The sequence below is a fragment of the Pipistrellus kuhlii genome, unplaced genomic scaffold (assembly GCF_014108245.1).
Source record: "Pipistrellus kuhlii isolate mPipKuh1 unplaced genomic scaffold, mPipKuh1.p scaffold_m20_p_31, whole genome shotgun sequence".
Taxonomy (NCBI): Eukaryota; Metazoa; Chordata; class Mammalia; order Chiroptera; family Vespertilionidae; genus Pipistrellus; species Pipistrellus kuhlii.
In genome coordinates this window covers 6,600,460-6,736,924 of record NW_023425531.1, presented here as the reverse complement: position 1 = coordinate 6,736,924, position 136,465 = coordinate 6,600,460, and the positions used below count along the sequence as shown (strand labels likewise).

The 136,465-nt window shown below is 61.2% G+C and overlaps 4 protein-coding genes across 7 annotated transcripts; 2 read left to right on the top strand and 2 right to left on the bottom strand.

The window, feature by feature from the left end:
- Window positions 1-13,540: 13,540 nt before the first annotated feature.
- Window positions 13,541-16,184, bottom strand: LOC118731553 (tryptase beta-2-like). Of its 2 annotated transcripts, none has more exons than XM_045570355.1 (6): window positions 16,041-16,184; window positions 15,792-15,852; window positions 15,496-15,673; window positions 15,117-15,382; window positions 13,873-14,036; window positions 13,541-13,800 (listed from the first exon to the last, which is right to left on the bottom strand). In XM_045570355.1, the coding sequence occupies exons 2-6, from the start codon at window positions 15,850-15,852 to the stop codon at window positions 13,636-13,638; spliced, it is 834 nt and encodes a 277-aa protein (XP_045426311.1). In that variant the 5' UTR covers window positions 16,041-16,184; the 3' UTR covers window positions 13,541-13,635. The 2 variants fall into 2 exon arrangements, with proteins under 2 accessions (XP_045426311.1, XP_036316101.1); XM_036460208.2 differs by having other exon boundaries at window positions 13,542-13,800; window positions 15,496-15,667; window positions 16,041-16,180.
- Window positions 16,185-27,197: 11,013 nt separating this feature from the next.
- On the top strand, window positions 27,198-28,968 carry LOC118731556 (tryptase beta-2). Its single transcript, XM_036460209.2, has 6 exons — window positions 27,198-27,349; window positions 27,462-27,522; window positions 27,674-27,845; window positions 27,957-28,222; window positions 28,377-28,540; window positions 28,615-28,968. Exons 2-6 carry the CDS (start codon window positions 27,462-27,464, stop codon window positions 28,777-28,779), a joined length of 828 nt encoding a protein of 275 aa, XP_036316102.1. The 5' UTR covers window positions 27,198-27,349; the 3' UTR covers window positions 28,780-28,968.
- A 2,537-nt stretch (window positions 28,969-31,505) lies between these two features.
- Window positions 31,506-95,331, bottom strand: CACNA1H (calcium voltage-gated channel subunit alpha1 H). 3 transcript variants are annotated; one of them, XM_045570352.1, is made up of 35 exons: window positions 95,079-95,331; window positions 94,462-94,796; window positions 57,065-57,176; window positions 56,811-56,944; window positions 56,405-56,502; window positions 55,145-55,304; window positions 54,557-54,875; window positions 54,241-54,333; window positions 52,107-52,902; window positions 50,149-50,591; window positions 48,498-48,649; window positions 47,559-47,744; window positions 46,786-46,903; window positions 46,362-46,517; window positions 46,097-46,187; window positions 45,738-45,946; window positions 43,908-44,318; window positions 43,266-43,366; window positions 43,018-43,141; window positions 42,858-42,926; window positions 42,522-42,706; window positions 42,232-42,358; window positions 41,927-42,052; window positions 41,550-41,639; window positions 41,114-41,306; window positions 40,574-40,591; window positions 39,280-39,431; window positions 38,300-38,409; window positions 37,802-37,935; window positions 37,545-37,615; window positions 36,221-36,299; window positions 34,691-34,812; window positions 34,187-34,616; window positions 33,904-34,064; window positions 31,506-33,332 (listed from the first exon to the last, which is right to left on the bottom strand). In XM_045570352.1, the coding sequence occupies exons 2-35, from the start codon at window positions 94,773-94,775 to the stop codon at window positions 32,355-32,357; spliced, it is 7,062 nt and encodes a 2,353-aa protein (XP_045426308.1). In that variant the 5' UTR covers window positions 94,776-94,796; window positions 95,079-95,331; the 3' UTR covers window positions 31,506-32,354. The 3 variants fall into 3 exon arrangements, with proteins under 3 accessions (XP_045426308.1, XP_045426309.1, XP_045426310.1); XM_045570353.1 differs by lacking the exon at window positions 40,574-40,591; XM_045570354.1 differs by lacking the exons at window positions 94,462-94,796; window positions 95,079-95,331 and adding an exon at window positions 69,957-69,969 and having other exon boundaries at window positions 57,065-57,190.
- A 34,021-nt stretch (window positions 95,332-129,352) lies between these two features.
- Window positions 129,353-135,358, top strand: TEKT4 (tektin 4). Its single transcript, XM_036460229.2, has 6 exons — window positions 129,353-129,940; window positions 132,207-132,277; window positions 132,614-132,757; window positions 133,393-133,615; window positions 134,163-134,317; window positions 135,055-135,358. The coding sequence occupies exons 1-6, from the start codon at window positions 129,407-129,409 to the stop codon at window positions 135,269-135,271; spliced, it is 1,344 nt and encodes a 447-aa protein (XP_036316122.1). The 5' UTR covers window positions 129,353-129,406; the 3' UTR covers window positions 135,272-135,358.
- The last annotated feature ends 1,107 nt before the right edge of the window (window positions 135,359-136,465 follow it).

Below are 136,465 nucleotides of genomic sequence, written 5' to 3'. Positions count from 1 at the left end.
CCTTTGTTTACATCCTCGGCAAATACTGAGCCTGAATTTCTGTTCTCAGAGGTCTCTTCCAGTGCCTTGTATTGGAAGACAACAGGCTACATTGGTATTTTAAGCTCTCTCACACTTATATCAAAAATGGGCACAAGCCCTCCTACATTGGGAAATTTAAAATATGTACTTCTAAAGCAATGTCAGAATGAAAATTAAAAAGTGATAAGACTCACAATGGTGACAATACCATGTCCTAACATTCACAGGGACATGGGGGCTTGTACCTGGAGGGAGATGACCAGTCCTTTCTGGATTTATTACAAATAGAACAGAGAATGTCCTGTTGAAGTCGGGAAATGAGAAAAAGATGTCAGAGGAAACAGAGAGCATGAGCAATAGGATAAAAGATCCGCTAACTAAAGGAAGGAAGTCAGGGGTGATTTAAAACCAATAAAAGAGCATAATCATTATTGTTGGTCTCATTTTCTGTTCTTATAAGTGTAGTTCCAGTAGGACATGATCTCACTCATCTAGGGGAAATGAAGAACAACATAGACTGATGAACAAGAACAGACTCAGAGACAAGGAGCCACAGGTCAGACTGTTGGACCTCAGACAGAGGGTGAGGATAAAGGGGAGAGATCACCAAAGGACCTGTGTGCACACATATGAGCCTGACCAGTGGTCAGGGACAACAGGGGGGTGGGGCCATGATTGGGGAGGAGTGGGGAATGGGAATGGGGGGATGAGGACAAATATGTATACTGTAATCAATAAAGAAATTTAAAAAATAAAACAAATAAAAGAAGCACCTGGACTAGTTAATAAAGAAATTACAGGATTGCAAAGCCAAAGGTGAGTTCCTTAAATCTAATGAACTAGACCAGTAGTCAGCAAACTCATTAATCAACAGAGCCAAATATCAGCAGTAAAACAATTGAAATTTCTTTTGAGAGCCAAATTTTTTAAGCGTAAACTATATAGGTAGGTACATTGTTATTAACTTAATTCGGGTACTCCTAAGCTGGCCTTTGCTAAAAACTCAAGGAGCCAAAGAGCTTGCGAGCTGAAGTTTGCCGACCACTGAACTAGGTAAACCTCTTGCAAGATCGATCAGACAGGAAAAATGACGCATAAATAATATTAGTAATAAAGAGGGGAACAGAAACATGGACAGGCAGAGATTTTTTAAAATCAGAAGAGATTAGTATGAACAACCACATTAGATAAATTTGCCCTCAGGTGAAATGGACAACTTTTAGACAAGTATAGCTCATGGGAACTGACTTTAGGAGAACGGGAAGCAGGACAGGATGTAGATTCATGAAAGGCCAGCTTCTGGTGGTGAACATCTACCCAGAACTAAAATATAAAGTACAACACAGGAGAGTTACAGCACCGCGTGGCTTCCTGGAGAATTACACTGAGACTTAAGGCCCCAGGGATCTTCCAGGGAACAGAAAGGAGGCAGCTCCCTGGCACCCTGTCTGGAGCACAGAACCAGGCACAGAGAATAAAGGAACATTTCAGGCCAATTTCCATTATGAACACAGAATGAAGAAATCCAAGTAAAACATTATCAAACTGACGTTTAATGTCTAAAATAATTACCAAAAGACCCAGGAAGGTCTAAACCACCATGGTTTAACAGCAATTAGTGCAATATGCCACATTAACGGAGCAGAAATAGATGATAATAGCCATGTGATAATCTCAATAGATAAGGAAAAATAATTTTATTTTGGTTGATAATTTCAACCAGTTTGTGATGAAACTCTTAGCAAACTTGGGCCATAGGTGATTTCTTTAAATGATAAGGGTGGCTTTCCCAGAGCCCTCAGCAAATGTCCTGCTTGTGTGGTTTGGGGGTACGCTGGAAGCAGTCCCGCCCCTGAATGAGGGATGATGGACAGGGAGGCCCAGACTGTGCAGGTGACTCCAGGCAGCACACAGCGACCAGAAACACACAAAAGGAGTGAGGATCAGGAGGAAAACCAAGATAGGGGCATAGGTAATCACCTACACTTGCTTCCTCCCACAACCACATCAGAACCACAACTAAAGGGCAGAACAACTACCACCCAGAAGTGCGGGGAAGCTGGCTGAGCCAAACCAACTAGTGCTAGAGCTGGATTTTCATACTCAACCTAGATTTTCATACTCAACCTGGATTTTCATACTCAACCTGTAAAAATGCCTGGATCTGACTCGGTGGGCCAGGGCTGGGCAGAGGGTCCTTGTGGGACTGAATGATGCGCCCAATCCCGCTGCCCTTCTCCTGAGAGCCCACACCACCAGGCTCACTGTTCTCACAGCCTGTCGTGTCCCCTCTTGCTTCTCGCACAGCTCCGTGCCCCTCCTGCACACCAATCCCCGCAGGCCGGGTCCCTTGTGGCTTACAAGGGAGGAGCAGGCGCCAGAGGAAGCTCTCAGACTTGGAATAACAAATGAAGGGATTGAATCTGAGCTCGGCACAGTGAGAGGCTCCGCCCCAGGCCTCCGGGGGGAGGGACCCAGTTCCTGGCTCCAAGCTGCTGCAGCAGCAGAGATGCTGCTCTGGGCTGCTGGCTGCGGGAGGGCGCTGTGCTCTGTCCAAGCCCCAGGCGCAGCCTGTTGGTCCCACAGGCCAGGCTGCCAAAGGAGGGTGAGTTTGGACTCCATGCATCTGGGGGTACAGGCACACCTCTTCTGGGGGTCCCGGCTGCGGTGGCCCCGCTGGGGCTCTGCTCATCTCCCGGCTTCTGTCCTCTCCTCCGCCCGGGGCAGACTAGGAGGAGTCGGAGGTGCCGGGCTCGCCCTGCCCGGAATGGTCTGGGGCCTTCAGACCTTAGACACAGGCTGGGAAGAATTCAAGAGTGAGAGGGAAAGCAGGTTTTATTCAGGAGGGGTCCCGGAGATGATCAGGGGTTGTGTGCGGCTGGTGCGAGGATGGGGGGGTGGGGGGGGCGCGGTGAAGGGAGAAGAAGCTCAGGTGCCCGTGGGAGTGCCATAGGCCCAGCTGGCCCGGCTGCCACCAGTCAGACCTGGGATTTTCCACGTTCCCAGTGTTTGAACTTGGCGGTGCCAGATTCTGCCTCTGCCTCGGGGTCGGGAGGGTGGTCTTGTGATCTTGTGTCTCATGTGGTTCCTTCCGGAAGTGTCCTGGCCTTTGTTGCCCCACCTTCTACTAGTGGAGCCCATTCCTCTCCAGCCTGGATTGATCTGTTTTTAGAGTCCTTGTTGTTGACCCTGAGACCACAGCAGGGGTTTCCTGCCCTTTGGCTGTGTGTGTGTGTGTGTGTGTGTGTGTGTGTGTGTGGTGCAGGGGGGAGGGATTGGGGCTCTGGTGAGAGAACCTGGGGGCTTACTGGCCTGTGATGTCTGCTCCTACTTCCTCAATCCACGCATAGGGAGTTTTCCAAACCATCCTCATCCCCTCCCGAACTTCCATTCCTGAGTTCTTTCCGGGGTGCTGGGGAGGAGGGGCCCGGTTCTGGCTGACAAGATCCCAGCCTGCGCAGTGTGGAAGGGAAGGGGCCACGTACTAAACTTACAAGCTCAGGGGGGGCCTGTGTGCAGCCCCACAAACTCAGAGAGCTCGAGTAACCCTCTGGGATGGTCTGAGATGAAAAGTTTCTTTTTTTGTTGTGGTTAATTCTCACCTGAGAATATTTTCTCCATCATTTTTCTTAGAGAGAATGGAAGGGGAGGCGGGGGAGGGGGGAGAAACATGCATAGGAGAGAGACACATCCATAGGACGCAGTCGGGGCAGGGATCCTGCAACCCCGGAATCAAACCCGCGTCTCCTTGGTCCATGGGCCGATGTTCTAACCACTGAGCCACTGGCGAGGGCTGAAATGGAAACTTTTTCATTAAAAGCAGTCCGTGGTAGGTAGTCCCTTCCTAATGTTATGGTCATAACCAGTTAACATTGGAATTGTGTCCTAGAAGCGACAGATTGGACAAGAAGGTTAAGAAAGGCATGGGCCCGAAATGAGATTTGTGGCAACTAAAGATCTGAGGCGAGGTAAGGACCAAGGGGTAGAGGAAAGGACCAACCTCACTTCGTCTCAGATGAAGCTAGCAGAGGGTTTCCCTGGGCGAAGGGGTGTAGCCCTTTGCCTGATCATAGATCTGTTCTATCCTCTTCAGCCTCTCCCCTGGGGTTACTGAGTGCAACAGGTTTTACCAGTGACACAGAATCTCCCTCTGGTGGCCCCTGGCATGTACTGCTGCCACCTCCCTGCGGTGTTATGGCCAGCAGGAGTCCTAAAATCTCCCCATGGGGTTTTAAGGATGAATTTTTAGCTGTTAGGAGTTCCCTTGTTTCCCTAGATCTAAGGGCATTAAAACCCAACATCACAGTCATAAACACATGTAATCAACCCTGTAAAGTAAACAGCAGCATTTAGAACCATTTTAGAGCCGGGCAAGCACACAGAGACCACACAGAGCCAGGCAAGTAAAAAAACTTTTTTTTAAAAGTATATGTGTAGGCTATATTTGGACCATAAGACGCAGGGACTTTTTCCCCCCACTTCTGGGGGGGGAAAAGTGCGTCTTATGGTCCGAAAAATACGGTATATATATTTATTGATTTTTCACAGAGAAGAAGAGAGAGGGATAGAGAGTTAGAAACATCGATGAGAGAGAATCATTGATCAGCTGCCTCTTGCACACCCCCTACTGGGTATGTGCCCGCAACCAAGGTACATGCCCTTGCCTGGAACCGAACCCGGGACCTTTCAGTCCACAGGCTGATGCTCTATCCACTGAGCTAAACCGGTCCCGGCCAAGATATTTTCTTGACAAATTTTGTAATGGAGATAAATAGCATGAACTTAGTTTTGTAAACACAGGAAAAGCTAACATATATTTCATGTTATTAACTCTAAAAGAATCAAACTTAAACTAGCTTTAATATAAAATATTTTCCCAGATCATATAATCCTGAGAAACATTTGGGGTAGTTTCTATTTCTTAATTTATATAAGCATTTAATTTATTTAAGCCAATAAAATATTACAACCTAGTAACTGCAATCCAGAGGCAGAAAACGCATCAGATACAATATACAAACACAGCTATTACAAATTAAAGCATAAAGAGAATCAATCCCTGCTGGGATTCTTGTCCCAGCATTAACAAAGGGTTCTGCAATCTGGAGAAAAGAGCTGATGTGTAGATGATTAAGAAGGAGTCCAAAGATGAAAAATAATTTTGAAAAAAATTGGGGGTCAGAGGATCTTCAGCTAAAGGAGCTGAAAGACTACCTCCTTGTCTAGGACCCTGTGCTATTTATTAACACAATTTTTCCTAAGGCAAGGTGGAGACATACACTTCAAAGGGTACAGTTTCAAAAGGTAGGTTTACAGAAGCATTGTCAGTTTGGGGAATAGCCTACAGCTGTTCAGGTGTTTGGCCAACAGGAGGCAGTAACATGCCCTGAGCTTCTGGAGGCAGACAATCCTATTCAGGTGTGAGGGAGGTGCTGTTTAGCCTTCCAACAGGTAAAATACATTTGACTCAATTCTTATTGAGCTCCCAAGCTTCACCAACTTTTTGATGAAACTCTTCTAATATATGACATGTTGGAATTGGTTCCTGGCAAATCCTTTGACAATTTTTAGGGTGACTGAAGAAGGAGGGAAGATATCAGGCAGGGACAACTTTAGCTGTTTGTGCTTTTTATTTTATTTTATTTTATTTTATTTAAACTATCACCTTTTTCTTTTTTTAAAATATATTTCTATTTATTTTAGAGAGGAAGGAAGTGTGAGAGAGAAACATCTGTGAGAAAGAATCAATGATCAGCTGCTTCCTGCAATAGAGATTGAACCCACAACCCGGGCATGTGCCCTGACTGGGAATAGAACAATGACATCCTGGTTCCTAGGCGGACACTCAACCATTGAGCCATGCTGGTTGGACTGCTCATGGTTTTTGTTTGTTTGTTTTTATTTTTAATATATTTGTATTGATTTCAGAGGAAGAGAAAAGGAGAGAGATATAGAAACATCAATGATGAGAGAGAATCATTGATTGGCTGCCTCTTGTACTCCCGTCCATCCCTGACTGGGAATGGAGCCTGCTACTCAGGCATGTGCCCTTGACTGGAATCGAACCTGGGACCTTTTGGTTCTCTGGCTGACTCGCTATCCACTTAGCCAAACCAGCTAAAGCTGTTTCCCTTATGTTGGGTCCAAGTTCCTCAGCCAGGGACCTGACCTCTCTGGATGTGGGAATTGGAAGAAAATACGAGTGGCCGTGGGAAGGTGGGTCATGCTTTATTGCAGTGGTCGGCAAACTCATTGGTCAGCAGAGCCACTTATCAACAGTACAACGATTGAAATTTCTTTTGAGAGCCAAATTTTTTTAACTTAAACTTCTTCTAACGCCACTTCTTCAAAATAGACTTGCCTAGGCTGTGGTGTTTTGTGGAAGAGCCACACTCAAGGGGCCAAAGAGCCGCAATGGCTAGCAGGCCACAGTTTGCCAACCACCTGATTTATTGCAAATAAAGCAGCCACAACCGGCTGCCCAGTGGCACCTTATATACTCACTCAAAGAGCAGCGGCCTCAGGCCAGTTATTGACACCTGTGCTCATTAACATAGCAGGTCACGTGAGAGTGCACCTGCACAGCACCTGTAGTGCTACTGCTGAGTCATGGCCCTCCTGCATGCAGATGGCCAAGGGCCTTAACAGTAACAATGCTGTGTCACTGCCTTCATGCATGCGCATGGCCGGTGGGCCTTTAGCCTCTGGTGCACTCTGGACAGAGCCCCACATCTTTGATCGTGTGTGGAGGGGGCAGACTCTGGTGTGAGGACCTGGAAACTTATTGGCCAGTGATGTCTGCTCCTCCTTCTTCATCCCACCTGTAGGGAGTGTCCCCTGAATTCCTTCTATTCTGCCTCCTGACTTTCCTAAATCCTGGAGGGAGGGGAGACAGGCGAGGTCACCAGTCCCTGGGTCCAGGCAAGGCTGAAAGGTCCTGAAGTGGGGACGAGTGGACTTGAATCGCCTCTTGGAACGGGAGGTTCCTCCTGCCTCCTGTCTGAGCCTTATCACCCCACCTTGGCCCTGACCCCTCCACAGAGGGCAGGCGCCAAACCAGCAGCCTGCTGGGAGAATCCAGGATCTTTACTGAAGGCGCCCTGGGACCCCATCACCCTCTGACTCCACACCTTTAAGTTGTGGAGAGGCAGGAGGCAGGGGCCTGAACAGCAGGCCGGACCTGGTGTCACAGAGGAAGTCCCCAAGGAGGAGGGTCCTGCACATACTTCGCTGGTTGTCTGTGAGAATGGGGGCTCTGAAGGGAGGGAAGGTATGGATCCTGAGCACCCCACCCCTGCTTCCCCTGTCATCTGTGTGGCCCCAGGAAGTTACTCCCCCCACACTACCCACCGCCCCTCCCAGTGCCCATTGATACAAGCATTCCGAGACCACAGGGCTCCTCCTGGATGCTCTCCTCAAGGAGGATGCTTGGGTGCAGTCAGATAGTTTCATTGAATTGCAACAAGAAAAGGAGACAGGATTCACATTCAAAGGCTCGCCCCCCCCCCAACACCCCCCCTCACCGAAGGGAGGCTTAGCTGTTGCTCATATACAGTATGTGGTTAACTACACCTTGACTTCAGCTTTGCAGCTGGCTACACTTACCTACCTGGTTCCTGTCAAGCACATCCTGCTTATACCGGTTAGGCCCCCTCATGACCGGGTGCCCGTGTTGGCACTGAATGGAGGCTCGGGGCACATGGGTGTCTCCTGGGGTCTTAGCCACACCCTCCTGGGGAGCACATTGCTGCTGTGAGCTGGGCGGGGGCTGGAAGGAAGGGGAGATGGGAGGGGCTGGGGGCGGTGGGCTGGGAGAGACCCAGGAACAATCCAGAGGGGCTGAGGGGGATGGCTTGGGCCCCTGGAGAACTTCTCCTGGGTGTGGCCAGGGGTGCAGAAGGCCAGCCCTGGAGTAAAAGTCCAGAAATGAGGAAGGAGGAAGGGACCCCACCATCTGGAGGTGTCCCACCACTCAGACCTCTGTGATCAGATAGCCCTTGGCCACACTCCCAAGGAGGAGCTGGTGTGTCAACGCCACCTGCTGGGCGGTTTAGGAAGATTCTGTTGGCAGGCCTGGGATCCCACAGCGGGAATAATAACCACAGGCTTCCTTAGATCCATTAGCTAAAGTTCTGTGTGCTCCAAAGCTTGGCCACACTGAATTACTGAATTCCTGTTTTTCTGGCAGAAATGGGTTGCTGCTCAGATCTTTCAAGGCAAATATCTTTAAGAAAAGACTTCTATTCTAGCCCTTGCCAGTGAGGCTCAGTTGGTTGGAGCATTGTCCTGTGTAAGGAAAGGTTGGGGTTCAGTTCCCGGTCAGTGCCTGTACAGAAGGCAACCGATGTTCTCTCTCACATCGATGTCTCTCCCTTCCCCTCTCTCTAAAATCAATAAGCATATCAACGGGTGAGGATGAAAAAACAAAAAGAGACTTCCATGATGAAAAATTTTAAATGAGCTTTATCTTGCATGCACACATAATTAAATGATCCAATTTTAAGCCCACAATTTGAGTTGGACCAATGCATACAGTCACATAAGCACCACCATAGTCCAGCTAGACAACCTTCCACCACCCCTTTGCAATCAGCCCCACGTGCCCGCTGGGGAGAGGCAGGAAAGACCCAGGAGGGAGGGAGGAGGAGGAGCTGAGGTCAGGCCCAGCTGTTCCTTGTGTACATCCTGAAGTGAGGGCTTATCGCCTCCATTTGCCCCAGAGGGACCCTGCAGTCCAGGCAGCCAGTGGATGTCTCAGGGGCGCACAGTCAGACTGAAACCAGACACAATGGGTCCGAGACCGCCTGTCACTACTTGAGCCAAATTCAGCAGAGACACGGTTGAATCATATGTGAGTGTTTATTCCAATAACTACCATGTTTCCCCGAAAATAAGACATCATCCGAAAATAAGACCTACTTACAGTGTGAAAAATAAGGCATCCCCCCGAAAATAAGGCCCCCCTAGGCTAAACATGAGAGATTTGGTCCACTGATTCTGAAAGAAATGGAGTTACAAGAAATTCACCAGGAAATTCAGGAATTGGATTGTTATGATGATGTTCCAGAAGATGATGACATGATTGTCACTGAATAAATGAGTAAATTCTTGATACTGTAGGATTCACAGTTTGTCTGGTTTTTGTTGACAACTACCGTACTACCGTACCGTATACAGGTAATAAATTTCCTTTATTTTCATTTAACAATAAATGTGTACTGTATTCTTCTTCTTGCAAAAATAAGACATCCCCTGAAAATAAGACCTAGCGCATCTTTGGGACCAAAAATTAATATAAGACACTGTCTTATTTTCAGGGAAACAGGGTAGAGGCCCGGTGCATGAATTCATGCAATGGAGAAGTGGTCTCTCAGCCTGGCCTGCCGCCTCTCACAGTCCAGGAGCCCTCAGGGGCGGGAGGCACCCCAGTGATCAGGGGAAGGTGACACCCCATCATACTTCTGCTGTCATTGCGGGTGGAGCAAGCCTCGGCCGGTCCAGGATACCTGAGCCTTGGGCGGCCCCGGGCGGCTGGGCAGCTGTCATCAAAGGCTTGCCTGCACCTCCGGCCAGCCTTGGGCAGCTGGGGTCTGGGGATACTAAACACCACCATCTTATGTCTGTGGGTAACCCCATCTTGGAGGGCATGGCAGTCATTTAGCATAGTCCCTCCTTATTGTCAGTGGGCCCCATCACCTTTGAGGGTGGGACAGTAAATTAGCATAATCCCTCCTTATTGGCTGTAGGGGCTGCTATCTTTTGGACAGCATGAGGGTCAATTAGCATATTCCCTCTTTATTAGATAGGATGCCAGCAGTGTGGGGAGAGCAGTCAGTCACCCTGGGAATTCTACTCTGACCCCTCGCCAGTTGGCAGGTTATAGACACACGAGGGAGAAGCTAGTTATGTGCAGCTGCAAGTGTAACAGGGAAAGGGGAGGGCAGGGTCTGCAATCCGGCCTTCAGGAACTCAAAGTCCCAATACAAGGTGGCCAACCTTCTGTGATATACAAACAGCTCAGTCCGTTCCTGGGGCCGGAGAATGGTCAGTGTTCCTGAGGCAAACTCACGGAGGGGGTCAGGGTCCGGGCACAGGCACCAAACCAAAGTGTCCTGTCCTTGATCTGTTCTCAAATGTAGTTCTTTTCTGAGTCACGGACCCACCGAGGCATCTGATCTTCTTACAGCCTTGTCTCCTCCTCCCGTTCCCCAGGGTCTGTAAGGGAACTCTTATCGACAGTGAGGGGAATCATCACTAAACACCTGAGGCTCTGTTCTTCTCACCTACTGTCCAGACCACAGCAGGCCCGACCGGCATGGCTACAGGGCTGAGTATCAACCTATGAACAAAGAGGTCAAGGTTCAATTCCCCGTCAGGGCACATGCCAGGGGTTGTGGGCTCGATCCCAGTGTGGAGCATGCAGGAGGCAGCCAATTCATTATTCTCTCTCATCATTGATGTTTCTATCTCTCCCTTCCTCTTTGAAATCAATTAAAAAATTGTCTTTTGGGGGGGAAATACCCCAGCAGGACCTATCATCACCCCAGACACCAGGCTGTAAAATCTGTGTCTTTCCTCCTCGCCTGGCACAGGTGATGTCAGTGCTGCCCCCTCCTGGAAGCTCGCCGCAGTTCCCAGGCACATTGGCTCCTCTGTCCCAGCTCAAGGCCCAGCATGAACCCAGCAGAGACAGCTCAGGCCCTGTGACCAGACTCTCCCTGCCCTGCCCTCCCCCATGTCCCTGTTCCCATCCCCACCCTAAGGTCCTGTGAAGTCCACCAAAGACCAGCCGGACACAGCTCCAGCTGCCCAGCTTCGGGCGGCCCTCCCAAACAGTCCTCTGTCTGGCCAGCGCCTGGTGACCGAGGTGACTAGGGGCCTCTGGGAAGGCCTAAGACTTTCTGGTCCCAACCCCCCGCTGCCTGCCTAGATCCAAATCATGTACCCCATGGGAGCCTCCTCTCTGAGATGTGGAAACTGAGGCATGGGGCAGGCTGCCTGATGACTCACCAGGACCAAGCTGCTCCAGGAACTGCCAGAACTCCGTGCCGCCAGCACCTGGCCCAGAGCTCAGCTCAGAGGTGCGGGAGCCACGTGGCTCCGATGAACACGGACGTGAGTGGCACCACCTCTGGGTGCAGGCTGTGTGAACAGGTGGCAGCCACACACAGGAGGTGACCTCGGGAAAGGGGAAAGCGCCCTTTCTGTCCAGCTCAGGGAGTGGGGCTGCAGCCCAGGCCGGCCCAGGGGCCGGATGCTGCCCAGTGTGAGGCGGGGCAGGTCCAGAAGAATCCAGTCCTCTGCCTTCTGGACCCCAAGGGCTTTCCCTGGTTCCCACACGATGGGCCTTCAGGGTCTTCACCTGTTTTAGCTCATTTGCCTCCAGCACTGAGACCACTCATTCCATCGGCACCCCATACATAATTTCCTGCAGGACCCCCATCCCAGATTGCAGGCCTGCTCTCCAACAAGAAACTCCGATCACCATAGGTGTGGCCCCTCGATGACTCTGATGGGACTCGGTTCTGTGCCCATTTTCCAGGAGAGCACAGGGAGGGGTGGCGTACCCCAGAATGCCACCCTCCCCTGAACTGGGGTGCGGGTCACCAGCAGCCGGTGACCGTGGGCGTGCACGGAGCGCCCTCAGGAGGACCCATGTGGGCACAGAGGAAGGGCTGCCCCTTCGCAGCCCCCTTGGCCCAGCGGAAGGCCCGCTGAGCCTCCCTGATAAGCCAGCACTCACTGTGTCTGTCACTGCCGCTGGCTGAGCGCCTCCAGATCCCAGGGCCAGACAAGGGGAAGCGGGGTGCCCGGCCTCCTCCCTGCTCCCCCAATGTGGGCGTCTCAGCCCCAGGCCCGCCATGTCCCTTTCCTTCCTTGCACCCCCCACTGGAGAAGCCCTTGTCCCCCGGTGTCCCCAGCACAGCCTGCACTTGGAAAAGTGTAGATGCGCTTGTGCAAGGTGAGCAATCCAGGGAGCTCAGCCACTGACCACAGCGCAGCCCCAAGAGTGTGGGGCAGAAAGGGAGTAGGGAGGGCGCTGGCCGACCCCTCTCTGCCCTCACATGGAGGAAGGACAGTATTCTGGCTGCGATCAGATGGTTAAGGGTGACAGGGAAGGAGGAGGTGAGCTCCCCACCACAGCGGTTTCCACAGTGGGGAGGCTCAGGTGAGAGGGCAGAGGCCCTCCCACAGGGACCTGCCAAGTCTGCACCGTGGGCAGTGGAGCTCTGGCATGGATGCTATGCCAAGGAGACAAGCCGCACGCACAGAAGCCGGAGGCACAGAACCAGCGGCCCTGGGACCTGAGCAGTGACAGGAAGCTCGCTCAGCGACCACATATCCAAGAGGCGGACGCATTGGACGAGGGCCTGGGGCCGTCAGTGTTGCAGGCGGACACCTGCCCCCTCTCCTGCCCAGGGGGCCCCAATTGTGAAAGGAGTTCCCAGACCAAATCCCATAAAATGCTAATTAAAACTCAGTGAGATGCCGCCCCAACCAGAATGGAGGGCTGGAGGTGACAAGCAGGACCCCATTGCTGTGGGGACATCTGGCTCCCAGGAAACAGAGGTGCTCGGACCTCCGGCCCAGCTCCTTCGCTGGCACAGGGCAGACATGTGGGGTGTGCTCAGGACAGGCGCCTCTGGTCCTGAGACCCTGACTGGGGACAGCTCTGTCCCTGTAGCCGCCTGGACACGACTCCGCGTGAGAGCTGACACGCTGACGGTGAGAAGCGGTGTCCCCCCTGCACCCAGCAGCAGGCACGGCACCACCTGGTCTCGGTGTGATGGGAGGCTCCAGCCTCTCCCTCCCTCGGTCCGCAGAGGGGACACCTAGGCAGCCTCCCGATGTCCACATGTGCGTGCGCAGTGCGGCCTGAGGCTGAGGACAGGGCTGGGGAGGGCGGGCACTGCGTGGTCAGGGGGCCCCAGGGTGTGGGGCTAAGGGTCTACATTGTGACCCCGATGCTGGGTACCTGGCTGCCCCTAGAATCATCTTTTTAAAAACATTTTTATTGATTTCAGGGAGGAGGAGAGAGAAACATCCATGATGAGAGTCATCGATCGCTGCCTTCTGCTCACCTCCTTCTGGGAACTGAGCCCACAACCTGGGCATGTGCCCTGACCAGGAATCAAGCCGTGATCTGCTTAAAAGGGCAATACTCAACCGCTGAGCCACTCTGGCTGGGCTAGAATCATCTTTTAAATGCTCTGTATTGCTTTCTGCGTCCTGAATTTTCATGACCACTCCCCGAGGAGACACAGCCCAGGCATCAGGGCTGAGGAGAGAGTGTCCTCACAGCCAGGACAGTGCTCAGGGCCGGGTCCCCACAGTGACACACAGTGGCTGCGTGGAGCCCTCCCTCCCCCTCGGTGAGGCCCACAGAGAGACACACGGCCACAACCACATGTGCTCTTCACACACTTTAATGAGGGGCAGTGCCCACCACCTGCCCCCTGGGCTGAGGAGGGGTTGGCAGGGGGGCCGGGGGGGGGGGGGCTCAGGGCAGGGAGCAGGGAGGTGGAAAGGGCAGACACTGGGCAGGAAGCAGTGGTCTGGGGCAGGAGGGGGCTGGATTCTCCTCGGCCCCAGGTGGCAGTAGGAGGGACAGGATCAGGGCTCCTTGGGGATGTACTGATGGATCCAGTGTAGGTAGGAGGTGACGCGGGTGTAGATGCCTGGCCTGTTGGGCTGGGCACAGCCGTCACCCCAGCTGACCACACCCGCCTGCATCCAGGTGCCGTTGACCTTGCAGACCAGGGGCCCTCCAGAGTCGCCCTGGGGAAGAGAGGGGTCAGCAAGGGGCTGCAGAGGCTGAGGGGGGCGTCTTGAGGGAGGACACGGGCACACCTGGCAGGCGTCACTCTCCTCGTCCCCGGCACAGATCACGTTGTCCTTGACAATGTGGACGTTGTCCCCCGTGTACAGGCCAGTGTGGTATTCCGCGTCACATTTGCTGTTTTCCACGATGGGGACCCTCACCTCCTTCAGGGGGAACGGCGGGGGGAGAGATACTGTGGAGTGAGAAGATCAGGACGAAGCAGGCTGGGCTGGGAGGTTCTGCCAACCTGCCATGGGATGGCACAGGGGTGGGGATGGCACGGGGGTGGGGATGGCACAGGGTCAGGGATGGCACAGGAGCTGGGATGGCACAGGGGTGGGGATGGCACGGGGGCGGGGATGGCATGGAGGGGATGGCACAGGGGGGTGGCAGCAGGGGGTTGCCGCTGCCTCCTTGGTGCCAGGCCTGAGCCCAGGCACACGCTGGGCTGCCACCTTCTCCCCCAAAGCAGAGCCTCGTCCTTGACCTCACCTCTGCCCCTTTAAGGAAGGAAAGGGAAGGGGTGGGAGCCAGGCCCGGGTTCCTCCCAGCTCTGCCTCCAGGCCAGCCTGGCCCCAGGACTCAGTTTTCGGGGCTGGATGGGTTGGATGTTGTGTCTGAGGTGCGCCTGAGTGATGCCACAATCAGCTCCCTTGTGGGAGGCCCAGAGCATGTGCCTCTCGCAGGGCACCTGCTCATGCTCAGTGTCCCTAAGGCTTTGCCCTGGATTGTGGGCTCAGGGGGAGAAGACGAAGGTCTCGGAGGGTCAGATTGAGCTCATCAAGCTGCCCCCTGGTGCCTGCTTCGGGCTCCTTGTTGGGGCACAGGGAGAAGAGCAGGCCAGCCTGCGGTGGCGGCTGATCTCTTTTCCTTATTAGTAATGACGCCTGGGTGTGTGTTTTCTCTCCTTCCTACATTCCATCCATGAAATACTAGGGGAAACTGAGGCACGGTGGCTTCCTTGCCCAGGCACCTAGTCCCTTCTATTGGTACACCCTGCCCCTGCCAGCTCTCCCTGGCAGGGCTCACCTAACTCCCACTCCCTAAGCTGGCCTATTGGCACATCACATTGGACGCCATTAATGTTTGGGCCCCATGTTGGGCGCCATTAATATTGGAGCCTCTGGGTGGGTGTCCATTAATGCCAGGGTTCTTACCCCAGCATTACGAAGGTTTCAACAATCTGGAGAAAGAAGCTGCATGACCATTCAATAAGGAGCCCAAGATCCCCCTCCAACCCTCCCCTGCCCCATGCCTAAGCCCTACACCTTACCTCCATTGCCCACATCCCCCCAGCCTGTCACCCAGCACTGAGTCCCCGGGGGGAAGGTCTCCGAGGCAGGGGGCAGAGCGACCAGCTGGACATTGCAGGAGATATTCACAGGATCCTCCAGCTCCATCAGGGCGATGTCAAACCCCTCCAGGACGACATAGTAGTTGGGGTGCACGATGATCCGGTTGATGGGCAGCAGTTTGTCCCGGTAATAGAGGTGCTGCTCCCGCAGCTGCACCCTCAGGTCTGCAGGATCTTTGATTTCCCTGGAGGGAGGGGCACTTACTCAGGGGACTGAGCGGGCTCCGGTCCACCCAGGAGGGAGTGGGCATGCAGTCCCAGCCCCAGCCCCCACCTATCAGACCCCGTCGGCACTCACGGTCCCAGGCAGTGCGCGGCGGTCAGTACCCACTGGGGGTGGATGAGGGAGCCCCCGCAGAAGTGCATCCAGAATTTGGTTTTGATTCTCAGGCTCACCTGCCAGGGCCACATGCTTCCAGGGGCCTCCTGCCCCCCCACGATGCCCACTCTCTCCAGGTCCTGGCTCGGGGCTGGGGCAGAAACACCATCAGGATACAGCTCAGCCCCTGTGCCCACACAAACCTGGGCTTCTGTGAGCCCACCAACCCTTGTGGAGCCTGTGAGGGAAGGGGGAGGAACAGGGACAGGACTCACCAGGGGCCGTGTGGCCCAGGCTCAGCAGGAGGGGCAGTGCCAGCACCAGCAGACTCAGCATCTGGAAGGAGCCAGGGGGGGCTGCTTGACCCAGGGTGGCTAAGCCTGGCGGGGGTATGCAGGGTGTGGGGGCAGATGGAGTTGAGGACCCCGGGATGAGGGGTCAGTCTGAGGTCCTGCTGCTCCAGATGTGAGGCTCAGCTACTCAGTGCACTAACCCCAGGTGGTGGGGTCTGGTGGGGTGCTTACCTTGACTGGTCGCTGCTGCTATAACCTCAGCCCACTCTCCCTTCCCATTTATCCTTCCAGATGGGGTGGGGGTCAGAGGAGGTGTTGCTGGATCCTCCAATCCGGGGTGGAGGAAGTGGATGATTCAGACCCAGGGCCCTGATCCCCCACCCCAGGATTCCTTGGGTATCTGACAACATCCATATCCGGGTGTTATCTAAGCAGTTCTGCTGATCTCCATGATACCTTGTTATCTTGGGATCTGAGTGTCATCAGTGATGGAACAGGCAGGTGGAAGTGACAGTTAGATAACAAGCAGCTAGTGCCAGTTCCCCTTGGACACACCCCAGCCTGGCCCCATTACCCCTGGCCCCTGACCTCCACAACCAGGGCTGACCACAGTCCCTTGGGCTTGCTGGTTACCAGAACCTTCAGCCCACCTCCCCCAACACTCAGAGTCCTGATCCTTTTGTGTCAGAATGCCCCTCCTGTGGCCTAGGGGAGCCTCAGCCTGCCCCCACCCTGACCAGACACCCACCTGGCTCTGGAACCCACCTGTCTCTGGCTGGCTCCTACAGCATCTGTCCCAGGTGACCAAGTGCTTGTTCCCGTTCCTCTCCAGATGTTGGGTCAGCTCTTTGCCCTGTGACCTCAATTCTTTGATAGGGTCCAGCAATGTCTTGATTTGCAGTTTGTGAGTGATGTTCTTCCCAGCTGTCCACAACCTGAGCTGACCCAGGCCGTGGATACGATGTGAGGTTGGGTTCAGGCTCCGATTTTCCCAAAGAAGTATAGGTCATTCCTGGAATGCAAAGGTGGTTTAACGTGTGAAAATCAATCCTCGTAATTCATCATATTGACAAACTATAAAAGAACAGCTATTGTCTTATGCTTAGAGGCAAAAAAATTCTTTTACACAAATGAACACCCATTTTAATTCAACAGAAATAACTATACCACACTCTTGATTAATTTGCTGAGAATTTCTGTTCGATTAAAATGGGTGTTGAGTTGTGTAAAAAAGAAAATTTCTGCCTGTAAGCATAAGACAATAGCTATACTTTTATAGTTTGTCAATATGATGAATTACATGGATTAATTTTCCCGTGTTAAACCAATTTTGCATTCCTGGAATGAATTACACTTGACCGTGATGTGTCAGCCTCTCCATATTTGGAGGAACTCAATTCACCAAAGTTGGATTAAGGATTTTGGTGGCTCGCTCTAGGAGGGACACTGGTCTGTAGTTTTCTTCTCATATAATATCTCTGGTTTTCTTATGTAAACTTCTCTGGGTCACAATGTGTTATCTAGATCCCATCTATATGGCTCCTGATTCAATCTGCTAATATCTTGTTGAGGATTCTCATGTTTATGCTGATGAGGGATATTCGTCTGTAGTTACCTTCTATGTAATGTCTTTGACTAATTTTGGTATGAGGGTAATCCTGGCCTTACACAAAGGAGTTTGGCAGTGTTCTCTCCAACTGGGATAGATTATGTAGGTTTGCTATTCTTTCTTTCTTAAATATTGGGTAAATATTTCAGGGATATCATCTGGGTTTGGAATTACCACAAAGTCGGGGCTAGAATGACACATTATTTTCTCTTGATTCTTCGGTCAGAGGCATGTCCTGGGTCTCAGGAGCTAAAGCCCAGGTGTGGACAGGGCTGCATTCCTCCCGGAGGCTCCAGGGGAGAATCAGTTCCTGGACTCTTTCAGCTTCTAGAGGCCCCCAAGTGCTTCAGCTCCTGGCATGTCCTCCATCTTCAAAGGCCGCCAGGAGCATCTCTCCGACACCCTCCATCTCCTGCCCACTGCTGGGAAGAGCCTGTGATTTTAAGGACTCACCTGAGGACACTGGGTGCATTCGGACAGCCTAGGGCACATGTGTCAAACACAAGGCCCGCGGGCCAAATCCGTCCCGCCAGGCCTTGCAATGTGGCCCACACCACGCTGTCATCACTGCTCTCCGCTGCGTTTCCATCACAATGACAGTTTATGACTGTTCAGTAAACCATTCGGCCCGCGATTTAGGCTGGATTTTAGATTTTGGCCCCTTCTCTGATTGAGTTCGACACCCCTAGCCTAGGGAATTCTCCTGTCTCAAGGACATCACCCTTAGTCATGTCCACAAAAGCCTCTGTCCCGTGAGCCCACCGGCACAGGCACAGGTGCAGGGGTGAGGATGAGGACATCTTGGAAGGGCCATCCTTCTGCCTCCCAAGCACAATGGGCTGCCAGGGGGGGAGAGAGGGTCCCAACACTGGAGGCTAACTGGGGTGGGACAGGTGAGGGCCCATCTCCCTTCCTGTAGGGGTCTAGATGGCACTGGGTGGTCCAAGAGGCGGATGACCTGTGTTGCTGCAGACCCACCCCACCTCCTAAACTGGGCCACATCAGGCCCTCAGAGGCCTGGACAGGTGGTGCCATTGCCATCCTTGTCATCATCAGGGTCAATGTGGAGCACCCACTTCAGAGCTGAAGCTCTTGGCAGGGGGTGATGGGAAGGAGACAGGTCTGCACCCTAAGAAGACTGGTCCTGGATCATCAAGCAAAACCCTCCTCATGTCTCAGTTCCTCCAGATCTAAGAGGAGATCACTGACCTACAATGACCTCCAACTCATCCTGTGACTGGGAGATAGCTGGGGGGACAGGAAGTCCTGGCCCCTCCCAGAGTCCCCTAATCAGCTCAGTGATCCGGTTCTGGCAGCACAGGGGACGGTTAGGAAGGGCTGCCCCAGGCTGGGCAACTGTGATGTGTCTGTCTGATCTGTGGGGAGACCACGGGATCAGGGGGCAGCCGAGGCCACTCTGCACAGGGCTTGACCTGTCTCTGCCAGGCTCTTGGGCCTGGGCCTCTAGGCCTGCATTTCTTTTATAGAAATACACTTTTAAATTTTAGACCAGGTTTAGATTTGTAGCCTGCACCCAACTTCCTCTATTAGTAACATCTAATAATGGTATGAGTTGTTTGTTATGATTAATGACCCATAGGATACCCTATACTGACCATAATCCCTGGTTCATTCGGATGCCCTTCCTCTTTCTGTCCCAGGATTCCATCCAGGCCCCAAGGACATCTAACCGTCGTGTCTCCTTAGGGTCCTCTGGGCTGTGACAGCTTCTCAGACACCTGGCTCTTCTTGAACATTTGCTGCCTCAGTCCCAGAATCAGCCATTCTCCAAGGACCCGGTTCCTTGTTTTGGAGATGCTGTTAGAAACCCGAGCCTGGGCTTCACTGGTGTGCTGGTTGCTCTGGGGTGTCCTTGCATCTATGCCCTCAGCTGAGAGAACAAGGAAATGTGTGTGCACTGACTGGTGTATAGACATAGATGAATAAACATCTTCTTATGTATCTTTATTATTATAAGCTAATCAAGACTTCGAACTTGTGTCTCCAGCTCTAATACATCACCACAGAGGTCACTCTTGCCTCCTCCATGCTTGCCCCAACCTCCTCCCCAACAGGGAGGGCCCAGCCCCCAACACCTCCGTGCAGTCACCTCACTGCTCACTGCCGTCGAAGCAGTACCGGAAGGTCACCCTGCACCCCTGTGGGAATTAACTCTGTCAATCAGAGCGTCGTGCTGCGTGCAGTCCCTGTGCTTTTAGTCTTATGGTCGCCACGCGTTCCCCAGTGGCTCAGGCCAGCCACACGCCCTCCCGTGGGCTCGTTCCATGCATTTGTAATTCAGGTGGAGGCCCTGTCACCTGCATCTGTTTCCTGTTATTGCCAGGTGGTATCTCTTCACAGGAACGGATAGGGTGCTTCTCCTTTCAGCTGTTGATGAACTTCTGCTTACTTCCTGCCTGGGCTGCTGCAGACACAGGTGTGGGCACATGACTGGTGACGTGTTTCTGTGGAGGTCTCTCTGCATCTCTCCTGAGTATGTCCTTGCACAAGCTTCTTCCCGGCCCCTCTCCTTTCCAGCTCCGTCACCTCTCCGGTGGCCAAGCTCCTCTCAGGGGCAAATGGTACTCAGATCCAAGAGGCTGCTGATTGCTCTGGGACCGAGCCAGAGAATGTGTGTAAGGGCACACATGTACTCACACACGTACACATGCATTTGGCAGGCAAGAGTGCACATACATGCACACATATACATGCCCCCACACCTTTATAGTTCTATATCTATATTGAAATGCGAGCTTTCCCCAATCCGAAACCAGTTTATTCCAGCTGTTTCCTCTTTGTATTGGCCTGCGTTCTCCGGCATGTGATACTTGGTTTCTGTCCTTATGCATCATCTTTTTGGTCAATCCCGCCCCCCCACCCCATGGACTCTGACCCCACATGGGCAGAGCAGCCCCCAGCACCAACCCAACCAGAGGCCTACCTACCCTTCCCCACGCCAGGCTTTAGCGCTCCATTCAGAAGGAAAGGGAGGGAGAGGGAGGAGAGTGGGGAGGCCTGACATTCCAGCTAGTGCTCAGAGGTGGAGGACAGGGGGCACAGGAGGTGTGGCAGCGACCTCCTGGTCTGCAGTTTCCTGATGAGTTAGCAAGATGAGCCTCTTGTCATGTGCTTCTGGGTCATTCGAACTGCTTCTGTGATAAAGGATCGGCACATGCCTGTGCCCCTTTTTAATGGGGTTGGGTGTCCTCTTAGTGAGCTGCAAGAGTTCCTTTTCTTTTTCTTCTCTCCCTCCCTACCTTCCTTCCTTCCTTCAGAAATGTGGATACAGTCCTTTGCCAGGTACATGCATTACAAAGCTTTGTCTCCCGGTAGTGGGTTGTATGTTTATTATGTTCACGGTGTTACTCAGAGGATAAGCGTTAAGTTTTGATCAAGTCCCATTTATCAGTTATTTTCTCTTTGGAGTCCCCTCCGCCTTCCTCCAGGTTGGGAAGATTTTCTGCTTCGGCTGCTCCTGGATGTTTTTATAGTTTTAATGTCTACAGTTAAATCTATGCTCCCCGGTGAATTAAATTATGTATGTTAGGAGGCAAGTGTGGCAACACTCATGTTCTCCCCCCACACCCCCACACGCACACAGATTACACAATCATTCAGAAACATCGGTAAAGAAAGCCAGCCCTTCCCTGGCTTGAAGATAATTGATCATTAATGTGTGGGTCTCTTTCTGGACTTTTGCTTCATTGATCTAAACAGCTCCCTCTTCTGTTACCGCTCTCTCTGACTGCTGCCGCTTTCTACCACGTCACCAGGTCTCAGCGTGTGACCCACAAGGGTGGGTGCCAGGCTCATCGTGTGCAGGTTTGTTTCTGGAGCCTTCCACAGAGCACGGCTTGTGCCCCCCCTTCCCTGTGGCTGGTCCCCCCAGAGTCTGTGTAATGTAAATATCTGTGTTTTCCGATGGTCTTAGGCTCTACAGCAGCGGTTGATCTGTTACCGCTATCAGGGTCACCTAAGACCATCGGAAAACACAGATATTTACATTACGATTCATAACAGTAGCAAAATTATAGTTATGAAGTAGCAAGGAAAATAATTTTATGGTTGGGGGTCACCATAGCAGGAGGAACTGTATTAAAGAGTTGAGGCATTGGAAAGGTTGAGAACCACTGAATTCTAGAGGAAAAAGAACAACTATGAAGAACTCATCCTTTCAAATTTTAATAATTAAGACAATGCAGTGTTGGGGCAAGATGTATACAGAGATAAAAGGGATGAATCAGAGCCTAGGTATAAATCCAGAAATTACAGGGTCATTTGTTTTATGACAATATTGCCACCGACATTGAACGTGTAACTGGCGGCCTCTCTAATAAATGGCGCCGGGTGGGTAGATGTCTGGCCTTACTCACGACACACAAACAAATTACCTCGAGATGGGTGTATGTGAAATGTGGTGCTAGCACTAAGTTTATAGAACAAAACAGGAGAACATCTTCATTATGGATCCTTCTCAGCAGTAAACAGGGAATGAAGTACAAACCACAGAACAACCTGAATGAATCTCAGAATTGTTTCCCCAAGCTAAAGCACTAAGGCGCAGCATGTATGACCCCTTTCGTGTGAAGTTCTGAAACCACAAAACTAACCGACGGTGATAAAAATCACAGCGGCGGCTGCCCTTGGGGAGGAGGGTAAATCCTTGGCTTGAAGAAGACACGAGGAAACTACTTCAGATAATGGAAACGTTATAGATCTTGTTTGGGGCGGTGGTTATATAAATATTACAATATCCAAACCTAATCAAACTGGGCTCTCAAGTCCTGTGAATTCCGTGTATGTTAGTTTTATCTCAATTAAAAAACATGCAGCCCTCGCCATTTTGGCTCAGTGGATATAGCGTCGGCCAGTGGACTAAAGGGTCCTGGGTTTGATTCTGGTCAAGGGCACGTAGCCTGGTTGCATGTTCCCTGGCCCTGGTTGGGGTGCATGCAGGAGTCAACCAATCGATGTGTCTCACTTCGATGTTTCTCTCTGTCACTCTGCCCCCCATTCTCTAAAAATCAATGGAAAAATATCCTCAGGTGAGGATTAACAAAGACAAAACAAACAAACAAACAAAACGCATGTGATTACACACAGGGGTGGACAAAAGTAGGTTTACAGGTGTGAATATACAGAACACAGAGTTTATTCTTATATTATTATTTATTTTTATCATATTATTTATTTGTATTATGTAAATCAACATTTGCCCACCTTTCTCTCTCCTCCTCCCCCCATCTGCTCTGACATGTAGAGTTTGAAAGTTGTTACTCCTACCCTCACAAGAAAATGCAGTCCTGCCGGTGTGGCTCAGTAGTTGAGCGCTGACCTATGAACCAGGAGGTCAGGGCACATGTCTGGGTTTCAGACTCAATCCCCACTAGGGGGTGTGCAGGAGGCAGCTGATCCATGATTCTCTCTCATCATTGATTTTTCCATCTCTCTCCTCCCTTTCCCTTCCTCTCAGAAATCAATAAAAAATAACTTTTTAAAAAAATGCAGAACAAACTGAAAGTCAAATGAAGACCCATCAGAGAATCTAGGTCAAAGGGCAAGCCAGTCCCCAAACTGGAGAGATGGGACAGAGAACACTGCTCACGCACATAAGCTGCAGCAGATCCTGGTCAGAACAGGCTAATTGGCTAATTGCTGGGCACTGATCATGGGCAGCTTGAGAGGTAAACACTCTGGGGTCCCAGGCTTGGAGGGGGGAATCCCATACTTTAATGACTTTTTCCTCCAGGGACAACTCCAGGCTTTTAGGTTGCAGGATATAAAGTTAATATTAACTCAGCTAGAGGCCTGATGTACAAAATTTGTGCGTGGGGAGTGGGGGGTAGTCCCCTCAGCCCAGCCTGCACCCTCTCCAATCTTGGACCCCTCAGGGGATGTCCAACTGCCTGTATAGGCCCCATCCCAGGGATTGGGTCTAAACCAGCAGTCATACATCCCTCTCACAATCTGGGACATTGGCTTCTAACTGCTCACCTGCCTACCTGCCTGATCACCCCTAACTGCCCCCCCACAGGTCTTGTCACCCCCAACTTCCCCCCTCCTGCCATCATGATAGCCCTCACTGCTCCCCCTCCCCCACTAACCTGGTTGCCCCTACTTCCCCCTGCCAGCCTGGTTGCCCCTCACTGTACCCCTCTGCTGGCCTAGTCATCCCCAACTGCCCATTAACTGGCCTGGTCACCCCCAACTGCCCTCCGTGCCAACCTGGTCACCCTTCACTGCTCCCCTCTTCCAGTCTGGTCCTCCCTAACTGCCCTCCCCTGCCAGCCTGGTTACCCCTCACTGCCCACCTCTGCCAGCCTGGTCTCCCTCCATTGTCCCCTTCTGCCAGCCAGGTTGCTCCCAACTTCCCCTACCCTGCTGGCCTGGTCACCCCTCACTAACCACCTCTGTTGACCTGGTCACCCCTCACTGCTGCCCCCTGCCAGTCTGATTGCCCCCAACTACCCCCTCTGCTGGCCTGGTTGCACCCAACTGCCCCCTGCCAGCCTGGTCATCCCATGCAGCCTGCTGTTCAGTTGTTTGGTTGTCCCTCATTGACCCCCCCTGTGGCCTGGTCACTGCATGCAGCCTGCTGGTTCGGTTGTTACTGTAAGGACGTACTGACCAATTTGCATATTACCCTTTTATTAGTATAGATTGTTATATACTGCTATATACCAATAATGGAAAATTGAAAGTTGAAATTAAAATCAATACTTTTCACTTTAGCATCCCCAAAATAAAGTGCTTAAGAATAATTTAACAAAATATGTACAAGATCTACCTACATAACTCTGATGAAAGAAATCAAAGATCTAAATGAGTGGAGAGATATCCATGTTCATAGACAGAAAGACAATATTATTAAGATGTCGTATCTTCCCATCTTGATCAGAGATTCTATACAACCCCAATCAAAACCCTGGTAAGTTATTTTGTGGATGTCAACAAGCCGATTCTAAAGTTTATGTAGAAGGACAAAGGACACAGAAAAGCCAACTTGATATACAATTTTTAGTCCTCATTCGAGATATGTTGTTGTTGATTTTATTTTTTAGAAAAAAGGAAGAAGGGAGAGAGAGAAACATTGATGTGAGAGAGAAACATGGATCGGTTGTCTCCCATATGGGCCCCGACTGGGGATCAAACCCAAAACATAGGTATGTGCCCTGATCCGAATCAAGCCTGCCACCTTTTTGTGTAAGGGACAATGCTCCAACCAATTGAACACCTGGCTTGGGCAAAGCCAACATGATGTTGAAGACAAAAAACAAAATTGGAGGACTAACTTCAAGACTTACTACAGAGCTGTAATAATATTGATGAAAGAAGAGACACATAAATCAATAGACTAAAATGACCCATACAAATAGTCAAATGGCCTTTGACAAAAAAGTAAAGGCAATTCCATGGGGAAAAGAGAGTATTTTCAACCAAGAGTAACCACTAAATAGCTACCTGCCAAAGTGAATCTTGACACAGACCTTTCACAAAGATTAATACAAAATGGGCCATAAACCTGAGTGTAAAATGCAAAACTATAACACTTCTAGAAGATAATATAGAAGAAAATCTAGATGGCCTTGGGTTTGGTGATGAGGGTTGGTACTAGTATGTGTGTTGCCAAAGCCAGTACGTGATGATAAGATTAGATACACCACCCAAGACATGATCCATGAAAAAAAATTAAGTTGCACTTCATAAAAATGGGAAACTTCTGCTTTGTGAGAGATACTGTTAATAGAATGAAAAGATAAGCCTGAGTGGGAGAAATTCTTTGTAAAACACATATCCGATAAAGGACTGTTATCCTATCTAATAAAAGAATAATATGCAAATTGACCATCACTCTAAGACACAAGGTGGTTGCCCCCATGTGCACACAAGATGGCCACCACAAGATGGCCAGCAGGGGAGAGCAGTTGGGGGCAGTTGGTGGAGGCCAGGCCATCAAGGAAGGGGAGTTGGGGGTGACTGGGCCAGCAGGGGAGGTTAATTTGGGGGTACTAGGCCTGTAGGGGAGGAAAGTTAGAAGGAACTCAAGCCTCCAGGGGAGGGTAGATGGTGGGGACTACAGCAGCAGGGGAGGGCAGTTGGGGGAACCAGGCCTACAGGGGAGGGCAGTTAGGGGTGGTGACGAGGCCAGCAGAGGAGGGCAGTTTGGGATGACCAGGCCAGCAGAGCAGGGCAGTTTGGAATGACCAGGACAGCAGAGCAGGGCAGTTGTGGGGGGCCAAGGCCTGCAGGGGAGGACAGTTAGGAGACACACAATCCTGCATGGGAGGGCAGTTGTGGGGGGGGATCAGACTGCCAGGGGAGGGCAATTAGGGGTAACCAGGCTGATAGGGGAGGGCAGTTAGCGGGTGATCAGGCTGGCAGACAGAAGTGGTTAGGGGCAATCAGGCAGAGACAGGTGAGTGGTTGGGATCCAGCAGTCCTGGATTGTGAGAGGGATGTCTGACTGCCTGTGGGATCTGGCCTACACTGACGGTTTGGACATCCTTCAAGTGGTCCCAAATTAGAGAGGGTGCAGCCTGGGCTGAGGGACACCCCACTATGCAGGAATTTCATGTCGTGGGCCTCTTGTACAAATAAAGAACTCGTACTCCTCCACAATAAGAAAGCAAGCAACTCAAATAAAAATTGGCTGGGAGGAACATGAAGCAGCCCATGCCCTGTGTGAGCTCTGGGAACCCTCTGCCTGTGTCAGTCGATGGTTCTTGTTCCCACCTCTTCCCTGATGGTGACCTGGATGGAGTGGGGAATGCAGGCAGTTCTGGAATGCCATGAGCGGGGAGGCTGGCTGGGCCCCTGTGACCAGTAGGCCGAGGGGAGAGTGAGGAGGTGGGATGGATGAACCGGGGACCAGGAGTAGTGGGGCCTGGTTGGGGGAGTGGCCAGGGGGAACTGGCATAAGGACTTGTTATCTCACTGTCACTTCCCTCTGCCTGTCCCAGGATAATGGCACTCAGATCCCAAATAGACTCCACTGTGATCAGCAGAACTGCTCAGGTGGCGTCCGGACATGGATGTTGGAATGGAATCTGCCATCCTGGGGCCTGGGGGGCAGCAGGGTGAGGACGCGGGGCTGTTCCCTCCCAGAGCTCACAGGGAGTCTGCCAGCCCCTCCCTGGCGGTGAGGGGGGAGGGCTGAGTCCTGTGAATACAGAGGGGTGGAGAGGAGTGACCAGGGTAAGTGCCACTGTCCCATGGGCGCCTCCCTGCTTCTCTGAGGGTGGCCCTCAGACACCATTCCTCTTGGGGAAACAGGCGGGGGTGGGTGCGGCTGGTTGCATAGCCGGACAGCACCATGGTTCCTGGCGCAGCTGTGCCTGGAGGCCTGGTGGAGGGCTTCTCACTGCCCCTGGCAGAGGAGAGGAATGTAACCCCAGCAGCTGGAAGGGGAGCTTTGTCCGTGCCAGGGCTCAGCTGGCTGACAGAGAGGTACGCTCAAATGTCCAGCTCTGAGTCCATGGCAGGATTGGGGAGGCCTGACACACAGAGAGGACATACGCATGGATGCTAGAGCCCCCCGCCTACCCCCCGCCCTCGGACTGGACTAGGCATCTCAGCCTCCAGAGTCCAGGAAGGCCGGGCCCACCTCGGGGTGGAGTGATGGTGGCTTGGCCTCTACTTGGCTGTGTGCCCTCCTCATGTGACACCAGATGGGTGCCTGCTGGTGGGGGTATAGGTCACATGGAAGCCTTGGTCTGAATCATCCACTTTCTCCACCCCGGATTGGAGAATCCAGCAACCCTCCTCTGACCCCCACCCCATCTGGAAGGATAAATGGGAGGGGAGAGTGGGCTGGGGCAATAGCAGCAGCAACTGGTCAAGGTAAGCACCCCAGCAGACCCCACCACCTGGGGTTAGTGCACTGAGTAGCTGAGCCTCACATCTGGAGCAGCAGGACCTCAGACTCCGGGTCTGCACTGACCCCTCATCCCGGGGTCCTCAACTCCATCTGCCCCACACCCTGCAGACCCACGCCGGGCTCAGCCCCCCTGGGTCAAGCAGCCCCTCCTGGCTCCTTCCAGATGCTGAGTCTGCTGGTGCTGGCACTGCCCCTCCTGCTGAGCCAGGGCCACGCGGCCCCTGGTGAGTCCTGATCCTGCTCAGCCCTGTCCCTGCTCCTCCCCCTCCCCCCACAGGCTCCACAAGGGGTGGTGGGCTCACAGACTCCCAGGTTTGTGTGGGCTCAGGGGCCGGGCTGTGTCCTGTGCTGCCCTGAGTGTGTTTCCTGCCCCAGCCCAGAGCCAGGACCTGGAGAGAGGGGGCATCGTGGGGGGGCAGGAGGCCCCTGGAAACAAGTGGCCCTGGCAGGTGAGCCTGAGACTCAGATACCAGTACTGGATACACTTCTGCGGGGGCTCCCTCATCCACCCCCAGTGGGTGCTGACCGCCGCACACTGCGTGGGACCGTGAGTGCCCCTGGGGCCTGGTGGGTGGGTTGGGCCTGGGACTGCATCCCCACTCCTGCCTGGGTGGACAGGAGGCCGCTCAGTCCCCTGAGTAGGTGCCCCTCCCTCCAGGGACATCACAGACCCTTCATTCCTGAGGGTGCAGCTGCGGGAGCAGCACCTCTATTACCGGGACAAGCTGCTGCCCGTCAACAGGGTCATCGTGCACCCCAACTACTTCACCGCCGAGAACGGGGCAGACATCGCCCTGCTGGAGCTGGAGGAGCCCGTGAGGGTTTCCTGCAAATTCCAGCGGGTGGCTCTGCCCCCTGCCTCGGAGACCTTCCCCCCGGGCACCCCCTGTTGGGTGACAGGCTGGGGTAATGTGAATTCAGGAGGTGAGTGTCAGGCACCTTTGGAGGGCTTGGGGGAGTGGGGAACAGTCACACCCAGGACCCAACTCTGGGTTTCCCTTGGGGGAGGGGTGCTGACAGCAGGCTGGGGCAGTGCTGGCCTCCTCCCTGGTGCTGAATGCTCTCCTCCCGCCTCCAGTGCCCCTCCCCCCGCCGTACCCCCTGAAGCAGGTGAAGGTCCCCATCGTGGAAAACAGTGAATGTGACTCCGAATACCACGCTGGCCTCTACACGGGGGACAACGTCCGGATCGTCCGTAAGAACATGATCTGTGCCGGGACCACGAATAAGGACTCCTGCCAGGTGCGCTGTGTCCTCCCCCGAGGCCCCCCCCCCCTCAGCCTCTGCAGCCCCTTGCTGACCCCTCTCTTCCCCAGGGAGACTCTGGAGGGCCCCTGGTCTGCAAGGTCAATGGCACCTGGATGCAGGCGGGTGTGGTCAGCTGGGGTTTCGGCTGTGGCGAACCCAACAAGCCCGGCATCTACACCCGCGTCACCTCCTTCCTGGACTGGATCCACCAGCACGTCCCCAAGGAGCGCTGAGCCCCTCCCTCGGGCTGCCACCTGGGGCCGAGGAGAATCCAGCCCCCTCCTGCCCCAGACCACTGCTTCCTGCCCAGTGTCTGCCCTTTCCACCTCCCTGCTCCCTGTCCCGAGCTCCACCAGCCAACCCCTCCTCAGCCCAGGGGGCAGGTGGTGGGCACTGCCCCTCATTAAAGTGTGTGAAGAGCACATGTGGTTGTGGCCGTGTGTCCCCCTGTGGGCCTCACCGAGGGGGAGGGAGGGCTCCAGGGGCAGCCACGCAGCCACTGTGTGTCACTGTGGGGACCCGGCCCTGAGCACTGTCCTGGCTGCGGGGACACCCCCTCCTCAGCCCTGGTGCCTGGGGCTTGTCTCCTCGGGGAGCGGTCATGGGAATTCAGGACACAGAAAGCAACACAGAGCATTTAAAAGACGACTCTAGCCCAGCCAGAGCGGCTCAGCGGTTGATCATTGACCTATGAACCAGGATGATTCTAGGGGCAGCCAGGAACCCAGCATCGGGATCACAATGTAGATAGACCATTGGCCCCACACCCTGGGGCCCTCCGACCACGCAGTGCCCGCCCTCCCCAGCCCTGCCCACAACCTCAGGCCGCACTGCACACACACATGTGGACATCGGGGACTCGTCAGGGGGCAGGTGTCCGCCTGCAACACTGACAGCCCCAGGCCCTCGTCCAATGCGTCTGCCTCTTGGATAAGAGGTCGCTGAGCGAACTTCCTGACACCGCTCAGGTCCCGGGACAGCTGGTCTGTGCCTCTGGCTGCTGTGCGTGCGGCTTGTTTCCTGGGCACAGCGTCCATGCCCGAGCTCCACTGCCCATGGTGCAGACTTGGCAGGCTTCTGCCCACTCACCTGAGCCTCCCCTCTGTGGACACCGTGGTGGGGAGCACACCTCCTCCTTCCCTGTCACCCTTAACCATCTGATCGCAGCCAGAATTCTGCCCTTCCTCAGGGTGAGAGCAGAGGGGCCGGCCACCGCCCTCCCGCCTCCCTCTCTGCCCCACACTCTCGGGGCTGCCTGTGATTGGTGGGCTGAGCTCCCTGGATTGCTCACCTGGCACAAGTTTCCCAGCACAGGCTGTGCTGGGGACACTGAGGGACAAGGGCTCCTCCGGAGGGGGGTACAAGGAAGGAAAGGGACATGGGGGGGCTGGGGCAGAGACCCCCACACTGGGGGAGCAGGGAGGAGGTTGGGCACCCCGCTTCCCCTTGTCTGGCCCTGGGATCTCCAGGCGCTCAGCCAGCGGCAGTGACAGACACAGTGAGTGCTGGCTTATCAGGGAGGCTCAGCAGGCCTTCCGCTGGGCCAAGGGGGCTGCGAGGGGGCAGCCCTTCCTCTGTGCCCACATGGGTCCTCCTGAGGGCGCTCCGTGCAGGCCCACGGTCACCGGCTGATGGTGACCTGCACCCCAGGTCCAGGCGAGCCACCCCTGGGGAGCGAGTCATTTTCTGGAGAACCACCCCTCCCTGTGCTCTCCTGGAAAATGGGCACAGAACCGAGTCCCTTCAGAGTCGTCGAGGGGCCACACCCATGGTGATCGGAGTTTCTTGCTGGAGCACAGGCCTGCCATCTGGGGCTGTGGGGGTCCTGCAGGAAACCATGTATGGGGTGCCGATGGAATGAGGGTTCTCAGTGCTGGAGACAAATGAGCTAAAACAGGTGAAGGCCCTGAAGGCCCATCATGTGGTGACCAGGGAAGGCCCTGGGTGTCCAGGAAGCACAGAGAACCTGGGGCCTACTAGGCCCAGATCCCAACCCCCAGACTGGGTGACATCAGGCCTTCAGAGCCTGGGAGAGCTGGCCAGGGCTCCACTGCCTTCCCCGAGCTGGACAGAAGGGCAGTTCGCCTCTTTCCTTAAAAGTGTGCCCTCACAGGTATGTTCCTGTGACGGGGTCAGTGCAAGAGATGGTGCCACTGCCATCCCTGTCTGTTGTCAGTGCAATGTGATCCAGGCACCTTTGCGACACATCCTCACTCTCCCCCTCCATGCACCTTGGCTTCCCGCACACCTACAAGGGGGTCAGTGACACAGAGGCGCCTACAACCCAGGCCTGTGACTAGGAGCTGGGCAGGGGGCTGGGACTGGGAAAGTGCAGTCCCTCCCAGAGGCCCCTCTGCAGCTCAGTCATCAGGCCCTGGCCAGACAAGATGGTCAGATAGGGGTGCCCCAAGCTGGGCAGCTATGCTGTGTCCGTTAGGTCAGTTGGTGACCATGGGACTGCGAGACGGATGTGGGGAGGGTGGGTTGGTGACCTTGGTCATGAGGTTTCCGATGTTTCTGCCACACTGAGCCTTGAGCTTGGATTTCCTGATATCCCCAATCAGGCTTTGAAAACAAGGAAAGGGGTCATGGGGCTGTAGCAAGCAGGATGTGGGGCAAGGGGTCAAGGACTCCAGGGCAGGGAGACGGCAAGAGTGAGGTGCCTTCTGCAATCCTAAGCCGACTGCCCCGCTGGAAAGCTCTCCCCGTGGGGACCCCCCCAGCACCCTTCCCTGTCAGCAGCTCTGGCAACAACTTCTCCAGCATGAAGGCAGCGTGCTCTGTTGCTATGATGAGCTCAGCGTTTCCAGAACTTCCCGACCATGGATCTGCCCGAGGGGGGAACACAGACACCAGCAGGCAGGTGCTCAGGAGAGGACTGTTCCACTCTACTGGGCTGGCGGTCCCCCTCCAGCTGTCTGCCCTCTCAGGCGGGACTGAGGTGCCGAGGGCCACCCACTTGTTCTTTAAATAAGTTAATGTTTATTCTGTTTGCTCTGCCCCCCATCCCCTCAAACGTCAGAAGCTGAATTTTCTGCATCGGATTATTGCAACTTGAACCTGAATTGGTAAGAGAAACAAAGTGAAACAGAGGGGACCCGTGGGGACGGCTCTGCCCGGACCCCAGGACGGCCGAAGGAGGGGCTGGACAAGGGGTCTTGGCTCCCGTCCCCTGGGGATTCGGCATTTCACAGAGGCCAGAGTCCATGGGCGTTTTCTGGACAGAATGGCGGGGAGGGGTGGGGGGGGGTCCAGGAAGGGGAGATGGAGAGACAGCGATGGCAAAGGGCAGGATGAATGGACAGGAGCTCAGACTGTGAAGGATGGTGAGGCACGGCTGCGGGGGCCTTGGTGACGGGGCAGCCACCCGGGGGGCACAAGGGGCACAAGCGTGAGTTCCCGATGGAAGGAAGTGGATGTGAGGGCGGGACTCTGCTGGGCAGCCTCTACCTTCTCCCTCTGGCTGTTTTCTGGTCCTTGTCCCTGGTCCTCGCTCGCGAAGGGACTGCTTGCTGACCAGGCTGCCCGCAGTCTGACCACGGTGGCCAAACTCGTAAAAACCAAACCTGAACCGACAGGCCCCCAGTCTGAGGAGCCAACCTTATTCCTTTCGCCCAGAGCAGCACCTGTCTCCCTCTCTCTGGGCAGACGTCTGTCCTCCCGGCTCCTCTGCCCGACGTGGGGCCCGAGCCGGGGTCCATGCACGGCCCTGCCCGGGGCCACCACCCCAGCGGACCCCAACCCCAGTGCCAAGCCCGGGGCCACCACCCCAGCCCCAGCGCCAAGCCCGCGAGGCACCTGTCCCCAGCTACACAGACTCATCTGCACTGTCGCCGGGCGTGGGGCTGGCCGGGGGGGTCCCTGCTCTCTTTGGGGGGCTCTCGGGGACGTTGAGGTACAGCCCCCATCCCTTCTCTGGGGGGTCGCCGAAGGGCATGGGAGACTCCGTGTTTTGAGGTTCGGCCGGCGCTGCGGCCCCCGAGGAAGCTCTGGGCTCCGGGGCCGCCCGGTGGCCACTGTCCAGGAACAGGTCCCCGCTGGGGCCCCCCACGTCCAGCGGCTCGAAGGCAAAGCTGGGGATGGTCAGGTGCTCCGCCCGGCAGGGGACCTGGCCCCAGCGCTCCCCCTTGCTGGCAGGGTCCGCCCCCGAGCCCTCGCCGGGCTCGCAGGACGGGGTTCTGCGCCGCAACGTGGTGCTGCCGCCCTCGGCCGCCGGGGGCCAGGCCGCGCCCTCGTCCTCCACGGGGGGGTCTATGGAGATGCAGGGGGGGCTCATCTTCTTCTTCCGGCGTGACCCCAGGGCCGGCTCGGACTCCAGGGCCTGGGCCTTCGCCTCGCCGGGCTCCGGGCGGCCGTCCCCTCCCCCCTGCTCCACTGGGGGCCGCCGGTGCGGGTCTGCCCGGCCGGGCTGGTCCAGGAGGCCCTGAGCGTCCGTGCCATAGAGCCGGCACAGGTCCGGCTTGCCGGCCGCCACCCCGCGGGCTTCGGGCGAGGGGCTCCGGGCCGAGCTGGTGATGTGGCTGACCTCCTCGTCGGCGGGGTCCGGGGCCTCTGCCGCCTCCCCGCCCGCCGGGGCCTGCAGCTGGCTGGAGGAGAGGCAGGTCTGTCCAAAAGCGTGCTTTCGGGCTCGGACGCTGGCGGGCCTGGGGGAGCGGGGAGGGGACCGCAGGGAGTCCCCCAGGGACGCCTGTCTGGTGGGGGTCTTCCCATCGGGCTCCCCCACGTCCGGGCCGCAGTCCGCAGGGCCGTCAGCCTGTGCTTCCAGGGAGCTGGCGTGCAGGGCCTCCTGCAAGGGCAGGGGGTCAGATGAGGCCATGCGGAGCCCAGCCAGCAGTCGGGGTGCAGACCCCTCCCCACCTGGGCCAGAGGGGGCTCCGGCACCCCCGAGGTGGGGGTTCAGGGGGCAATCGGGCCGAGAGCTCCTGATGCGGGTGTCACTGTCCTCCAGCCTCGCCCATGCCACCCTGGAGACCACTCTGCATGCGGGTGCCAAGCACTCGTGCCTGTCACGATGGGAGGGGCGGTGAGGAGCAGAGGGCTGCAGCCTGGGCAGGGAGAGCCTGTCATGGGCCCCTGAAACCCTGCTGGGCACAGAGCTAGGCCGAGATAACCTGTGCACCACCAGCCCAGCGTGGCGCCCTAGGCTGGGAAGGGTGGTCTGTGGGTTCCTGAGGCCTCAGGAACCACTGTGGGGTGTGGTGGGCACTGAGGCTGCTGCCCAAGTGGGGTGTGGTCCTGGTGACTGGGACCTCTGTCATCGCGAGCTCTAGGGATGAAGCACCCCCGTCACTCATCCTTTAATGGGGAGAGGGACCCCCTCAGGCTGGGCAGAGTTGGGGAGCGGGGCCTCCTCCTACCTGTCTGCAGAGCAGGCGGCTCAGGCTGGGGGAGCGGGCCGCGCCCCGCGGGGGCAGGGTGAGGAGGGCGCTGCTGCCCCTGGCAGGGGAGGATGAGGTTGACAAGGCCTGGAGGGAGGTGCAGGGCTCCACAGGCGGCACGTGCTCCACGGAGGTCACACCTGGGCAGGAAGGGGTCTAAAGCAGGCGGCTGTCCCCGGCCCCGAGCCCCTGGCCCCGCCCGAGTCCGGCTGCCCGTGTCCTCCCGCCTGCCCGGTGTCCCCAGCGGTCCCTGGGGTCGTACCAGAGGACGTGGTGCCCACGTAGGTCTCCATCTCCACCTCCTGCAGCGGGTGGGGGTGAGGGGCTGAGGCGGGCGCCACGGGCCGGAACATGTAGCTGTCGTTGGGCAGGGAGAGCATCCTGGACACAGACACCTTCCGAGCAACCGGGAGGCTGGGGGCCTCGGGGCCGGCGCCCGGGCTCTGAGGGGCGGTGGGCCCGGGCCCCGCGGGCGGCCCCTGCGCCATCTCCAGCTCCAGCTCCGCGTCCATCTCGGCATCCTCGCGGGCCTCCTTGTTGCTCTCCTCCAGGTGCTTCATGAGCACGGCCACCACCACGTTGACCAGCACGAACTGGGCCACCAGCACGAAGGTGACGAAGTAGATGGGCGAGATGGCCGGCAGGTAGGTGAGGCAGTGCTTGTCCTCCCGCACGCACTCCCGCAGCGTGTCCTGCGGGCGAAGGGCAGCTGCAGAGGGCGCGGGCCCAGCCCCGTCCCCGCCAGCCGGCCGGGCCGGGCTGCTACCTTCATGATCCCGTTCCAGTTGTCCCCCGTGGACACGCGGAACAGCGTGAGGAAGGCCATGCCGAAGTTGGAGAAGGTGGCGTGCCGGCTCAGGCCCTCACAGGGGTTGTCCTCACTGCACTCTGCGGGGCGAGATCCGCCAGGTTATACACTCCGGGGTCAGCCACACGTTGGCATCAGGCACACTCTGGGGTCAGGCACACACGCTGGGGTCAGGCACACACACGCTGGGGTCAGGCAAACACCGAGGTCAGCCACACACTCTGGGGTCAGGCACACATGCCGGTTCAGACACACACTCTGGGGTCAGCCACACACTCTGGGGTCAGGCACACACGCCGGGGTCAGGCACACACTCTGGGGTCAGACACACACTCTGGGGTCAGGCACACACGCTGGGGTCAGGCGCACACGCTGGGGTCAGGCGCACACACGCTGGGGTCAGGCAAACACCGAGGTCAGCCACAGGCTGGGGTTAGGCACTCACGCTGGGGTCAGGCAAACACCGAGGTCAGCCACACACTTTGAGGTCAGACACACACGCTGGGGTCAGGCACACACTCTGGGGTCAGGCACACACTCTGGGGTCAGGCACACACACCGGGGTCAGGCACATGCTAGCATCAGGCACACAATCTGGGGTCAGGCACACACAGTGAGGTCAGGCACACACTGGCTGGGCGCCTGAGGCCCACCAGGAAGCACGTCATGCTCCTCTGAGGCGGGAGTGATTGCCTAGCTTGGGGTCCCTGGCAGGTGGGCACCCAAAGGAGGCACCTGGGGGGCATGTCTCTTCAAACAGGGCAGGGTGCTGCCTGAGCCCTGCTTGTTCTGGATCGAGGGCTTTCTGGGTGGATGAGCCGTGGCACGGGGGGGTCAGGGCACCCCCAGGCCCCAGTGAAGTAATGGGGGCACCCTGGAGCCTGAGGCAGGGCCGGGGGCCAGGAGTCAGGCCTGGGGCCTGGGGCACGAGCTGCCAGGTTCCAGGAGCTCCTTCTGGGCAGAAGCCAAACTGACAGCCACCTCAGCTGCCTCACACAGGCCCCCTGGTGGCTCCAGGAAGCCACTGCGTGTGTTCAGAAGACCCTGGCAGGAAGGGGGGGACCCTAGCTGAAGTGGGCTGCCAGGAGGGTCCCCACCTGCCCCCTGCCCAGATGGGGTTCAAGAAAATCCTTGGTGACAATTAAGGACATGCTGCAGCGTTTGTCCCCGGGGGACCAGTGCAGATTAGGGCGACATGTGCATGCGTTTGCATGTGGATGCATGCTCCGGTTCACATGTGGCTCTGCCTTCCTTGCTGGGCTATAAATACACTGGGTGTGTATGTGCACATGTGTGTGCCATGGGTCTGCGTGTGCTTAGATGCTCCTGCGTGTGTCGCTGTCATGCTCCCCTTGTGCAGTGAAGGTCTGGGAGAGCAGGGGGCCCTGCCTTGGTCTGGCCAGTGGCCTGAGCTATCTGCCGGACGTTGTGTGTGTGTGTGTGTGTGTGTGTGTGTGTGTGGCTGCGCCTGCCTGGACCGCAACTCACCAAGCCTCCCGAACAGCTCCACTCCCAGGGCAGCATAGATAAAAAACAGGAGCATGAAAAGTAGGCCGAGGTTCCCTACCTACACAGGAGAGAAGCAGAAGCAGGTCAGGCCTCACTCCGCCTGCTGGGCAATCCGTGCCTGGCACCCACCAGCCACCCTCACCCCCCATTCTTGCCAGGCAGGAGGGCAAGTTCCCAGGTAGGTGTGAGACCTCCTTCTTAACTCCCCTGACCCTTGGCCCTGGCTCCCATGCTCCCTAGGTGTGAGACCTCCTTCTTAACTCCCCTGACCCTTGGCCCTGGCTCCCATGCTCCCTAGGGGCTCCCTGTCCTGCCTGGTGCTCAAGGCCCCTCCTTGACCTCTCATGCCCACCCTGCACCCAGGACCACCCTGCCTCGAGGACCTCTGCTCCCCAGGACCTGGTAGGTCTCCCAAGGCTCTGGCAGACTCTGGGTATGGTCTGCCTCCAACCTTGGGGTCCCCATAGGGAGGCCAAGGCCAAGGTTGTATGATGAACCTCACCCACACACCCTCCCAGCACTTACGCTGCCCTCGCATACCTCCAGTGCCCCTGTCGCTGGGGCATGGCCAGGCCCAGGCTTCCCTCCCCTCCTGTCACTCCCACAGGCACAAAGGACCTTAGGGACTGTCCCTCAGACAGGGCTGAGGAACGCTGCTCAGGGGAGTGGGGGCTGGCTGGGATGATGGGATGATGGGTGTGGACAGACAGGCCTGTGGGTGAGTAGGTGACAGAGAGAAGGTGCTAGATGGACACGCAGCTGTGGGTTGCATGGCTGGCTGGGAACAGACAGAGGGACACAGGGGTGGCTAGGTGGACGGATGGCTGGCCGAAAGAGAACCGTGGACAGATGGACACATGGCTGAACAGGCTGGGCTGGCGGAAGGCCTGGACACTGCACAGACGGGGCAAAGGGTTTCTTTCTGTTCAAGCGGTCACCAAGGACCGGCGTGGGGACTGCGAACGCAGGAAGTGAGGACATGGGGCCTGCGTTCGCTCCAAGAGAGGAGAGAGTTTCTCGGGACTCAGGAGACCACTGTGGCCAGGTCCTCTGCCCTGACCCCACTGCGCCCACAGCTGGACCGGGGAAGGCAGGCACTGGCTGTCCCTCTTCCCCGGAGGGACCGAAGCCCAGAAGGCAGCCAGCCACCTCCCGCCCAGCACCGCTACCAATTCCTGCGCACGTGGGGGTGATAAATGAGGTCATCCCAGTGCAGATGACGGACTGAATGAGTGACAATGAGCAGGGCTTGTCTTCTTGGGGGTGTCTGGGCTGCCCACCCCCGAGGCAGCCGTGCGCCTACCTGGGGCAGGGCTTGCACCACCGTGTCCAGCAGGGCCCGCATGCCTGTGGCCATCTTGAGCAGCTTCAGCACTGGGGGCCGAGAGACGCGTGTCAGGGATGGGCTGGGGCCCGGCCAGCCGGGGAGGATCGGACTGGCCGGGCCCCAGACCACCCGGCCCTGACACTCCTGCCGCCGGCACCAGACCCCTGCTGAGGCCTGGGGGCGCAGTGAGGAGGGGGGAGGATGGGGTGGCCCTGGGCCCCCAGACTGCCTACCGCGGGCAATGCGGAGCACACGCATGATGCGGATGAGGGTGGGGTTGATGGGCAGGGCAGCGCTCATCTCGATCTCCTCCAGCGTGATGCCCATGATGGACAGCAGCACGATGGCCAGGTCCAGCTGGTTCCACCTGGGGGCCAACTGGGCTCAGTGCCATGCTGCCTCCTCCCCACGACCGTCTCCCCCCCTCCCCTCACGCTGCAGCCCTTTAGAGCAGGGTTCCCTCCCTATCGTCCTGGAAGCATCACCCACAGGGTGTGTCCTGCTGCCACTCTGGGGCTTACCCTGGCCTCACGCTGGAGGCATCCTATTATCACCCTCAGGCATGCCTTGGTGTCACCCCTGGGGTGCACCCCACACCTCTGCTCAGCCCCCGCCTTTGCAGACAGAAGGCTGGGAACACCGGAGGGGAGGGCTGTGGCTCTCACCTGTTCCCTCCCCCCGCAAGAGCGCCATGGGTCCTTCAGGGCACCAGGTGGCCCCACCCCACAAACCTGTCCTTGAAGAACCTCCGGAATCCAAATGCCACCAGTTTGAGCACAGCCTCAATGACAAACACAATGGTGAACACGTAGTTGCAATACTTGAGGGCCTCGTCCAGCGACTGTGGACAGAGTGTCAGGCTGTGGAGGTCACCCTGCCTGGGCCTCCCCTCCTCCCCCACCCCATCGTGGTCCTGGTCACCCTGCCCCATCGCTCTCCTGAACCCTCTGGGTGCCCCCAGGCAGAGGACAGGTCTGAGGCCCAGCTACTGAGCACTGACTGTATGCGGCCTGTGCCAGGTCTGGGAGGCGTCACCTGGACTGACCCCTGCAGCATTTTGAGGTCAACACTCAGGTGGGGGGAACCTGCCCCCGTGAGCCCAGAATCCTGGCCCGCCTTGCCCAGGCCCCACCCACAGTCTGGGGCGAGGGCCAGCCCTCGCCAGCCAGAGCTCAGCTTCCTGGAGAGCCGAGTAGGTTCCCACTCAAAGGCTGTGATGCCCTGAGACTCCTCCTTTCCCAGGGAGCGGGGCGCGAGAGGGTGTCCTGTCTTTAATGGAATGATGGCGATGCAGATGCGATTGGAGTGACTGCTTACGCCCGCCTGGCTCCTGCCAGCTCTGCCTGGCTCGTTCCTGGACTGTGAAACCTACAGCCTGGGAAGCTGGACTCGGACATTTCAACAGCCACAGTTTCAAGATGGAACCACTTGTGGCAGGGAGGGTGGGGGTGGGGGGGCAGAGAGGGGAAATAGGGGGGCTCTCTAGGGCAAGCGGCTTTGAGAGTTTCAATTGATGTGAAAAGGAGGACCCTCTGTTCAAACAATTCATAAACCTGAGTGAGGGCTCACCCAGGGCTGCAGACCTAAGACCTCCTGCTCCTGACCAGGCCACCCACTGAGCGCCGGGACCCCTGCCCCCGTGGCACCCTGGGGCTCATCTCCCACCCTGGTCCTGGGCAGGGCGGGCAGGGTCTTGAACCCTGAGCCCCACCTTGGGCTGGTCGTAGTGCTCCATGGACATGGTGATGACGTTGACCCCGATGATGAAGGTGATGAAAAGGTCGAGGTAGTGGCTGGTGCACAGCGAGTGGATGGAGCGGCGGGTGGGCGAGTAGTCGGCGTAGTAGGGCCGGCGCTGGGCCTCTGCAGGGAGAGGGCGCCTGTGACCGGGGCTAGATGGTGGGAGTGGGGTTGGGGGAGGGCTCTGGGCTCAGATGTGGGGGGTTTGCAGGAGGGTGCAGGAGCCCCTTTAGGTAAGGGGTAGGTCCCTGTGAATGACGGACACCCTGGGTGGGAGGCCTGGGCAGGAGTGGGCCTCAGGGCAGCCCCAGGAATGGCTCTGGACGCTGAGACTTGACCTTGCCCTGCTCGGATCTCCCACATTGGGGCCTCCGTGGTATGCTCCTGGGCTGGCATTGGGGTTCTGAGACACTTAGCAGATGGGAGCTTTCTTAAGGGGCAGGTCCCCTCACCCCTCCTCCAGCCCCCCCGTCTGGGCATGAGCTGTCCTCTGGCCGCCAGGCCCAGAGTCCCTTCCCTCCCAGTCTTCCCAGAGGCCAGCAGCCACTGCCTCCTGCCTGGGGTCTGCCCGGCTGCTGGTCCATCTGATGGCCATCGTCTGGGGAATCATGCGTTGACCAGCTGGCCTGTCTGCCCTAAATGCTCTCCCTGCAGTAACCCCTTCGGAGCACAGCAGTGCCCACTGAGCGCCCACTGGGAGGACATAGCTGCCACCACTGCACCGACGACCTGCCTCAGCCAAAGAACCATGCGGGGATGGGGGCCGGGGCAGGGAGGGCAACTGTCCCGGATCCTGGGAGAGCAGGGCCCATAGGCCGAGCCCGACCTGAGACCTCATTCTCCTGGGTCTGGCATGCGGTGACTGCAGAGGTCGGCTCAGCCCGAGCAGCCAAAGGGGCCGGCAGCCAGCAAGGCCAGGCCAGCGCTGACGACACGGAGCAGCCACGAGCTGGCAGGATCCCAGAGCAGGGCAGGGAAGCAGCCAGGCATGCAGGCTGGGCAGAGGGGCACACGCAAGCTTGCAGGAAGCGGCCTGGACACCAGGCAGGGAATGGACGCCCCTCCCCCCCACGCCGACACCTGGCTCCCAACCCTGACCATCCCATGCCCACCCTGCAGCAGACCCCAGCAGGCCTGGCACCCGCCTGGGATGTCTGCCCTTCCACGTGGCAGTGGCTGAAGGGCGGAGGCCAGGCCAGCCTGCAGCCCCGTGCAGGGGCTGGCGGAAGCGAGGGGCTTAGGCATGCGGGGCAGGGGGCAGATACCTGGGTTGGGCAAAGTGCCTGGAAAGACAAGGAGACGGTCTGAGCTGGCTGCGGTTGGCGGGACTCTCAGCGGCCCCCTCCTGCAGGAAGCCCTCCTTGCTCCCAAGCCAGGCAGGGGCCTCCCTGAGACCCTCTCCTCTCTCTGTGCCTTGGGACAACTCTGCTAAGTTTCCCCACCCCCGTGGCCTAATGCGTGGGCGCGAACCCTTTTCAGGAGCGACAGTGGGCGAGAATCGGGGTCTCCTTCGCTTCCTGTGCCACTTGGGCGGGGACCCCTGCCTCCTGCTGCAGCTGCCCTCCTCCGCCTGGCTCCCCCTGAGGGCCCAGCCACCATGCAGAGGCCCAGGCACAGGCCGGCCAGCGTGCAGAGCCATCTGGCGAGGCGGGGGGCTGGGAGGCCGAGGGGAGCAGGGCCGGGCAGGGCGCCCCAGGCCCCCAGCCTCACAGCCCGTCCCTCGGTCTGTCCCGCTGCCCCTGCCGGCCACCGCCCGCCCGTGGGCGCACAGGCGCCGACCCACCGCGGCCTGGGGCGCGCCTTACTCCTGCGCTTCCTCTCCAGGCGCCGCTGCCGCTTCTCCTCGCGCCGCCGCGCCTCCTCGGCCTCCTGGTGCTGCCGGCACTTGTGGAAGTTCTCCACCACCACGCCTACGAACATGTTGAGCACGAAGAAGCTGACGATGAGCAGGAAGGAGATGAAGTAGAGCAGCATCCAGGGGTTGTGGTTGGGCACCGGCTGCAACACAGGACGATGCGTGGGCGCCCACTGCCCGCGGGCCCCGCCCAGGGACAGCCACGCCCCGGCCCCCTCCTCTCCCTCCCCCCCCCCCCCCCGAGGTGCTGCAGCCTGCAGGGCCAGAGAGGGGGCCCCAGGACACGCGGCTCTCCGGAAGCGTTCAGAGCTGGCTCCCTGAGAGGACCCAGAGGCCACCCGAAGGGTCCAGGTGAAGGGCCGGGGCTGCCCACCGCCTGCCCGCACCTGCTGGTCTATGCCCACTGCGTCCAGGCCGTCGTACATGATGTTCACCCAGCCGTCCTTGGAGGAGAGCACGAACAGGGCCATCAGCGCCTGCGGGGCCACAGCAGGGCGGTCACGGCTCCCTGTCGGCCCTGCGCCCGACCCGGGAGACCCCACAGGCCTCCCCCACAGCAGGCCCGCCTGCCCGCAGCTCTGGAGTCCTGTGGCCCTGCCATTTCTGCTTCCAGAAGACCAGGGCGAGGCCACCCAGGATCACCACCTGGGTGCGGACCTCAGGGGACTCCAGGCCTGGCCCTGCCCCCAGCCAGCCCCTTCGCTCCTGCCCTCCCCTCCCCTCCACTCCGCTCCCCTCCCGGCCCCACCCGCCCCCTGCCCACCTGGCCCAGGTTGTCGAAGTTGTACTTGCGCCGCACCCAGCGGTAGTGGGCGGCCCGGCACTCCGCCCTGGTGGATATGTTCCTGGTGTCAGGGCCCTCGCAGTAGTAGAACTTGCCCTTGAAGAGCTGACAGGGCAGGTGGTCACCCAGGGGGCCAGCCCAGCGCCCCCCGGGCCACCAGCCCCAGCAAGGGGCCTCCTGGGACAGCAGAGGGAGGGGCAAGGCCGAGCCTTCCTGGGGCCGCCCAATGGCTACCGACCGCCAGACCACCCTCTCTCCGACGGAACACCCCACGGGCGCCCCACCTGCACCCCCAGGATGCCGAAGATGATGAAGAAGGCACAGCAGATGAGGACGATGTTGCCGATGGGCCTGAGGGACGATATCAGGGTCTCCACCACCAGCTTGAGGCCAGGAGCACGGCTGATGACCCTGCATGGGGCGGAGGGGGCCGGCGCGGGGCTTAACGAGGGAGTGGCCACCGCGCAGGAGGCGCGGGTCATGCAATGACCCCCGCCCTTTCCAGCCCCAACCCCACCCCATCCGTCCTTGTCCCCTCACCCGGCCAGCGCCACCCCCCACCCCGCCCGCCCACCTCAGAGGCCGGAGCGTCCGCAGCAGGCGCAGCACACGCAGGATGCCCAGGATCTTGGCGCCACCGGCCGAGGCCAAGGCCACGACGATGTCCACCAGGGACACCAGGACCAGCAGGCCGTCCAGCACGTTCCAACTGCTCTGCAGGTAGGCGTGCTCGCCCGACACCAGGCCCAGGGCCACCACCTGCCCGGACCCCGGGGAGGAGGGTTCAGGCCCGAGGCGCGGCAGCAGACGGGGTGGGGGGTGGGGGGGCAGCAGCGGGGAGCTGCTGGGCAGGAGGGGGTGTGAGGCCAGAGGACAGACCCCAGGGCTCCCCCGAGGGGCAGGTAGGTACCTTCATCGTCATCTCTGCTACGAAGATGGCCGTGAAGATGTAGTTGGAGACGCTGAGGAAGACACGCTCCTGCAGGAAGGGGGCGGTGAGAGGGGCCGGCTGCACCCGAGAGACCCTCCCACCTCCCCCCCCACCCAAGCACCGGAGAAGGGGGCCTCACCGTGCTTCCCGGGTCGATGTCCGGCCTCTCCAGGGCAATGGTGATGCAGTTGAGGAAGATGAACACCAAGACGACGTGATCGAACATCTTGTGAGCAATGATTTTCTGGCAGGAGGCACGGAACCTGGGGGGGGGGTGCTGAGTGAGGGGTCCGGGGAGAGCCCTGCGGCCCTGAGGCCAGGGAGCTAACTGCCGGGAAACGTGGGGTCCCAAAGGGCGCAGCCTCTCCCGCCCAGGGCCCCCTGTACCTGTTCTGCGGGGAGAAGAGGTACAGCGACCAGGGCTCACGGCTCCGGCACCACTCCGGCTTGTAGGGCTCCAGCACCTTGCGCAGGCGTGAGCAGCAGCTCTGGGAGAGGGTGCGGATCCTCAGGAGGGGCCCGGCCTCTCCCAGCCGGCCCTCCGCCCTGGGGTCCCAGCTCACCTCCCACCCAGGCAGGCGCGGGGAGAGTGACCCAAGCTGGGAGCCCACGGGGCCAGGTAGACAGCCGTGCTGTGCTCAGACCCGCCCCCTCTCCCCCCAAAGGCCCCCTGCCTGTGCAACAAGCCTGGGCAATGGAGCGAATGCCTCACTGGGAAGGCGGCCCTGTCCTCTCCTCCACCCCAGAGGGCCCACCAGCAGCTGCTACCTCGGGGCTCCAAATGGCCCTCAGCGGGAGGTGGGGGGCTGACCCTGGGGCCAGTCCGGCTCCAGAGCTCTCGAGGATCGACGGAGGCCCGTTAGCGGGGACAAGCCCCGCTCAGCTTGCCCAGGTTCTCCCCTTTCCTCCGAGGACCCTCCCCCGCCCCCGCCCCCCCCCCCCCCCCCCCACGAATGACGTGTTCAGGCTCTGCTCGGGGAACCAGCCCATGACCGGAGGGAGGCGGCAGGTGCCCCGGCACCCACTCACATCCTCCATGTCGTCGTCGTACTCGGCCGGGTCCTCCTTGTGGCTGTCGATGCGCAGGAAGAACTCGCCGGGCAGGGCCAGCGTCTGCCCGTTGCAGTCCTGGAGCTTGGCGGGCGGCAGGGAGGCCGGCCGCAGGGGCTGCGCGTCCAGCGTGCCGCGGGGGTCCAGGGACTCGGTGCGCCGCAGCGGGCCGGCCCGCGCTCCGGGCGAGGCGCCCACCCGGGGCCGGCCGTCCTCGGCCTCCTCGTCCGTGCTGCCCCTGCCCTCGCCGGACAGCAGGGACTCCCGCTCGCCGCACTGGCTCCGGCGCTTGAGGCTGGGCGCACGGCCCAGGCTGTTCCAGCTGGAGCGCCGGCTGCTCCAGGCGCTGTTGGGGCCCCAGGGGGCACAGGGCGAGCTGCGGAGGCTGGACTGCAGGGGGGCAAGGGGGGGGAGGAAGGGAGGAGGGCCGGTTCTCAAGTGCCCCTAAACTAAGGTGACCAGACGTCCCGCTTCGTAACTGTTTTTGTCCCGCGTCCCGCGGCGTTTTAAAAAAGTCCCGATTCTTACGTTTTTAAAAACACCGCGGGACGCGGGACAAAAATCGGGACTTTTTAGAAGGCCACGGGACGCGGGACAAATTGTTAAGGATCGGGACTGTCCCGCCAAAAGCGGGACGTCTGGTCACCTTATCCTAAACAGCCCAGGCTCCCGGGCACCCAGACACAGGAGCCTTTCCCCGCCCAGTCGCCCCATTGGGGGGAATTTGTTCCTGCATCACCTCCGTCACTGTTAACACCTGTGAGTGGGGTTCTACGCGCAGACCATCCTGTTAGGGAGAGGCCAGCCACACCGCTCTTCCAGGGGCTGCCTAAGGGCAGAGCCGTGAACGAAGAGCTGGACATACAGCCAGCAAACGTTAGGGCTAAGCAGGCCTCCTGCTGGGGACGGACGACGGGCAGGTGCAGGTCAGTGGTGGGCCTGGGACCGGCCCCTGACCATCCCCAGACAGCGTTCTCGCTGGCCCTAATCTCTGGGGTGGGGCCCCAAATCAGTTACTAGCTGGCAGACTCCAACTTTGTAAAGAGAAGTTCGGCTGGCGCCTTACGAGACAAACCAACCTCGCCCAGCCTCCGCCCTCTCTGCTGCACCCACGTCACCTCCCGGGTCTGGCTCAGCTGAGGTTTAACGCTGCTCAGCGTTCCTGCCCTCCTCCCTCGGGGCTGCCCTGCTCCTGTAGCTCAATCACCTGGCCCAGCCGGGTTCCCTGCCAGCTGCCCTCGGGAAGATGCCCTCCGGGCCATATCCCACGCCCCTCCTGCCATTAGCTCGTCCTGCTCTGCCCGCCCCGCCCAGGCCTTCCAAAAAGCCCTTCTGGCTGTGTCCCTGGGGACAGACAGCACTTCCTGGTTTGTCTGCAAAGCCCCCACGGGACACTTGATTCTGACACACAGACAGGCCCCCCTCCCCCCGCCCCACCACATCATGACGTGTGCGCTGATTTTATATGTCTCTGCAGCCTCTTTCCTGTCTTTCCTTCTGACCTGCGCTCTGCCAGCTTCCCTCTCACTGCCGTGTGGAAGATAAACTTCCTGCCTGACCTTCTACCAGAGAGAAAGGATCCAATATGCGTTCCCACGCCTGGCCGCTCTGCTCCTCCAGCACAGCCCCTCCTGCTCCGTCTACAGAAATCAAAGCCCTCGGGGCCAGGGGCTCAGAAGGCAATCACGGGGGAGTGCAGGGGGGGGGGCCGGCATGTGGGACCCTCACTCATTTTGGGGGGAAGACCCCGAGGAGCTGGGTGCCCGGAGCTGGAGGTGCCCTGAGGCCGGGGCAGGGGACAGTCCCTACCAGAGACTTCTGGTCGGCCAGCTGCGGGTCCACGGAGCTGCTGCTGCCACGCCGGGAGTCCAGGAGGCCGTGGGCCGTGTCCAGGTTTGGGGAGCTCTTGGGGGTGGGCCTGGGCGTGGCCGCGGTGCGCATGATGACCGGAGGGGGCAGGCTGCCCCGGCCCTCCAGGTGCCCGTTGGGGGTCACGGCCAGGGAGTACATCTTCATCTCTGGGAGGGGAGGGGGCTCTCAGGAAGGGGACTCTGCCCGCTGGGACTCACCCCGGGGAGCCCCCTCTCTGCCAGGTCAGCACAGGCCCTGACTACCCCGGCCCCTCCATCCCTGACCCCATCACCCCCCCCTCCCCAACACACACACACCTGTGGCCCTGAGGTCTCTGAACTTGTCGAAATCCTCTTCCAAGTGAGTGGACATCTTGTCTTCATCAGGTTCAGACCTGTTGGCGTCGCCCTGCGCCCCCCAGAGCACAGGCGTGTGAGGTTCCCCGGGGGTGGGAGCCCTCTGTGCCCTGCACCCCCGTGGGGATCCCCCCACAGGGAGGGGGTGAGGGGAAAGGCCCGTGAGACGAGGGGCGGGACGGATGGAAGCCTCTCGGTGTCAGTCTTGTCTGTGCCGGGCTCTCACCTCCGCCTGGAAGCCCTCCACCAGGATGGCCACCAGCAGGTTGAAGAGCACGTAGTTGCCGAAGGTCATCAGGGCCACGAAGTAGAGGGCGGCCCAGGAGGAGGTGGAGGCCATGCCGTTGTAGAGGACGACGTTCCAGTCCTCCTGGGTGAGGATCTGGGGGAGGAGGGCAGGGAGGCAGAGGGGGGAGCGGGCCCGAGGAGGGGCTGATGTGGTGGGGAGAGGGGATACCTGCCCCCTCTCTGGTCCCCTTGTTCTCTGCTTAGTCCTCCCCACACCTCCCCCCCCCCCCCCCCCCCGGACATGCTGGCAGCTCCTCAGAGCCAGGAGCTCTGCACCAGCGAGAGCGCATGCCCCCGCCCAGGGGACGGCACCGCTGGCCCTGCTGCTCACAGCTCGGCGGCTCCGGCCCCCCAGGCCGTACCTGGAACACCGTGACGATGGCCCACAGCAGGGAGTCAAAGTTCTTCCTGTCAGGCACCGTGTCTCCCGTGTCCGTCTTGAGGCTGAACTTGCAGCCGAAGAGGTGCATTCCCAGGATGCTGAGGGTGGGAGGCAGGAGGGAGGTGGTGGGGAGCGGAGGGGCGGAGCGGGTGAGGCCACCCTGCCTGCTCACCTTCAGACCCAGACGCTGCTCCTCTAGGCCTGCCTCCCTCCCTCCCTCCCTCCCCGGGGCCCCCTGCTTTCTGGTTCATGGGGTGTTCGTGGTGGGGAGACCAAGGCCAGGGGAAGGAAGGACAGCCAGAGACCACTCTGCTCCAGGCAGGGGCTGGGACCTGGGTTGCCTGCCTCACTCGGCCTGCCTGGGCTGTCCTCCGGCCCGGCATCTCCCTGAGTCCTGGCTGGGCAGGGCAGGCACAGCAGGTGCTCACAAATGACGGCCTCCAGCCTGGCTGCCCCCACCCCTTCTCCGGTCCCCTTCTCCTCTGCCCGGTCCCCAATCTGTCCCTCCAGAGGTCCGTCCTGTCCCCACCTTCAGCTGTGAGCCCACGAGAGCAGAGCCCAGCCCGCGTCTCACGTGACTCACGCCTGCACAAGGCAGGCATCTGGCACCTGAGCTTCTGCAGCTTTGAGGCTCCCGCTGCCCCCCCCCCCCCCCCCCCCCCCCCTCCCCACCCCCCCCCACACACACACAGCCCCAAAGCCAGGAGCACGAGGCCAGGCAGCAGGGAGGGCTCCTCTCGGGGGCGGGCCCACCTGAAGATGAAGATGAAGAGCATGAGCAGCATGCAGAAGGTGGCCACGTTGTCCATGGTCTTCATGAGCACCACCAGCTGGCGCCGCAGCGCAGGCATGAAGCGCACCAGCTTCAGCACCCGCAGCAGCCGGAAGGTGCGCAGCACGGACAGCCCGCCGTCCGCCTGCCCGATGATCTCCCAGACGCTGCGGGCCCGGCCGGGGGTCAGGGGTGCCGCCCTCTGCGGGGCCCTGCGCCTTCCCGGACTCCCCGCGTCCTCCTCCCGGGAGCAGGAATGCCGGGGAGCCACCGTGGCCCGCACCCAACCCACGTGGAACAGCAGGTCTGGCTGCATCGAGGTACCCAGAGGGGCTGAGGGACCTCAGGCTGCATCAAAGGGGCCCCAGGCCCAGAGGTGACAGTGGCAACATCTCTGAAGTCAACGAGCGAGCTGCCATCCCTGGCTCTGGCCCGGACTGAAGCTTCTTAACAGAGGGCTTTCCCACCCGACACCTTCCACAGCCATGCCTGCTCGTCTGTTCTTGCTCAACCCCCATCTGCCCCCCAAAGGTGGAGACCCCTTGCCTCCGGAGGGCCTCACTTCCTCCTGGGGAGGAACTTCCCCCAGAGACTCCCGCTCCTTTCTGTGTGGACTTCGCTGCAGCAGACACTGCGGAGGAGGCTGAGCCCTCACAGAGGCCAAGCAGGAGGCCCGAGGACCCTGAGCACTCACTCTGTTCCTGGAAGGAGCAGCTCTGGTAGATTCTAGAAACATATGTCTGGCTTGCAGCTGACCTACGTGTGTGTACCCCACAGTGCCTGCGGGAAGGGACTCCACCGAGCACCCCCGTGGCTCCCCAGAGAACACTGCCAGCGGCTCCTCTCCCTCTGCCGGGGGCTCTGCTCTGACACGGGAGCCTCCAGGAGCCCCGTGGCCCCGGCGGGAGACGGGGACCCACCTGATGACCACGATGATGCCGTCGAAGATGTTGTAGGGGTTCTGGATGTAGCCCAGCGGGCCGCAGGCCAGCAGCTTCAGCAGCATCTCCAGGGCGAACATGCTGGTGAACACGATGTTGCTGATCTCCAAGGCGTTGGTCAGCTCGTCCGGCTGTGGGCGGCAGCAGCAGGACCATCAGGGGAGGGCCGCTGCCCCCACAGGTGGGGAGCAGGTGAGGCTGCATCAAGGGGCCGCAGGCCCAGCGGCCACAGCGGGCATCTCAGGAACCTATCGGCTGCTGAAGGAGGCAGCTGGGCCCCAGGGACAGCCTCTCCAGCTGGACCCTGGCCCGTCCGGCCCTCCCTTTGTCACCATCTCCAGCGTGGCCCCCTGGCCCTTCCTCACCTTCCCCCCAGAATGCTGTGCATTAGGGCTCTGAAGACTCCCGGGAGCAGGGCCAGAGTGCCTGTGCCAGGGTTCGGGGTGGGTGTGGGGGTGCTTGGGGCACAGACAGTAAAAGGAAGGGTGCTTCCGAAAGCTGGCCCGTTTTCTGGGGCCCTTACACACCCTTCCTTGTGGGCAGAAGGCCCCAGAGGCCCACCGTCCTGGGGACATTCTATCCTGTGTGTGTGCACCAGCTTGTGTGCACACCTGTGCTAGTGTAAATGTGCGCGCGTGTGTGCATGTACTTGTGCCTGTGCACGTACCAGTGACTTGCTTGTGTCTGAATGCCTGAAAATGTGCTACACATGTGGTAGGTGTGCACATGGTTATACGTCTGCACACGTGTTCACATCTGAATGGGTAAGCCTTGCATATGTGTATCTATGGATCTGTAGGGTTGTGTGCCTGTGTGTGTACTGTGTGCACGTGTGGTGGAGGCTCCTCCATGCAGGGGTCCCTCAAAGCCCACTACCACCCCTGGCCTGGATCTCACCCTCACAAAAACCGCCTCCCGCCTGGGCCTGCTTATGGCTGACACCGCTAGGACTTCCTCTAAATTGCTCCAGGATGAAAGAATACAGCTTATGTGACTTGAAGGGACCAATGGGTAGGAGATGAGGAAGTCGATGTGGTCATTAAAAGTAAATGGACCTTGGTCCTGAGAGGACTCCATCTCCTGCCAAACCCGGCTGCCGCCCTCCTGGTGTGGCCCTGTCCTGGGCCAGTGTGCAGGGGGGCTGGGCACCCACAATTCCTCCTCCTGGGGCCATTCCACATCCCCACCTATTCTGGTCACCAAGAGGCACCCCATCGGGTGCTGCCGGCGGGTCTGGCTCAGGTAAGGAGGCCTCTGTGAGAACTGGGCCAGGGGCACCTTCCTGAGAAGAGCCACCAGAGGACCTGGTAAACACCCTCAGCTCCCGCTGCCTCGGGGTCTGGCTCGTCTACACACACACACACACACACACACACACACACCCCAGACCAGAGTGACTCCAGGCAGGAGCCTCAGTGTCTGAGTCTGTGTGCACCACTCCGCAGACCCAGCCCGAGGAGAAGGGAGCGTTTGTTGAGTCACTGATAAACGTCATCTGTTCCCCAACCTCCACAGCCCTAACGTAGGTCCCCAAGAGGCAGAGATCTCGATGCACACAAGGAATGTGCTCTCCAGGGGTCCCGACCCCAGTTGCGGCTCACCGAGGGCAGGTGTCCCCGCGCCCACCCACCTGCTCGTGGTACTCGATGCCCATGCTCAGCGTGTTGGTGAGGATGGCCATCATGATGCCGCGGTTGAAGTACTTGCTGTCCACAATCCTACGCAGCTTGCCGCTGATGGTGGCCCACAGGTGGCCGAGCCCACCGGGCCCGCCCGAGGCCGCCCGCGGCTGTGCGCGCCTCCGCACCCCGCCCTGGGCCGGGGTGTCGGCCCCCGGGGCCGGCTGCATGGGGTCGCGGCGGTCCCCGTGCCGCACGTCCTGCGTGAACTCGTAGACCGCGTTGCCGTCGGAGTCTCCGCTCTCAGAGTCGCTGAACTCGAACTCGGGGTCTCCCAGGGCGCCCGCGCAGTACGGGCAGTCCTTCAGCTCGCAGGTCAGCGTGCCCGCCTGGGGGCTGGGCAGGGGGCAGGGCACGCTCAGGCCTGACAGGCGGCTGGGGGCCTGGCCCAGTCCTGAGGGGTGAAGGGCACAGGCAGGGTCAGGTCGCTCGGCGGTGACACCTGGGGCGGGCCCACGCCCACAGCAAGGCTGCTGTAGGGTGAACGTGCACACCTGGGCAGACTCCTGCTCAGGAGCACACACTTCCCTGGAACACGTGTGTGCACATGTAGGAACACACACATGTACACATGGGCACGCTCATGCACACCCTGGACAGGTGTGCTCTGCTCTACATACACAGGGGCAGGGACACAGAGTAAGATGACCCACGGCATTTTAAAACAGTCCCGCCAAAAGCGGGGCGTCTGGTCACTTTTTTTTTTTTTTAATATATTTTATTGATTTTTTACAGAGAGGAAGAGAGAGGGATAGAGAGTTAGAAACATCGATGAGAGAGAATCATCAATTAGCTGCCTCTTGCACATCCCCCACTGGGGATGTGCCCACAACCAAGGTACATGCCCTTGACCAGAATCGAACCCGGGACCTTTCGGTCCGCAGGCTGACGCTCTACCCACTGAGCCAAACCGGTTTTGGCAAAAAAAAATCGGGACTTTTTCAAAACGCCGTGCGACGTGGGACAAATTGTTAAAAATCGGGACGTCTGGTCACCTTAACATCGAGGGGCAGAGAAGCTCAGCTATCCTAAGCCCACATCTTCCCGAAACATAGCGTGAGCCACTTCCTAGCAGCCACGTTAAAGGTGGAATTAACTTCAACACGGCCTGTCCTCAGACACATCGGCCATCATCGATCCCACATGGGCCCGACGTGAGAATGACGGAGAGCACTGTGCACCCCTTCCTGGGGCCCGGGCACACTCTGCACCCAAAGCTGAGGCCTGGACTCACTACTACGCAGAGGCCCACAAGGCCGGGGCCACCTGAGGGGTAGTGCAGGGCTAGAAACACGGGCGCCAGGACACGCTGGCTCTCACGGGCACCGCGCACGAGGGCACACACGCGATCCCACCCACGCTCTGGGTGCCCCGTGGTCCACACACTTGCACACGCCACACGGGAGGGCCTTATCCTCTGCACGGGACCCCGAGTCTCTCCTTCGACCACCCGTCCGAGGTGGGGAGGTGGGTGAAGCAGAGGTGCCAGGTGGGCATCTGTCTCCCCCCTCTCCCCCCGCCAACCCTTAGGGGCACTGGAAACTGCACTCCTCCCCACTCTCTTGCCTGTCTCCCTTCCCGGAAGTGGGGCTGACCACTCCTCAGGAGAAGCTGCCAGGCTGTGAGCACGGGCGAGGTGGGGGCAATACCCTGCCACCTCCGGAGTTCTCGCCCCTGTGGTAAACGCTCACCGTCCACTGAGCCGCTGGCTGCTTGGGGCTCCCACGGGTGGACAAAGCGGGCGCCCTCTCCCCGCTCCTCGCTGTGTCAGAGTGCGCGGTGCCAAAGCCCCTCCCCTCTTTCAGGACTCATGAGGATGCCCAAGGCCTCCCGGACGGAGGGCACACGGGTGGCGACCGCATCCCGGGGCCCCATTCCGCACTCAGCAGGGCAAGCGGGAGGTCCTTACCGTGCTCCCCCACCAGATGCTGGATCTTCTCATAGGGGTCGTGGCTGCTCAGGCTGAGGGAGCTGTGCCCACCGGCTCCCGGCGGCCTGCTGGCCCGCTTCCCCTTGGCCCTGGGGCTGGCGCCTCCTTTGCCGCCGCCGCCGGGCGCCGAGGGCAGGATGGTGGGGTAGTTCATGGTGCCCAGCCCCATGGCCAGCTTGAGGCTGGTGGCGGCGGCGGCCGCCGCTTGCACCGCCTGGGCCCTGTCCTGCGGCCCTTCCACGTGGCAGTCCGCGTGGTACACGCTGTGCACCGACTCGGCGTCCAGGGGCCCCGGGCCGGGCGAGGGCGGCGAGGGCAGCGCGCTGGCCCGCACCAGGCTGGCGTCTCTGCCGCCCGGCTCGGGGCTGGGCCGGCGTGGGCTGCTGTGGCTGAAGTGGTAGTGGTGGTGGTGGTGGTGGTGGTGGTGGTAGACCAGGTGGTGGATGGAGGCGGCGCGCCGGCTCGCCCGCCGCGGAGGCTGGCCGGGGCCCTGGCCGTGCAGGGCGCCGCCGGGGTCCGCCCTCTTGCACCAGCGGCCCTGCCAGCGGGCGCAGAGGCGCAGGCCGCGCCGCTTGGCCTTGCGGCAGACGTGGCCCACGTACTTGAGCAGCTCCTCGTAGCAGCTGCCCGGCTCCGAGAAGCTGGCCAGCGTGCTGTCGTCCGACAGGTAGCGGGCGCGCTGCTCCCGCATCAGCTGGTTCTCCCGCTGCTTCGTCTCGGAGAACTGCGTGGCGATCACCACCAGGCACAGGTTGATCATGAAGAAGGAGCCCACCTGTGGCGGGTGGGCGGGCGGGCGGGCGGTGTTGAGCCTCCCGGCAGCCCGTCCAGAGCCTCGCTCACCGGGCCGCGTGCCCCAGGGAACTGGGGAAGAGGGGACACGGACACCCATCTGCCCCGGAGGCCAGGCAGGGGCTGCGGTTTCTAGACAACAGCGAGTCCCCGGCGAGGAGAGACACGCAGAGGCCTACTGTGCGCCGCCCCTCCCAGGGGCCGTGAGCGTGGCCCCGAGTGTGGCCAGTGGGGCGCCCTGGGGCGGGTGGGGTCCCTCTGACTCAGCGTCTGGAACAGGCGGCGCACAGTAGGTGCTTCTCTTCTCTTTGTGGACAGACGGGTCTGACCCTGACGAGACCCTCTAGCTCAGCAGTCCTCAACCTTCCTAATACCGCGGCCCTTTCACACGGCTCCTCGTGCTGTGGTGACCCCCAACCATAACATTATTTTCGTTGCTACTTCATAACTGAAATGTTGCTACTGTTATGAATCGTAAAGTAAACATCTGTGTTTTCCGATGGTCTTAGGTCGCAACCCACAGGTTGAGAACCGCTTATCAGTGTCACCTAAGACCATCGGAAAACACAGATATTTACATTACGATTCATTAACAGTAGCAAAATTAGTTATGAAGTAGCAACGAAAATAATGTTATGGTTGGGGGTCACCGCAGCACGAGGAGCCGTGTGTAGGGGCTGCGGCATTGGGAAGGTGGGGAACCGCTGCTCTAGACTGTGGCCACTCCACGCTTCCCGTCGGGCTGTCCTCTGCGACACGGCCACCGTGTGAAACCCTCCCTGCTCCTGACGATTATCGGAGACACGTGCCTATTGTGTTCCCGGCTGGGTCCTCGCAGACCCTGCCCGGATCACGTGAGGGACACAGCGGGGCCACCGCACCGCGGAAGGCTGCCGGGAGCTCGTGGACACGGAGCAGGGTCCCGATTCTTCCGCAGCCTTTACACAGAACCTGGCGTGGAGCCTGGGCGCACCCCGAGGGCTCCTGGAGCTGGGCTCTCCCCCCTCCGCCCCACACTGGCTCCTGCCCTCCCGCACCTCCACTCCCTCCACTGGGGACGGCGCCGAAGCCCGGGGTCTCTGCCGCCCCGCCATGAAGCTCCGCCATGCCGGGCCCCACGAGGGACAGCCAAGGCCGGACGGTGTCGCAGGCGGCATACGGAGGCTCACGAATGGGCCTGGGCCGGGGCGACACCCACGAAGGAGCCCTGGGTCTGAGATTCGCTGTCACCACCCAGAGGCACCTCCGCCCTCTGACAGCCAGAGCTGTGCAAGTCCTGCCCCGCCCGCCAACCGGGACACGCCCCGCACCCCGTACTCACGATGATGAGCAGGATGAAGTAGATGAAGTTGTAGAAGGAGTGGGCGTCCATGACGTAGTACATGATGTCCACCCAGCCCTCCAGTGTGATCACCTGTGGGGGGCGGGGGGACAGGCGGCTGGACACACAGATAGCTGCGGGGTGGGAGGGCAGCCCCGGGAGGGCGGCAGGACTGTGTTCCCTTACGGTCCCGGCTGTGGGGGCGGGAGGGCAAACTGGCCCTGCCTAGGCACCCCCTCCCCATGGCAGGCTCAGCCCCCAACATGACGGGGGGAAACCGAGGCAAGGAGCCACGCCGTCGCGGGCCGGCGCCCACCTGGAAGATGGCGATCCAGGCGTAGCCGATGTTGTCGAAGTTGATGGCGCCGTTGTGGGGGTTGGAGTCGCCGGAGCGGCAGACGTTGTAGTACTGGTTCCAGTTGATGCAGGCGTTGCGGCCGGCGCCGCCCGCGCCCTCGGCCTGCAGCTGCCCGTAGGCCTCCCAGCCCAGCGTGCACTCCACGCGCAGCTCCCGGCGGCTGGGGATGTGCGAGCACTTCTGCATGCCGTTGTCCCGGCGCGAGGAGCAGATGAAGGGGTTCTCGTCCCCCTCCTCCGTCTGGTAGTACGGCCGCAGGAAGGTGAGGTTGTTGTTCCTGGGGGCAGGCGGCCCGGTGAGGGGCGCGGGGACAGAGGGGCGGACCGGGAGGGGGCGGGGGAGAGGGAGGTGGGGGTGGACAGTGGGAGGACACAAAGAAACAGTGAGAGAAGGGGACGGGGGAGCAAATGATAGAGAGAGAAAGACAAACAGGAAATGAGAGACAATCACAGACATAAGAATAAGGAGAGGAGATACAGAGACCCAGGTCCAGGCCGGAGGTCCTCAGGGAGGGGTGCGCCCCCTGGGGGCGGGGCGGGCTCGCACCTGACGAAGGCGCTGTCCAGGAAGCAGCGGTTGCGCAGCAGGCCGGCCCACAGCTGGACGCCCACGATGCCGAAGATGAAGAAGACGAAGAAGCAGAGCAGCAGCACGTTTCCCAGCATGGGCAGCGTGTCCAGCAGCAGTGTGACCAGGATGCGCATGCCTGCGGGGCGCGAGCGGGCGTCGTCGGCATGGGGACCCACGGAGGGACCCGCCCCCCAGCCCCTCCGAGGCCTCCCGCTGTTCCCCATGGTGTGGGCTCTGCCGGGCCGCCCCGCCCCCGCACGTCCAGCGGGCCCCGGGGGGCGATGGCGCCTCTGGGTCAGGCCCACATCCAGGGGAGCAAGGCTGCCGGCCGGGACCGAGCCCCTGAAGGCCCCAGAACCGGCCATCCGCCAGCGGGAACAGCAGCCATGGGGACCCCCAGCAACGTGGGCTTGGTCTGCCTGCACGCCTGGGAGCCCAGGGGTCTGGCCTCCGGCACAGGCTGGAGAGCTGCCTTCCCGTCCCTCTGGGAGCCACGATGGGCAGAGCCCAGCACTGGGACGAGGCCCCGACCCACCTGCCCTTGGGCGGAGTGGACAGCCCAGGGGGAGGGAGCAGCGCCCTGAGGGAACGTGGCTTCCCGGGGAGGGCTGCAGGACAGGTCCTAACGGCCAGGGCTGGGGTGCCGAGGCCACCAGGTAGCCAGCGAGGCTGTGTGCACAGCTGCATGGTACACACAGACCCCCCTTTCCCCCTACATACGCACACACAACCTGACAGCCACACGGGCACCGCCCCCTAAATGCAGCCACTGCACTGAACACTCCGAAGACAGAAAAGCCCCACCCCCACCCCCACCCCCACGGGGGCAGATGACCCAGGAGGACAGGCCATCTTCCCGGCACATGGCTGCGGAACTTCCTAGCAGCCTCTCCACACGTCCCTGACGGGCCATGGGCCTCTGGCAGAGCTCGACGGCGAGAGCCGCAGCACACCGACAGCACGCCTCCCCCAGCACCACCCTCAGTGCTGCGCAGATGAGGAGTCAGGGCCCCCACGGCCGGCCACCAACCCCGCCCCCCGCCCCCCGCCCGCCCCCATGTGGCCCAGGGCCGCCCTGCCCTTCCCAGAGCAACCGTGGCAAATGCTCAGGGCCCCGAGGCCCTCCTCCCCCAACGCTGGGGCCAGAATGCCCAGAACCCAAAGCGGCACCATGGCATGTGGTCCTGTGTCCCCGTGGGCCCCGCAGAGCCCTCAGCGGAGCGGGCGGTCACTTACTGGGCACGCGGTTGATGGCGCGGAGCGGCCGCAGCACCCGTACCGTCCGGATGGCCGAGAGGCTCACGTTGTGTCCGTCCAGGGAGTACTCCATCATGCTGGGGGAGGGCAGGGGGAGGGGGTTCAGGTGGCGGGCAGGTGACCCCGAGGCGGGAGGAGCACGGCTCCGAGTCACCGCTGGGCACTCCTTGCCCTCCTGGGCGTCCCAGGACAGGTGCCAGCCCTGGCAGAGGCCCCTCTGGCTTCGCACCTCCGACCAGGCTGCACCTGAACCCCGCCAGGGGGCACCTGCTTCACGCCTCTTCCTGGGGGACCTGCGATCGGGGTGGGGGTTCCCCGCCAGGCGTGGCCAGGCCAGGGGCCGCTTGGGCGCTCCGGGGCTGGGCGTGGGCGGGGGGAGCTGTACCCCGCCATGACGATGAAGAAGTCCAGCCTGTTCCACGTGTCGCCCAGGTAGCACTTCTGCCCGAACAGCCCCAGGGCCACCATCTTGATGACCATCTCCACCGCGAAGAAGGCGAAGATGAAGTCGTCGAAGGCCTGGCGGGAGGAGGGTCTGAGAGCGGGGCCTGCGCTCTCCACACCCGGGACGGCGCGTCCCCAGGGGTCTCTCACGGCCAGCGGGCCGGCCCGGCCCAGCCCCCGCCCGCCCGGGCCCACCTCCAGGATGATGCAGCGCTCCGAGCGGCACTTGACGTCCTCGCACGGCCGGAACATGCCCAGGGTGACGCAGTTGAGCATGATGACCAGCATGCTGACGTGCTCGAACCACGTGGGCGCAGGCGGCTGGGTTAAGGGTCAATGAAGGAGGCTGGTAGATAGCCACGGGGTGCGGGGGGAGGAGCTGGACCCCAGGACCTGCCCTCCACCCGCTGCCAGGGTACCAAGCCCTCCACACCCCTGCACCCACCCCGCCATCTGCGTGTTAAGGGACGGAGCCCTGACACCAATCTCAGATACCACTGTCTGAACCCCCGTGCACAGAGGAGAAACTGAGGCACAGACGAGGGCTCCAGGTGGAAGCTGGAGACCACCTGCCGCCCCCCCACCAGGTCTCTCCCAACCAAACAGGTGACACACACAGGGGAGCATCTCACAGGCACTGCCCAGCCTAGACTAAGAGCCGCCTCTCCAGGGCCCTGCACTGGCCCCATCCCCGCCCCCCCAGGTGACTCCAGCAGTTGGAGGAGGAGGCGAGCTTTGGGGCAGAGCGGTGACTGGGCCTGGAGGATCTGCAGCCCTACTGTGTGTCTGGATAAAGGGTGATGGGATGTGGATTAAGGCCAAAGGAGGGAGAACATCCCCTGTATCCTCCTGACCCCCACCAGCCAGTCGGTCCTGAGAGCAAAAGCCGCCTTGGAGGGCCACGTCCAGGAGCACTTCCTGCTGGCAGGTAGGAAGCCAGCCCAGGGCAGGGCCTGAGGGTGCTAAGCCGGCAGCAGGTACTGCATCCCAAGTACTGTGTGTACGCCGGTCCTCAGTAAGAACTCAGCTCTTTCCGGGAGTGGCCACCAGATGGCACCCTGGCTTCATGCAGGCCTTAGTGTGGGGGCCGGGCCACTCAGCGACTGCCTAGGGCAGGACTGCACCCCACACCTGCACCAGTTGGTTCATCAGGAAAAGGGGAGCCCTGTGGCAAGCCAGCCATGTCAGGTAGGAGGGAAGGGCCACCAGGATGGGGGGCCATGACTGTGTGTGGGGTCCCTAGCGGAACTCTGTGGACACAGGCAGTGACCCTTTATGGCCGGGAGGGCCCCAGGACTTTGGGGGGGGATTCATGCATCCCCCACGCCATCCCAGGTCAGGATCCCCTCCCACCGGGAGCCACACCCACTCTGAGGCGGGCTTGCCAGCCTGCCCTGCTCAGGCTACAGAGACGCTGGGCAGGGTGCATGGGAGCTTGGAAAACACCACTTATCAGCAAGTAGCTCTGGGAAATCCAAGGCTGAGGCCCTCAGGGTCCCCCCTCCCCCACCCGGCCTGTGGGGGCTGCACGGGGGTGACGGCTGCAGCACGACCTTCAGATCTGTTCCCCTTCCCACGTTCCTGTGATGCTACGTCTCATGGATCAAGGAGGTGGGTAAGACAGCAGGACCCCTGCCTGGCACATGGCTGTGCTCCATAAGGCAGCCCTGAGCACCCACCCTGGGCCGAGCTATGTGGTGGCCCTGGGGCCGGGAGTGCTCCATGCAGCCCCACCTTCAAGGGGCTCCAATCCCACGGTGACCAACTGGCGAGGGCTGTTCTGAGATGGGACCGTGGAGGGCACAGGGTCTGTGGAGGCCCCTGTATTTACAGGTGGACGGGCTCAGCGATGAGAAGCAGGAGGTCACACCCTGTGTGCCCCTCCTTTGTGGGACTCTGGAAGCCAGTCTCGACCCCGCTTCCCCCAGCCTCTGGGACGGGGCGGGGGTAGGGCGACCGTGGACGCCGGCAGGCCCTGGCCCACAGCGTGACGTGCAGCGTGGCACAGAGCCGCCGAGGTAATTACACGTTCCCACCGAGCGCGCCATAATTACACTTAATGGGTTCAGCCGTAACAAGTGCCTTTGCTGTGATTTGACTGGGGAAAAACAGAAATTGGTGTCCTGCTAGGGCAGCACGGAGGGCCGCGTGGGACCTGGCCCCGGGGGACCCGCTGAGAGGTCTGGCGGGCGACTGCACCGCCTGGGCCAGCAGGGCCTGCAGACGAGCCCGGGAGGCCAGCCTGCTGTGTGTGTGTGTGTGTGTGTGTGTGTGTGTGTGTGTCTGTGTGTGTGTGTGTGTGTGTGTGTCTGTGGGTGGGGGTGGGGAAGAGAGCGCTGCAGCTGAAACCTGCACCCAATACCCACGTCACACCTACTGTGCGCCAGAATGGCTCCGTCTCCGATCTTGAGGAACCCACGAGGTGCGGCCCCACAGCACAGACTGGATGCTGAGCCCACCCACGGGAGCTGGCCCTCGGGCACGGGGCAAGGATGGGAGGGGCAGACACAAGAATTGACTGATCCGGGGGATTCTTGCAGGAACCGGTTCTGGACCCTGGAGCTGGTGGTGGTAGAGCTGAGGAGCTCAGTCCTCAATAGAGTGGAGGGGATGAGTCCAAAGCTGGTCCGGGCCCATGAGAGGCTGCTCGGGTCAGGGGGTAGGAAGCCCCACTCCCCGGCAGGAACTACAACCCAGGACCCCGGCAACTTGCGAAGACAGCCATCCTGGAGTCCCCGGGTCTACATCTTTTCAAACCTCTGACAAGCAGAGCTCCCACTGTACCTCCCTGCCCAGGGCATCCCCTGAGAGCTCAGGACAATCAGCCATGGTGACCGTGACCCGGGACCCAGCAGGGAGGCCATCAACACAGGCTCATCTGAGAAGCGGAGACACCACCACAGTGGCTGGAAGAACCAACCCAGTCAGCACACCCCAGGCACCCAGAACGTTCTCCATCCATCCCTGCAAGCTCTCACCCTTTGGGGGGCTACTATCCTTGTGATACACCCCTACCCCCTACCCTCATCACCCCAAACACACATCAAGACCCCAGGGTCCTGAGCTTGGGCCCTGAGACCCTGCCTTGGTCTGTGTGCAGGTGCACACGCCTGTGCTTGGCTCTTTTGAGAGAAACACCATGGAGCCACCTGCCCTCCTGCCTTGGGGACAGCCAGCACTGCGAGGGCTCCCTCTGCCTCCTGCATGCACACGAGCCAACCTCCACACGTCACGGCCGCCCCCTCGGCACGTCTTGGTGGGTGGCTGAGGACATGCAGTGCCAACTGGACACTCATCACACGAAGCGCAGTGACTTCCAGAAGCTTAATTACACAGATGGATTTTCTGGGTTTTAATTAAAAAAAAAAAAATCCTTTAGGTTTTGAACCAAGTGTTGCAAATTAGAATCAATTTCTGCTGTGCGTCCAAAAAAGCCAGACTGAAGCATGGTCGGGAGGCAGAGGCCGTGCTGGCCTGGGGAGGGCGTCCTCCAGCTGCCTGGGTCCTGGGTCCACAGCTGAGTGAGACAGTCTCTCCCAGGGGCTGTGCAGCCAGGGAGGCTCTGCCCTAGCCTGGAAGCCTCAAGAAGGGCAGTGAGGCCCTGACCCCAGTCCCCTGTCTACCTTGGGCCCAGTTCCTTAGACCTCGCTGATTATCCCTTTTGCAAACAGAGGTGAGGGAGACCACAGGGACCTCCCCCAGCCAAACAGGCCCCTGGTGTACAGCTTGGCAGGGAGGGGCCTGGAGTGACTCTCCCCAGGAGAAGTGCTACCCCTCAAACCATGGCTCCGAAGTACCCCAGATAACCCACCCCACCCACAGTGGCAGGCCCCCTCAGCCAGGAGGAGGTTTGCTCAGGGGGCGGGTCAGGCAGTGGTCGCTGTCCGTGGTGCTGAAGTGGCCCTGTGCTGGGCATGCTCTGGGCTGGGAGGGACACCGCTCACGCAGGCTTTACCGGAAACCACCGCATCCATAGCCCTTCCCCATTCCTGGACCCCCGGCTGGCTAAGATAAGCATGCCAAAGGCCTTTCTGCAGGTGGCGCTGGCTCACAAATGCCTTCTTGAGCATGTGCATGAGCATGTGCCTAGGGCTTGCCCTGTTGCGTGCAAAGCCCAAAGCCCACATTGGTCATTGCCTGGTGGAAATGTCCAGGAAGTGGGGGCAACACTTGGGGCTGCTGGGAGCATGCGTGGTAGCCAGGAGAAGGGGCTTGTGGTCGCTCAGGGCATGTCAGGGGCTGTCAGCCCCTCACCAGCAACAGCAGGGGACCCTGACATTGGCTCTCATCAATTACAGTGGCCTCCAGGGTCCTGGGACAGGGCAGGGGTGCCCAGGGAGGCCTGCCTGGTGCAGGACAGTGTGGACCACAGGGTGGTCCTGACCCTGAATCAAATCCTCACTGTTAACAGGCAGCATCCGCCACGCCTGCCCAGAACCAGCGGCTTCTCACACTACCCGGCTCTGAGTTGGGGAAGAGACACACCAAGGAATCCATCCAAATTCTCTTCTGTGAGGCGTCCCGTAGGCTCCAAGCCCCCCTTTCTGTCCCTCATCCTGACAAATGCCACCCTGCCCCTCCATGATGGCCCCAGACACACGGAGGGAGGAGACCCGGCATTCCCCCCCCCCCCCCAAGAGGATACTGGGTGGCAGGCTGTCCTGTTGGCAGGACCAAGGTCAGGACAGGGGAGATCCTTTCATCTGAGGGACACAGGCAGGTAAGCGGGCATTCCTCACTAAGATGTGGTTCCCACCTCAGGGCCACAGACAAAACAGGGAACACCGTGGTGCAAGGGCTGTGGCCCCCAGGCCTGGCTGCTGCCTGGCCCCCCAGGGTAAGAGCGGGCTGTGTAGGTGCAAGGCCCCCAGGCCGGCTCCCTGCCAGGCTGTGATGAGATCACGCAGACACTCTGGGTCAGGGAGGAGAAGGTACCAGCTGCCCAAGCCTGCCCTACACTGCCCGCCGCTCCTCCCCAGAGCAATCTGCTCAGCCAGCTAAGCTCCATTAGGCAGAATCTACAACAGCCTGGCGTGAGCTCCTGAGCCCCTGAGGGCACCAGGGCATGCAATGGGAAGAAGGGGGAGTGCAGGGAGGGGCAGCCCGGAGCCTGCCACTCAGGACACCCCAACCAGGCCACACTGGCTCCTTTCCGACTGCCTGTACCTACAGCAACCCCCTACCCTTCCTCACTCCACTGCCAGAGCCTCCTGGCTGGGCACCCCCCTCCCCACCCACCCCCTCCCTGCACTGCCGAGAGGGGTGGCTCTAGACCAGTAGTTTCCAAAGTGGGGCACTTGCCCCACAGGGAGCAATTTGAGAATGAGTTATTAACAGCGAGTATTTTGCATTTCTTATGGTTCTAGGGGCCATATATATATATATATATATATATATATATAGTGACATATTTACGCATTTCAGTTCTCTATTACGTTTTGAGACTTGGCTATTTTTTTTTTTTTCCAAATCACTTCATATTATTATTTTTCAAACAATTTCTTAGTGATTTCCTCCTCAGTGCTTCAACTGTCCTTTCATTCTTTCATTTTTCTCTGTCATGATGCCATGGTCTTTGGAGGCGTGTTTAGACCATGCTCATGGCCTTTTAGGCTTCCTCCCTGTGAACAGGCGTTCACTTTTGGAACATTAAGAATTGTATGTCACGGGGAGTGGGGCATCGGGATTTCAGAGATGCTTAGGTGAGGCGCGGCCAAGAAAAGGTTGGGAACCATTGCTCTAGGCCGTCCCTACCGGGCAGGCGGAGGGCCTCGGGCTGGTGGCGCAGAGACACTGACCACGTGTGCGGCTGCCATCACGGGGAGTAGCCTCCAACCCCGACCAGACTCAGATCTTGGGTCTTCCCATGTGGTGTGGACAAGGGGCCCGGCCGGCAGAGAGCTCTGAGGACAAGCTGCAAAGGATGGACGTCCGGTAGGTCCAGGGCATCCAGGCTCATGCACGCCTGCTCCCAGACACACCGCGGGGGCCTGAGGCCCCAGCTCCCGGGCCAAACGCTCCCTGCTGAGCGTGGACTCCAGGTGGGCGAAACCCTCCCTGCCCCACGGCTCTGCATGGGGGGCCTGCCACCCCCCTGCCTGCCATCGTTTCTCCCACCCCGTTCATCCTCAGGGGCATTCAACCTTGGGCTTTTCAATTTGCTTTGAGAGGAAAAACCTGTTTACTCCTGGGAGAAAGCTCCCCCTGCAGAAATAAACGACCCTGGGCCCCTGGAGAGGGAACGTGAACTGAGCCCACACGGGTGAGAGGGTCAGCAGGGCTGGAGCGAGAAGGGCAGCTCCCGGGGCCCAAAAAGGTGCCCCACCCGAGACCCCAAGGCGGCTGCAGACTCGGGGGCTCAGTGGGCAGCACTCAGTGGAAGGACTCCGAGAACTAGCCCTTCTCAGAGAGCAGAACAGCTTCCTGAACCCCCACCCTGTCGGCCCCGGACCACACACACGTCCACTGAGAACCAAGGCAGTGCCAGGGAATCATTGAGGCTCCGGGACCAGCCACCGAAGTCCCCCTGGCCAGGGCGCAGGCCCGGCAAGCCAGGCAGCACTGTTGGTTACCTTTCGAGATTAAAACATGTCAGAACGTGTCTGTTGCCAGATGTATCCATGAGGCCACGGAGCACAGGCAGCTGGAGAGGAGGCACAGTGCTGCCCGCGTCAGCACAGAAATGAGTCCTGCGAGGATGGAGTGGAAGGGCCAGTGGTGGGAGAACAGGTGACCCCACTGATGAAAAGCCTCATTCGGGACAGCACCTCTCTAGAACACATTAACGTACGTGCGCTCAGGGTACAGGGAAGTTCTGGAAGACCTCCCTCAAACAGGGAGAACCATGGCTCATAGCGGAAAGGGGGTGAGAGAGGGGCTCAGGGAGGGAGTGGATTCAGGAGGAGTCAAGAGGCCACTTTTGCTCCATCCCCCCCGCGCCCCCCCCCCCCCCCCCCCCGCTGTCTGGGTGTCCCCACAGCGTTGCTGTGGGCTGCTTATGGTTACAAAAGTGAGGGGTCAGAAAGCCCAGCTGTGTGGCCTGGGGAACTGGTGGCGTAAGTGGGGTGCGGGGAGGATCCCTGCCTGTGGGCTCCCCTGGCACGCGGGGGCTCCCTGCCCACCCAGAGCAGGCACACTCAGCTCCCTGCCGTGGAGCAGCAGGCACAGCGCCTCAGCTGGTGACCCAGCGCTTCCAAGTTGCCACGGCAACAGACTCAAACCAGCCTCTTCCCTCGGCCAGGCGTCTGAACAGGGAGCGGAGACGTACACCGCTGACTGGCGAGGGGGGTCTCCCGGACTGGACCGGCCTCCCCACTGCAGGGATCCTGAAGAAGGCCTGGCGGGGCACCCCCAGACCCGGAACTAGGGCCCTGTGACGGCTCCCACCTTCTTTTTTTTTTTTTTTAATGTATAGAGAGCTAGAAACATCGATGAGAGAGAAGCATCGACCAGTTGCCTCTTGTACACCCCCTACTGGGGATGTGCCCACAACTAATGCCCTTGACCAGAATCGAACCTAGGACCTTTCAGTCCACAGGCTAATGCTCTATCCACTGAACCAAACCGGTTTCAGCGACTCCCACCTTCTTGCGGGCTTTTCTGAGCACCTTCAGGGAGCCAGCCTCAAGAAGGCAGACGGGATGGGTGACATCTGAGCTGGGCAGCAGGGCCCACTTGGGTGCATGCCATCTTCTAGGAGCTGTGCCCCCCCCAGCACACCCTGGGAGCCCCCAGCACCCCAGGGGCCTCCTGGTGGCCTCTTGACAACCAACCAGCCTTGGGTGATGCTGCTTGAAACCTGCCTCCCACGGGTGGGTCCAGGTGCCCGGGAAGGTGGGGTCCAGCAGCAGAGAGTCCAGTGCCGCTGGACCACCCCAGACCTCAATGGCCAGCAGCCAGGGTCAGGGGCTCAGGGGCGTGACAAGCAGCTGGGCTGCCGCTAATTCTCATCGGGCAGGGCTGAGTCTAGCCAACAGGGAGCCAGGCTCCGTGCGCCTTCAAAAGTGAAGCCGTGGCTGCAGGCAGCGAGCCGAGGTCATGCCACTTGGCAGCCCCCCTCTGACCCCAGAGTCAGGTGTGGTGCCCTAGCAGGTCCCAGGCTCCAGCCCTGCACCCCAGGGCCTCTCGGACCTCACCTCTCCTGCAGGTGACGCCCAAGGACTCAGCCCTGGCCGGAGCCTCAGGCGGGGGTCTGCTCCTGGTCTCAGGGACCCAGCCTGTGTGGCAATCTGGCGGAGGGCAGGGGGGGTCTCCATCCTTGAGACACTGAAAACCCGCTTTGGGCAGAGGGTGTGGACCCTACCTACTTCCTGGGGGGGGAGGGGGTTATCACCCATTCCCCACTGCCCGCCTCCATCTTGTCATCAGGGTGTCCAGGAAGAGCCCCTGAGACCTTAACATTTCTGCCCCAGTCTGGGGGCGCTGGCCCTCCTTGAAGCACTAGCACAGCCCCCAGGTTAGATGGTCCTTCCCCAGTGGCTGGGGACAATTATTCCATAGAGCTCTTGGTTAATTAATTAGTGAGGTAATTAATTATGCTCCAATGGCATTGATGGGGTCCAGCCCCGGGCAGGATGTTCAGGTGCCAATCTTGGGGCCGCTGGGCAGTGGCATAAAACATCCTCACCCACCTCCTCGAGTCCAGCACTCCCATTGGGTGGAAGTGACCCACAGCCTCCGTCACCCCCTCACAGGCCCACAGACCGCTGGTGAGGATGCCTGTGTAGCCGGGACCAGGGGGTTGAAACAAGGGGGCCCTGTGTGGCGGAGGAAACCCCAATGTAACTGTGCCCGGCGCACGGGGACCCCCTGGAGCTGGGAGGAGCCACACAAGGGGGCACGGTCATTTCTGTAGCTACCCCCCTCGGCTGCAGCCCAGTGTCTCATTTGGGGGTATGGAGATAGGCCACTGCCTGCAGGAACATGGGAGGGCCTCTGCCTCCAGAAGGCCACGCCAACCCCCTCTAACACAGGGGGCCCCAACCCAGGGCCCTGGGGGAAAGCAGGCATCTGTCTCCCAAGGCCGCAGGACAAAGCCCGCCACCTGGGCCCTCGGCCCGCTGTGCCAACCAGGCTCTGCCACGGCCCCCGGGGGACCCGCCTCATGAGTGACAGAAACCAGCCTGTGTGAGTGGACGGCGCCTTCAGAGCTCTCACAGCAGGCCCCGAGCACATCCTCAGTCCCGATGCCCGGACGGGTCCATGCCTCAACAAGGCCCTGCCCTCGCCGGGAGCTTTCTGGGCACAGGGCACCAGGTCCTCGCTTTCCAATCCCTGGTAACTGAAGTGGTGGCCAGGTTTTATATAAACTGGGATATTATCTCTGCAATCAATCTATCATTTCTGTTTCCTCCCTCCTACTTCCTTCCTCCCTTTCTTCCTTCCATGTGTCTGTCCATCATGTCCCATCCACCTCTCCATCTAGCTGGGCCAGTCCACAGTTCTAACCTCTGATGCCTCTGCAGGAAGCCCCAGGTCCAGTTCTGAGGACTTGGTCAGGGGACAGCGGGGTTCGTGTGAAACCAGGTGGCGCTGCTCCCTGGTGTGGCCTTGGACACGTCCCTGAAGGTGCCCGTGGCTCAGTCATCTTTCAGGCGCCGAGGGCAGGTCTGTCTCCAGCGCTCACACTACAGTGAGCACACACCACCTTGCAGTGACTTATCTGGACTCCCAAGCAAGCCTCCGAGGGCAGGGGCAGGAGGCCACTATTGAGGGAAGTTTCTCTTCTTCCCTGAAGCTGTTGCCATGACGACAAGATGCTGACTGCTGAGGAGGACCTGGCGCAGCCGGGAGGACAGAAGAGGGGCCCTGGGAGGGGGGTCCCCTAGCCCACCCTCCTCACTCTTCACCCAGAGCTCCAAGGCGAACCCCTGAGGCTCCGCCCCCTGCCAGCCTGCCCTCCGGGAAGCCATCGCCATAGGGTTTTCATTGAGGGAGAGGGCGGGGCCCAGAGGATGGCCTTGGTGTTTGAGAAAAAAGGGAGTCAGAGAGAGGGGGGCGGTGTCGGCTGGTCTGGCTGCAAGTAGGTTACTTTGAAGTTAGAAATTAAATGGTCACTAGATGCCCCACCAACCCACACATACAGGCTCTGCGCAGGGAAACCCCTGGGCTCTGCAGGCAGCTCCGGCAGGCTGCTCCTGCCCCTCTGAGCCACAGGATTGTTGTAGGGTGCCCTGACACTGTGGGCCCACCCCATGGTCATGACTGATGGGGGCAGCCGAGTGGGGTCCCCACCTGCAGGCTCTCTGCCCCCTGACTAGTGTGCACCCCACTGGCCTTTACCAGACCGTTCCCTCTGCTGTGAACCCCAACTTCCCTCCCAGCCCTCCCTCTGACTGCAGCCCTTCTCCCCATCCAGCCCGACCCACCGTGGCCTGGGCCTGCGTGACTCACGCGCACTCTCACACTTGCTCAGCTGGCCAGGGTGGGGAGCCAGCCGGCCAAACATGGAGCTGTTTGTTCTCCCCAGTGGCTCAGGGTCACGTGGGAGGAGTTGGGGGGGGGGGGGGGCTGGGCTGCCCCTGGGAGAGCACCTCCCCTGGGAAGCGGAGGGGCCGGGAGTCCACATACCTCGGGAGACACTCAGCGGGTCGCCCTACAGCGTGTGACGCCACTGCCCGACAGCCTTTCTCCTGGACCCCAGTGCGTGTTCTGAGCACTTCCCTGCCTGACCCCGGCCTGCACTGGACCCCCTCCCCAGGCCCCCCTTGGGAGTCCAGGCCCTCGGAACAGGGGGCTCTGCATACCTCTGGGTGGGCAGGACCTGGGTCTCTGGCTTCCCACAGCTTGGGGCGAGGCCCAGAGGCTGAGGCCTGCCTCTGGCCCAGCAGAGCCCGACACCTGGACACTGCCACCGCCCCACTCCGCCCATGCCATTACTGAGCTAATGGGGCAGTGCATGGTTCTCAGCCTGGCGGTGGTGTCTGTGCCCGTCTGCCACAGGAGGGAGGGGACCAGGCAGGCAGCCCCCTTGACTCAAGCAGGCAGGGCCCGGTGGTGGCAGGCGGGTAACACACGGAACCCAGAGCGAGCCTGTGTCCACAGCAAACGCACGTGCACCGGGCACCGGAGAGCGGCGTCCGGGTGTGCGTGCACTGCCTGCTCCGGCAGGCCTTGCACACCCCACACACATGCCGCTGAGCGGGACTGTCTGTGCGTGTGCACACACTCACCCACGTACAACACACACAGCCGCAGGATGCACTGTCACACGGGCACATACGTGTGCTCACACACACGCTGAGGTGCGCAGCTTCAAAGCGCTGACCTTACGAGGGGGTGGGAGGTCGGCCTTCCCGGGGAAGGAGAGCCCCACCCCCAGGACGACCGTGGAGCCCAGCATATGCCCACAGCCCCCCTCTCCGCACAGCTCTAAAGACCACGCTAATTAGGAGGAGTGCTGATGTCTCCGCTCAGAGCTCTTAATAAAGATCTTGATTTGAAGGTTTTTTGTGTTTTTTTTCCAAGGCACAACCGAGAGGAAAAGTGCCCTGTGTCTGCCTCCAGTCACCGTGCCCACACAGTCTGGCTCGGCAGCCCGCAGCGCCAAACGGAGCCCTCGCCAGCCACTTGGTGGTGGTGGCACGCGCAAGTGCTTGGGGAGGCCCTCCCCCCGGGAGCGTCTGGCCGGAAAGGGGGGCCGGCCCCCAGCACCGTCTCTCCCCCACTTCCAGGCGCCCCTTAGGCAGCTCCGTGTCATGGCTCTGGCCCGGTTCCCGCCGGGAGCGGAGGGCTGAGGGCTCAGGCCGCTCCTGGGGCAGGGTCTGGGAGAGGAGGGCTCAGGAGGAACTGGCCTCACCGGGTGAGGCCTCCTTCCCAGCCACGCCCCTGCCCGTCGTGGATCCCCTCGGGGGGGAAGGGGAGCTCTGCACACCCCCACTGCGCCCTAGCAGGGAAAGCGTGGGCAGAGGGCACGGAGCCAGGAGGGGCCCCTGGGGGAGAGGACCGCCTGCCCGGGGGGACGGGCCTGCAGGGCCTGCTCCAGGCAGGAATTCTTCAGGCCAGAAATAACCGCCTCCGAGCCGCCGCACAGCTGCCCGGGGCCTGAATTAGCGACCCCAGGGGACTGGACGCTCCTTCCATGGGAACGAGGCTTGCAGCGCCCCGCTGTTGGCCTGGCCCCAGCAAAGGGGGCCCGGGGCCTGCACAAGGCCGGCTGGAGGAGGCTCCTACCTGCCCGGGCACAGGGGGAGCCGCCTGGCAGGGCACTGGGGAGCGAAGGCAGGGCATCAACAGGCCGAGGGGGCGGCACCGGGGACGTGTCCTCCTTGTTCCGGGCCCCGGAGCCGGCCTGGCCAGGCCTGGCCTCCCTCGCTCAAGAGGGAAACCAAGGCAGCCGAGTCCCCCCGCCCTCCTGCCTCTGCTGGTGACCCTCGAAGTGTCGTCCTTTGTGTTAAGAGCCAGCTCACAGCTGGGAAGCCCCAGCGACTGTGGTGGGGACACGCACCCCATGTGGACATACGCCTCTGCACACACAGGAGCGCGGCTTACCCTGGCAGGCAGGAACATACGGCCCTCACCCCACACCGGCCACTCTCGGCAAATCCTGGCTTCCCCACAAGCCCTGACTGTCTGCCAAGTGTTTGTGAAAAAGAAAGGACAGGCCCCTCTCTGGGCCGGCCTGCTCTCCCACGGCACAAGGGCACGGCCTTCAGCCCCCACCCCAAGGGCCGAGTCAGCCGGGGCCTCCTTCTGTGGTGGGAGGATAGGGACAAGGCCCCAGAGCCTCAAGGCCAAGGTCAGAGACCCCAGAATTCAGCCCCCACCCACAGATGGGACCAGACACCCTCCCCACTGGCCTCCAGGCACCTTCCCGGACATTCTGGTGCTCAAGAATTCCTAGGGGATTGGATAAAAACGCGGCCCTCTCCCCCTGTGGGCCCAGGGCCTGGTGTTTTAGATCCCAGGCAGGTTTGGGGGGCCGTGTGTCCGAGGAGGGCTGAACCTCTCTCCAGCCTCAACGGGCCCCTCTGCAGGAGGCTCCCGCAGGGCCCTAGGCTGGGCAGAGCCCCTCCCCGCCCCCCACGGTGGGAAGCACGGTAAACCTTCCAGACGCGTCCTAGCACTGGGAGTGAAGGGGGCCCCTGACCTACAGACCAGCCCCAGGGGCTGCTGAAGGACAAATACCTGGACAGACATGGGACACAGGGGCTGCCGGACAAGACCCCCACCAGGGCAGTCACACACACACACACACACACACACACACACACACGCTTACAAAAAGCTTCCCCGTGGGACTTGGCCCGAGAGGAGCCACGGGGCCAGCAGGCGGGGCTGACCAGAGAACCCAGCATCCTGGGATGACATGATGGAGGTGACACACGGGGGCTGGTGGGGGACCAGGCAGGGCACCAAGAAGTCGCCGTCAGGTGGTAACATCAGCGCAAAATCACCCCCGACGGAGCCTGGGGGTTGGGGGAGGCTGTGGCGGGGGCGGGGCCACGGGAGGAAGTACCCGGCAGAGTGCTCGGGGCCGGCCCGGGCGGAGGAGGGTGGGGGTGACAGCAGGAGCCAGGGAAGGCCTAGGCTGTGGGTGGGGGGTCGGAGGCCAGATTCCGGCCTCCTGTGTGCTATAGACGGACACACAGAAGCCCAGGGAGAAGCCAGCTCCTGGTCACGGGCAGAAAGTTCAAGGCTCCGTGGAGGCTGCTGTTGCCCTGAGCGTTCCCTGCCCCCACACTGCTTCCTCTGGGGAGGCCTGGGCAGCCGGCTCGCTCCCCACCGGGAGCTGCTCCCCCAGCCCCATCCCCGCCCCCGTCCGAGTCCTAAAGGACCCCGGCCTGGGAGGCTGGGACACCAGGCGTCTGCCCTCGGCCCTCCCCCCGCCCGCCGTGTTATTAATAGCAGTGACATTTTAAAAAAAGGCGGCCAGACCCTCAGAATGTCAACTTCAAAGTGAAAGGAGCCAGATTTGGGCTCAGGGTCCCACCCAGCACTGGTGCCTCCCCCCCCAACACACACACACACACACACACACCTGCAGCCACCCACCCCCCTCCAGGGCCTGGTCCCCACACTCAAGCCCAGCCCCCAGATTTGACATTTACACAATGCCACTGCCGGTGTCCTCCAAGGTCCTACCCAAAAGTAAGGGCAGACGGCCCTCTGCACAGAGGATGGAGGTTCCCACAGCTCGGGGTCACATTCCGGCCTGGGCCACGGTGGCCAGCACATGCCCGCCTGGAGGAATCCTGAAGCCCAGGTGCAGAGGGCCCTGGAGCCAGGCCCAGGGGACACTGGCTCCCTCCATCCTCCTGCCCAGGCCATGGGCACCTGCCCTGCTTGGCCAGCCCTGACAGGCCCTTCCCTCCCTCTCTCTCTTGGTCCCTCCTAGCCCTGCTTCTTGTCATGGGCGAAGTTGTGTCCCTTCCACATTCGTACCTTAGAGTCCTAACCCCCAAGACCTCAGGATGTGGCTGTATTTGGGGAGAGGGCCTTAAAGAGATGATTAAGGGTAAGCGGGGCCACATGGATGGGCCCCAATTCAACGTGACAGCCGTCCTTGTAAGAGGAGGAGATTGGGACAGATGCAACTACCAACCCATGAGGACACGAGGGGAAGGGGGTGAAGAGGGACAAGGGGGGGAGGGGGAGATGGCAGATGGCATTTACACTAAAGAAGAGGCCTCAGGAGGAACCAGCCTTGCCCAGCTGATACCGGCCTCCCCGCCCCCAGGGCTGGGGGAAATAAACGTGCGTTGAACTTCCTGGCCTGTGGCGCTTTGTTTGGGCCCGTGGTCGGCAAACTGCGGCTCGCGGGCCACGATGCGGCTCTCTGGCCCCTTGAGTGTGGCTCTTCCGCAAAATACCACAGCCTGGGCGAGTCTACTCTGAAGAAGTGGCGCTAGAGGAAATATAAGTTTTAAAAATGTGGCTCTCAAAAGACATTTCAATCGTCGTGCTGTGGATATCTGGCCCTGTGGACGAATGTAATGAGTTTGCCGACCGCTGGTCTGGGCAGCCCCGAGAGGACACACTCCCCAGGGTCACCTCCCTGAGAGACCTTCCTGTCTGCTGGCCGGTTCTGGCTCACCCCCTGGCTGTTGCTCCCTGGGGGGAGGGTGGGGAGTGGATGGCTACGATGCCTCGTCCCCACAGACTTCCAGAAGTCGGGGCGAAGAGACGTGGGGAGTGGCCCCGGGCGTCTGGCTGCCCAGAAAGGGAAACAACTGGACAGTGGCAACTCTCCAGCCAGGGTGGTGTCTCCCTGGTCTCCTTCCAGCTCTCCTGCTTTCCTGGTGAGGGTAAACTGAGGCCAAGGACTTGCCACCTGCCAGGTCACAGAGAACCCGAGCCTGGCCAGCCCCAGGTCCCCAGTGGACATTCAACTTGGTGCCCTTTGTTCCCTAACTTTCTGGGAATCCTCCCCAGAGAGGCAGATTCCGCCCCTACTGGCCCCAAAGGGACCCTGCCCTGCCACAAGGACACTGCCCCTCTCCCCCCCAGCAGCTAGGGTCCTCTCTCTTCTGTGTGGCCAAGTCCCTCTGTCCTCCCTGGGGCCAAGGCTGTCTTCACCACTCCCCAGAGGAAGACCCAGCAGCGTGGGTCACACAGAGGCAGGCTCCTGTGCTGCCCGAGGCCGGCCAGCCACTTTGTAGGTAAAGGCCCCTGGCCCCAAGCCCCCGGGCCAGGCGGCCGCGCACAGCCGGGCTTCCGGGAGCCGCCGGTGCGGGCGGGCGGGCGGGCGGGCGGGCGGGGACAGGTGTCGTGTTCCCCCACAGGCCAGGCTCCCGGTGTCTCAGCAGCAGCAGGCACGCTCGGCGCCGGAACCCCGTACCCCGGGACAGGAGAGGAAGTCCCTCAGACGGGTGACACGGGCTCCCCGCGGCGCTAATTAGGGCTCCGTGCAGCCGCACGCTCAACGCCCACAGGCAGGGCGGCCCTGGCACACACATTTCAAAAGACATAGTGTTTACGTTTAATGGGCTGAGATTCTTTAAGCTGAGAACCCGGCGGAGCCATTATACCAGCCAATTTGCAGAGAAGGCGAAAGTTCTGCGCGCCGAGACCGCTGAAAGAAGCACACCCACGTGACTGGGAGCAGGGCCCAGGCGGCGATCACGGCTGGAGACCCAGACTCTGCGGTCCCCCCATGAGCCTACCACCGGCAACACCCGTTCACCTGCCTGCCTGGGGGACACTCCTATTCATCCCCCAAAACCAAGGACTCTTCCCCCACGAAGTTTCCAGAGCTAGCCCAGGAGTTCCTCTGCTCACTCGGCCATTTACCGAGCAACTACTACGTATCAGGGAGCACGCCAGGTCCCTTGGATACACACGAGTCAGCCTTCACAGAGCCAGGCAGAGGACCGTAACAAACAGGTGATGGGGCCCTGGCCTGAGCAGTGGTTAGCGTGCTGGCTAGAGTGTTGGCCTTCGCTCCAAAGGGTGTAGGTTCGATTCCTGGTCAAGGGCATGTACCTGGGTTGCAGATTCAATCCCTGGCCCTGGCCCGGGCATGTGTGTGGGGCAACCAATTGATGTCTGTTTCTCACATTGATGTTCCTCTCCCTCTCTCCCTCCCTCTCTCTAAAAATCATTGGAGAAAAATACACTCAGGTGAAGCTTAACAAAAGCAAACAAGCAAACAAAAGGGGATGGGTCCAGCGGTTACAAGTGCTAGCAAGGACATCAGTGCAGTGAGAGGTCACCTCGAGCCTGAACAGCCTGCACACCTTTCCGGCCTGAAAGGAGAGGGACCAGCCTCTGGGCCGCTGGGGCGCCCAGCCTATGCCCAGGCCCTGCAGCGAAAGCAGGGTGGGGGGATGACGGAGCAGCAGGGACGGGGGTCCCGTAACATGGCAGTCTTCTCGGCTATTGAGGCAACTCCCAGGCCCGGCTCCTCACCCCCTCACAGCATCGGACAATGAAGAGCAAGGGGTTCTGTGGAGCCCCCTCCCAGCACAGCTGGGGCTTCATGGTGCCACACAGAATGGCTCATGAGGGGCAGACACAGGCCTCCTGGAGGAAGAGGTGCCCTCCTGGGGCTCCTCAGAGCACTCTCTGTTCACCCCTACACAGAAGAATGGACCCTCCGGGGAACTCTGCACACAGCCAGCTCTGCTTGGTAGGTACACAGTAGGACCACACTCTCGAATGGATCACGAAGATAGCAAGGTTGCACATTATGTGGGGCTGTGCGCTTGGGCTGCTGCACGCAGTGGGGCCTTCATGAAATCACTCAGTAGGACCTCAAATTATGTAGGGCTTGGGCTCAGCCCTATGCACACAACAGGGCCTCACATCCCTCAGATGGGGGCTGTGGAGGAAGGACTCTGCACAGTGGGCCCTCACCCTCTCAGTCGTGAACCATGCTGGGCCTCATCTGAAACGGATGTACACACACACACAGGCTGTACACACAGCAGGCTCTTGGGCCCCACCTCCCGCCCCATAGCTGGCGGCCCAGCATGGCAGAGGAGGGCGGGTACCTCCCACCTGCTGCCCGGCCCCGGGGAAATCTCGCAGCACGGATTGGCCCATCCTGGCTCCCTTCCCGCCACCTGCACCTGAATCGATCCCCTAATAACTCAATCCATTAACGTCTGAGTGAAATTCTTGGAAACCAGCAGGAAAAGAATGGCTTCTGTGAATCATCTGAGTGTTTTTGTGGTTTTTTTTTAAACAATGGGGAGCCTCTCCCCTCCCCGACACGGCCGCTGGCCACGCTCACTGCATCCAGGAAGGCGCCAGGTGCGCCATCAGGGGCTGGGGGTGGGGAGGCCACAGCACCCTGCACCTCACAGCCTGGCCCTCACTACCTTCCCTCCCAGCATGGGAGCGGCATCCCTCCTGCCTGCAGCCTGGCTGCACAATGGCCTTTGCCCCTCACGTCCGGTCTGGCTGGGGGCTCGGGCTCCCCACCTCAGGGGAGAACCTGCATGCTGGCGTGCGTCCCCCAGGAGGGACAAAGGCCTTCGGAGGGTCCAGTTCCAGCCATGGGTGCGCTCTGGGAGAGCCTCAAAGACAAAAGGAGGGAGATGGGTGAGCCAGCGGGGCTCAGGGTGAGCCAGCCAGACTGCTGTGCCCATCTGTCCATGGCAGTGGTGAGCAAACTGAAGCTACCAACTGCCTGGGGCCGGGGAAGGTGGTCAGGACCCCAGGAGTCCTGCACTTCTCTCAGGTGCTGAAGACCATACCTCATCTGGAAAACGGGGTCACCAGACCTCACACTCACCCCAGGAGAAGCCGTTTCGGAAGGAGCCCGTAGAATTCTCAGAGTGGGCGGAGGACTCAAGCCCTCCCGGGTTCCTGAGGGGCCTGCCTTCCCCCACGGGCACCTGCCAGGCCTCGGTTTCCCCAGAGGCTTCCCGACCTGACTGGACGCATGGCAGGAGGCGCGGGTCCCGCCCCCAAGCTCCCATCAGGCCAGGCAGCCAGACTTGCAAAACCGCCAAGTGCCCCTCTTCTTGCTCCATTTCATAAGAGAAACGCGTTCACTCACAAGAGGTTTATGGTTGCTTTAAGTGAGTTACTGACAGCCATCTCTAAACTTCCCAGTTTTAAACCCCAGTAAGGTGCATGCTGAGACAGTTCTGTGGGAGCTCCTGGGGCCTCAGTTAACCGTGCCTGAGGGCGTCCCTAGAGCCTAGAGCTTGGGAACCCGTGTTATCGGGCCGGAGAACAGGGCGGCCAGCTGTCCACAGCACACACACCTTCTCCCACACTCCAAAGGCGGTCTCCCGCCCCCCAGAGGCTCAGACCCACCCCGGAGCCCGCTGGCCCCCGAAGCCCTGCCCACACCAGCAGAGCCACACCACTGCACGCTCATGGATGCCCTTCCAGCCTCCACCGTCCTGCGGACGCACAGGTCCAGCACCTGCCCACCTCAGGGACCCCAAGGGCACTCAGCCCACCCAGAGGCAGCCCTTGGGTTCCGACTGACCCCGTAACAACCACGCCTCAACACACTCCTTAACATCCATGGGGCATGCAAGTGCCTCTAGGCCCTTCAGCCACACAGATGCTATTCCTGCATGAACAGCGCCCCACGCCCCCACCCAACTGCAGGTCAATACCCTGTCCCATGCTTCTCGCCACCCACCCCCCCACCCCCAGAATCTCCTCCCTGCATCTGCCAGAGACTATACTGCTGGCCCCTGCCCCCCTCGGGCCCCCCTGCCTAGGAGGCCACTTGCTGGACTGAGAGCTGTCCCCACGGTTGTAGGCAAGCAGCTCTGGGGAAGCTGGTGCTTTAATAATAAATCCTTTAATTAGGGAATCCCGCTCCAAGGACAGGCACGTGGGTTACCTCCTGTTCCCACGTCTTGGGGTTCCTGCTGCAGGCCTGTGCGGCAGGCTGCCGGGGGCGGGAGGGGGGGGGGGCGAGCCTGGGGCACAGAGCTCTGGAGGAAGCCGGCGGAGAGCGGAGAGCCCAGTGCCTGCCTGCCTGAGGGCATGTCCTTCACACAGGAGCAGGGGAGGCACGTTTTAAAGCTTGTGTCTCCCCAACCCCCTGCCCCGCGCACATTTCTGGAAGCTTCTGTGAGGCCAAGGTTCAGGGATGGGAGGGTCTGCCATTTGGTTTCTGGCCCCAGATGGGATGGGAGCAACAGGGAGGCTGGGCCTCAGGTCGGGGGTCGTCAGGAGGACGAAGGGGTGCCCGCCACCCAGAAGGGGCAGCTGCGGGGCCTGGAACGCCTCCAGCAGGCCGGCGACCGGCTGCCACGGCCCAGGAAGCTTCTCCGCGGAGAGCGCGTCACCGCCCCCCGTTGTGGCCTCCGCCTCGTGCCCCCACGATGACTGACGGCACAGCAGCTGCCCAAGCAGCCCCGGCCCCCGCAGGCCTCCAAACGCTCAGGGGCTCCGGCCCAAACAGAGCAGGGATGCCCGAGGCTGCTGCTGGGTAACCAGGGTCCCCACAGACTGCACCCCGGGAGGATGGGGCACACACTGTCCAGCATGGACAGAGGCCTGTGTGGGACCAAAATGGGGCTGGGCCAGCCGGAGTCAGGGTGTGTAAAGGGAGCGGGGAGACATCACGGGATGGGGGTGGTGACAGAGCCAGGGGAGGATCTGGGCACAGAGTGAGGGGCAGAGCCTGGGTGTGGGGACAGGGCCGGGCAGCTGCTCAATGACGCACTGGACAGTCCAGTCCCAGGAGCTGGGGACCCGCAGCGAGCCCCTGCGCCCTCTGAAATGCAGGTTCCCACCAGGTGAGTTACCTCCAACGGCAAGCAGGTCACCGGTGCCCCAAAGACGAGGGGATGCATAGAAAGGGGGTAAAATCACACAGCACCCAGGAGGCGAGAGCCAGGGCCCACCCCGGGCCCTCCCCCCGTCAGAGGAGAAGGGGTCCTAGCCTCTCCCTGCCACACACCTGCTGAACACCCCTGCAGAGGATGTGCCAGGAGGGACCATTGGAGGGGGCACAAACCTGGTTGGCATGGCAACCAGGAAGCCAGCCCCCGCACCTCAACCAGATCATTGTGCTGGAGAAAGACACTTTTCTAATTAAAATCAGAGAGACGGCATCGATCCTCAGCAGCCATTAGGGATGTCAGGAATGGGGGGATGGGAGGAGGGGGAGGGGGTTCTGCTCAGGCCGGGGAGCAGGTCAGACTCTCTTTTCACCGGCCTAGTTGCCCCTCCCATGTCCCCGTCTCTCTCCTTCTCTTTTACGGCAAAACTCTGACCAGAGGCCACAAGCGGAATCTGCCGGCCTTGCCTCAGATTCCTCCGAATTCCCGAGGCCGGCAGCCCCGCCCCGCCCTGCCGGTCCATAGAAAGGACCAGAATGCCGGAAGCAGGCTGCCCCTCTTGCAGGGTGGGTGTGGCCCAGCTCACTGCACAGATGTGCCCCGGGGCTGAGGGGGCTGGGGTCCAGGGGCAAGACCCCACCTCGGTGCCCACCAGGCGCTCAAGTGCCAGCGGCGGGAGGCACCCTGGGGAAGGTGGGAGGGTGTGTGTGTAGGGGGGGAACGCTGTCTCTCTGCCTCCAGAGCGCTGCAGATAAACAGTCTAAATTAGGAATTAAAACATCCCCGCTCCCGCCAGCCAGCAGGCTGTATTTCAAACGTGCAGGGAACACCCCAGCCACCGTGGCCCCACAACCTCCTAACGGGATTCTCAGGGGTCCGGCTGCCCCGAGGGGCCAGTCTCGCTGGGCACAGCCCACCTACCCAGGGGGCTGGCCTCCCTGAACCAGTGGGCCCAGGGCTGGGATCTGGGACTCCGGGCTGCCCTGCGCAGCCCCTACTGGCCACCAAGGAGGGCGAGGGTGGAGGGGCACGTGGCCCCATGGCTGTGAAGGGGGGGGGGGGGGAGTAAACCCTCCTGACTGCCCGGCCTCCCACCCGGGAGAGGCCTCTGTGGTGTTGGGCGAAAATGCCCACCCTCAGGCACTGCGTGGGGTCCTCGGAGGCCAGGGCCACAGGGACCCCCTCCCTGAGCTCCAGGGTTCAACCAACCACGCTTCCTGCCCACCATTCTCAGTGGAACGGCAGGGCGGGCGGGGGGGGGTAGGGGGGGGCGTAGAGACGGGGGAGGTGCTGTCTGGAACAGGGTGCGTCTGGGACAGAGGGAGCTCTGTGCCGGAATTTCAGGCATCAAACATCAACAGAACGCGGCTCCCTTTGAATTCCAGACACCCGGCCCAGCGCCCAGCGCCCAGCGCCCAGCGCCGGCTGGTCCAGCGGATCCCACCTTCACTGGGGAGGGGTGGGGGGAGCGGGGAGGGGGTCTGGGTAGAAGACTTAGGGTCAAGGTCAAGCTGGGAGACGGCAGCGTGTCAAAAGCTGAGAGTTGGGAGGGCCATATCGGCACAGGGAGAAGGCACCGGAGTGAGGGCCCCCCTGAGAGCATAGCGCCCCCAACATGGACACCCTGGGACTGCCCCCTGGCCAGAGGGAAGATACTTCCTGGGGCATCCCCACGTGGGCACCTGTCTGGTGGCAGTGGCCCTGGAGACTCGACCTGTCCACTCTGGCTATGCACAGCGGACTGTGGCCGGGCATGGGGCACCACGGGTCCGTCCATCTTGGCTTCCTCCCACTCCCGCCAATACACAGCCACGAATCTCAGCCCACACCCAGCCATAAAGAACCGGCAGTCAAAGCTCCCTCTCCAGAGGCACATGCTGGTCCCGGGGACTGCAAGAGGGACAGAGAGGGCTGGGGCTGGCCCACAGAACCGAGATGGCCAGAGGGAATGCCAGGGGTCCGGCCCCAAGCACCACCCCGCCTGCCTCCGCTCGTCCCACCTCCGACCGTGAAGCTCTGCCGAGCCCCTGGAGACAGCCCTGCACAAGGCCACTCGCCACGTGTCTCTGCGTGGACACCGCTGGCCACCGGCAAGTCAGCACTGCCCAGCCGAATGCCTCCAGGGGCAAGTTCAAGATGACACTCCTTCCGGAGGGAGACCTGGCTGTCCTGGAGCAGCTGGACTGAAATCACAGCGGCCACCAGGAGAAATGAGTCATACAGATGCCCGTGGGGACCCCACATGCCCTGGGCACTGCCAAGTGGCAGATGCTGATATCCCAAAGCTTCTGGCAATCCCTATGTGCAAGTCCCAACCCCCAGGACTTCAGAACGTGACTGCGTGTGGAGAGACGGTCCTTAAAGCAGCGATTACGGTAAAAGGGAGCCAGGTTGGAAGGCCCGAACCCAATATGACAAGCGTCCTTATCCGGAGAGGAGCCTGGCACACAGACACCCACAGAGAAGTGACCAGGCGAGCACGCAGGCAGAGGCAGCCATCTCCGCGCCCAGCAGTGAGGCCGCTGAGAGGACCTCGGACCCGCAGCCGCCAAGCCTGGGAGGACACCGAGGCCTGTGGTGTGGGTCCCCTGGCTGCGGTGCCTGGTTACGGCGGCCAAGGAGACTGACTGAGGCAGCAAGGTGTGGGGTGTCCTGACCACCCCAGGACAAGGAGTCCCCAGAGCAAAGAGGCCCAGGGGGTGCTGTGCCGCCAGCAGAACCCCGAGCCGGGCTCAGGGATCGTCATAAGTGAGTGAGGGGCTTTCAGGGGTCCATAAGACCAGCTGGGCTTCGCCCTCACAGAGACCCCCTCTCCTGCCAGGTTCTTACCAGACCTATGCCGACACCACTTCCTCCAGGAAGCCCTCCCCACCTGCAGCACTGCATCGTCCCAGCTATGGGGGGAAGGGGGAACTCCCTCCCACCCAGAAGCTACTCAGGCAACTGGCGGGGTGTCCCGGAGTGGCCAGAGAGCGAGCCAAAATCCCAAGTCCAGGAGCCTCCCAGCCAGTTCGGCAGCCCCGTGGCACCTCCCAGCATGCCTGGCCCTGTCCTGCAGCGGGACCCTGGGGCAGATGGCCGGACCTCTGAGAGGGGGATGCACCTGCTTCAGATCCCCACACTGGGGCCTGCCAAGGAACCAAAGGGGAGGGGCCGTCAATGCCTGCTGCAGATGCCCACCAGTGCGGACCAGTGTCAGACAGGCATCGGAACACACTGGACCACGTGGGTTCTTGGAGTCAAGAGCACGGACAGTCATCGTGGGCAAACGATGCAGCTGCCCTCCCATCACGGGACGGGTGAGGGCCACCGAATGCTCCCTCGCCTCCCGCCCGCAAAACCAACCACTCTGGTCCACCTCTCAGGGTCCGGTGACCTCACTCCTTCTAGAAAGTTCTCAAAATGCTGGGCGTGGGGCAAAGGCATGGATGCCAGCCCTGAGCATGAGCAGCCACCCGGGAACAGGCCAGTGCTCCCCCTGCTCATCCACTAAGGGTCCACTGAGCACTCACTACACGCCAGCGCCCTCACGCCACCAGCTCTTAGCGCCTCCGTCTCCTGTGTCTGAGGAACCCACATGTGGCCCTGGGAGGCAGCATCTCTGAACCCAATAAAGTGCTTTATGTAACTTGGGCCAGGCCGGTAAACCAGGAGCCTGGCTGGGGATTAGTGGCAGGCGTTGCCACGGCAACCTGATTAGTGGGAAACTTGCGTCTCAGCTCAAGCCTTGGCGTCTCAGCCCAAGCCTTGGCGCAGCTAGGCAAAGTAAGAGGAAGCCCAAGAGGTTCATTAGCAACAGGTTCCCATGGCAACCGCGCCAAGCTCATTAATAATTTTTTTTTTTATGCCAAGTGTGGGTGTTGAAATTCTCCAGAGGGCTGACAGAGGGATGGATGCCGAGCAAACACACACGCACATACATGCCAGCTACTCCCACCCGCAGCCTGGCGCCACCCCGCCAGGGCTCCCGGCGACACATGCCCCGCCCACCCATGTGCCCACTGTATGCCAGGACGTGGCACCCCGCAGGCCACGTGGTTCCACGTGGTTCCTACGGCCGTGCCCTGCAGGCAGGACGGGCTTTCGAAAGGCGATCGAGATCAGAAGGGCAGCTCGCACCAGCCCAGGAGGCTTCCAAGACAAGACGCTCTTCTAAAGTGGCAGGGCTGCCCACCTCTCGGGGTTTCCCGAGCGCCCGCGGAGGGGCGATGGGGCGTATCCGGCTCGCACAGGTGGGCTCTGGCCGAGTGTGCTGTCTCATGCCCACGGGCTCCCTCCTCTGGGACCACCGCCACGGCTGCTGCTGCAGCTCAGAAAGACAAGCCCCGTGGGTGCGGGGTCAGAAAGTGGGCACTGCTCCCGGCGGGCGTGGCTCAGCTGCTCGGAGCATCTCCCATACCCGGCAGGTGGCAGGTTCGATGACTGATCAGGGCACACGCCCAGGTTTCCATCTCCGGTGGGGGCGCGTGTGAGAGGCAGCTAATGGATGTTTCTCTGCCTCTTCCTTCCTCTCTACAATCAATAAAAGACATTTAAAAAAAAAAAAAAAAAAAAAGTAGGCGCTGCACCTCAAATGACTCAGTACAGTTCCCTCCAAACCCAGTAACTCTGCACCCAGGAGAACTGAAGACGGGAGTTCAAACGAAATTTGTGCACAACTGTCATGGCAGCATTGTTCACAGCAGCCAGAAAGTGGGACAGCTCGGTGCCTTCCAGCAGATGAATGAACGAACACGATGTATCCATCCATCCGACAGAATATCATCGGCCGTGCAGGGAGCGAGGCGCTGCCATCTGGCACAGCGAACACGGATGAACCCCGAGAACATGGCGCTCAGGGAGAGGAGCCGGGCACGGAGGCCACACTCCCACAGGAAGTCCGGAACAGGCAAACTCAGGGACGGGGAATTGGTGGGTGCCGGGGGCTGAGGGAGGGGGACAGAGTGACCCGCCGCTCATGGGGATTGGGGGGGGGGGGTCTCCTTTTGGGGTAATAAGAAAGTTCCAAAGTGGACTGCAGTGACACCTGCACAACTCCTGTGACGAGAGCCAACACCACTGAGGTATACTTGTATAACCCGAGGGTATTTCTTCCATTGATTCTCAGAGGGAGTGGGAGGGAGGGGAAGAGACAGACAGGAATGTTGATCGGGGAGAGACACATCAACTGGCTGCCTCCTGCATGCACCTGACCAGGCCTGGGGGTCAAGCCTGCAGCGGAGGTATGTGCCCTTGACCAGAACAGTCCACGGGCTGACACTCTATCCACTGAGCCAAACCGGCCGGCGCTGGATTGTGCGTTTTCTGTGTGTTGCGCAGTGTGCGGTGTGTGCAGGCCGCTGAGAGGACGAGTGAGTGCCCGAGCCGGCCTGCCTGGGCCCCAAGTCCTGGGGGCGTCATGGGGGCCAACTCTGAGCCTCAGTTTCCTCATCAGGAGACAGACTTGGGTGCAGAGGTGTCCCTCCAGGGCTGAGACAGAAGGAGGGGCTCCCTCTGGCAAACCGGGTGAGGCTTGTCCTCACGGTCACCTTGCTCCAGGGTCAGTGGTGGCCGGTGCCCGACCCACGGCGTATCCCCATGTGCTGTGGGCAAGGACGTGACCCACGGCCAGCAGGACCTCCCGGAGCGAGGGACGCCTCCCGCCCTGGAAGAACCTGGCCACCGCCAACCAACCCCGTCTGGTCCCTTGGGGGGGCCTGTCCCAGGAGGAAAACACGCAAAGGCAGGGACCCCCGCCACCAGGTTGCAGCAGCCCCGTTTGAATGTGCGGACAGTGCAGCGGCATCGGTGCGGAGGCCCAGGAGCGGCCACAGCAAAGGAATGTGGGTTTGTCATTAGAGGACACACAGGTCCGGTCTAAGTCCAAGCACCGCCATTCACGTCCACGGGGGCAACAGCCAATCACCCACTCAGGAGCCACCAGCCAGGGCGGCCCTTTCACGCTGAGTGGAAGGGAACGGTCCAGCCCCCAAACTTCCGGAAGAAGGAAGTGCTGGCAGGGCAGGGCGGGGCGGGAGCGTGTGGAATGCCGGACGCCACGCAGACCCGGGAGCGAGGCGTGAGATGGTGGCTCTGCTGCGCGCTCTCAGGGGCAGCCAGGGCTCCCCGAACCCCCAAGGCCCAGACACACCTTTTTCCTCTGCCCTGGAGCCCCTCCCCTGCAACAGCACCCAGAAATTCCACTGGGCAGGGACCGGACCAGAGCCCCCCATCTGGCCGCAGGCTCCCCAAGGCAGTGCCACCTGTTCCTCCTTATTCAGTTGATGCAGATTTCTAATGCAGAATGGGGAGGGGAGGGGAGGGGAGCTGGGGTGGGGGGGAGATAGAAAGTCCAGCTTCTAATCTAAAACATAAAACTGTGGTCTGGGATTTGCCGTTTGTGAGCCTGTGTGTCCCAGGCCCACCAGCAGTCATTTCTCTGACAATGCTCCCGGCTTCTGGAACATTCCTCGGATGATGTCATGTGCCTCCTGCCCATCCCTCCTAGCAATCGCAGCACCCAGGTCAGCTAAGGGGGGACTAGGTGGGCCCCCCATCCCGTGTCCTAATACTTAGCCAGCCTCCTTCCTGCCTCAGTCTCACCTCAAATGCTGCACCTGCAGGGACGTTCTGATCTCCCAGCACCACTGGGAGATGCCCCCCCCCTTCCCTGCCCTCCTCCCGGGGGTGGGGGGGTGGGGCTCTATAACTTATGCTCCCACGTGGGACACCTCTCATGTCCTCCTGTGCCCACAAACCAATAATCAACCCTAAGAGCAGCCGGTAAAGGTGCTCCTGCCATAGGGCACTTCAGGAGTGCCCAGCCGGCCACGCCCGAGGTGCATAGCACACGCATACACACGCGGTCCCATCCGCGATCATGCAAGCAGCAGGCCTGTCCTGCGGCCAGAGCCAGGAGGCTGCCCTGCCAGCAGCCCAGGACCCACGGTGTGTCCTCTTCCATCCCGATGAGGCGCTAATGCAGGCTGACTCATCCCACTGCGGCCACGGCCACGGCTGGCCAGGGATCGCAAAGACAAAGGGACGCGGCCGGACGGGTATGGCCTCTGCCTAGCCCCAGGGGGGCCGGCACCGCCCTCCGCAACTTCCTGGCAGGTGACAGCCAGCTGTCCCTGTGGCAGGCTGCGCTGCATGGGGCTGGGCTTGGGAGGGCGATGGGCACAGGCCAGCAGCTCAGGAGATCCCCACAGCTCACGCCATGCCCGACACCTCCCCCTTCTAAGGACCTGAGGCTCCCAGCCACTCTCCGATGCCCCCATGCCAGGTCCCTGACCCCCACCACCCTGGAGACCCAGGGCTTACCCCACACCTGCCCACCCCCCTGGCCAGGCCACCCCCAGCAGCCTGAAAGTACCCTCTGCTCACAGCCACACCCTGGTCCCAGCAGAGCCTCCTCCCCCTCCACCTCACCCCCAAACACTGTCCGCAGGAGCAGCAGCTGGCCTTGGCCGTCTCAGGGTCTCATCCTCTTATCCGTCTGTCCCCGCCCCCCGCACACAGCACAGCACTGCCCCACATGCCGTACAGGACTCCATAAGCCCAGGCACCAGGCGTCCTTCAGGCTCTGGGATGGGGGGCCTTCAGGGGAGCCCCGCTCTGGGCTCCAACTTGCGTCCTCTCTGGCACCTGTGGGCCGTGCTTCCACGCTGCTCAGGACACGGCAGCAGCTGGAGCCCAGACGCCTCCCAGAGCCTGTGCTGCCAGAGGGCTCCCAGCTGGGAACCAAGCCTGCTCGGCCCCCCGGCTGCCCACACAGGCCCCTGAGGGAGTCCCCCCCCCCCCCGGCTGCCCACACAGGCCACTGAGGGAGTCCCCCCCCGGCTGCCCATACAGGGCCCTGAAGGAGTCCCCCCCGGCTGCCCATACAGGGCCCTGAAGGAGTCCCCCCTGGCTGCCCACACAGGCCCCTGAGGGAGTCCCCCCCCCCGGCTGCCCACACAGGCCCCTGAGGGAGTCCCCCCCCCCCGGCTGCCCACACAGGCCCCTGAGGGAGTCCCCCCCCGGCTGCCCACACAGGCCCCTGAGGGAGTCTCTCCCGGGCTGCCCATACAGGACCCTGAAGGAGTCCCCCCCGGCTGCCCACACAGGCCCCTGAGGGAGTCCCCCCCGGCTGCCCACACAGGCCCCTGAGGGAGCCCCCCCGGCTGCCCACACAGGCCCCTGAGGGAGTCCCCCCGGCTGCCCACACAGGCCCCTGAGGGAGTCCCCCCCGGGCTGCCCACACAGGGCCCTGAAGGAGTCCCCCCCGGCTGCCCACACAGGCCCCTGAGGGAGTCCCCCCCGGCTGCCCACACAGGCCCCTGAGGGAGCCCCCCCGGCTGCCCACACAGGCCCCTGAGGGAGTCCCCCCTCGGCTGCCCACACAGGTCCCTGAGGGAGTCCCCCCCCCAGCTGTCCACACAGGCCCCTGAGGGAGTCCCCCCCGGCTGCCCACACAGGCCCCTGAAGGAAGCCCTCCACCTGGCCGAGGGCCTCAGGGAAGAGCCAGGTGGGGCTCAGAATGAGGCTCCCCCTCTGCCCTTGACCCAAACGGTACCCTCCAGGCAGCAGGAAGGCCCCTGGCAGCCCAGGAAGCACTTGCTGAGGGAGGGTCCAGGCTCCCAGTGGCCTCTCCCTCGGCTTCTGTCCCGGGGAAGAGGCCAGTCCAGAGGGAAGATGTCCAAGGCCCAACATCACCGAGGGAAGCCTCACCCGCGCACCACCCCGTCCCCCATCGGGTGGCGCAGAGACAGCCCTGGGCGAGCCCTAAGACACCCAGACGACTTGGGCAGAGAGACACAAGGCTTGGGGTCTGACGAGGCCCCCCTCCATGATGCTCAGAAGAACAGATTCTCAGTTGGCTTCCCCTCTCCGGTGGCTCTGCTCCTCGTCAGAGAGCCTGGCCTGGCGGTGATTCAGCCCAGAAGGGACTGCCCCCCATTGACAGCATCGCCTGCATTTCCCGCCGGGCACTGTGAGGGCACGCGGGCTGGGAGGGGGCTGCTGAGTAAACCACCACGTGGGGGCTGCCCCGCAGGAGCCCTCTCGCCCCATGGAGGCTGCAGGGTCGTGATCGAGGTATCCCAGCCGGTCCCTTCGGGGGGCCGTGAGCTCTGGGGGCTGCGGGAAACCTCTGTGTCCCTGGGTTAGTGGACACGTCACTCCAGTGTCTGCCCCATCCTCATAAGGTTTCCGTGTGCCTGTGTCTCCTCCTCTTACGAGGACACAGGTCATGGCATTCAGGGCCCCATGTCCCTCCCTATAAGTTCACCTTCAGAGGTTCCAGGTGGACATGAATTTGGGGGACGTTCTTCGAGCCAGCACGCTGGTCTACACACGCCCGTCTGTGTGCCCAGTGTTCACCTCCCCACAGCCACCCCCCTGAGCACAGCGTTCCACCCGCAGGTGAGGGGCTCCCGCTGCTCTGTCCACCTGCCCATCCCACAGCTCCGGGCGCACCTGCCCAGCCTGGCGGCTCTCCCAGGGCCCCGCAGCGATGCCCCCAGCGGGAGGCGGGGAGTCCGCCACGCCCCAGCACGGCCGCCCCTGTTGTTCCTGTTGTTCTCTGTCCCTTCTGTCAGTCCCTGGGGTCAAAGGACAGACGGCCAGGACACAGCTGGCCCCACACCTCCTGGGGCACCTTGGAGGCAGAGGGGGTTCAAAAGTCACCCCCAGGGCAACAAGTGGGTGGCCAGGACTCGGCGTCAGGCCTGGCACCAGGAATGCCCCATCCCATGCACACACCTGAGGACACAAACTCCACCCTCCAAACGCCGCTGGGGAAGCCTGTCGGCCGCGGGAGGAAGCTGAGAAAGTCGCCCGCCACCCCCCTGGGCGTCCTTCCAGGGGGTGTGGGCACTCAGCCCTTGGTCCAACCTCCCCTTGGGCAAGACCCTGTGCCACCACTCCAACCAGGGGACACCCCAGCTGTCCTCAGACAGCCACAGGGAGAGGTCTCGGGGGGCGGAGGTCTGTTCGGTTTAGAAAACAAAAGAGCCAGGGCAGGACGAGGCCCCCCGGGCCCTGACGCTTCGGGGTGCTGACCTTGGCAGCAGGGCGGGCCCCAGCCTCTGACACCCCGTCAGGGCCCAGAGCAGGAGGGGAGCCCCAGGCTCAGAGCCCACCCTGCCTTGGCACTTTGGACCTCAGGGACACAAATTCTGTCCAAAGAATCTGCTGCCTCCCGGAAAGCTCGCCCCCAGCCTCTCCTCCCCTTGTCAATGTGTCGATGCCCTGCACCCTCCATGCAGGCCGGGGCTGGACCTCAAGGTCTCCAACGGGTGGCCCTCTGGCCATGGGCTGGACTGGGCCCTTTACCGGCCCATCAGAGTGAGGAAGAGGAGCAGTCAGAGGTGATGTGAGGGAGAAACACCAGGTCACAGGAGGTGGCCGGCAGCCCCTCCCCCAGAGGCCAGGGAGACCCCAGGAGGCCCCAGTCCTGGCTTCTGGGGCCACTGACTTCAGGCCACATCCCCTGGAGAGACACAACGGCGTCCCTACCGCAGTGCTCTGAGCAGTGAGGGGCAAGACAGGTAAGGAGAAGGAGAGAAAGGAACAGAACAAGGTGGAGGGAGAGGTGGAGAGAGGCTGGGGCATCCAGCTGGAGGCCACTGCAGCCCAGAAGAAGGGCACCGAGCCCCGCCCTCACCTTCCCAGGCCACGGTCCGCCCAGCCAGCACTCTGACCTCACCTGGGGGCCGGCCTGGGGGAGGGGCGGGGGTGCACTGGCAGAGCCCAGAACAGAAAGGACATCATGACCAAGCAGGCTCGCTGCTGCTTGCCAAACACATCTATCTGCACGGGTGCCAGGGCCAGGCTCTGCCCAGCTCCGGGGGCGGGAGGGGGGGGGGCGAGGCAGGGGTTGTGCCCACCCAGGAGGACCGCCTAATGTGTACCCCACCCCTTGGAGGTTAGGGGGCTCCCACGGGCTCCCAGATGCTCACAGCACAGCAAGCCAGCTCTGCACGCCCCCATGGCCTTCTGGGGCTTTTGTCCCTGTCAGCTCCCTGTCTTACACCAGGCAGGGCTGGGGGCTGGGGGCTGGGGGCTGGGGGTTGGAGGCTGGGGGCAGCTCTCACCCTGGGCCATCCCTAACTTTCAGGAGCCTGGGGGAGGGTGGCTCCAGGTTCCCCTGTCAGCCCGGCCTCCAACTTTGCAAAGAGAGAAACTCTGGCTGAGGCCAGGGTGGGGGACTGCTCTGGGACACGACCTTGACCTTGTCTTCACCACATGTAAGAAGGGGGTGCTCCTGGTGCCCCTGGAATCCTCCCACATCCAGGAAAGGTGCTGGGGCCCGGGGAGGCAGCTCCCCGCTCCCCGCCGATCCGGGGGAGCCAGAGGCGGCAGCAAACCCACCCGGAGCCCTAATTTAGCACACTCAGCAACTGTCCCCGCGCGTCGGAACTCCAGGCTGACAGCACCCAACACCCCTGTCCTCGCTGCGGCGGAGGGACAGTGCCCGGGAGGCGAGGACTCCGGTGTCCGCCGGCCCCCCTGCCGTCGGGGCCCCCGAGGACGGCACGCCCCGGCCGCCGGGGGAGGCGTGATTCCACGATGCAGGGGCCCTTCCGAGAAAACTATTACACGAGCTGCGACTCGCTCTGGGAAGGCAGCAAAGCTCTCCGGCGGGCGAGCAAAGTGCTCCGCCTCTGGGGAGGGGGCTGACCATAGGCTGGGCTGCTTCCGCCATCTCTGACCCTGACCCGGGCTCCATTCCCTCGTCAGACCGTCCGCCATGGCCTCCCTTCCCTCCTCCTGTCTGCCCAGGACGGGCGCCCACACTGAACTGTCCGCCTGGAAATCCAATCGAGGCCCACGTGACTCGCAGTTGTTCCCAGTTGTGTCAAAATTCACCGCCGAGGGGAGGAGACAGTAATTGGCCTTTTGTGCCGCCGAGTTCCATACCCGCTTGCAACCAGAAGAATATTCCTAACGCGGCGTCCAGGGCCCTGAGGGCAGGGCAGCGCGGGCACGCTGTGATACCAGCAAATGAAGGTGACACAGCTCCTGCCTGACCTTGACCGTGCAGAGCCGTTCCGAGGATTCGTCCCTGGGACGCTGGACCGCCTGGCCCGTGCCCCGCAGCCTTTCACATCAGGAACTGGGACGGGGATCCGGCCAGCCGCTCGGGGAGGTGGGCTGCCTTCCCCGCCTCGCTTCAGGGAGCACCCAGGACCCCCTCTGAGCACTCCGCGGTACAAGTCCAAAGGCTCCCTTGGAAGGCAATAGCCTGTCCTCACCTGGGGCCTCCAAGGTGTGGGGGTGAGGGCCGCACCAGCACCTTCCCCCCTTTGCTCCGTCAGTGCCCTCCACCCGCCCTTCCACCCCTACCTCCCCCCAACTTCTCCCTGAGCCTGCTCCCAATACTGCTTCCCCCCTTGAGGAACCAGCCCCAAACCCCAGCTGGAGGCAGACCCACTTCCTGAGCCCCATGGCCAGCCCACCACCCACCCACCCACCATGCACACAGGCCTCTCCTGCCTCTCCCCCCACAGCCCGCCGTGCCCCTCCTCACCTTCGCCTCACAGCACACCCCCACCCCCGACCGCATGGCACATGCCACCTGCCTCAGGACCTCTGCAGAATGCCGCTCCTCTGTCCGGGGCACCCCGCCCACAGGTCCCCGTGCCCACCCAGCTGATGCGGCCTCCCGGCCCCCAGCTGGCCAGAGCCCCCACCTAGCCCATCCTCTCCGCCTGGGTGCCCTCGCCAAGACCAGGCCAGCCTCACGCTATTGCAGAACAGCCAACAGCTGGGCACGCTGGGCACACAGCGGGAACTCACGGAGTCCTGGGGCGTGCCGCCCAGGGAGACGCACGGTGGGCCCTCCCGGGGCCGGCGCAGAGCTCAGGCCGGGAGAGGTTTGCTGACTGAAGCCGCCCTGCAGCGAGAGCGTGCTCACTGGTCCGAGTGCCCCCAACACACACATACACGGGCTTGCACGTGCACAGCCTCTCCGGGGTCTTGCTGGGCAGCAGATGTGGGGGCAGGTGTTTCACTTGGCCTCATGGCGGCGCCACACACCCAGGGCACTTAGTGCTCCCAGGTCCAGGGGCCCCTCCACCAGCCCCCAACCCCAACTCCTGCAGGTGCTCAGAGATCCGCTTCCCACTGACACCCTCCCCAGCTCTCGGGGGAAACGCCCCTTTCCTGTGACACTCCTGTCTTAGCTGAGGGTCTTTACTCCCCCCCTCCGCATCCACTCCCCAAGCCTCAGAGGCTGGAAACACATCTGTCCCTGCCAGACACACAGCCGGCGCTCAGTGTAAACAACCTAAGCCCCCCGAAGCACAAGGTGGGGCCCCCAGAGGCACAGGGACACGTATCACCCCCTCCTTCAGTCAGAGGAGTCTGGGCAGTGCCATGGGCATCAGCCACAGAGCCCAGGCCCTCTGAGTCCCCGCCGGCCCCGCCGAGGGCCTCCCCACCTGTCCAGTCCCAGGCCTCCCAGTGCCCGCCTGTGAGCGCCCAGAACCTCCAAGTCCCGGGACACAGACACGCCTCAGTGCCAGGAACCAGGAGAGGCCTGTGTGCATGGTGGGTGGGTGGGTGGTGGGATGGCCATGGGGCTCAGGAAGTGGGTCTGCCTCCAGCTGGGGTTTGGGGCTGGTTCCTCAAGGGGGGAAGCAGTATTGGGAGCAGGCTCAGGGAGAAGTTGGGGGGAGGTAGGGGTGGAAGGGCGGGTGGAGGGCACTGACGGAGCAAAGGGGGGAAGGTGCTGGTGCGGCCCTCACCCCCACACCTTGGAGGCCCCAGGTGAGGACAGGCTATTGCCTTCCAAGGGAGCCTTTGGACTTGGGGGGCATCATATTCGGCTGTAGGCAGCCCCCCTTGTACAGTGGAGTGCTCAGAGGGGGTCCTGGGTGCTCCCTGAAGCGAGGCGGGGAAGGCAGCCCACCTCCCCGAGCGGCTGGCCGGATCCCCGTCCCGGTTCCTGATGTGAAAGGCTGCGGGGCACGGGCCAGCCGGTCCAGCGTCCCAGGTGAGGAGGGGGCTTGGAGCACAGAGGAAGCCCTGTCCTACCAAAAACAAAAAGGAGGGGGGGGGGGGCTTGAGGGTCAGGGCCATGAGGTCAGGAAGGTGAGGACCTGAGACTGCCCTGCTCACATCAAGTCTGTGGGAACAGAGGGAGCTCAGAGGGGCCTTCTCTTTTCCAGATCACCACCCCGCATGTCCTGGCTGGGATGCCCATGCCTGCTGTGAGCCTCGGGCGACTAGCAGCCACCACAGAGCGGTGCGATAGCTCAGAGCATCGGTTTTAAGGACAGATTTGTCCAGCCTCACTTGCCTGGCAGGCCAGGCCCCGCCAAGCACGTGGACCTGAGAGTCAGGCTGGGCTCACCCAGCTCCGCCCTCCACGGTCGCATGACCACGGCCTGTCCTTTGCCTCCTCCCAGCCCTAAGCCCAGGGGCCCTGGGAGCCCCTGGGAGACACCTCCTGGAGGTGCCCACCACCCTGAACCCCCAAGCATCCCCTCAATCACCTCCTAGTCCCTAAGCACCCTGGCTGGGCTGCAGCCGGCCTCCCTCACTCACAGGGGCCCCTCGGCGGGGCCTCCCTCCCAGCTGCCAGCATCCCTCGAGGGCCCCGCTCAGCCTGGGCGCTGGGGCACAGCAGCTGTGACACAGGCAAGCACCTCGTCAGGAACCCCGGGAGCCCGGGCAAAACATAACCCAGCCACGCAGATGCCACCCACCTCCCGCTATAAATAAGCCTGTGTAGGAGAGACAGCACTTGCCCCAAAACTTCCAGCACAATTACATTTCCAAACAGCAAAGGAAATCAATAACGACAGGGGCCGTCCTTGGAGGCTCCTTCGCCGTGGACTGGCGTTTCCCTGAAGGCAGAGACGGAACACGCGTGTTTGCGTGTGCAGCAGGGGGCCATCAGCTCGGAGGCTCCAGAAAGGTGCGGGACTTAGGGCCCTTCCTGCGATCCAGCTGCCAATGGCATCTCTGCTCGGGGACATCAGCTAGGAACCCTGCCAGGCAGGGTCCTAGCTGTGTAGGTCCCCAGAGCAAACCCCACTATCCTTCTGTGCCCACCCCCCCCCCCATTTACCCTCTGACGCAGGGGAGACTCCAGGGAAGGACAGTGAGCGCCCTGACAAAACAGCCACCAGCAGGGAGACTCCAAGGGCGACAGACCTGGAAGCACCCTGTGGCTACAGGACACCCCACAGTCCCCGGAAATCCTCGCCACATGGACGGGGCCGGGGTGGGAGGGCTCAGGCCCCCAGGCCTCGCACCAGGCACCACCGCCACCACTCCCAGGAATGGAGCAGATCCCACCCCCACCTGTCCGGGCACACCAGCTTATTTTAAGTTCTCCTGTGGCCAACACACCCCAAGCCTGGACCTGGCATTTGCCGGGTCAGCAGCCATTCCCACATGGGGCAGGGGCCCTGATGAGCCCACCCCAAGACAGATAGGGGGTTCCTACAGGACCTGGAGTAAAATTATCTAGGACGCGGGCTCCCCGACTGCCTGCCAGCAAGAGGGGACAGCTCTCCTCCCCGGGTGACAGCCTGAGCTCCTTCTTGCTCCTGGGGCCACAGGGCATGTTCTCCTCAGGTCACAAGAGAGTCCAGGTCAAGGGATTAGCATGTGGTCCTGCCAGCCCATCCCCACCCCCTCTGGGCCTCCCCGCACCTGGGGTAAGGCACCCCTCTGCCTCCCTCCCGCCGAGTAACACAAACAACCCTGTTAGACATCCTAGGGGACACAGCCGGGCCTGGAACATCCAGAACACCGGGGCCAGGCGGGAGGGCTCCCGCAGCTGCGAGGGGACAGAGCAGCCAGACCCAGGGGCTGTCAGGGGAGAGAAAGTGCAGGCCCGCAGTGCTCTGTCCCTATCTGGTCTCTGCGCTTGGAAAGGACTGACATGCGAGGAAGACCAACCTCCTGCCCCATCTGTCCCGGGGCTGCAGGCACCCCCAACGTGGCCCAGCACCCCACCACGCCACTCCACCTTCCTGCCAGCTCCAGGCTGGGCTCTGGAGAGAAGGCACACCTACGATGACCCTGCAAGGTTAGGCTGGCTGCTGCTCAGAGGCTGAGCCCAGCAGCCTCGGGTGCCCATGGCGGCTGCAAGGACAGAATCTGCCTGCTGCCATGCCCGGGGAGGGCCCTCTGGCCATCGCCAAGGCCCACCTTCCTGGACCGCGATGACCTCCTTCACAGCCAGAAGGTGATTCTAACTCAGCCGATGTTTGGACTTGAGAAAAGAGAAACACAGGTTTTATTCCTTTTTTTTTTTTTTGGTACAAATTCCTCTTTGTATTTAATATTTACACAGTTAAACACACAAGGTAGGAAAAAATATATACACGCATTGCTCATGTTGCCTTTGTCTGTCTCCTCAACGCTGACAGGGAAAGTTTATGTCCAGGGTCCCACTGCTGTCAACCTCCTCTCCTCAACTGCCCCTCCTACCCCGCAGCCCGTCCAGGACGTCGTCCCTCCAGGGCCAGGGTTGGGAAGGCTCAGCACCCAAAGCCTGCCCACCTGGCAACCAGCTCCGAGGGGGAACTAGTGGCAAGAAGCAGCTAGGAGGCAGGGTGAACCAAAGCTGACAGGAAAGGGGGTAGGGAAAGGGGGAGGGGGGGACAGCAGACCTGCTGCCTGCATCCCAGAAATGCCTCCTGGCAGGATTCAGCTCTGCTCTGGAAGCTTTTCCCAAGTCTGTGCCACTCTGGCCAAGAACCGAAAGGGTGGTCCCTTTCTCTCCAGCCAGAGAAGGCAACCGGGAGAAGGGACTCCAGGGTGCAGTGCCAGCTGCCTCCCTGCCCCCACCCCAGCTGCGCATGACTTAAATCGGCCCCAGGACTGAGTTCAGCCTGGAAAGGCGAGTTCACAACCAACGTCACCGCCTCTCCCCGTGGAAAAAGGACCAGAGAACGCTGTAGAACGCGCATTGCTTCGGGGGGGCGGGGGGGACCCCCACGGGCCTCCCGTGGCGCTGGAAAGCACAAGGCACAGGTAGAAAACTTTGCTACCCTACTCTGGTTCCTCCCGGCTTTCCCCTCCCCAGCCAGGGTCCCGCCGCAGAGCAGACATCCTGCAAGCCTAGGAAGAATTCTTCTGATCACAGCCCACTGGTGTGCAGGAAGCTCCGCCCTCCCTTTCCTGGCGACCCCGCTCCCCTCCGAGCCTTCGGTAGTCTGACCGCTACTCTCACTCTCCCGCGGTCCCAAGTGGCTCTGGCTCTGGGCCGGGCACACCCCATTCGAGTCGGGAGGGACGCCCCTGCTGTCCCCCAAAGCGCGCCCCTGCCCAGCGCCCCGCGCCCCCCGACCCCCGCCCCCGCATGCCCGGCCCGAGCCGGGTCCAACGAACGCGGGCGCGCGTGGTCGCCCTCGGGGAGGGTCCCGCGCGCCGGAGCCCCTCCGGCCGGCGGCCAGGGAAGGATATGGGTTGCAGACCAGCCGGAGGCACCAGCTGCGCGGCCGCGTGGTCTGCCCGAGGCAGAAGAAGACCGTGGCCGCCAGCGCCGGGTACGGGACCGGCTGCTCCTCCTCCTCGGCGCCCAGCTCCGCGCCCGGCTCCGCTGCCGCTGCCGCCGCCGGGCTCTCGGGGGGCGACGCGCTGGGCCCGGACTCCCGATCAGCCTCTCGTCCCGGCGCCCCGGGGCTGGCCGGGGAAGCCCCCGCGGCGGCCGCAGGGCCGGGGGCCGGCGCGCCCATGGTCACCCGGACCTCCTCCGCCGCCAGCGCGCCCTCGGTCATGGTGGCGGCAGCGGCCAGCACCTGCGGGGGACACGAGGTGACCGAGCCCCGGGAACAGCAGCCTCGCCCGCCCCAGGCGGAGAGGAGCTGCGAGAACAGCCGCGGCCGCCGCCGGGATGTCTTTGTCTTTTCTTATTAGAGACAAATGCGCCCCCCGCCCGCCGCCCCCTCCCCCCGGCGAGCGCTGGGCAGCCCCTCCCCCACGGGGGGCCCAGGCGGGTGCTCCAGGGGCCCCTCGCCCGCTGCGCCCAAGTTGAAGGGGTCCCGGCGCGCAGCGGGGCGCGCGTCCTCGCCGCGTCTCACCTCGCTCCGGCGGCCGGCGGTGTCCCCGCCGGCATGGCCCGGGCGGGCGGCGCGGTCACTGCGGCCCCGGCACTGCGTTCGGCCCCGGCAGGAGCGCCGCCGCCCCCGGCCCGCGCCCCCCGCCCACCGGCTCCGGGCTGCGGCCCCGGCGCCGGCTCCCGCTGCGGCTCCGGGTGGCCAGGCGGCGGCGGCTGCCCGGGCGCGGAGCGGAGGGGACCGCTGGGCGCGGGCCGGGGGCGCCGGGGGCGGGGGGCGGCGCGGGCTGGAGGGAGCGGCCGCGAGCGAGCCCCGAGCGTGTCCGCGCGCCGCGCAGGAAACTTCGGAGTGAGCCGCCGGCGGGGCGGGGCGGGGGCGGGGCCGGCGCGGGGGGCGGGGCGCAGGGAGGGAGGGGGAGAGCCGGGCTTGGGGGTGCCTCTCCACTCCGCCCGGGGCGGTCGAGGGGGGGGGCGCGGAGGGGGGCTGTCCCCGCCCCGACGCGCGCGCAGGAGCGGTCCCTCTCCGTTTGCGGAGGACAACCGGTCCCTTTTAGGTCCGCGAGGCTGGAGTCGGACCCTTCTCGCCCCCTCGCTGAGCCCCTCTCTCCCTCCCTCCCGGGTGAGCAGAGCGCCAGGGGGCGCTCGCGGAGAGGCTTGGCAGGGTGGGTGGGGGGAGCGGCGACAATGTCCTCCCCGCCCCCAGCTGCGGGGGCGGACGGAGCCGCGGAGGCGGGCCCTCCCCTCCCGCACGGCGCTGCGCTGCGGGCGGGGGGTCTGCGGGGGGCGGGCGCGGGCGGCGCGCTCCGGCCCGGATCAGCGCTGCGCGCCCCTCCCCCTCCCCGGTGTGTCCAGGGTGTGACCGTGACCGTGAGCGTGTGCTGTGCCGCCGTGTCTGCGGGTGGGATCCTGGGTGCTCCCGCATCCGCACCTCCCCCAACACGCGCACACACTTAGCGCGTGGCCGGTTTTGTGAACTTGTCCGCTGCCCAGCCCCTTGTGGGCGGATACCTGTGGACCCTGCCGGAGAGATCAGCCCCCCCCACTCACACTGAGCACGCGAGGGACAGATCAGAGAAACTACTGTGCTCCAGGGGGTTCCTCCGTGGTGGAGTCTCGTGGGGCCCACTCCCTCAGGGCCAGGACCAGACCAGGAAGGTCCCTTCCAGGCCCACGGAGGGATCACCCACCCGAGACACTCCCCCCGGCCCCCCTCAGACACCGGGAATAGCAAGGTAGGTCCCAAGGACAGGGTCTCCGTGCGTTGCAATGTCAGCAGTCTCCCCACCCCAGTATCCCCACTGGACACCGAATCCCCTGAGGCTCTGGCCAGCTTTTCACTCCCCCTATATCCCTCCCCACCCCCCACCCCCACACACACACCCCTGATCCCCCATCTGTCTGCCTTCACGGTGGAACTGCTTCCCGGTGCCTGACTTTCCCATATCCCAGTCAGCCCAGGGGGTCCAGTCCCTCACTCTTTCTCAGCCCACCCTCACGGTGGAGATACCCCACCTCCTTTGAACAAAGACATGAGTGGCTGGTCATCCCAAGCTGCTTCCAAGGCCCCTGTCCTCACCAGATGCTGGAGGGGGCAGAGGGTAAGGGCCTGCCCCGGAGACCCACAATCGAAGAGGCTCTGGCCAGGGCACTGCCAGCACGGGGCTTCCCCACCTTCAGAGTGGCACAGCGGAGAGTGAAGCCGTGATGCAATGGGTCTGTTGTCCAGGGGGGGCAAGGAAGGCCCTGTCCTGGCCCCCTGGACCCTGATACCTGTGGACCCTGCTGGAGAGATCAGCCCCCCCACTCACCCTGGCCCCTCTGGTGAGGCAGGCACTAGAGCTGCAAGGCCACGTGGCAGCTTGAGTGCAGGTCCCAGGCTGTGCCCCGGACGGGCCACCACCGCTCAGCAGCACTTCCACTTGTATATGTGAACTTTTCCAGAAGTTCAGGAAAAGGAAAACATTTACTCTATTTAAATGCTACTACTTAATGGTGGAGGGCCACAGCGGGTAATTAAGGTTCTCAAAGAGCAATTAGGGCCGTCTCTGTGCAGGGGAGGGACCTGGGAGAGCCCAAGGTCTGGAAGGCAGCCCTGCTGGGAACATGCAAGGGTGAGTAAGACACAAATGCTGCTGCAGGATCCCGGCCAGGGGTCACCTGGGCCCCCCCATCGTTTCACACTGCCTGCCTCGTTAAGAGTGAAGATGAAACTCAAAACTGGTCAGTGACTTGCTGGACAAAAATAACTGGGAGGTGGACAGTGCTAGGCCTGGGGGGGAATGGGGGTTGCGATAGCTACCAGTCCAGGCCCTGACTTTGCTCCCTGCAGCTTCATCCCAGCAAGGAGGCATCCACAAACAAGTCCTTGGCCAGGGGAAGAAAGCATGACAAGCTGGGTTAAGCGTCACCCAGAGCCTGGAGAGAAGGAGCAGGGTACCTACTTGGGCACAAGAAAGCAGCTGGAAGAGGGGCGGGGGCTCCAGCGGGGAGGGCAGCTCTGTGGCAGGCAGGGGAGCTGAGGAGAGAACCAGAGAGAGCCCGGGGCCCATGAGGTGGGCAGGCCACCCAGTGGGGTGTAGAGAGAGGGCGTTCCCACAGGGCCCTGGGGCACAGGGAGGAAGCTGCGTATCATTCTAACTATGACCGACTGTCACCCTCCCCTGTCAGGCTCTGTCCTCCAGATGTCCCTCCAGAGACAAGGCCGTGGCTTTTTAAAGCAGACGTCGTGTTTATAGGCGGCATCTATAGCCTGACGAAGCCGGAGCCTTCGGGCATCCCGTGGCCCATTTACCGGCCGGTGGGGCCGTGCGGTCACCGGGAGGGGCATTTTCCACCTCACGGTCTTGGAAGGAGGCCTTTTCCCACCATCTTCCGCTTCACTTGGCCGAGCTGAGGACCTGCCAGGATTATCCTCTCAGGGCTCTGCAGATGCTCCAGTGGGGCCGGCCCCCACCCCCACCCCCACCCCCACGCTGAGGGCTGTGCCTCTGCGATGCTGCTGCAGCGGCGGGCACAGGGGCACAGATCCGTTGGTCTCCCTGTGATGCAGCTGAGGCCTGAGCTCATGCCAGCTGGAGGGGGGCCGCCCAGAAGAGGAGGATGGCCTCACCCTCGAGAAGGGAAATGAAAAGCAGATCATAACGTGATAGGAGGTGAGAAAATGGCGTAAAAACAATGAGACTGTGATGCATTCATAGGGCTGGAAAGGAATGTTAGTGAGATGAAGCATAGGACGGTTTGGAAATTGTCATTAAAATTGGTTAAACTGTACAGAGTGTTCAGATGTGTGTTGTTGTGTTTTTTTTTAATCCTCCAGTCCTCTAGAATATTTGGTTCTATTATGTTTTGGGTTTTTTGTTTTGTTTTGTTTTTTTGCTATTTCCTCTTATTCTTCTTTTTCTTTTCTTTTCTTTTTTTTTTTTCTTTTTTTTAGGGCAAAACTTTTCCTTGACAAAGATCTGGTGGTGGTAGTGGTGGGGAGCTGGGGGGGCGGGGGAGCGGGGGCAGGGAGAGGGGGGGGAAGGAAGGGGGGGGGACAGACAACAAATGTCCCATTAGCTCAGCCAGGGGGCAATGGAAATAAGATCCCTTCCCAGGAGAAGGATTCAGACCTTTAGGGCTTGGGCTGAGATCACAGAGTCCATGCTGCCTCAGGGAGCACCCCTTCACCTCAGCATGGGCGGTGAGGCAGTGGCCAGCACAGTCCCCTCTGCCAGGGCCTGTGGAAACCTGCCCAAGCTCAGGGTCGGGGGGTGAGGGTGGGGGGCACACACATTACCTGCCCCCACCCAGCTACACTCATCTGTGCCCAGGGCACCCTGCCCACCCTCTGGTTGGAAAAATGGTCCCCCACCTCCATGTTGGTCTCTTCTCCTGCCATTTACATGGTCTCCTCCTTCCTTCTTCAATTGCCCCCCTCCCCCTCCACACACCCTCTTCCTTCCTAACTCTCCCACTGGTTCGGGCCACTGGGGCAAGCCTCCCTGAGCCAGTGGGGACCTGCTTCCAGGAACCATTCCCAGCCCCCCCACCTCCCCACTGTCCCATTCAGACCACAGACCTACCAGCCAAGCAGCCCCTCCAGCCGCCAGCGCTGGCCGTGCAGCACCACCACGGGAGCGTTCTGCGGGCCCGGAAGGGGGTATGTCCACGCGGTGGAGCAGCATGAGCAGCATGCCACCATGAGAAGGAGTGGAGCACTGACACCCTACCACATGGATGAACCTCGAAACGGTGACGCTCAGCAAAAGAAGCCAGACACAAAAGGCCGCCTATTGTATGATTCCAGAAATATCAAATGTCCAGAATGGCAAATCCACAGAGACAGAAAGTAGATAGATCGCCATGGGGTGGGGGGCGACGGGGGGTTGGAGATGGAGTATCCTTCAGTGGTGATGAAAATGTCCTAAAATTGCCCTGGCCAGTGTTTCCCAGTGGTTAGAGTATGGGCTCACACACTGAAGAGTCACAAGTTTGATTCCCAGTCAAGGGCACATACCTGAGTTGCAGGTTCAATCCCCAGCCCCAGACAGGAGGCATGTGAGAGCCAACCAATCAATGTGTCTCCTCTCCCTCTCTCTCTCTCTCTCTCTCTCTCTCTCTCTCTCTCTCTCTCTCTCTTCTCCCTTCCCTCCCTTCCTCTTTCCTTTCCACTGTCTTTAAAATCAATGGAGGCAAAAAATCCTTGGGTGAGGATTAAAAACAACAAAGTTGTAAAACTCAGGTGACGGCCTTACGCTATCCTATGAAAGCTACTTCTACACACTCAGTGGTGGACTGCGTGATGTGTGGGTCAGATCTCAAAAAGCCGATATGATGGTGAAGGCAGCGTTAGTGACTGTGACAATGGTGGGCCCAAGACCCCTGGGGGGCTGGAGCTGGGCCGGCCTCGAGGGGGCTGCTGCCTGGGACGGGGTGGGCCCAGGGAGAACAGAGCCTGTAGCCTTCAGGGTGCTCAGGGAGTCACCGAGGTGGGGGCGGTGACTCCGGCTGACCTGGGTGAGGAAACGGGGCGTGTGAGCCCTGGCTGGAGACTTTGAAGGGGCTGTGGGAAAGCAGGCGGCCGGAGTCAGATGTCAGGCCTGTCTTCTCTCCCGCGGACTCACAAGTGCTTTATCAGACTAAGGCCCCTGGGAGGTCGTGCTGCTGTCTCAGGGGTCCCAGCTGCCTCCCTGCTGGCCAGGCGCTCCCGGAGCCCAGCCAAGGCAGTTCATTCCCAGTGGGGAGCGAGGACCCTGCATACGGGCTGCATGCCCGCCTCCTCCCCACAGGCAGGGCAAGCTGGACCCACTCCGGGAGGTGCCACCAGCTGCCTGGTGACATCTGAAGGATGAGCAGCCAGCCTGGGCGAGGCGGGGTGCCAGAGGGAACAGCCTGTGCGAAGCCAGGGCGCCCCCTGAGTGGCGGGACTGGGGGGCTGAGCGCCGATGGTCAGCGGGACACAGGGCTGCAGAGGCGATGGTGACTCAGAGGGGGGAGGGGGTTTGCGAGACCATCTGACTCCTGTCTCCTCCTACACAGTCACTCCTGGAGCACAGCTCGCATCTTTACGGTAAGCGGACTGAGTTGCCAGCTGCCATGTCCTTACACAGCCCCTCCCCGGGGAGGCCGCCCCGACTGCGGGGAAGGTGGGGAGCCTCCCTCCGGGGACTGGGGTGGCAGACGGGGCACAAAGAACCAGGCCAGGCAAAGACCAAGGCCCCAGTGGCATTTCCATCCTTTGTTGTAAATTGTTCCTGGTTTGTTTAATGTTCCCTTAATTCACTTATTACTAGTTTCCCTGGAGCCCACTGGCCAGGATGTGGAAGGCAGTTCACATTTTCAGGAAAGAGAGCAACTTTATTTTATTTTTTTATTTAAAAAAAAAATACATCTTGGTCTAGCCAGGTTTGGATCAATGGATAGACATCAGCCTGCAGACTGAAAGGTCCTGGGTTCGATTCCGGTCAAGGGCATGTACGTACCTTGGTTGCGGGCACATCCCCAGTGGGAGGTGTGTGGGAGGCAGCTGATTGATGTTTCTTTCTCATCGATGTTTCTAACTCTCTCTCGCTCTCCCTTCATCTCTGTAAAAAAAAAAACAATAAAATATATATTTTTAAATACATCTTTATTGATTTCAGAGAGGAAGGGAGAGGGAAAGAGAGATAGAAACATCAATGATGAGAGAGAATCATTCATTGGCTGCCTCCTGCACATCCCCCCATAGGATCAAGCCCGCAACCCAGGCATGTGCCCTTGACCGGAATCGAACCTGGGACCCTTCAGTCCGCAGGCTGATGCTCTATCCACTGAGCCAAACCAGCCAGGGCGAGGAGCCACTTTCAACAAGGGGAGCCTTTCTCAGCGCCAGGGCCACCAACCTATGGAGAACTGTGGGGCCCATGCCTGGCTCACTGGCCTGCCTGCGCCCCTGCCCCGCCTGGCCTTCCCGGGAAGGGCTTCAGATGCCCGTGTCTGGCACCATGTTTGGCCCAAGAGCTCTGACAGAGGCACAGCATGGCACCCGGGCCAGGGCCAGCTGCGGGCTAGCACCTCAGAGGTGAGGCCTAGGGCACGGGGAGCTGAGAAAACACAGGCATCCCCTTCACTCCTGCCCAAAAGTGGGGGCAGGAGAGGCACCACCCCACAGGCCAGCCTCCTGGTCCCCAGAAACAGCCTGACCCCCGACCCTGCCAAAGCTGGCAATGGTCCCTGTGGGCCTGGGGCATCTCCAAGGCTGAGCAAGGCACACGGATCGCCACCCCCCTCCCCCCCAGCAGCCAACGGGTTCCCGAAAGTTGCACCCTTGAAGCAGAAGTGAGTCTGTGGGTGGGCAGGCAGCCAGGAGGATTCTAACTTAAAGTGACAACTTCTGGGCCCTTCCAGCTCCCAGATTGTCCAGGCCAGCGCCAGCTCCTGCTGATTCCTGGACTGAGTCTATGGCCTCCTTGACGTGTGTGGGGACGCTGCCACTGCGGGACTAGTCAGAGCCTCACTGGCCACGGGGAGAGATGGAGCCATCAGGGAGGGCCTCTTGGCGGGCCGCCTATCCTGGAGGTGGGGAAGGACACCGGGTGCAGTGTGGCCCGAAGCTCAGGGCACCAGGGGAAAGACCAGCAGAGGCGGCTTTAACAGCAGCACCCTGGGCCCGGGGGGCAGGTCCTCCTCTCGTTGCTCAGGTCTGTCCATGGCAGTGCCAGCTCCTTTCTTACGACTGGGCTCAGCTGTGGCCCTGGGTGCCCGCTCTCTGGAGCCTGGGTCCCAGCATCCCCTGGGAAGCACCTGCTTCTCAGCCAGTCGGACAGGCATCCAGGGAAGAGGGGCCTGAGCATGGAGCAGGGAGGGGCGGTCTCACACCACCAGTCACTGAGGTTGCCCCTTCGCCCATGCAGACACGAGCCATCCTCCCCCAGCTGTCTCCGAACCTGCCTGCAGCTGTGCCAGCCTCTGAGGATGGCCAGGGAGAACCCCAACCCAGAACCCACTCACAGCCTGCCCAGCCATTCTCAGGATCTCCTTCCCCCCCCTCCCCCGGGCCGGTTGCCAGCTACAGTGTCTATTGCCAACAGAATGGGCACTCCAGGGCACTGTCCCACCCCCAGGGAGGCTGCACCAATGGTCAGTCATTAACACTGTAGTAGGATTAGTGTGTCAGGTCTTAGGCCCATGGCTCCAAGGGTGGGTTGGGGAAAGGGTTCTGGAGAAGCTGGCCTGGTTGAGGGCACAGGACAAGGCGGGGGCTGCCGGTCAGTCCAAGACCCAGGGCCAAACAGCCATGTCCTCCAGCTGTGCATGCCCAGGACCTACTGCGAGGGGCTGAGTGGAGGCCGGGGTGAGGATGTCTCCAGGTGTCTGGCTGGGGTGGGTGAGGAGACAATGGCTGGAGCAGAAGGGGCGTGTTGAATGGACGAGGGAGCCTCAGAGAGTCACAGGGTCTGAGAACCAGTCGTATACATGGACAGGTCCTGCCTGAGGTTGACTTCCCCCGGAAGGAGGCTCTGAGAAAGGGGTGTGCTCCTGGGCAGCTGGAGTTTCCGGGGGCAGCAGAGGCTCAGTCCTGCTGGGGACCCCATAGGACCATGTCAATCACAGCACAGAGTCATCCCCTGAGGTGAGGACGAGTAGCATTGCCCCCTGCTCCCCTCAGCACTTGTCCCTGGGGGCGCCTAGCTCCCTCCCTAAAGAGGTGGGGAACCTTTCTTCTGCCAAGGACCATTTGCATATTTTTTTAAAAATATATTTTTATTGATTTTGTACAGAGAGGAAGGGAGAGAGAGAGTTAGAAACATCGATGAGAGAGAGAGTCATCGATCAGCTGCCTCTTGCACACCCCCTACTGGGGATGTGCCCGCAACCAAGGTACATGCCCTTGACCGGAATCAAACCCGGGACCTTTCAGTCCCCAAGCCGATGCTCTATCCATTGAGCCAAACCGGTTTCGGCCCCATTTGCATATTTTTAACACCATTCTCAGGCCGTACAACATCACCAACTTAAAAATTAGCCTCCTATGTGTGATCTAACACTTCATTAACTGGCCCCCTGACGCCTTGGCAGGGCCAGACCAAATGATGTTGCAGATCTTACATGGCCCGCAGGCCAGACGGTCCCCACCCCTGAGCTAGAATCTGCCTTCGCTCAGCCAAAGCCCCCCTGGCTTTGCGCACCTACAGTGCTCTAGGGGAGATTCTCTCTGTGCTGGCTGCAGCGGAGACCAGACACATCCCCTCAGCGATGTTTAACTCTCTGCTACAATCTCCTCCATGCCCTGGCATTGGGGCTGGTACTAGACCCCTTCCCCCTCCCCACTCCCTCCCCTACCCTGGAGATTATCCGCTGGGAGCTCCATGAACCCAGGGCCAGGGAGGGATGGCAGTGCTGCTGTCTTGTCCTTGGTCCTTGGTCCTGGCCCCATTACCAGCGACATAACGTCCCCCTCCCCTCGCACCCCCCCCCCCCCCCCCCCAGCTACAGACTGCAAGGAGAGACTTGAGGCTCTTTCTTTCCCATTTTTTTTTTTTTTTTATCAGTAACTCATCTGCTAGCTGTTGGCAGACAAGGTGAGAGTAAAGAAGATGGCGTCTTTCTGCTGCCAGAACAAGTGTGTCTCCGGCAGCAGCTGTGATAAAGCACGTCTGGTCTGTCACGGAGGTGGCCTGGTCCCTGGCTCAGGGGGCCTGCCGCCGCTGGGGTACATGCCTCCCTCCTTTATCTTGTCCACACCTCCGCCTGCCACCAAGCCGCCTGCGGGAGCCAGGGCTGTCCTTGCTCAATCAATCAGCCGGGACCACCACGGAGGCACCAGCTGCAGCCCCTGGAGGACTGATGAGCTTTTCATCCCCCACCTGGAGGGCAGGACGCATGTGCGGAGCGTCAGAGCCGTCCCTCCCCCCAGGAGCCTCTCCCTGAAACCCCACCATCAGCACATTTCTTTGTTCGCGCCCTCCTCAGGCTCTTCTTTTCAGAGGCCACATCCTCCTGGGAAAGGCTGTGCATCGAGTTATGGTAACCACTGACATTTTAGTACGAATTAATTTCTCAGGTCCTTTCTGTGTGGCCAGCGGCAGAGAGCAGGAAGTTTAGGTGGTGACAGTGGGAAAGGACAGCAAGGGCTGCTGGCAGGGGCAGAAAGAGGCGGGTGCTCTAGGCTGGAGTCTGCAGATCTCAGCTGCCCAGCCCCAGGAAAGGACCCCCACCACCACTACCACCCCCGCTACCCCCGTCCCTGGAGGCAGGGTCTGTCTCAGAGACACAGATCTGGGCGAGCTGGGCGGGATCCGGCCTCCCAGAAATGCATTCAGGGGGTGAGGACTGGAGGCACCGAGGATGAGCCGGGCCACACAGAGGGTCCAGCTGAAGGCAGGAGCAAGGTGCCCCTGGAAGAGGAAGCTCTGGGGAGACCTTACAAAGTCAAGGGGAAGTGCCCTGAGCCAAGCGCGTGCCTTGGGGAGGCGGGAGGCACCTGCGCACGCACCTGGGCTGAGCCTGGAACTTGTCCTGGGAGCTCAGCCCCTCGTGGTCTTTCTTTGGCCCTCAAGACCCGAAGCAAGGCCACCCTCCCCATAGGGTGGGCCCTTGGGGATCAGGCAGTGCCTTCAGGGCCCCTGGGCACAGGAGATGCCAGGCCAGTCCAGGAGGGTTGGTATGGGGGCCAGGGAGGCAACAACAGTGAGGCTCCCACCCCCCTCTCCCCCAACAACCCGACCAACAGGAGCCTCGTCAGGCTCCTGCCCCTCGCCTGGCCAGAAAGCAGCTGCAGGAGGCACAGGGATTTCCGTCCTGCTGATGCCAACGCTTTAATTTCCCTGGATTTATGGCCTTTTCTGTGGCTTTATTACCGAGATAAGGATGGAGCCCGTCACTGTCGGACGGCGCTCGGAAGTGCAGCCTGCCCTGCAGATAAACACCGATGCCATTTGTTCCTGTGAAGGGCGGCGACAGAGAGGCCCCGGGGACCCCTGGTCAGTGGCCAGGGCGCTGGTCACCCCAGTAGGCAGCCACTCGAGGGGGCCAGACGTCCCACCAGGGACACAATGGCAGGGACTTCCTCCACCTGATGCAGGCACCCGTGAAACCCCCACAGCAACAGCCATCCAGCTTGATGGCGAAGGGCTGGAGCGTCCCCCGAGATCAGGGGCCAGAGGAAGGCGCTGCTGCTACTCACTCTTGCCCTGGAGGTGGAGTCTGTTCACTAGGCCCCAACTGCAAACCACCAGCGTCCCTCATCCGGGAACGGACAGCCCGTGGACACCCATACCAAGGAGAACCAGTCAGAGCACAAAGGAGTGAGTGAGCTTCAGGGGCAGAAACTGGGATGGAGCTAAGAGCATATGCTGCATGAGAGAGGCCGATAAAGAGTGTATACTGTGATTGCCCTTATAGGTAACTAGAGGCTCAGTGCATAAAAATTTGTGCACTGGGGAGTGGAGGGGGGGTGTCCCTCAGCTCAGCCTGTCCTTTCTCACAGTCCAGGATTCCTCAGGGGTGGGAGGAGACCTGGCAATCAGGGGAAGGCAACGCCCCCAACATACCTCTGCTGCTGCCACTGCCTACAGCGTAAGCCTCAGCCGGCCCTGGGCAATTGGGCAGCCACCATCTGAGGTTTGCCTGTGTCTTGGGTCTGCCCTGGCTGGCTGGGGGGCTGAGAGGACTATGGGACTCCAGAGGCAGGCACACGGAGCGACTGGACCTGCCTGGTGGTGGGCCTGACCATGCTTCGCACCTGCTGCCCCAATGGGGCTGAGGGGACTGGGCACTGCCATCTTGTGGCTGTAGGTGCTGCCATCTTTGAGGGTGTGACAGTCAATCAGCATATTTCCTCCTTATTGGCTGTGGGCAATGCCATCTTTGTGAGGGTGTGATGATCAATTAGATAGGATTCTGTAGTTGCAAGTCAGCCTCTAGAGATAGAAGGCAGGTCAGTGGCCACCTGGGGCTAGGGGGACGGAGGGATGACACATTTTGGAGTGTTTGCTATTGTTTTCATTTTGACTCTAGTGACTTTACAGGTATGTACACATGCTGAACTTCCAGTGTGTACAGTTTATCGCATGTTGATCACACCTCTCACTAAAGCTGTTTGAGAACATAGATGCTCAGAAATAATAACCCTCAATGTATTGTACACTTTATATCTGCACACCTTACTGTATGTCAACTCGTCCTCAGTAATGAAGCAACAGAGCCAGAGGGAGAGCGTTGCCTGTGCGGGAACCTGGGCGGGGGGAGAGTGGCTGAACCCCTCGCATGGAAGCAGCACCCCCTGGACTCGCCCCCTCCTCTAGGGCCCCGAGGCCCGAGCACCAAGGCCGCAGTGACCCTGGCCTGATGTGGCCAAGGCTCCGGACTAGCACAGCCCGCTCTGCAATGTCTTCATATCAGACCACAGGCATCCTCCCTCTTCATACTCACTCTCCTTCACAGTTTGATCCTCTGCCTGCAGGCAGAGAGGGGGCAAAGGGCAGAGACTTGGGCAAGTCAAGGGCGGGAACTGCAGGGCCCTCTGGGCCAGGGGCCCTGCCATCTCCAGAACGTGCTCTTGAAACAGGCTTGTGAACTGAGTCACTTTTGGCTTTTACCCAGCTTTCAGCGAGGCCCCCTCGTCTCCTCCTCCCAGCCTGGAGGAGGGGTGGGTTTCCATGGCCGGAGGAGGGGTGGGTTTGGCCTCCCAGAAGCTCCCATAACCCAGAGGAGGTGAGTGGTGCCCTTGGGTAGTAGCCACACTGTGCCAACCCCCCAACCCCCATGGCCAGTGGGTTTTCTCCTCCTCAAACGGTGGGGGGAGATCCTACCTTGTTTCCCCGAAAATAAGACATCCTCCGAAAATAAGACCTAGCACATGGAAAGATAAGACATCCCTGAAAATAAGACCTAGCGCAACTTTGGGAGAAAAAATTAATATAAGACACTGTCTTATTTTCGGGGAAACAGGGTAGAATGGCGCTGCCCGAGGGGCAGGGAGCCCTGCCTAGCCGTCACCTCCCCAGAGGCTCTGCCTCTGGTCACCCCAATCCAGCAGCCCCCCCTTACCCCCCATCTGTCTCAGCAGGCTGACCTTGCCTCCAGGAGCAGGACACTCCTGACCTGGATTCCAATGAATAAGTCCCAACACCGCCGCTGATGGGCCTCGGGGTCTGCCTGCTCTGTGGGGGGAAGGAGCCTCCAGCTGACTCAGTGATCAGGGGCCTTGTGACCAGGGCAGGGTGTGATCTCTGAGAGCCTGCATTTCCCACTCTGTAAAATGTGGTACCAGTCCCTGCCCCCAAGGGATGGCAGGAACAATGCAGGGTCTGAGCAGGGGAGCATGGGGTGCCTGGGGAGCACCCCAGACAGCATTCCGACTGAGCACCCATCCAGATGGCCTCGAGGTGAACAGCACACTGCGCACGTGTGTGTGTGTGTGTGTGTGTGTGTGTGCGCGCGTGCATGGGGGGTTGGGGGGGGCGGCTGCAGGAAAAGCCATCACACACCGGGAACAACACAATGAAAATCCATCCCCTTGTTCAGGAGGCAGGAAATCCAAACTCGGTGTCACAGGCGCACGCTCCCTCCACGTCAGGAGAGGGGGCCCTTCTGCCTCCTGCAGCTGCTGGGAGTGTGTGTGTGGCTGTAGGACTGGGTCTCTGCCCTTCTCCCACGGCCTCTGCCCTGAGTGTCTGCGTCTTCTCCCCTTCTTTTCTCTTAAGATGCTGTCATTGGACTTAAGGTCCCCGGGGTAATCCAGGATGATCTCATCTCAAATTCCTTAGTTTAATTAATCTACCAAGACCTTTTCCCAATTAAGGTCTGATTGCAGATTATGGGGTATCAGGATGTAGGTACACCTTTTGGGGGGGCCACCATCCAGCCCATCACACAGCCTGGGCGGGGGCATTTCGGGGGTTCTTCCCGAGGCCCCTGTCCAGGTGGCAGTGCATCTTCTGGCCGAGGGAAGCCTCCAGCCACGGATTGCCCCTCCCTGTTCCTCCTCCGGTGCCCGCCATCCCGGAAAGCTGGCCCCATTCCCGCGGAGCCTCGAGTGGCCTTGGGCAAGGCCTGGGGCTGTCTCGGGCTTCCCGGGAATGCCTTCCCCTGATGTACGTGTCTCCTTTGTTGTGGCTTCTTGCAGCTTTACCCAGCAGCTTGGCCTGGCAAGTGACCTGGTTGCTCTGCCAGGACTGGCGTCTACTCTCTCTTTCCTTTCTCCCCAGCTGGAATGCAGACAGCACTCCTGTTAGTGTTTAACATCTCCCCGGGGACAAGAGCTTGCTCCAAATCCCTGGAGCCCACACCGGCCTGGGGTGCCCAGCACCGTTTGAAGCTGTGGGTTTTCAGTGGGAACCGGGGCTCTGCAGAGACATGCAGGGTGGATATGGGAATCCCAGGCAGCAGCATACGGAGGAAATACCAGCCAATAACACCTGAAAACGCTGGATCAACTGCAGTGAACATCGCTGTAAGTGCTCAGCCGTGTCACCAGAGAGGAAAGGGAATCATCAACGAAGAGCTGGTCTTCGCCCGTTTGAGCTGCTGTGACGGACCAGGGCGTGTAAGAAACAGACGTTTACTTCTCACTGTTCTACAGGCTGGAAGTTCGAGATCAGGGAGCCGGCCTGGTGGGGTTCTGGTGATGGCCCTCCTACAGTCCTGCTTTACCTGGACCCAAGCCCTTATGTTCTCATATGACTCAATCCCCTAAACCACTGCCAAAGAGATGGGGCTCCCCCTGCTCCAACCCTAAGGCATCATGGATGCAGAAACCAGTCTCCCCACCTGACTCTGTGCGCCCCCCAAATCCATGTTGAAACCTAACCCCCAAGATGATGAGTATTAGGAGGTGTGGCCTTTAGGAGAGGGGTGATGAAGTCATGAGGGTGAAGACTGATGAATGGGATTAATGCCCTGATAAAAGAGACCCACAGAGCCCTAACTGGTTTGGCTCAGTGATAGAGCATCGGCCTACGGACTAAAGGGTCCCAGGTTCGATTCGGGTTAAGGGTATGTACCCTGGTAGCAGGCACATCCCCAGTATGTGCCGGAGGCAGCTGATCGATGTTTCTCACTCTCCATCCCTCTCCCTTCCTCTCTGTAAAAAAATCAATAAAATATGTTAAGAGAGAGAGAGAAAGAGAGAGAGAGAAATCCACAAAGCTCCCTCCCCCAAACATAAACATGAGTAAATGTGATGAACAGGAGCAAATTCCCACCCAGGTAGGTGAAGACCGAGTGACGCGTAGACAGAAGAGTCTGATGGCTTCGAGGAATGGCAAACTGACAACAGACATCTCAAGGGCAATGAGAGTCCAGAAGATGACAGAACCGTGTCCCCAAAGTGCAGAGGGAAGAGTCACAGGCGGGGAGTCCTCTGCTCCTCTGCTCACCACCAGCAGGAGGCAGGAAGAGGCTCAGATTCATCTGGACTGAAAGGTTTCCCACTCCGACTTCTGCTGAAAGAACAGAAGCTGAACTTAGAAGGATGATGCACATGACCATTAGAGGGAAAATAATTTTTTAAAAATGTTTTCAAAGATCTAAAGATCTAAGTCAATGGAAAACTATGATGTTCATGGATGGGAAGACTCAATGTGGCAGAGATCACAATTCTAAAATTAACCTATATGTTTAATGCAGTTTCCGTCAAAAGCCCAACAAATGTTTCTTGGATCTTGACGAGGTTACCCTAAAATGCACATGGATGAAAAGGCCACGAGTTGCCAAACCAATTTAAAGAAAGAATTAGGGAGGGTCCCTGCCCTGGCCGGTGGCTCAGCTGGTTGGGGCATTGTCCTGTGACCAGAAGTCAAGGGCTGATTCCCAGTCAGGGCACATACCTGCGTTGCGGATTTGATCCCCGGTTGGAGTGCATGCTAGTGGCAATGTATCTCTCTTTCTCTCTCTTTCTCCCTTTCTCTCTCCTCTTTCCTCCCTCTCTAAAAACAAATAAACAAACAAGAGAGGGTTTCTCAACCAGATATCAAGATTTATCATCAAATTAAAGTCATTAGAAAATTAGGGGACAGACAGAAGAAGAGGGGGCAGAGCAGATAGCTAGAGAAAAGTCCCACTTACCTGGCCTAATAGTCTTTGTGGGGGCTAGCAGTGACCAGGAAGAGGGAAGGGCGGGTCTGCAGGTGTCTCAGGTGTCTGTATGGCTGGAGCAGCCTCAGGCCCACGAGTATGGCCAATGGTTAAAACTCTGAGAGAATGAAGCCCCATTGAAAAAGCCTGCTGAAGTGTCAGGCAAATAGACCCAACATCCGAAGGCAACAAAGCAAGTCTTCCCCTTGTAGTAGGTCCCAAAATCAGCTACTTAAGAGTCTTAATCGCCTCCATTAGTCAGAAGGCTGCTTTTCTCCGTCGACGGGTGCACAAATACATCTGTTTTTGCAATATTAAAAAAGATAAATAAATAAAAAATGTTTTTGAGAATGTGCTTCATGGCTTGTTAAACACAACCTCCACGCAAAGTTAAATTAAGTAGACTTCCAGCTAGTGCTGAAACGAGAGTAGCTTCAGTTTAATGGATATAACTTGAGAAATAGATGGCCGGTGGGTCACCTGGCAACAGGCCGGGAGGACAGGGGAGGGGGGGTGCAGCGTACAGCTCTGCCACCTCCAGGGGGCTCTGGACACTCAAGCATGAGTCCGCAGAGGAGTCCCCCGAGAATGGACTGGCCACGTGGGGTTTATAATAGAGTCATGCGTTTTATCACCATTACTGTGTGCTACATTTTATCTCCATAAAAGTTATAATAAGCTGCTGCTGGACATACATAAACACACCCCCATAAGCCACTGGCAACTCCCACACACAGGGAAATCGTCACTTGCTAAGTCTGCGCAGGGGACACCACACTGTGTGGATGGAAAACCGCCTGAGGCCACGAGACACCTGCCTGGATTCAATCTCAGAGACAATCTGCGGTTAGCATTACTATTTTCTGTGCTCTCAGGCATAATCTGAAAATGGGTTAGAATCCCCTCTCCTGGTGGGATGCCCGCACTCCTACCTCGAGGGAGTGTTTCCATCCACTTCCCACTATGGCCAGGAAAGCCAGGATGCAGCCTGGGCTCAGGCGACCGGTGTCCTGGAGTTCAGGACAGACTCTTGCTTAGGGCTAAGAGAAACATCTCTTGTATTCTGGGCCACAGGTGGGGGCGGGGGGGTGGGGGGCACAGGCTGCCTGCTTCCTGCCCAGCCAACTGTGTGCCAGGCGCCCGCCTTCTCCACCTCCAGGCCGGCTCCTTCTACCCCCACACTGACCTACACTCTGTAAAGCCAGAGCGCCAGGTTGGCAGCACGGCCCAGCCGAGAATCGATCGGGTTGTAATTGGGACTTGGAAGAGGTTTAATATTTAACCAGATTAAATATTTAAACAGGACGAGTTGACAGGGAGCATGCAGACACAGGGAGATGGAGAGACAGGTCCTGAAGATGGGGGGTAGGCTCCAGCCACCCGGGAAGAGAGACTCAGACACCCAGGCCCAGCTTCCAGGGATACAGCGGGCGCTCAAGAAGGTCCTTTTGGAGGGGATGACTGCGTTCCAATGACCAGGGCTGACCGGAGGATTTCCAGCTGTCTGCTGGCTGGGCATGCCGAGGTATCTCCAGCGCCCTTCGTGGGACCCTGTTGATTGAGTGCCAACCATGTGCCAAGCAGGGCAGGGGGATGGGACTGCCTTGCATATGCTCCTGTGAGGCTTTGAGGTGCTGCCTCCTCCAGGAAGCCTGTCTGGACTGAGCCCGTTCCCTGTTACACACACCGTCACCTTCCTGCTTGTCCTTGTACCCGTGCCATTTATAAGGATCTTTGAGAGGCTGTCTTGATGTAGCTAGTAACCTGCTTGCAGTTGGTGCTCTTTGCCTGTCCTCTCCCCAGCTGGGGCACCCCACAGACAGCACAGAGGGACTGGCCTGGGGCCATGAGATGCAGGATTTTAGATTTTGGCCCCTTCTCTGATTGAGTTCGACACCCCTAGTCTAGAGGCTCCAAGGGAGGATACTTCCTGTCTGTCCAGTTCCTGGTGTGGCCAGCAGTCCTTGGGTTATAGCCTCATCACCCCCTCTCTGCTGTGTGTCTGCATCTTTAAACCTCTTCTTATAAGGACACTAGCCATTGGATCAGGGCAACCCAAATGATCTCATCTTAAGTTGATAATGTACAGACCCTTTTTCCAAACATCCCTTTCACAAAGACTGGGGGGTAACACATAAACTTTATCTTTTAGGGGGATAAAATTCAACCCACTATCCAGGGGTCACCTCCCCCAAGGTGGGGGCTGAGGGGTGGCTCGGGGAGGTGGAGAGCAAACTCAGGGTCTCACCAGTGCTCTGGGCTGATGGCCGCAGCCCAGGCCCCTTGAGAGTCTGCATCTAGTTCCTTGCTGTCTGTGGGCCGCTGGGGCCGAGCCTGTGGTCAGGGTTCCTGACTGAGTCCCCGGTGGGGCTGATACCACAGGAGTGAGGACAGGCTGTGGGCCTTGGCCTGGGGAGAGAAGAGGCTCTCTCTCCTCAGAGGACCCAAGACATGGGTCTGTGACTGCCTGGCCCCCACCAGGCTAAGAACTACTGATCTCCTCCTTGGCCTCTCTCCCCATCCGTCTTCCACATTTTGGAGCTGTTTGGTCTTTACTCCCCACCACGGAAGCCCCGGTGGAGTGGGAGCGGCTGTTCTAGAATTTCCAGACCTACTTACTGCCCTCCTTCCCCCACCCCACAAGTGCCCCAGAGGGCGCTCCCAAGTTGAGCACTTGGTAGGATGGGACAGTGGGTGGGGCTGTCCAGTCACAAGGCCCAGAATTCCACAGGGTTCTCAGCAAATCCCCTCTCCTCGCAGGGCCTCCATCAACTCTGTGTGGGCCTCTGGCCTGGGCGCCCTTGAACCTGACGTCCTCTGTGGCCCACACCGTGGGCCTGCTGACAGCTGTGGCTTCTGGCCAGTGTGCAGAAGACAGCCAGACAGCCTCCCTGTGCGGGGCTGAGGAGGGAGGGGCACTTGGTGTCCCAGGTCCCTGTCCCACAACTGCCCAGGGCAGGGCCCCAGGACCACGGGGGCGGTTTCCCACACACGGCACCCACGTGGCCAGGATGAGCAGGGTCTGCAGAATGTCAGCTCGGTGCAAGAGGAAGTGAGCAGGGTGGCTGGTCCCTCTGATGTCTTACAGACCCCGGGGAACCGGGAGAGACAGCCCACACCCAGGCCAGGCGAATGGCTGCCTTCCAGGTGGACCAGGGCTTCCTGAGGCCGGGCGGGTCTGGGGCTGGACCGGAGGGTGTGACCAGAGCGGAAGGAGAAACGGAACGGGAGGGAGAGGCCGTGACGGAGCCCGACTCCCACGGGGAACACTGGAGGGGGCAGCTGTGCCGACCACCCAGGACACAGCAAACTGGGCTCAGTACTTCTCTGGCCACTTGGGAGCTGATGTGGGCTCTGAGGTCAGAAGACTGGCACTCGCCTCCTGGCTGTCTGCCTTACCCCTCTGAGCCTCGACTTCCTCACCTGTGAAATGGCTCAGTAATCATACCTGCTGCGGGGTGGTCATGGTCAGGGGTGAGGCTGGGCTGTTTATACCCCTGTACAGTCTCTGGTTAAGGATTGTGCCCTGCGTGTGGGGGCAGTGTGTCCCCATGAGGGGCCAGGAAAGGGCCACGGGGCATCAGGACGTGCGTGTCCACCTGTGGCCTCTGGAGTGGGTGCACGGAGGTGAAAGGGCCTCTGACTTAGTCCTCCCTCACCTCCTGCCCAGACAGGCAGGCGGGGGTGCGTGATCAGGTCTGCACGTCTGCTCTTTGTGGCTGGAGGCCTGATCCCAAAAGAAAATATTTGGTTTCCAGGGCTGATGGCCTCGAAATGCAAATATTGCTTCTCTGTTTCCAACAAATAGCCAAATTTGGGTCTCTCCGAGCCCGCAGCTCCCTGCTGAGAGCTCCCTGAGAGATAGCCAGAGGGGAGCCAGGCAGGGCCCTTCCTGCCTGGAGACACCCCTCTCTCCTCCAGGGGCCCACCAGCCAGCCCGGGGCCTTCTCACAAACAGAAGCTTGTAGAGGGCAGAGGGCAGCCCTGGGCAGCAGGGTGAAAGGGGGGCACAGGGGCCTGGAGCCTGCAAGGCCCCTCTTTCTCCCCTTCTCTGCCCAGCATCGCCCTCACTCTGAAGCCCACACTGACGTGGTAGGCTGCGTTGCCCGGCCCTCTCCCCACCAGACGGGGCAGCACCGGGAGGGGCTGCGGGTGGACGAATCCCCAGATGACCGGGCACATGGGCTCTGCTACCAGGTGATTTGGAGCTTCCCGGGCAAAACCTATAGGGTTCTCTCTGAGGAGGCAGGAGGTTCCAAGTGTGAACACCCAGCCGGTGGGGGCCTGCCATTGGGGCGGGGTACCTGCCACATGAGGCAGATGCCATGACGCCTGGCTGCATGGGGAAAGTGAGGACCCCTGGGAGTTCCCCAGGCCCCCCAGGGTTCTCTGTGCCCAGCCCCCCTGAGGTAGCTCCCACGGCCCAGCCTACATAGCTCATTGGCCCCGTTCACAGAGCTGTTCACAGAAGGAGCGATAGCTGGGCCTGCTGCCCCTCAGGCTAAGGACACTGGGGGCACGTGTTTCCAACATGGTGGGGTGGGGGTCCCCGGGTGGGGAGCAGCCCAGTCTGCTCCAGCCCATCATCCTACAGAACAGCCGGGGTGGACTCAGGGAAGGGGCCGTGCCAGCTCCTCCTTCTGGGGGACACAAGGCCAGGACGCTGCGCAGGCCCCTTCAGCAGCTTTGGGACAGGGAGGGCGAGTGGGGGCTGCAGGGAGGGGGAGCCCCAGGCCCGGGGTAGAGGCAGAGGACCGGCTGCCCAGTGGCCTCCACGGCAGCCCGCCGCCTCAGGCCCGCGGAGCTGGAGGTGCTGAGTGGAGGCAGGACAGACCTGCGCTGGCACAGGGGCTCTGGTGGCGCAGGCAAGGGGTTGCCAGGCAACCGCCAAACGCATCTGGCTGCGACTCCGCTGGAGGAGCCCCAGGATTCAATATTTACCCGTTGCCACTTGCTAAGGCGCTTTTGTTCTGGGCGGCAGGAAGGGACAGTGTTCTTCCCAGAGACCAGGAGCCCCGTGCCCGGGGGTGACAGGGACCACAGCCATGGGTCCCTGGAGGGGGAAACACTGAGCCCCCAGCTCTCCAGGCCCAGGGCGGTCCGTGCTCTCAGGAGAGGGGCCGGCCAGGGCCTCCCCGTGGCTTAGAGCTGGAGGCCTGGGTGCTGTGAGGTGAAACTCCAGGCCCGGGGCCTCTGCTGGGCCCGAAACAACACGAGGGCCTGCCTATGCTCTCTGCCAGCCTGGGCCCACCCTCTGCAAACTTCCCCGGCGGCCAGCGTCCCCAAGCAGAGCCTCCTGCATGGCCCGCTGGGTCACTCCTGGGCCCGAGGTCCAGCTCCCTAGGCCTCAGTTTCCCTATGAGTGCCAAGGCATCTGGGGTGCCTGGTTGTTCCCTGAGGTGCTGGGTGACGCTGGCCCTGGGCCCCTGGTGACGCAGGGGGACCCCTGTGGGCTCCAGGAGAGATGTTGGTTGTGGGGGAGGCAGAGCCAGAGATGTCCTCTCTCTGGAGGCCCAGCACTGCCCTGGGCACGGACCCCTGGCCAGGCTTCCTCGGTGTGAGGGCTGAGGACGGGGCGTCTCCAGGCGTTGGGACGACAGGAGGTAAACTCTACTGCCAAGGGTCCAGCTGGTCCCACTCACCCCCCTGCCCCCCTGGCCAGAACTGGACGGTCAGCCAGGCTCACTCAGGACCCTGCTGCACAGCCAGCTTTTCCCGCATCTTCTCCCCAGGGTGCTGTTTGCTCTCCCATGGGGCCTTCTCCCCAGGCCGGGGTGGGGCTGGGGTGTTTCCTGCTGGGAAGTGTCAGGGCTGGGTAACAGCCACTTGGGTGGGAAGGAGCTGACCCTGTCCTTCGTGGAGGTGCCAAGCAGGATCTTCCAAACGGCGGGCAGATGGAGCCTCAGGCTTCCCACCCACCCTGCAGGCCTCGCCCCTCTACGCCCCCCCTCCCCCCCCCCCTGCCCCAGCCCCTGGCTGTCTGCGCCTTGGCCACACCCCCAGGGCCTCCTGGCCCCCCCTCTCCCTCTGCCTCTACCCTCATGAGAACTAGGGCGTCCCAGGTATGAGGGTGTCCCCCGCGCAGGCGCTGGGTGCCCAGGGAGTTGAGTTGGCCATCTCCCTCCAAGGATACTGGAGGCCCAGCCTCCCCCCTCAGGTTAGGGCAGCTGGGCATCGGGGCACCTGGACACCCCAGGCCTCAGCCCGCCTAGAGGCTGGCAGCCTCAAGGAGTCTAGGGGTCCCCAGGCTGGAGAACTCAGGTCTCCCAGGAGGAGGGCCCCCCTCACCCATGGAATAGCAGGTGGGTGTGCTCAGCCGCAATCAGGAATCACAGCCACTGCAGATGTGTAAATTTCCAATCGTGAGTCAAATAGATTCGGGATTTCCTGTTCCTGAGCATAAAACGCGTGAGATTTCTAAGTGCGAAATGTGCTTTTGGTGTAGTCCCAGTGCTGGCAGCGGACGGGTGCCCTTCTGAGCTGGAGGCTTGTGGATGGAGCTGAGGCCCCAGCCCACCCGGCCCCATTCAGCCCGGGGCCTGGCCTCAAGGTCCTCATCCCAGCCAGCCATCCTAAAGCCAGGACTCCCGACATACCTGCTGGGACAGTGCTGCCCACCTGCATCCAGGACAGTTCCGCTCTGCTGTGCCCTGGGCTGAGGGCTGCCCTACCCCCATCCCCTACCCCCCCCCCCCCCCCAACCTGCCCCTGGCTCTGGATGAGAGGAGACTCATAGACTCTGGGCTCCTGTGGGGTTTCATTCATTCACACGAGCACGTTCTGGGCCTGTCGTGGCCCAGGGGAGGGTCTGGTGGCAGAGACTGTGCAGTGAGGAATCTCGAGGCAGGGCACACGGGACCCTCCCTCCCTCTCCTAGGCACCGTGTGGCCCCAGGGCCCTCACCGACCACGGACGACCTTGTGCAGGGTGCTGAAGTCTTGGGTGTCTCCAGGAGAATCCGAGTGGCCATGGAGACAGGCCGGGTGGGGCTATGTGCCCAGAGTGTTCAGCCCCCAGTCCTCATGGGGACCCTGGGACACGGCTGAGCACCCCTGCTCCTAATCCCCACAACTCTATCCTTTCAGAAATGATGTCCAGGGCCTCCACGTCTCAGGAGCCTTCCGGGGTGTTCCAGGCTGAGCTGGGGGAACAGACGGTGGGGCCCGAGGTGGGGGCTGGCCTGGTGCTGGTCCCACTAAACCCCGACTCTCCCTGTGGATCGTGGACAATTACCTGAGGGCAGGCCCCATTAGGCCCTCACGCGTCATTAAAGACTTTAAAAGCAACAACTTGTCAGCAGTACCACAGGAGGACCAAAGTTCAGGCAGTGTGTCTGGTGGACGTGGGGGCAGGGTGCTGTCGCCACGTGAAGGGCACTTTGTCTCCAGACTGTCTGAGGGTCAGGCTCCCCACCTGGGAGCCTGAGTCCACGTTGGAGCCCAGGATGCTCTGCCTCACGGGCCACAGGCATCCACGTGCCCAGTGAGGGGGCGTGCCCGATGGGAATCCTGCCCTTTGCTCGGAGGTAGAGGACCCAGCTCACCCGCACCCTCTCCTCCCTGACCTGATGAGCAATTCTCCCCAAGATTAGGAGGCCCCGTTGCCATAGAAACGACCAAGTTCCCAGAGTAAACTACAGCCATGTGTGTCCCTCTCTGGCCAGAGCCGGGAGTGGGCGGGGACGGGTGGCCGCTCCTCTGTGAATGGGACAAACAAGGCCAGGTCCCTGCTCGCACCCCACCTGGGCAGGCTTCCCATCGCACAGGGACCAAATCCTGGGGGCCCCTGCATCGTCCGGACCCCACTTCCCCTGTCCTCTCACACCAGCCCCACCCTCTGCTGTCCAGTGGGCGGGCTGAGCCTGAGCCCATCGCAGATTCAGAGTCCATGTTGGTCACAAACTAGGGGCGCCGGACGCTGCCAGAAGCTGGATGGGGCCAGAGGACCCTCCCAGGAGTGTCAGACTGACAGAGCCTCCCGAGACGCCTTGATCTAGAACTTCTGGCCTCCGGGCGGTGAGAGTGCGGCTTTCTGTACCGAGCCACCATTTTCATCTTCTGTTACATCTGTCCCGGAAGCAGATAGACCACCTTCAGTCATGGCTGCCAAGGTGATCTTTAATACGGACGGTTAATGTCTGATGCAAAATGCATGAAAACGAGTCTTTAAACCCTTTGCTGCTTTTCTTGATTTGTAATACCCAAAGGGAACACTGTTTACCAAAGACAGCCCCCTCCCCGTTTCCCAACCGGCTAAGTCCTTCTGCCCTCGGCCCACCTTCCTCCAGGATTCTGGTCTGCCCTTGGGCCGCGGTGACTCTCTGTGCCTCGCCCGGGGTCTCATTCGAGAATATTCAGCAGGCCCTGGGGTGGCTGGGGCTTTGCCAGCCCCAAAGTGCCCAACACTGCCCAGCCCCATGGTCGGCAAACTGCGGCTCAAGAGCCACATGCTGCTCTTTGGCCCCTTGAGTGTGGCTCTTCCACAAAATACCACAACCTGGGCGAGCCTATTTTGAAGAAGTGGCGTCAGAAGAAGTTTAAGTTTAAAAAATCTGGCTCTCGAAAGAAATGTCCATCGTTGTCCTGTTGGTATTTGGCTCTGTGGACTAATGAGTTTGCCGACCACTGGCCTAGGCCACTTCAGAGCAGAGCTTCTGCCAGGGTGGCCCCTCAGGACGCTGGCAGGGGTCACGGTTCACCCGGAAGGGGTTGCTGGCTCCACACAGTGGGACCGCAGCTCCTGGCCCCGCTGCTTGGTCAGGCCCCGCTGCTTGGCCAGGCCCATGTGCTAATGGGGCCACTCGCCATGGGAGGCAGGGGGGCGGGCAGCCCAGAGGCCCAGCTAAGGGCCAGCCGAAGAGCTTCCTGAAGAAACGGGTCCCAGGCCGGTCCTGCGGATGATGAGAGAGAGGAGGAAGGGAAGGGGTTTCCAGAAGGGAGGGTGACCCGGGGGAGGCCTTGCGGGCAGAAGGACCTGGGGTTCTCAGGGCCCTGAGGTCAGTCTGCACAGACAAGAGCCCCCCCCCCCCCAGGGAGGGGTGCATGGCAGGTGCAACAGCACATTCGGGGGGCTGGCAGGGACCTGGGGGCATGTGGAGCCCTCCGGGAAGGAGCTTCCTGTAAATCTGAGCAAATGGTGTCTGTTAGGACAGGCGCCTGCTCCCTGCAGAGGCAGGCGGGTCCCCAGAGCACCTTCCCCCTCTTCTCATGGAAAGGGAGGCTTACCAGAAAGCAGTGCATTAGCGCCAAGCGGAGGGCGGGCTGAGCCCACCTCCCGGGCGGGCGATCGATGCCTCCGCTGACTGACAGCCCGTTAGAGCTGCCCAGGGGACGTGGGGGAGGCGGTGCTAATGGGGGGCTGGGAGCGAGGCGAGGCTGCTCCCCCTCTGCCCCTCCAGCCTGAGCTCCCCTCCCCCTCGCCTGCCCTCTGTATGCTGTGGGGGCACCTTTGCTCCCCGGGAGACACAATACCAACCTCCCCAGGATTTGGTCCCTGTGCTCCTTCTCTGCCCACTAAGAAGACCCCCATCTCTGCACCCCTCCCTGCCATTCTCGGGGTCCCAGAGGGGGACGTTGGCCAGAGCCACGGTTAGTAGCTGGGCTCCGCGGTGCATGGGCAGGCGGAACCCGGCTCTCGGATGGGCCAGCGGGGCCAGGCCCTGTCCAAGCCCCGGTTAACCCCTGCGCCCACCAGGGCGGCGGCACACACTAGGCACTTCATACCATTTAGAAAACGGGCCTGGATTACTGTCATTGGCATCTGTATGGAGCCCAAGTGCTACCAAGTGCTGGGGAGCTGGCCACCTTGGTCCCATGCACCCCTCCCCTCCCCCTCCCAGGGGTGGGGACGCAGGCCGGGTGGAGGATGGGCCTCCTGCTGCCCAGCAACGCCATCCTCCACGCTGGCCTTGTGACTGTCAGCTCCGAGTGGTGCCTGCACTGTGCAGGCTCCTGTCTGGGGCGAGACCCAGGAGCTGAAGTCCCTGGCCTGGACCTGTCCCCACTTCAGGGTCTCCCCTTGGCCTCCGATGGGCTCAGGATCTGAGACTGGGCTTTCCCTGTGCCCCCCATGGCCCCTGCTCCATGGACTCCAGGGCCGTTCCCCGGATGTTGGACCCAGTTCTGGGTGCTCCTGGGTCCCGGTCCCTCTTCGCTTTCAGCTGTACGACCTCTGGAGCTCCCCCATGCCCCTGGCCAGGTGGGGGTTGTCCACAGACCCAGAGGGCCAGCCACCAGGGTATCCCAGCTCACAAGTGAGACACCAACACCCAGGGGCTACGTTCACGTCTGAGGCCGATTCCAACAGCCCACCCGAAGCCAGGGAACGAGACAGGGCGATGCTCCCCCTCCGCCCTCTGCGTGCAGGCACCCAGGCTGGGTGTGTGGAGGTGCAGGGCTGAGGGGGCTGAGGGCCAGGCCTGGCTCATGGGAAGGACGGGGTGGGCGATGGGGGTAAGCGGCTGGGCAGAGGCAGGGGAGTAGGTGGGGGCCTGCAGCTGCTCACCCGTGGCCCAGGCCCGCCTGGCGACCTTGCCCTTCCCCTCCCGGCACTTAGCTGGCTGCTCGCTCCCTCCTGGTGGAGACAGAGCAGCCCTGGTTCCATCAGCTAAGTGGCTCCACCGGCATCCGCTGCTCCCATGAGGATGTGCGGGCGAGGCATGCTGTCCGGCTCGGCCTATTTTCCGGCCTCTCCAGGCTAAGTGCTGTGTGGAGCCGCCCCTCGGCCGCGGGCCCTGGCATTCTCCGGCCACAGGGCACGTGGGGGGCTGGCAGGGGCATCCCGTGCACACAGGTGGACCGGCAATTCCAGGAAAGACATTCTTTCCTGCCGCCAGAGTGCTGTCTGAGAGACCGTCTGCACGCAGACACTCGGCCCTCCGGCAGGAAGGAGCCGTGGTGCTGTCCTGGGGCAGGTGCTGGCGTCCTGGCTGTCTGGACGCCGAGGATGCCAGGGGCCCCTCTCCCCCTGCAGCGTGGTACCCCACACGCCTGCAGACATTGCCCAAGTCACCCCAGGGAGGAGAAGAAGGGGGTGTTAGTCCCACAGGCCTTGGGGTGACCACAGCAAGGCGATGTGAGGGGCCCCTGTGTGTGGCGGGGGGTTTGGGGCCTGGGGACCCCCAGTCACACTGCACGTGGGACCCCGACTCCTCTTGAATGGCAGGGCATCTTAGGAGCAGCCCAGCCCCCATGGGCGTCAGGCGAGGATCCCACCCCCCAGAAGGAAGGCCCCACATCCCAGGTCCCCTCAGGCCCAGACCCCACTTTAGCCTGCTGGGTGGGGGAGGGGCAGCAGACTTCATCCATCTTCCAAGTGGCCTCCAGGAGTCCCTGGAGACAAGAGGTCCGTGACAGGAAGACGGGAGCCTGCAGCCCACAGGCCAGGGCTGGACACCCCACAGCCAGGCGGGGGGGCCATGGCTCACAGCGTGCAGCCGGACACAGAGAGGTTAGGGCTGCCAGGAGTCACACAGTGTGCAAGCTGGATGCGCGGCTCGCCGGGAAGGGGGTGTCAGTTTCAGGGCAGCTCCGTGTCCTTGGTCGGCTCCTCCAGAGGGGCAGGATGGGGGAGGGCGGGCAGGAGGCAGGGAACACCTTCTCGCCGTCCTCCGGGCCTGCCCCTGGCTCTTATCTGCAGCCTGCAGCCTGCACACCGGAATCAGCTGACAGCAACGTTTGCAGAGGATGCTGCTGTGGCCTCGTAACATCAGAGCGGCTGCTCGAACCCCAGCACCTTTGCTGGGACTGTCCAAGGTTACCTGGGCTAGGACTCACCCAGAACCTGAGCCTGGGAGCAGAGAGCCACCCAGAGGCTGGACCGGAGGGCCCGAAGCCTGCTACAGACCCGGCGTGCGCGCACACACACACACACACACGCACACACACGCACACACACACACGCGCACACACACACACACACACGCACACACACGCACACACACTCACACGCACACACACACACACACGCGCGCACACACACACACACGCACACACGCACACACACGCGCGCGCGCACACACACATGCACACACACACACACACACACACACGCACACACACGCACACACTCACACGCACACACACACGCACACGCACACACACACGCACGCACGCACACACGCACGCACACACACACACACACACACACGCACACACGCAGGAGAGGTGAGAGGACACCCTCTGAGGGCACTTCCGGGCCCTGTGCCTGACTCTCCGGGCTGCAGCTAGGACTGGTCTGGTTTGGGTTATTGCTGCGTGAGGGCTGTGTGGGGGCTGCGTGGGGGCGGGACAGCCATGTACCCCCCAGGCCACACAAGGACCCCTCTCATCTTTGGGCCAGACTCCTCCAAGCTCTTCCTGGGGTCACACAGGCCGGGGGGTCGAGAAGGGACATGAGACTGGAGGAGTGAGCACCCGCCGGACTGGGTCCCGCATCACAGCCGCTAGGAAGGCCAGTGCCGAGGCGACAACACCAACAGGTCAAGATGGCCCCTCTGTCCCCCAGCTGGGGCCTGACCTGCCACAGTCACCAGCGCCCCTGAATGCCCCGCTAAAAATAACCCAGCCCAGGCCTGCACTGCCCTGCCCGCACCTTCCCTGGCCAGTCCCACACGCTGCCCTGGCCCCCATGTATCCCGTTACTCCCGTGTGGCAGGTGGCACAGAGGTGGCAAGAGGCTTGTGCACAGTCACCTAGAGCAGCGGTTTCCAACCTCTTCCGTCTCATGGCACACATAACCTAATTACCAAAATTCTGTGGCACACCAAAGTACAGATTACGTTTCTGCTGATCTGGCAGAAGAAGTAGGTATAATTTTGGTTCATTCATGCCCGACAGCTGTTGTGTTGGCTGTTGTCGTTTTTTTTGTTTGACACTAAGGGAAAAGAGGTCGGTGCCCTGACTCAATAGTCGGGTTGCACATGCTAAAAATTCCTGTGGCATGCCAGCTGAAAATCTCTGCACCCCACACCCCCTGCTCTCAGCCCAGCAGCCCTGCCATCTACACCCTTACCCCCGGGACCTGCCAACCGGGACAAGGGCTTCCAGGATGCGGCTGTGGCCCCTGGCTGGGGGTGGCCCCTCAGTCCAGTCACTTCCTCTGGGTCTGCTGGGCTCGCCTGGCTGAGGGGGGTGGTGTGAAGGTGCCAGAGGGCCCACCCGGGGGCAGGACACCAGGCAGGAGAAGGGGTACGTGGACACGGGCAGGCAGCACAGGCAGTGGGCGGCCAGGCCGGCAGGGGAAGGAGGGGCTGGGCCTGGGGAACCGTCCCTAAGCCCAGCCTTATTCCTGACACACACCAGGCCCAGGGGCCCCCAGCCTCTCTGGGCCCGTGCAGCTGGGAGCCCTGTGGGTCCTTCCGGGGGGAGGCCACGGGGGCCTGGGTGTCTGTGTCCTGCAGCTCTGGGCAGCGACCTGCCGCCTCCGGATGCCAGACAAGAGGAGCTCTGATAGCCCCACAGCCAGCTGGGCTCCTGCTCCGCCCTCGCTCCTCCCCTGGTCCCCCATGACTCCCGCTGCTGGCGTCTCCTGAGGTGGTCCAGAGCCGGGGCCGTCTCAGGGCAGGAGAGCCGCCCTGGCCTCCCAGCCTCCTGGAGGGCTGGGGGTCACTAAAGCCACCCTTTAACCCCTGACTCCAGAGATGACGGGGCGTGGGGGGAGGGAGAGAAGCAAGCTGCCGAGAGGAGCCAGCGCCTCCTCGCCCAGGCCAGCTGTCTGCCCACTTCGGGTCCCATCCCTGGCCTGGACCCTGGGATGGCGCTGCCGCTGAGGCCACATCCTGGCCCCCACTGCCTGCCTGAGTCATACCATGGCCTCCGTTTCCTCATCTGTGAAAGGACCGGTGGGGAGGTGGCTGAGGGCGGCTCCCTGGGTTCTGAAAGGCTCTCCAGGAAGGACAGACGTGGGGGGAGAAGGGGACTGTGGTGCAGGGGCCTGGAACCCCCACACCTGGCCTGTCGGCAGGTTGTCCTCGCCCCTGGCTGTGGAGCTCCAGGCGGGGCGGGGGCTGGGCTGGGCTGGGCGCCTTCTACCCAGCCTGCTCCTGGCCCTGCTCAGGCAGACGCAAAATCTCTCCGAAATCCTGTATTTAATTTTGTTCTCCGGGAAACCGTAGGAGGTTTTGGAGATAAAACTGAGCCGATAAGTCGGGGATTTGGCTGTTCTACCCCAAACTCCTGGGCTGGGAGGCCGGTGGCGGCCCAGGATGCCGAGTCAGCTGGGCAGGGCTTAGGAGCCCCCCTCGCACCGCCCCCATCTACAGCTTTCAAGGTCAGTAGGCTCCCCAGGGTGACAAGCGTGAAGGACACCAGGGAGAGCATGACATGCTTGGGGGCCAGACCCCGAGGGACGCCAAGGCGCTGGGGGCAGTGGGTCCGTGCACTGCAGGAGCTTTGGGGGGCAGCATGGCTTGGGGGGTTGCTGATGCTCAGCAGCCCCGGGGCCTCCCTTGGGGGTTTGGTCTCCGTCCCTGCCCTCGCTGGAGGCTCTGCCCCACTCAGCAAACACCCCCACCTTCTGGTCCGTTTTCTGCATCCCTGGTTTGCCAGGGTGTGGCGGGCAGTCCTGCAGAGGTTATTACTCTCCAGACCCCAGCAGGGTGCAGCTGGAAGCCCCTCATGTTCTCAAAGGCACGGTCTCTGAGACTTTCCAAGTGGCATCTGGGTGATAAGCAGAACACACCCCAAAGCACTGAAAACAGTGTCTGGGCCGAAACCGGTTTGGCTCAGTGGATAGAGTGTCGGCCTGCGGACTGAAAGGTCCCGGGTTCGATTCCGGTCAAGGGCATGTACCTTGGTTGCGGGCACATCCCCAGTAGGGGGTGTGCAAGAGGCAGCTGGTCGATGTTTCTAACTCTCTATCCTTCTCCCTTCCTCTCTGTAAAATATCAATAAAATGTTTTTAAAAAAGAAAAGAAAAAGAAAGCAGTGTCTGAACGCACAGAACTGTGTGTGTCCGTGGTCGCAATAGGTCTCCTTACAGCAGCCCCCACCCGGAAACCTCCCAGGTGCCCACCAATGGGCGTGGGGGTGACCGCCACGTGGCCCGCCCACACAGCGGAACAGCATGCAGCCCCAAAAAGGATCGGAAACGTTTTAAGGAAAAGAATCCAGACACGAAGGGGCCCGCATGGCATAGCTCCATCAGCATGACATGTCCATGACAGGCAAATGCACGCGGACGGAGAGCAGGCTGGTGACTGCCAGGGGCTGGGGGCGAGGAGAGGGGGGCGTTGGGGCTTCTGTCTGAGGCGATGAAAAATTCTGGAACTAAATACAGACGGTGGTTTTACAACCTTGTGAATGTACTAAAGGCCGCCCAGCCACACTTGAATGATAAAAACGATGAATTTTCGGTTACGGGTGCTTTGCCACGAGAAGAGGAAGCAGTGGTAAGAAAAGCCAATGTCTGCAAGGCTGGCTGCAGGCTCGGCACCGTCCTCGGTGCTGTGGCTCTCACCTTTCCGGTGGCCTCGCCTTCACAGACGCGCAGACGCGCAGACGGGCAGACGCACAGACTGGCAGACAGGGCAGGGGCCCTCTCCCAGGTCGCCCGCGGAAACAGCGGGCGTGGGCCTCCACCTGGGCCCTGTTCCGTGCCATCGGACAGAACTTCCTTTGGGAAGCTGACTCTGTCTCTCCACCTGGAGCCATCCTGTGTCCAGCGCCTCCTTTGTCGTCGACAGCCTGACTGTTAACCTGCCTCCTGAGCTGGGATCTTCACACCGTTTCATTTGGGGCTTTTATAGTGTCTTCTAGAAAACTGCTCAGCTTGGACATGTCTGGAGTCAGTTCCGGAGGGAGAGGGTTCTGAGAGGCGGTGGAGGTCACGGCCCCTCGTCGTTGGCCTCTCCGGGTGGGTGGACAGGACGGGGAGCCTGTTTCTGGACCCTCCCAGCCCTCTCCCACCCGCTCCGGCCTCTCCGCCCAGGCGGCAGTGGGCATTGCCCAGAAAGGACATCACGCCAGAGACTGGCACTAAGATACCCTCCGGTAGGAACGAGGCCAGGGGTAGAGGCTGCTCAGACGAGGAGCTGGCCGAGCCAGGAGCTGCACACACCGTCTCCCCCTTCTCCAGCGCCTACGTGGGGGCGGCTGCCCTATCTCTCCTCACATCTGGGGGCACGGAAGGCTCCATGCCAGGCAGCCTCCAGCGCTGCTGCCGGAACCGCTGTCCTTGTCACAGACCTCCGGAGCCCGGCCGCAGGGCTGGGGACATCTCGAGTGCGCGGGCCACGGCGTTGGCAGCTGCCTGGGGCTGGGCAGAGCCCCCTGCCCCTCACCAAGCCCTGGAGGTGGGCATAGCTGCCCAGGACCCACACAGAGTACCCACTGCCTGGCAGATGAGCTGAGGGAGTCACACGTGCGATGTCCTCCCTGGCTGAGGGGCGGCCAGGAGAGCGTCAGTAATCCTTAGGTCCCATCTCTGCCCGCTGCCCAGGGGCCCAGGCTCAGGCGCTGAGAGCGAGTCCTCAGGCTCCCTCAGCTGCCCTCCCACCTTGGCCGGGGGCCAGGCCTCTGACTGCTTCCTCACTCCCTGCCCAGCCTTCCTGCCCACACTCAGGTCCTCTGTCTCCCCCATTGGCCCTCTGGTGCCTGACACCTCCCCAGGGGAGGGGCCTCCACAGCCGCCTGGGACCAGGAGCTGCCCACACCTCACCTCCTCCCCGCAGCCTGCAGGTGCCCCACCCCCAGCCTGGACTGTGGGCTCCTCAAGCTTCTGTGTAGGGGACCCTTCCTCCAGGAAGCCCTCCTGAGCGTCCCTCTGCTGAGCCTGTGTCCCCCACCTCCTGTCCATGCTCTGGGCTCCTACCTGTGAGGGCAGCCCTTCCGTTCCTGCCCCTTGGCTTCTCAGACAGCCAGCCTCTGCCGTGCCTGTGCCCAGCTCAGCGCCGTCTGAGCCACTTCAAATCCTCCTGTTATTAAAACCTTCCGCCGGCCCCAAGGGAGGCGGCCAGGGACGCGCCTCGGCCCGGCCTAGGCAGGTGCATCTGTTCGGAGACCGGAGAGCTCCTCGAGTTTTCATTCTGGGCGGGACATCGGGGAAGGACAGCCAGGGGTCCAGGAGGCCAGACGGCCAGGTTTCTGCTCCAGTGCCTTGGGGTCCCTCAGGGCCCCTATACCTCCCCCCCCCCCCCCCCCGTGACCTTGGGCCCATTATGTCCACTGGGACTGCGGGGAGGGCGCCAGAGGCTATGATGCTGAGAAGGAACAAGCTCCTGTTTCCCCGTCTCACAACTTCTGGGCCAGGTATACAGCAAGGCAGGCGTCCGGAGGGCTGGGCGGGCCCACCAGGCCACCAGGGGTGTCGCTGCGGGAGACTCGGAGCCAGTTTGGGGGCACAGGTCACCCCATTCCACCGTGTGACAGCCCTCTGGCTCTGCAGCCATTTCCCAGTTGGCCCTGCACCAGGTCGGCAAGACGCCCTCTGGAGCTCAGAGTGGAGGCCAGGGCAGCCTCTGGTGGGCCCTGCAGGCCCTGGTGGGTGCTCCCGTACTCAGGCCTGGCCACAGCCGGCTCCCGTACAGCCAAGTACCTGGTGGGCGAATGGTCCCAGAACTGCTATGCACCCCCACCCCCAGGGTCGTTCCAAAGTCACTGAGCTCTGCTCCTGCCCATGTGTTCTAGAGGGTTCCTGGAGGGCTCCCAGGGGAAAGAGTCTGAAAGGCAGGTCCTAAATAAGAGGTGGCTGGTGGTCGTCCCCCCCCCCCCACCCTCTGAGTGGGCCCTGTGTGTCTGCTGCCCTGGGGAAACCGAGGCACAGAGAAGCTTGAAGCATTCCTCAGGCCACATCAGCCCTGAGGGTCCCCTGACCTCCGGCCCACGAGGGCAGACTGGCTCAGTGGGGGTCGGGAGCGTCTGGGGCTCGGTCCCCTGAGCCCACATGTGTGAAGCACTCCTCTGTGCCGCGAGGTCTAAAGGCCATCAGCACAGCGCGGGTGCCAGTGCCGAGGCCAGGGCCTAGGAGGAGGCATCTCCAAGTGGAGCCTCAGGAGCCAGGCTGGTGTGTCTGAGGAGGCGCCGGGGCTCCTGGGCCCTAGTGCGGGAGGGACAGGGGCAGGAGGGTGGAGGGCAGGGCTTCTGGGGATTATGCTGGGAGTGGGATGTCTATAGGGCTAAGAGGACTGAGCTAAGAGGCCTGGGGATGGGGGTCCCGTGGGAGGAGCCAGGGTGGAGGGCTGAGGGGCCATCCAGGCCAGAGTGTTGTTGAGCCAGCAGAGGTGAGCCCAAGGCTCTGTCCAGCCCCGCGCATGGCATTTTACAGCCAATGGCGCCCTCTGCTGCCCATGTGGGGCATCTCCCCCGCATTGGAACTTGCCACCCAGAATGGGGGTGAGGAGGACATGTGCCCCACACTGGGCGTACAGCTTGCCCCCCTTCCAGGCCTCAGCCACAAGCCTTTCCCTGGGTGGCCTTGGTGTACCGTCCCCAGGACAGGACCTGCGGGGCAGATGTGGGGCAACTGTGGGAATCTGATCTCCTGCACCATGGGAGGCTGAATTCAACTCCCCATCAAAGAGACTTACACAGAGGGTGATCCCACGGGGACAGGTGAGACAGGCAGGAGCTGAGCGGCCCTGCCCAGGCACACTGCCTCCTCTGACAGATGCCAGCCAGGATGGGTGGGGTTAGAACCTGCCTGGCCCTTTAAGAGGGCCTCTGGGGGAGGGGTCTCTGTTGCCCAGCAACAGGAGGGCTTGGTCTGTACCTGTCTCCAGGAGACTTAGAGATGTCCTGTGTTGGGACAGAGTTGCCAGAGCTGCTCTGCAGACCATGCCAAGTGCCCTGCCCGCCCACCTGTGGCCAGGCTGGCGGCGCCATGGCTCAGACGGACGTGCTGCTGACCAAGCAGCCGGCCCCGCAGACCGTGCCGCCGTGCGAGCTGCCCCCCAAGCTGTACGATGTGGCCCGCAACACAGGCGCCCACACGTCCGCGGGCCTGGCCACCGCCGGCTTCCGCACGGCCAAGTACCTGGTGGACGAGTGGTTCCAGAACTGCTACGCCAGCTACCACCAGGCCTTCGCCGACCGCGACCAGTCGGAGCGGCAGCGCCATGAGAGCAGGCAGCTGGCCGCGGAGACCGAGGCGCTGGCGCAGCGGACGCAGGAGGACTCCACCCGGAAGGTGGGCGAGCGCCTGCAGGACATGCACTGCTGGAAGTCGGAGCTGCAGCGGGAGGTGGGCGAGCTGGTCGCCGAGACGGACCTGCTGCTGGCCCAGAAGCTGCGGCTGGAGCGCGCCCTGGACGCCACCGCCATACCCTTCACCATCGCCACCGACAACCTGCAGTGCCGCGAGCGCCGCCAGCACCCCGACCTCGTCCGCGACCACGTGGAGATGGAGCTGCTGAAGGTGTGAACCCCTGGGGCTCTGGGGGACCTGCACCCGTCACCCTCGCCTTTCTGCCAGGAGAAGGGCCTGGACAGAGCCTGGCGGTGGACACGGGTGTATCCCCAGGACACGGGCTGGCCCCCTCTGCACACACAGGCTCAGGGAAGCTGGGACTAGGTCAGGGACGAGAACTGACTGGGTGCTGGGGCAGCCTGGGCTGGGGTGGGCCAGGGTGCGGCATTGTCCCTCCCTCCAAGTGTGTGTCTGGTCTGCCTTGGGGTAAGGCTGGGCTACCTACAAGGAGCGGCAGCGCCACGAGAGCAAAGAGGGGCCACATCCTGAGACTTGGGAGGTTCATGAGCAGCTGAGTGTGGGGGTCAGTTGTGGGGAGTCAGAGAGGGGGGTTGGCAACCTGGGGGAGGGCAGGAAGGTGACGGAAGCCTTTCCCTGGGTGGCCTTGGTGTACTGTCCCCCAGGACAGGACCTGCGGGGCAAATGTGGGGCAGATGTGGGAATCTGATTCCAGGCACCATGGGAGGCTGAATTCAACTCCCCATTATAGATACTTACACAGAGGGAGACCCCCCGGGGGACAAGTGAGACAGGCAGGAGCTGACAGGCTCAGTCCAGGTACAACACCTCCTCTGACAGACGCCAGCTAGGATGGGTGGGGTTAGGACCTGCGTGGCCCTTTAAGAGGGCCGGGTTGGGGGCACTGTGGCCTGGGTGCCCCAGTGTGGGGGCTCAAACACATCCCAGGGCTGGGGCTGAAGCTTGGCACTTGCCCACTTGTCCCAATCTCGTGTCTGGCGCCCCCAATTATTGTTCACATGGGGGTGAGGCAGGGCCCACCCTGTGGCAGGATTTATACCTAAGATATGTGTTGGGGCCGTTTACCTGTGGATGGGACAGACAGAGGCCTCGGAGGCAGGGAGGGGCCCAGCCAGTCCACCCCACCAGCCCTGACACCCCTCTACGTACACCCTGCGTATGAAAAGGGGCCTGGGCTGAGTCCTGGGCAGCCGTCTGAGGTTGGAGATTGGGCGTGGTCAGGGCCTGGGGCACCACTGAGTGATCCGTTGGTGACCTCAGCTTCCGGTACCTGCGGGGCAGCCCCCTTGGATCACCCTGGGCATGCGCATGACGCCTGACCCTAAGCTCCAGGAGGCTGGGTGCCCTCCCCCAAGTACACGTGTGGTGGAAACCCAGGCACCAGCCAGCAGTGTGCTGTGATGGGGCGATAAAAGGGTGGAGACTAGAATTATTCCACAAGGGTCCCCACACTCAACCCGCAGGCCCTGTGCTAGGGCAGCCCCACGAGAAGAATCAGTCCAGGAGCCTGATCCTGGTGGGGCAGACCTCTTAGCCTGCGGGCCGCACCTCTCAGCCTGGGGGCCGCATATGTGAACATGCATGAGGGATTCGGAGACAAACAGCTACCTCAGAGCACCCCTCAAGCCATCCCCCGCACCATCCCCCCAAGCTCAGGCCAGAACCTGAGCCCCCTCCGTCTCCTTCCTGACCTCCCCCAGGTTGCCAACCCCCTTCTCTGACTCCCCACAACTGACCCCCACACTCAGCTGCTCAAGAACCTCCGCAGCCTCAGGGTGTGGCCCCTCTCTCTGGAGCCCAGGCCCTGGCCCAGTAGTGCGTGGACCACTAGAGTGGCCTGAAGAGAAGCACAGACCAGGGGACAGACCCGGACACACACGGGTTAAGGAGGTGAGACTTCACATCAGGGGAAGGGTTGTCTGTCTATAGAAAAGGAAGCAGTCGAGGCAGCACAGAGAGCGGCAGGGAGCCCCCCGTGTCCTCGGTGTGGGGAAGGCCTCCCTGTGCTGTGGCCCCAAGGGGAGGCCCCACTCAGGAGGGCTCCTCGTCCCCGGGGGCCTAGGTCCGAAGAGGCTGTAGGCCCGGCTGTCCAGGGGCTGATGCCCTCAGTGCCCTGGGCAGGCTGCAGGAACAGCCCCCAGAGCCAAGGGGTGCTGGTGCCCCCAGAAGAAAAGACTCCACACAAAGCACCAAATAGGATGGCCAGAAGCCAGGAGTAAACCTTACGAGGAAGATCAGGGTTCGTGCCCCATTTTCCAGAAAAGAGAGCAAGGGTCAACAAGGCCCAAGGCCAAGCCACTCAGCTGGGGGTCAAGTGCCAGCTGTGCCCCAGCTCCCCTGGGTGTCGCCCCGAATCCCAGCCCCTCCTGGGCGTCGAAGAGGTTGCCTGTGGGCCGCAGCAGCCCTGCAGCCCTGCGGCCAGCAGGTCTTCACAGGGACGGGGTTTCCCTCCCAGGAGGCGGAGCTCATCCGGAACATTCAGGAGCTGCTGAAGAGGACCATCAAGCAGGCTGTGCACCAGATCAGGTGGGTCTCCAGCCCCCAGGGGGACCCCTGGCCCCCCATCCCTCAGGCTGGCTTTGGGCAGGAAGTCAGGGTCACCAGGCCCTGAGGCTCAGAGAGGAGTGCAGGCTGGCAGGGCACCGGGTGATGAGGAACCCGGGCTTCCATGTGGCCCAGGCCAGCATCCTGGGGCGGAGGGGCCGCTGTGCTTGGACACTGCTGGCTCGGTGGCCTCGGTGTCCCAAGGACCCCACGCCGGGCAGATGAGGCGTGCCTGCTGTTTGGGAGTTGCCCTGCCTGGTGCCCAGCGGGCCCAGCTCCCCCCTCTGCACAGATTCAAGCCCTGCCCACTGCCCCCAGGTTGAACCGGGAGCACAAGGAGCTGTGCGAGATGGACTGGTCCGACAAGGTGGACGCCTACAACATCGACGAGACCTGTGCCGGATACACCAACCAGAGCACGGAGGTGCAGTTCCACCCGCACTCCACCAAGTTCGAGGAGAGGTGGGCTTCAGCCTCCCTACCCCCGCACAAACACCCTGTCCCATACCCTTGTCCTCCCTGCCCCCCTCCTCCTGTCTGGCTCCTGGGGGTCCTCCCAGCAGGCCCCTCCACCCCCGTCTGACCCTGAGGCCCTCACCATAGAGCCTGCAGTTCTGCTTCTGGGACCTGGGGATGGGCTTCGATCAGAACTCCTGCCCTAGTGCTCAGCACACACAGGCACCAGAGAGGCCAAGGGGCTGCGGAGGGAGGCGGGACCAGGGGTGGGGTGGGTGGGCGGGGCTGAGGCACAGGAGTGGGAGGTGGGGGGTCAGGGGAAGCCTGGGAAACTCAAGGACAAGGACAAGTGGCCTGCAGCTCCGAGAGCGGCCAGTAGGGAGCGAGAGACCGCCAACCATCTTAGCCCAGCCCGTGTGGAGGGTTGGGGGGTGGAGGGGAGAGGCACAAGGCGCTGGGTGCAGCAGGTGACGCAGGACGCTGGGCGGCGCTGGAGGGCGTGAGGCAGAGCTGGGGTAGTGGTGGCTGGAGATGCTGGACTGTAGGGGGCGCGGGGACAGGAGCGCGAGGAGGGCCTGGTGGGACCCAGAGCGTTGGCGGACGCACCCAACGACCCTGCTCCACCCGCTCCCCGCCCGCAGCGCCTCCATGCCCGAGACCTGGGCCAGGTTCACGCAGGAAAACCTGCAGCGCGCCGAGCGCGAGCGCCTGGCCTCCTTCAACCTGAGGGGCCTCATCGACTGCATCCTGCGCGACACGTCCGAGGACCTGCGGCTGCAGTGCGACTCCGTGAACCTGGCCTTCGGGCGCCGCCTGGAGGAGCTGGAGGACGCGCGCCACAAGCTGCAGCATCACCTGAACAAGGTGCGCGGATGCACACAGGCCAGCCCTGGGGTCTGGGTGCCCACAGCCAGAGAGAGAGCCGGCTCCTGTGCCCCTCCTCTCCCGCCCCCTGGCCACTGTGCCCTGGTCAGGACCAGGCCTGGCCCCTGCCCCTCCTCTGCCCCTCCGCCCTGAGCTCCACCCCTTCCTGCACCCTCACTGAGCCAAGGAAAACCCAGGTGATGCTAGTGTTTGCCTACTGGCACTGCCACCTGAGTGACTAACAAGGAGGGACCGTCAGGTGCGGGCGGGAGAGAAGATGGAAGGAGGTGGTCCGGGCCCAGCAGGGCTCTGACCCCAGGCTGCTAGAGCCGCTTTTGCTGCTTCCAAGTCTCTCTGGTTGTTGACCACCAGCTTTGTGGTCTCACCCCCTTGGGTGCTCTTGAGAGGGCCCAGGGAGCTGTGCACCCCCCCCCCCCGCCTCCACACCCCCTCCAGAGCCAGTGGACAGGCTGCTCGCTGGACAGCCCTAGGGCTCAGGGACGCAGCCTGCCTCGCCTGGGGCCCATGGGGACTGTCTTGTGTGCAGACGCTTCGCGAGATCTCAGACCAGGAGCACAACGTGGCCGAGCTGAAGCTGGCCATCAGGAACAAGGAGCTGCCTCTGAAGGTGGCGCAGACCCGCCTGTACCAGCGCTCACAGCGGCCCAACGTGGAGCTGTGCCGCGACACCGCCCAGTTCAGGTGCAGTCCCAGGGCGAGCCAGACCCCCGCCCCTACCCCCACCCGGGCGCTGCCCAGGCCCCCTCGGTCTCTGGGACCCCCATGACACCCGTTCCCTAGGCACACAGGTAGATGAGGTGAGGAGACACTGGGGTCTCACACTGGCACCGCTCACACACGCAGACATTTGCACACCCCACTCCCTCCCAGCACAGCTGGGCACCACGTGGGCCACGGAGGGGCATGGTGTCAGGAAGGGGTGCCAGGGCCCGTGGGCACTTCCCCACATCCCCCGGCGCTGTGCAGTCTTCCCAGGGAGGAGTCTCGGGTCCGAGCACTGAGTCCTGCCTCACAGGCCAGTTGCACCTCTGGTGGCACGGGGGACCCTCGTCCTGGGCTGGGGCCATGGGTGGGACCAAGTCCTTTGTTTTTCTAACTGACTGAGCTGCCCTGGTGAGTAACTGACCCCACCCGCCCTGGCCTGCCTCCCTTCCGGTTTCTTGATTTTGTTCAGAAAACGGGGCTTCACTCTGCTCCAGGGGTCCGTCCTGCTTCCAAGCATCAGGACTAGAAGGAGCCTCAGGGAGCCTTCGCCCCGGGCCACGCCCCCATTCCACCAGGAGCTGAGGTTTGACGTCCTCTTATGGCTGCTCACCAGGGTTTCTAGCCTTTGCATCTCCGGTCTTGTCCCTCCCCGCCCAAAGGCCTGGTGTTCTAGTGACCGCCAAGCTCATTCCTCCTTCCACCAAATCCCCTAGGCTGGTGAGTGAGGTGGAGGAGCTGAACAGTTCCCTCGCCGCGCTGAAGGAGAAGCTTCTAGAAGCGGAGCAGTCGCTGCACAACCTGGAGGACACACGCATGAGCCTGGAGAAGGACATCGCCGTCAAAACCAACAGCATCTTCATCGACAGCCAGAAGTGCATGACCCACCGCGCCCGCTACCCCACCATCCTCCAGCTGGCCGGCTACCAGTGACGGGCCGGCCCCGCGGCACAGCCTCCCCGCTGTCCTCCCCAGATTCGAGCAGGGACCTGTCCCCCGCCCCCCAAATAAAGAGCACGTTTGCTTCGTACCTGTGGCATGGGGCTCCGAGTGGAGCCTTCGCAGTCAGTTCCTCACGCCCAGTGCACGCTCAGTTACCACCCGCGGAGAGGGGTCAGCCAAGGAGAGGCTCCCCCTCACCGCTCCAGCTGACCTCGTGAGGCCAGGCCCCTCCCCGGCTCCCAGCCATGGCCCCCTGCGCCCCCTGCAGGATGCTGCTGAGTAAGGGTCACCTCTCATCCCACGGAGGCCACACCACTCGTCACAGCCTCTGGTTCCTGCAGCAATAACCTGCTCTTTGTCCTCCCCAGGCCCGCCAGGCTGCGGTGCTGAGGCCACCGGCTCTCCCCTCGGTATTGGGAGGTGAACCGGGGCAGAGGTGCCAGACACACTGTCAGCCTGCTCTGCCCTGAGGACGTGGCCCCAGGGCTTTGGGCATCCACGCTGTGACTCAACACCCCCGGCCAGGCCAGGACCTCCTGGGAAAACCCCTGCCTCCCCCCCAGGCACAGGGTGGGCACTGGAAGGCAGACCCTGAGCTGGGGGTGGGGAAGTCAAGGTTGTGGGTGGCCTCCATGCCCAGCCACCTTGGCCACCTTTAGGTGGCCAGTCTCCTGTTCAGCGCCCTCCCTAGCCAGCTAGTGGGTTGGGTGGGGTGTGGGGGTGGGTGTGGGTGTGAGGAAACGCAGGGTCTCTGCTGCCCACCTGGTCGCACGCCTCCTGCACCCTGTGTCCACGCTCTGGGAGAAAGGCAGTCCCCCAGGAGGGCCAGGCACTTTGTGGAGGGGGGTGGCAGTGAAGCCCCCCTTGCTGTGCCCACAATGTTCCTCCACCCCCGGCTGCTCTCTTCCCAGCAGCAGCTCATAGACAGGACACTCAGGGACACGTCCATTAAGAGGCCGGAGATGATAACTCCCACTGTGAAAACCGCTGACAAGCAGACCCCCTCATCACCATGGCCGAGGCAGTGTCCCCATCAGCGCTGGGGTCGTCTCGTCCTGCCTCCTGGAGGGTGGCAGCTGATGGAGCTAAGTGAGGGGGGCTGTTTGAAACTCATTATCTCTACAGCATGGGGGTGACACCAGCAGGGAGGGTGGCAGGGGGGGGGGGTTCCGTTGTCTGCAGTCT

What these genes read in the sequence shown, in the direction of transcription:
- TEKT4 (XM_036460229.2), top strand. Translation starts at nt 129,407, where the DNA reads ATGGCTCAGACGGACGTGCTGCTGACCAAGCAGCCGGCCCCGCAGACC. An exon ending in TCCACCAAGTTCGAGGAGAG is followed by an intron (nt 132,758 to 133,392) that starts GTGGGCTTCAGC and finishes CCCCGCCCGCAG; the next exon opens with CGCCTCCATGCCCGAGACCT. An exon ending in CGCGACACCGCCCAGTTCAG is followed by an intron (nt 134,318 to 135,054) that starts GTGCAGTCCCAG and finishes CAAATCCCCTAG; the next exon opens with GCTGGTGAGTGAGGTGGAGG.
- LOC118731553 (XM_045570355.1), bottom strand. Translation starts at nt 15,852, where the DNA reads ATGCTGAGTCTGCTGGTGCTGGCACTGCCCCTCCTGCTGAGCCTGGGC. An exon ending in GCCGCGCACTGCCTGGGACC is followed by an intron (nt 15,383 to 15,495) that starts GTGAGTGCCGAC and finishes CCCTCCCTCCAG; the next exon opens with GGAAATCAAAGATCCTGCAG. An exon ending in GGGGGATGTGGGCAATGGAG is followed by an intron (nt 14,037 to 15,116) that starts GTAAGGTGTAGG and finishes CTCACTCCACAG; the next exon opens with TATCTCTCCCCCCGCCGTTC.
- CACNA1H (XM_045570352.1), bottom strand. Translation starts at nt 94,775, where the DNA reads ATGACCGAGGGCGCGCTGGCGGCGGAGGAGGTCCGGGTGACCATGGGC. An exon ending in CTCTTCATCTTCATCTTCAG is followed by an intron (nt 46,904 to 47,558) that starts GTGGGCCCGCCC and finishes TCCCACCCTCAG; the next exon opens with CATCCTGGGAATGCACCTCT. An exon ending in TGGAGGGCTTCCAGGCGGAG is followed by an intron (nt 46,188 to 46,361) that starts GTGAGAGCCCGG and finishes TGGGGGGCGCAG; the next exon opens with GGCGACGCCAACAGGTCTGA.
- LOC118731556 (XM_036460209.2), top strand. Translation starts at nt 27,462, where the DNA reads ATGCTGAGTCTGCTGGTGCTGGCACTGCCCCTCCTGCTGAGCCAGGGC. An exon ending in CCAGGGCCACGCGGCCCCTG is followed by an intron (nt 27,523 to 27,673) that starts GTGAGTCCTGAT and finishes TTCCTGCCCCAG; the next exon opens with CCCAGAGCCAGGACCTGGAG. An exon ending in GCCGCACACTGCGTGGGACC is followed by an intron (nt 27,846 to 27,956) that starts GTGAGTGCCCCT and finishes CCCTCCCTCCAG; the next exon opens with GGACATCACAGACCCTTCAT.